Source organism: Emydura macquarii, unplaced genomic scaffold (assembly GCF_026122565.2).
Source record: "Emydura macquarii macquarii isolate MOO-44397 ecotype Brisbane River unplaced genomic scaffold, CSIRO-AGI_Emac_v2 contig_1253, whole genome shotgun sequence".
In the NCBI taxonomy this organism is placed as follows: Eukaryota; Metazoa; Chordata; order Testudines; family Chelidae; genus Emydura; species Emydura macquarii.
The window spans coordinates 22,794,533-22,916,428 of record NW_027131390.1 but is presented as its reverse complement, the minus strand read 5'-3'; the positions used below and the strand labels follow the sequence as shown (position 1 = coordinate 22,916,428).

At 45.1% G+C, this 121,896-nt stretch overlaps 1 protein-coding gene and 2 long non-coding RNA genes across 4 annotated transcripts; all 3 read right to left on the bottom strand.

Annotated features, from left to right (window-relative positions):
* Positions 1 to 336: 336 nt before the first annotated feature.
* Positions 337 to 9,654, bottom strand: LOC137153960 (uncharacterized). Its single transcript, XR_010919980.1, has 3 exons — positions 9,546 to 9,654; positions 4,049 to 4,210; positions 337 to 875 (listed from the first exon to the last, which is right to left on the bottom strand). It is a non-coding gene; the product is annotated as an uncharacterized lncRNA (long non-coding RNA).
* Positions 9,655 to 22,434: 12,780 nt separating this feature from the next.
* NALF2 (NALCN channel auxiliary factor 2) lies at positions 22,435 to 89,876 on the bottom strand. The gene is given in 4 exon segments (XM_067549735.1): positions 22,435 to 23,387; positions 24,060 to 24,231; positions 89,053 to 89,415; positions 89,418 to 89,876. Coding segments are annotated over 4 exon segments (1,410 nt in total). The 3' UTR covers positions 22,435 to 22,971.
* LOC137153959 (uncharacterized) lies at positions 49,725 to 83,517 on the bottom strand. Of its 2 annotated transcripts, XR_010919979.1 has the most exons (4): positions 83,369 to 83,517; positions 82,239 to 82,445; positions 63,664 to 63,783; positions 49,725 to 50,015 (listed from the first exon to the last, which is right to left on the bottom strand). It is a non-coding gene; the product is annotated as an uncharacterized lncRNA (long non-coding RNA). The 2 variants fall into 2 exon arrangements; XR_010919978.1 differs by lacking the exon at positions 63,664 to 63,783.
* Positions 89,877 to 121,896: the final 32,020 nt, after the last annotated feature.

The window sequence follows — 121,896 nt, the reverse complement described above, 5'->3', positions numbered from 1 at the left end:
AATAATAATAACAACTAGCTCTTCCAATAGCACTTTTCATCCAGGCTCTCTGTCTCTATGTATCAGATTCTGCAAGGAATTTTAGTAGATATTTTCTTTTCTTAATCTGCATCTTTCCCCAGAGCAGCCCTGTTTTGCACTCATTTCCTTCTGCCAGTGCAACACCATTTAAAAAAACCAAACAAACAAATTTTACTGAAATTTAAATTCTAATCATTTGACATGTATTGTATTTGACAAATCCAGAATTACTTAATGCAGATTTCCTGCCCCCATCACTAGAACTACTATAGATTTTCATTCCAGCACCATATCAAATGAAACCCCACCAAGCGCTTCAGCTATTATTTAATTATCTTTTCGAAGCACTCAGCCAGATCTCTGTCACTTGCACATTAGTCCACAAACAGTTTATGCAGGCAGGGGAGGCTGGGTAGGAGCGCCTGGAGTACAGATACAGTAACCGATCAAAGGTTGAGAAATTAGATGAGAGGGGGATAAAAGGGGTAGCCAAAAGGATTAAGACAAAAGGTAGCAGAGAGAGTGGACACTAGAGATTAGGAAGAAAGAGCAATTAAATTATGAAACTGAGATAAACAAAGAAGAGAAGTAGATCAAAGAAGTTAAATAATGTTCAAGAGAGTAAGAGAAAAGTATTCAGTTGCGAGTTGAGCTGTATGGCAATGCAAATACACACCCATTGGCCAGAGTGTTATGTATCCCTTGTGCCTGATGCACAGAGGACTGGAGTCTGTTACAGGGCCTGGTTGATTAGGTCAAACTGTAGAAATTCATGCTTTTAGCTTTGGAGGTCCCCAGTTCACTCCCTGGTGTCAGTCATTGCACTTCTTCATCCCTTTTTCATGACTCTCCCTCTGCAAATAAAATGAAAGTAAAAGTGACAACATAATCTGGCACTGTTGAAGATGTGATCTCATATATCTGTACCTCACAAAGCTGAGCAGGCAGGAGTGCTTAGAGAGGTGGAAATTGTATGAACTATTCCATTGCGACTCCTTTTTAGATGTGGGTAAAGGAAATTAATTTTTAATGGGAATTAAATGAATATAACCCAGGTTCTGGATAGGATGGGTTTGAGGGTCTCATAACAAAACAAGTGCAACCCTAAAGGGGATGGATTGGATGACTTTTTTCTGAGTAATAAATATTTTCTGGTTTCATGCAGTAGATTAGATGACTGGTCCTAGTCCATATGGAGACCCCTTGCACCTGTACAGATGCCCATTCACTTTAGTGCTCTGCAGGGTCAGGGCCTAAGTGACTACTGATATTAGGTATAGAAATGAGTGAGGGAAGGAAAGCCTCTCTCCCTGTTCATTCCCAGAAGCATCCTTGCAGGTACAGATCTGAGTGAAGAGAAAGAGTGTCACAAGGCTCAGAAGGCAATAACCTACAGGCAGAAAATTTGTAAAACAGCAATTTCCTTTTTGGAACTCACATTGGATAAGGTTAAACAGATTTGATAAACCACTCTCTTTGAGATATTGGTGAGGGGATTTGGAAAGAGACAGCAGCCCCTAGGCCTTGTGAGTAATGGTAAAAATTGAACAGTTCATAAAAGAGGCTTATTTCAAACAATTGGCAGATACAATACAATTCTAGGGAAAACTAGCTGATATATTTGTTTTCAGCTACAATTCCTGCAGCAATTGCCCTATCAGCTCTGGATTTTTAGATTTGTGAATTGCTAGCTTTCTGGACTTGACTAGTCTGTATAAACATTTGTGTTCCATCTCAAAATGAACAGTGATTGAAAAACAGAAAAGCATATAATTTTTGGAAATAGGCACTTCATCTGTGATTCTAAATAACATTTTGGATGTGCTAGCCAGATTCTCAGGATCAATCGGATAAAGGCATCTGGTTTATTTTACAGAGATCTGAAGATGTTAAGACTTGACAGTTTTTTGTAGAAAAGCACATAATTTTTGAAATAAGCAATTCACTTGCGATTCTAAATAACATTTTGGATGTGCTAGCCAGATTCTCAGGATCTATTGGATAAAGGCATCTGGTTTATTTTACAAAGATCTAAAGATGTTAAAAGTATCTACAAAAATTGTCGAGTCTTACTGTATATATTTTTAGATCTAATTTACTTATTAACATGAGATGTTTACTTTAATATTTCTAGAACTCACAACCTGCTTTTCCAAATTCATAGTCTTCACTTCAGCTATTATTTTTTACAGTATCCAATGGTATGCTGGGCACTATTCAGTACATATTAGATGGATCTGATTGTGACATATATTGCAACCGCATGCAGTATCTTTGTGGGACCATATTATATTACGTTTATGAATGGTTTATGTATCACTGTGGATCAGGGATTGTTTGCAGCTCGGTGGGAGGCGGGGGAAGATAAGCATACAGTTCATCTAGGAACTAAGAACAGGCTAATCACTGAACCTGTATACAACTCCAGAAAGGAACCATCCCTGGTGGTGGCTTGTATATATGTATTCAACCCAGGTTTCCAGAGACCAACAAAGGATGCATTTAAACTGATACTGGACCTTCTTTTTGTTTCAGAAAATAGGCAGGACCTTTTATTGAGGTGCAACGCTTGTGGAAGGGTTAGCTTACTAGGACCCCCTAAGACTGATGGGTGACTTCTGTAAGCTTTTAGCCTGAATGTAGGAACATTTACTGGTTTTGTATGTTTTCTCTGTAATGCTTTTGCCTAAGAATAAACATATTTTGCTTTGTGAAGGCTGGTTGGTAACTCATACACATTGTTGTAGCCCCTGGAGAAAAGTTAAATACTGGTGCTGGACCTTGGACAGACCTTCTGGGAAAACCACAGTGAGATCTAGAGGGACAGTAAGTCTAAACCCTCAGTCTGCAGGGAGAGACACAGGTCTCCACCTGAGACAGGTGATAGCTAGTTAGTCTGAAACCTTTAAATAGGTGCCCTTGAAAAAGATCAGGGGCGGGGTGTCAAAGATGCAGTTAACCATGAAACTGTGACAATGATCATTGTTGTGAAGAGTTTACAATCTCTCTGTGGTTTTTTCTTTCCATCATTGCAGCTTTTCTGTCAGTAGCAATAGTGCTAGAGTAGATAATGTTTTAATAATCATTCTGTCTAAGTCTGCTCAGAGCGAATTTACATGACAGTGGTAAAAATGCTAGGGAATGCTGGTCTCTTGTCCATACTAGATTCAGGGGATCTCAAATGATGTTAGCACAGTAGGACATTTTTCAAGAGAAAAAAGCCTAATTTGACTGGCTTTTGGCCATCTACATTATGACTACAACCATATCAGGGAATCTGTTTTCATCACATCTTGCCCTTAAGCCAATTACAAACATGGTTCCAGTTTGCACTGTAGACCGGGCCTTGACTATGTTTCACAGGCAAGCTAAAAACTGATTTTGGGAAGGGGAGCAATGCTCACTGACTTCTGGTGGAGGACTGACATAAATGATATTGGATGAAAGGTGCATGCCAGTGACTGAGTGATTTTGGGGGCAGGAGTTGCAGTAATTGATTTTAGGTGGAGGATGGTGGTGCTGACACAGATTGATTTTGGAGGGAAGAGCAAGATGGAACGAGGTTGAGGAGAAGGTGGAGAAAGAGGAGAGGCTGTGATTAAGTGAGTGAGTGAAAGAGGGGGAAATAGTGACTCAGGAGGTGAGTGGATGTGAATGAAAGCAGGAGAGAGATTGGGAGAGGACAATGCAGGAGGGTAGGTGGATTGAGAGAGTGACAATGAGGAGAGGGAATAGACAGCCTGGAACTGGGGTGAAGAGGCTACGTTCAAAAATACTGAACACGTGACCAGTCAGCCTGTCATTCTGCACAAAGTAAAAGAATGAGAAGGTCCCCTAGTAACAAGGGGAGAAGAGTACAAAGGAGATGACATGCTATTGATAATATAAAAAAAATAGTCTCCTATCATTGAGCTGAAATATAGCACTTTCTGCTACTGGCTTGGTGGGGAGAGAGTTGTTGTGTGTTTTTTGTAATGTAAGTGTACACATTTTTGGCATTAAAATAAAGAAATATGATGTAGCTTACTTGATATAGCCTGGATTTCTCAGGTCTGGGATGGCCTTTGTGACCTTTAATGTCCATTAACATTCCTTTCATCAAAGTGAGTTATTACTCTAGTGATGCATCAGAAATTCTCTGCACTCTGCTGAAAAGAAGAGCTGCCCAAGCGGGTTGGCAGGGAAGGATCTGTAAAAGCGACAGAATTAATCTTGGATGGTACTTAATGAGCACATACAACAGCTTGGTCTCAGACTGGCATAACTCAATATCCTTTCCTTGATACAAGAACACCAATTCACCATCTGCAAGGACCAACATCTTTCACCAGCATGAGCAGGATGTCCTTTACCATGCAATGGGCTCCTTAGCAAGGCTCAGACGTTTGTAGAGGATACAAAAATAAGAATTCAAGATGGGCTAGGCTACAGAACAAGAAAGAATTTTGAATGCACAAGAGGAGCTAGATGTTAGGGATGAAGGGGAAGATGAAATCAGTGGATCAGCTATAAATATGTCTGTTGTTGGGCTATAAAGCCAGGCTAAAATTTACTAATCTATAGAAGCAAACCCAACTTTTCAGGCCTGATTTCTCACTAGGGAGATAGGAAGAGGAATCTGTATGCTTTCCAGCCTGATCAATACTAGTACTTCCAGTGAGTCTCCCCTTTCCTGCTTTAATGATGAGCCTCCATCATGGACCCAGCAGCACTGCTATTGCTCTCCTCCCATTCAACCATGTAGGCTGTAATACATGATGGATCTTAAACTGCTCCAAATCCCAGTAATATGATTGTTAAAATCACTGCAACTCCGTTGTCAGGTGCTGTAGGCAGATCTTGGGCTGGCACATTCTGCTAAAAGGTTGGGAACCACAGTCCCATAGCACATTACATTTAACCTCATTGGCAAGAGATGCTTGTATTTGCCAGGCTGTCTTTAGTGGTCACAATTAAAAAAAAAAGTTTCAAGTTTTCCAAGTCATGTCATATCTTAGCACAGAGTGAGGAAGGTGGGCGATGATCATTTGAACCCTGACTAGTGCAAACAATGTCCCCACGCCTTCCTGTGTTGACGATTTTTCAGGGAAATTCCTGAAACACTCACTGTGCTTGAAGCTTGGGAGTATTATGGAAGCCTCTGGCTCTTTTATTATTATACACGATTTTGATTTTTCTTCTTTAATCAAAGAAGCTCCTCCTTCCCGAGGCCTTGCCTGCTGGGCAGCCTCAGTACAACACAACTTAATTTTTTTTTACTTGATTAGTACAGATTTTGAAAAGCTTTCTATAAAGGAAACCACAGACACAACCTGGATCTTCCCCAGTTACCAAAACAATGAGGCAATAAAACCGGCTGTCATGCACACAACTCTCCATTTAAAAGGAGTAAAGTGAAGGCTCAAATTAAAAATAAATCAGTTCTACAAACTAGAAAAGCCACATAATACACAGCCAACTAATTCATGGCGGCAGCATCCAGACAACCATTGTCCATAGTTCATTTAGAGATATAAAGTCAATTTGTGCTTTCATAAAGCAAAGGCTTTGTGAGTGAGAAATAGTTATATTTTATAAACTCTTAAATAAGGCAAATTAGAGTCAAAGAAGAGAAAGAAGGACTCCTCCATGTTAAAACTGTGGCAAATAGAGCCTTTAATCATTTCTCTATCTGAAACCACCAGAACTTCATTGATTTCCTGAGGTGCATCACACGAGAGCCTGGAAAATAGGCTTTGTCCTAATCATCAAAGGATAGGGTAACCAGAAGTTTGGCTGGGCAAAATAAATAACTGCTGCCTTGGTGCCAATATTAATAAATTCCAGTTTGAACATATCTAATACATTTCATGTGCATGGTTTGGGAAGGCCAAGAAACTTCCTTGGTCTTCTTTCTGAATAGAAAACATGATTTCAAATAGCATTTTAGATAAAGATGAGGCAAGAGAGAACCAATACCCATCATCTCTCCTCAGACAGCTTAGATTTTCCAACTTGGGTGCCAAAAGTTAGGTTCTTAAATCCATACTTAGGTCCCTAAATAAAAGTGGCCTGATTTTCAGAGATTCTGAATACTTAGCTCCCAGTGAAGTTAAAGGGAACCACAGGTGTTCAATATATATGAAAATTAAGTCACCTACTTAGAATCATAAATCTGCATTTAATTGCCAATTTATAGGTATACAAGTTTGAAAACCATGGCTTTACGTTCTCTGACAACAAAAGACTCATCCAAAGCCTATCTGTTAAACTATCTTCGCAAATAATGGGGGTTCAGATTTCATAACCAAAATCCATTCAGGAGTTGTCTGCACTATGCATTAGTCCACACCAGAGAGGTGTAAATTCTAATGTTCACTAATGTGTTGCGAACTAACTGGATTGGCACGCGCTAAAAGTTCCCTTGTGTGCATTAACATAGTAAGGTTAGATCTCAGATTCCATCCACCATTTCAGCTACTACAGAATCAGTCCTTTTCCTTGCAAGTGTTTTTAAAGTTTCCGTATTGACCTGGTTTTCCAAGATTTATACTTTTTTCCCCCCTGGAGAGCTGCATTTTCCTTGATCTTTACAGGAGAATTTTTTTGACACTTTCCATTTCAGTCTATATGGAGTCACAAGATCAATTTAAAGCCTGTTCTCTTTGTTTTAGCCAGCTTTGACATTTATGACCTCATCTCTGTACAGAAATTACATTGGTTTAATTTATATTAGCTTTTAATCCACATTAATTAAACCAATATAATCCCATGTGAAGACCCTCTTATCTGGGTTTTAGAGTAGCAAATTTCACTTAATCTTAAACCTACTCCTAACTAATTTAAGCTAAATCAGTATAAAACAGGTTTATGTAGATGGAAGGGTGTCCCCAGAGCCTTTCCCAGCAGTTTAACTAAGTCACAATTTTAAATAACATCTTTAGGTAAACCGGTGCAACTTTGCATGTAGACAAGCCCTTTGTGCAATTTATGTTTCATTTAACCTCTCTTTGTTACTGGTAGAGTTGACCTGGAGAGTAGTTTCCAGGCAGATTTCACCAGCACAGTATCCACAGAGCTCTCACTGGCTAACGTTGCTTTTTGCAAGAGAGAACCAAAAAACTGCTTTTGTGAAATTCTCACACCATAGCACAAGATGCTCCAGATGGACAGATGGTGGAGTCTCAAGAGCTGGTCTATTTGGGTTGCACATCATTGCTGGTGCAGTCACATAAAAACAGAGGTGGAATATGGCAGGGGAGTGAGGTTTCTAGGATTAAGAATATTTAAGTCTTGCAGCTGTGCTGAGTGGGATATCAACAGGATAAGAAAAAGTTAAGGGGATGCCTCCCCCGATCCATAGTGTTTTACAATGTGAGGTAAAGCTGATACAGTAGGGTTTTTATTGCTAGGGAGCACAATGCACAAGCAATTTCTAGTTTAAAAAAAAAAAAAAAAAGACAAGTCCCAGCATATATTTTGAGTTGTGTGTGTTAAACTACATGAATATATATGCAAGTTAAATTCAGCCCTCGTGGTCCTGAAAAGTTGTCTGTATGACCTATGGGTTCAGAAAGGTTCCACAGGGCACCACAGCTCAGTGGATACTTCAGTTCCCCTTATATCAGACATCAGCTGTTTGCTTCAGCACTTACCCAAGTGCTATATTCCGGAACAGCTGTTTCTGATGCTTTTATGAAAAACACCAGTGACATCCAGTGGTCAGTTGGAAGAATCACAGTTAGGTGAACCAAGATAAGTTTTTCATTCATGGTTACCTTGGGAGTGCTGCTGTAGCCATTGTTTCTTGCTTAGATGGTACAGTGGTTAGATTCAGTATGGATTCAATGCATTCCTCATGGATGACCGTAGGCATTTATGCCAGGGCCAGTACCAGTTTCTATGTAGTAGTCTAGATTTGGCACAGATCTGATAAACCTGCATGTCCAGTAAATATGATAAATTTGAGAACTGAATTAAGAAAGCTGAGCTACATAGCTGTGAAATGGAATGAGTTAGAAATGACTCTAGAGCACTGTGTTGGGAAGATGTTTCCAACTCTTGTGATTTTTTTGTTTTTCTTGAAGACCCAGCTCCTGGAGTCATGTGATTATATGAAAATCTCAGTTTCACTTTAAAAAGTAAGTTTTCCTCATGATGGCATAGAAAAGCCTGAAAATGAGGCCTGAGTGGATCTTAAAGGCTGAGAAGCCAGAAAGCAAATAATACATACCCCAAATATCTTTACAAAATTTCCATGATTTTTAAATCTCATGATTTTGGGGACCAGATTCATTTTTTGAATGCATGGAATTGACAATGCTGTGAGCCATTCAACTCTTTAGACATGGGTTCCAACCTAAACTGGGCCATATATGAAAGGAACTAAGGGGGCCTTAGTTCTGTTCTTGCTGTTTGTTGCTCAAAACACAAAACCCCCACACATTTCAGCTCTTCTTGTATAGCCTCTGCTCTGGCGATGTTTAGAAAGGATGAGCCTCACTGGCATACACTTGTGATGGCTTGCAACTGTAATTGCAGGGAATGCTACAGGCCAGGAATGAAATATACTGGCAACACTGCATGACAGCAAGGAGGACTGCAGGTCTGCACTGAGTGGAATTAGCAGAGCCATATGAGAAGCTAGCATAGTGCCCACCCACTCTTGTGCTTGCTTCTAGCCAGAGCTATTAGGCCCAGATTCATAAAAGTATTAGGCTCCTAACTTCCATTGAATTCCATGGAAGTTAGGAGCCCAAATACCTCTGAGGATTTTGGCATTCCAGTTTGAATCTGACAACAGGAAATACTGGATTATTTAAAACTGCTCTTATTTATGATTAAGGACTAATATATCTCCATAAATGTGTATCGTGCTGTACACTGGAAAAATAAAGAGCTGGACATAAAATGTGTCCCTACTCTAAGGGCTCATAGTCTAAAACCATTGAAGGGGGTTAGGGACAAATGCTACAAAGAGGATGAGTGGGGTGAGACCCTTTGTGTTATAACATTTCCCTTCCTGGAAGATAGTGATGAAGGAAGGAGCTTGGTGTATATTCTTTTTTTAGACTATAGGCCTAAGAGTATACGCAGAAGCTGATAAACTCCTGCTTCTGGTAGTACACATTCATGCTCCTTTTTGAGAAGCTCATGTTCACACTTTCTTATTGGAAATCATCTTGACTTTCCCTTGTCTGCATACCTGGCAATATTTGATGGGACTAGCCTGTGGGGCAACAAACTGTGCTAATCTGTAGCATGAAAACAGTTATTCTGTGCAAATGGGGCTTTCCAAAAGAGAGTTATAAACTTGCTCTACTTAGAATCACATCTGATCCATAAAACCTGCTAGGAAATCTGAGCCACGTGTAAGGTGAAATGTTCTTTCCTCTCCCAAACATCTGATTTAGTTAAAGCATCTGATCGTAATTGAAACCCAAAAATGGATTTATATATTTTAAAAGAGACTCTCCATCCCTGCAACAGATTGCAAACCACACTAATAAATCCAAAACACAATGTTTGCATTTACAAATTGTTACCTTGCTGTGAGCTGGAAAGGAGAGATAGCTACATCTGGACTCTAGACTACTGCCAGGATCCATCCAGCCCTCATCACAATAGAATCTGTGTGCCTAATCTCAATGTAACTCCCAGCACTCTGTGCCAAGTCCTATCAGATTTCCTTTACTAATGAACTGCATGAAAGGCCATGCAAATTAAGCTCCAGTCAGACTGGGTGAAACTCCTTATCTCATTCTGCCTAATTAATTAACTAATTAAGATTTTTCATTTGAGCTGATCAGATTCTCTAGGCTCATTATAAAAATCAAAAACACAAACCCTTAAGCAAAATATGACAAATTGCCCTTAGAAGAACAGACCTACCCCTAGAGATTTCCCTTACCCCATCATTGTCCTATCTCCTCCTTTTCCAGTACTAGCACTACAAGCAACAACTGTTCCCACTCCTGATTCCTTCCCCTTGCAAGGTATGAAGAGCACCTCTGTTTGCCTTCATGTTTAATTTAAGACGTTATGTCATTTACAACTATTATCTCTAAGGCACCGGAGGGCCCCATGACAAACAGAACTGGGCTGTGTGGAAAGCTGAGATTTACACTAGGGAGCTCTATAATTATTGCTACTGCCCTTTAGCAGTGACCTTGGATGATTTGTGTTCTGCCAGGGTATTTAGTAGGTATCATCATTGGAATTAGGTGAACTTATCTGACAAGATCAGCTTCTTCTCATGGCAGGTATCTTGGGGCACTGGGGGACCTTGGTCCTTCCCCTTGTCTTCTCTATTTCTAATTGGCTCCCCACCCAGGTTTAGAAGCAGTAGTTTCAGTTAGCAAGGAGAGCTGTGTAGTACCACAACCCTGGTGTTCTAAACCCTGAAATAAAGGTCTGGGACTGCTAACCCTAGAATCCAACAGTATAGATCTTCTTTGGGTTATCCCAGCTGAGTTCCCCATGTGGCCTTGACCCCTTTTTGCAGTTGCTTTGATTTGCAGGCCTCAGTTTACAGCAGCCAGGATAGTTATGTTTACACTTTGCCAGTTATATCAGCAGCAAAAGCAAAATACTAGGGATCTTGCTATAAACAGTCAGGGAAAGGACAGCAATAATTTATTACAGGTCAAACAGGAGGGAGGATCTGGATAGCAGGTCTGCCTCATAGGGTGGAGGGAGGGCTGCAACATTACTCTTTTCTTTCTGTTGGGTTAACAGATATTGGTGGAGAATAACATCAAGATAATACAAAATTTCAGAGTAAGCAAAACAATTCTTGTGTTGAAGCTGGGACCTGGTACTGCTGGTTTTGTGTGTCTGACTGAGCTCCAGGGTTTAATGGCTTAGACTGACCTCCGAAAATGCTGATGCATGTCTTTTGATCAGGGTTCTACCATCAGTTCTTTAGCTGAAGGGATTTCACTGTATTGCTTAATATTTCTGTCCGTAGGCACATCTAGCAACCTTTGGACCCTACCTATTGCAAAGCTAGTAACTTACCAAACCATTCAGCAGAATTGTTCCAATCTCAGGCTGGATGGGTCATCTTGATCTTGAGTCACCTCATCAGGGACTAATCAAAAGCTCCTACCCCAAGAGATGGGATGGAATATCTCAAAGATCCTTAATGTACCCCTGCACTCCACACCATGAAGATGTGCATGGGGAGATGATCAGACACCATGTTTTAAACATATTTGTTTCTTCCAAGGGAATTTTTTTGTGTAATCTTCTGCACTGCAGATGGGTCCTTGGGGCAGAATATTATAGAGATGAAAATCAGGTACCAGCCTTATTGAGGAAAGTGCCAGTCTTGAGTGCATACCAGGCTTGGCACCCAGCAAAGGAAAATACATACACGTATGTATGTGCATGTGTGCATGTCGGAAGATGCAAGCAATGAAGCAGGCAGTTGGCAAGGAATCTGTGGCAACCCTGAAATACTTCAGGCTCCTGTTGAGGCTGCAGAGCAGAATAGTAGTATTGGCTGAAGAACTGAATGTGTGATGGAAAGGAATGGAGAGATGAAAGTGTACAGGAGGGTGGTGCGTAGGGGTTACTGCCAGATAAGAGCGTCTGGGGCAGTGCTAATCAGGTCAGGTTTAAGCCTCAGAAAGACTCATTCATTAACATAAGGGAATGGGACAACTGAAAGGAAATTAACTGGCTTCTCATTTGAGATATAATGGGCCCAATTCATTATGTAAACAGGATGTAAGTTGGTCAGAAAATGGGAGTAAGAAATAAGTATTGTAATGTCCACTAATTTGCCATTGCACAATGAGTATACCTGGATTGGCAGGGACAAGCAGCTTGGGCAATATCATTTTAATACCCCACAACATACCATGGAACCATGGAATTTATTAATTTTGCTGGAGGCAAAAATCCTTGTGGGGGAAGGGCTCCAGGCATCTCTTCTCCTGTGTGTCCTTTTTGAAACTCTGCTGTTTGGTGAAATCTGTCTTTCAAAAACAAAATATATATTCTGAAGTATCTCTATAGGCCATGGACAAAAGCTTTCTTTTGGCAGGAATAATTTTAGCTTCAACCAAGGGAGGGGAGGAGGAATGCACCTTGCCTGAGGCCATGAAATCACTTCAATTCTAAGAGTGGTAAATTCTTTTTATTGGGTAGAAAATCAAACAACATATCTGGGTATTTAATATCTTGGCAATTAACTTTCTCCTTCATACATTTTACAGAATACATCATACTTCATCTCCCCTGGTTTTGTTTAATGAATTTTCTGCTCCTGCCTTCACTCCACCCGTTCTTTCTTCTTTATCCTTTTCCTATGGTAAACTTTGATGTCTTTTTCCTCCATTCATCTTTAGTGTCTGAGTCTGTTGTTCCTGCTTTCCTCCTTCTCTCTCTATCCCTCTCATTCCCCTTCTGCTTTCTTTAACTGTTTTGAGAGAAAAAGCAGGAAATTTCAGCTTAGTGCTGGAATGGCCAAACTGTAGCCTTCAGAGTTTTATTATGTAGCCTCTTGGGTACCAGTATAAAGTACTTGATTTGAAGCTGAATGTGCTAGCCCCACTGCATGCTGCGATCTTAGTTCAGATGCAGTAAATTTCAGATGGGCATCAGAATCGTGGCAGTTGCCACAGTGGACCTCAGTGGTTTAGTCATTGTTCTTATATACATCTCTTGTTGGAATTGGGGTGTCTGTCATTGCACCTAACTGTCCTGAAAAAAAATGTGATGAGCAGAAACAAAAGTAAAAGAAAGGTTACAAAAAAAATTCAATAGGACAGCATTACTGTCCCTCTATTCTGCCTGCCCTGTCACCATTTGATACTGGAGTATGTAGGAAACCGCCAATAGGACAGCCATATGAGAGCCATTGGATCCTTCAGTCATGCTGTATTTCTTTCCCAAATTTATATTTGATCAACACTGGCAGCTCCTTGCTGTGGTTGGCAGGACAGTCTGCTATTCACCCAGAGAGGGATAAGAGACCAACTGGGCACTGAGGCTAGGCGAGGTACAATCCCAGCTAATCACCCAAGAATACAAGACACGCTGTATAACTTAGTAGTCCCAAATAAAACCACAGAGAAAGGGAGGGGGAAGTTATCATCAATTCTTAACATTTTATTTCTTTACTGGGTTAAACAAGGAGCAGGAAAACCTCTGCCCCAAAATACAACAGAACTGAAAGCATTACAGGTACAGAGACTATTGAACACAGAGAGTAGTAGGATAATATTTTTAATACAACTGAATTATAGCATGGTTTTGTTTTTTATTTTTTTTGTTTTTTGTCAAACCATCTTGGAAAATAAATGTAATAGGAACTAGTGCAAAAAAGTTCTAAACATGAAGCACAGTGTATAAAATGGCATAAGAAAACTGTCCCCTCAAAGGACACAGTCACTTTCTTATGACAGAGGGGAGAAGAGAGAAATAGAGAAAGGGGAAGAGAGGGTATGGAGAAAGAGAGGGGAAGGCAGAGGGAGAAGAAAGCTGGAAAGAAAGAGAAACTGGGCACGGGGGAGTAGAAAGAATATTTTTACTTCAGCAGTATGGTTTTTTTCACCTCGCCACCATGTACTGTAAAAGGACCTTTTGCAGGTCTGAGCTCAGTAACCACCATATTTCACAAGCACTTGAGAAGGGTTTGGTCACAACCAACCTTTTTCACGTACACACAAGTCCATCCCATTGGGGCTCATTCGATCCCCAGTGTAGTTCTCTTGCCCCACTCCATGTGATTCTCTCAGAGCTGTGCTTTCCAGTGCTTGGCCCCAGATGTCAGCAAAGGGTTGGAGAGGGCATGCATGGTGCATGAGCGGTAGCTGCAGAAACAGCATCTCCTGTGCTTGGGATGGAAGAGTCAGGAGGAATGTATAAGAAATGTCTTGTTCAGGGTCCACTCCCTGAATATTAGATTTTCCCCATCCCACCCCTTAAAAACTTGTATTGAAAACTACTTCCAAGACACCAGTTCTGTGGTTTATCCAGTGGAATAGTGTCTTCAGTTTCTCTCCCATTTAAACTCGCCTGAGTGTGTGTGGGTAATCTCTGATTTTTAAAAGGCTGCCTGTCTCTGTAGTATCTGAGTGGGTGGGGTTAGAAGGTGTTGGATTGATTTTAATTTGGAAAACAAAATCAGAGTTTATTTAGTTGAATGGTTGGGGGGCAGCCAACATGGGATCAGATTTTGGGGGAGTAAGTCATGCCTCCTTGAAGGTGACAGCATCTCGGTTACACAATTCCCAGTCAAGAACACGCAGAAGCAATTCCCTAAGTATATTATCTTGGATTAAATGAACATGATCACTGTAAAACAGGAAACTCATTCTCAGTTTCACTGCTAATCTGTTGTGCCTGGAACTCCAAAGAATTGGGATAGATGATGTTTTTATTAAATATTTAACAATTCAGACATGCAGTACATGTAACCTAGCAGGAGAAAATCTTATTCAGTCATCCACTCTGTCTCTTGCTAATGGACTGGGAGGCCAGTGAGTAGTGCCACCATTGCCTGGCATTGAGATTTGTATGAAGGTCACTAGAACTGATGGCTGCATATTGAATGAGACTCAGAAGTTCTCTACAGGCTGGGTTCAATCAGGTTCTTGAGAAAGATACCGGATTAGGTGTTTTTGGCCTATGGGAGGGATTTGGAGTCCAGATATTTGGTTCCTTAGGATAGGGTGTGTAGCATCTGATTAGCTGATAAGTATGGGACAAAAAGGCAACTCCTCAAAGTATCAGAATAGGAGGGAAATGTATCTACAGAGTTCTGGAAAATACCACAGTGTGAATTTGTCCATAAGCAGCTGCTCCTGCCTTGTTCACTGAGAGATGAGGAGAGAGTCACTTGTGCTTGCTGGGAATCAGACCATTAGGCTGCACCCATTGGGTTCTTCCCTGGGAAACATATGGAATACTTTCTTTATTTCACATGTAGAGAACTTTAAAACATACCAAAGAAACGTATACCAAAATGTGTCAACTTTCTTCTAGAGAGACTATTGGTGGCTGTCCTTGGTCAGTGAGTTCTGCACATGATTTATAAATCATGTCAATGTGCTCAGGGCATGTCTGCTGGGGATAGGTTAGAATTCTAAAACTGGTTAAATTAAAATTCCAACAAATTTATAAGGAATCAAAGATTTTTAAAAATGTCCCTATCTGAAAATGGTTTATACATCATACATGACCCCCATGTTTACCTTCTTTCATAACAGAAGGGAGCCCTGAAAGGCTGGAGGAGGCGCTTTCGCCTTAAGAATTTGCACCAGGGGTAGGATGACAGTCTTCTAAGGGTAGCACTGTGCAGTACCACACAGGGGATCTGAGTTCAGATTCCACACTCTTCATTCACTTTTGTCCAGCCTTCCCTAGCTAGAAGGCTGTGATGTGGGACCTACCTAAGGGGAAAAATGACTAGAGAGTCTGGAGGACTGCTCCCCAAAATGTAAGAGGCCAGAGCAGGTGCTTTTAAATACACTTGAGACTCATCTAATGGCAAGCCTTCTAAGTGCAAAATCCAGTTTTTATAATGCTTCTCCAGTCAGCCCTGGGAAAGAAGGGTCAGTGCTGGTCTTCCTCAACTCCACACTGCTACTTTTTGGCTGGGGAAGGCAGAACTCTTGGGTTGGAGCTAGAAATGATGCAAATCTTCAAGAATTCCAATGTTCTTGTGAGAACTATGGAAATGAGCTATATAGCCCATGGTCCTTATTCTCCACCTACTCACACTAGTGTAAATCAGGGGCAGCTTCATTACAGTCAATGCAGATACAATGCAGGTTAAAAGCAATATGAGTGAATGGAGATTCAGGCCCCAAGTGTATAACAGCATCATGTCTGACCTACACAATTTCAGGTTGTAACAGGTTGTTCCAATGAAAGATTAAAAAAAAAATCAGAAAGATGGTGTCTAGAATTATCCATACAACTGAGGAGGTATCATTTATCCCACTTCTCATGTATCAACTGACTTTCTTTCCTCTCCAATCCCTCCTTAAAACATACTTTTCATAAGGCCTTTCAATTTTAATCCATCAAAATAAAAACTCTTAAATGAACAAACAAGTTTACACTTTTGAGATGGGCACTGGTCATATAGAGTTGTGTATGTAAGCTCTACTGTCTTTCTAATTGAGTCAGGAAGCAAGGCCTGTATCTTCCTCTATATTCACCAGGCACAGTATGGACTGTGAGTAAATAACAATAGTCACCCAACAAAATCACTGTCTAAGGAGCAACATGGGTTTGAAAATAATCTGAAGGACTGCCAAGAAGCCACTGCACCTCTGAAATGTAGAACAAAGCAACACTGACCTGGAAAGGAAGGCTCCACACAATCCTCACACATACACGCCAATATCAGAAGACTGTAAATAAGGACCATTTGAAAGGAAAAATAGAGACCCTTAACTTTCCATTGATCAGACACCTCTTTTGTCCCACTGAAATGCATTAGAATAATTTTTTTTGAAAGGTCAGCATGAAAAGATTGTAACATTTTGGCTAACTATGGGGGACTATCCTTGCTAACCCACATGGAAAATAATTTAATAGAGAATTTTGTCCCTGTTATTAGAATTCTTTAGGATGGTTCCAACAGTCTATAGAAAGGATCACATCTTCTATTAATTAAATTATGTACGTTTTTACAGTGAGTTCCACAGAATCCTATTAAATTTCTGTAGAACTATATTGCCATCATCCATATTAAATTCATATTTCTTTATGGTAATAAAGAGATGTGGTGACTAGGCATCATATTTGTGATTGTTACAAGCCAGTGTAAGGTTTTCTGGCTAGAGACCATGCTAAAAAGCATAACAATAAAGTCTGAACACGAACTAGTGACCCTCCTTAACAGGAATCAAAATGTAATGTTCCACAGTCAGTGAAAACAGCCATAATCATTTGATCCCTACCAAGTGCAGCACAAGAAAGCAATGATGGTGAGAAAAAGTGAGGGGTGTTTAGAAACGGAAGGTGCCAATGTACTGCCAATGAGCTGCCATCTTTGTAAACTAGCAGCAATGGAAGTGGTAGACATCATGTGTAAAGTTTTGTTTAAGGTGGGGCAAGGGGAACTGCCTCCTTCCAAATGTTGTCTGGGGTGCTGAGGGACAGTGACTGAGCTGCCCTAACATCTTCCACTGAAGCAGAGCAAAAATATGTTCAACAAAACCATTTCAAGGTGTTTTCTGAGTGTTACCAAGTTACTTGACATGTTTTACTTTAGTTATCAGACTTTTTGAAAATATTTTCTCTAATCCAGTGTCTGGATGAAGAAGGGACTCCCTGGGAATCCTTCACCTGGGGTGGCAGGTTATCCATATTTTCACAGGAAAGAGGTTCAGCTAATGAGTAATCTCTATCAGAGGAAACAAAGCCTTTCTTTCAGATTTTTCTTCAATTATTTTTAGATAAATTAAAGTACAATTTGTAGAAAACTAAGTGCAAAGCACAAAACAAATACCCCAGAAAGATCCAGATAGAAAATGGGCAGCTGTTTCACTAGTTTCCCCTTCACAACTTTACCAGTGCACCTCATTCCTGACTTGCTACTTTCCCTGCTATTTCAGGCATGGGCGTCTCCTGAGTAGAACCTGCCAATAATGTCAAATTATGTGGTGACTAATGATGTGGATAAATATTCATCAAGTCTATGTGTCCTGTGGAAAGAGAAGAGAATCCTGGCAACTCTGCCCCTGTCAGATCCCCACATTGACCCAAACAGACCCTGTACGGGAGGGGAAGCACGCTGTATCACAAGGGCAGTAAGGAGCTACTGCTGTGAGAACAGGTTCTTTCTCCCAATGGAGCAGAGCTCAGTTTGCATTGTGGGGAACATTTGATTTTACACATCTGCACCAATGCATGGAGTCTTTCTTGGGGGAAGAGACTCCAACCCACTGAACCAGAAGGGAAAGTAAGTAGCACCTTGATTCTGAATTTTTAGTAAGATAAATCCATTTGGGGTCAGTGTTTTCTAAACACACATCTCAATGTGCTGAAATCTGCTTCAGAGAGGGATCTCATCCTTGGAGCCCATGTTCAGTTATATGAGTCATAAATGTTCATGCATGCATTCTGTGGAGAGGCTTGTACACTCTCCTCTTTCCTTGTTTCACATATTAAATAGTACCTGGACTAGTCAGAAACATTGTTATAATATAAGCAATGTAAATGGGCTTTACTGAGGCAGTCTAAGTGAGAGAGAGAGCATCCCACAATATATCAGAGAGCGGGCTAGCATACACAGAGGTTTATTATAAGTGTAATGTCACAGTCAGACCAGAAAGAGGATTTTATCAGACAGCCTTATAATGATGAGGTGTAATAAACATGGCTTCCAGCTGCTCAATCCTGTTCTGAGAACAGCCCAGCCTGGATTAATTTAACTAGACTGGCAAAGTGTTGAATACAGCATATGGTGCACTAAAACCACAGAACTTACTGACAACAGCCTGGACTTGTTAGAGAAAATAACTCTTTTCAAAAGCTTGTTTCTGTGAAGATTCAGCTCTTCCCCCCAATCACCCCTTGGTAACAAGCACGTTCGAGGACAGAGAGAAAGCACTAACACAAATCAGCATAGTCAGGGGACTGTCCTGAGCCTGTTATGCCAATGGAAACCCAGCACCATGCTTCCCTGAATTGCCCTCCATTCCAGGCGGATGGGGTGGCTTTCCTGTTGGTGCAATAATAGACTCTTATTTGTGAATCTTATGGGAAACTAGCATGAAAAATCTTTTGGATTTCATTTTAAATCCACAGCATAACTATGCTGCAAGGTCTCTTTAAATTACTTTGTAACTGCCTAGCATTCAATTGATTAAAACTGTGTGTTTACATGGTAGTTACATGCTCCTGCAGGTTTCTCACTAATTACACCTATGGCCAGATTTGTAGATGGTGTCAATATCTACAGTTGGACCTAGATTTTGAAAATAGCTTAGCACTCTTCTGCTCCCCCTGTTCTCTAACAACTTGCTGTAAGTGACCTGCCCAGTCCAGGCAAGCAAACTATCAACACTTACCAATTAAATAAGGAGCATTTGGAGCATATTTTATTTATTAATAGTGCAAGAATGACAGCGTTGAACTCTGATTTGCTCACATAGCTATGTGGTCACCCCATGTCCTGAAGAAAGGGGTTTCTTTGCAGAACTCTGCTCTGATGCAGCATTGGTCATCAAGGAACAAACAGAAATGCATCTGCAGTCTATGCCAAACAAGATGTTATTACAATCATTGGGCAATGGCATTTCTCACAGTAACTGTGTCATCTGGAAACTAGAAAGTCTTCTCAGGACAATTACAGTGATGGGTAGAAAGAATAAAGCAAATGGAGAAGGGACAATGGCTTTGATCTATATCACAAACCATGACAACCCTGAAACAGGTACCAAGGTACTTTGGAAAAGAGGTGCAGCTCATCATCTGATATTGATAAATATCAGTAAATGTCCTGAAGCACATAGTGTGTTCCAACAAAACCCTACCCAACTTCTTCAGGCTCCATTTCAAGTTACAAAACCCTACCCAACCTCCTCGGGCTCCATTCCACATCCACAAAACCTTATCTGTTCTATTTTAGTTCAGTCATACAGCATTTCTATACTTGGCACTGAACAGTGAACTGGTGGATAAAAGCCTGTCCTGAAAATGTAGTTAGTTTCTGTGGCAGATTCTCTCCTTTCTTCAGATTAAGGCTCTGACAGGTTCTGTACCCCCCAGATTGGAGGACTGCAAACAATTCAGATAATACACAGAACTACACAAACTTTCCTTATATCATTATGTGGCTTCCTGTTAATATATGACACACGTAAGGCCTGATTCTCATTGACCCTAATGATCCTTTACACTGCCCTGGTGGTGTAAAAGGCTCTGGCAGGATACAAGGGCATTAAGGTGGAAATAATTATATTTATGCCCATTTTATGGTCTCTTTAGACTGCCTTAGTGTAAATGAGATTCAGGTCCACTGTCTTCAAGGGATCACCTAGCATTCACACAGAGTAGAAATGACATGAAAAAAAAATTAGAAACAGGCCACTCTGCCTATCTGTGGCTGAGCAGTACCCAGAATTTTCTGCTGGGTGTCTGATCTGAACAGAACTCAGACCAGACATTGAACAAGTTTGGTTGCTCAGGACCATGTGCTGATGTGCCATCCAGCCTGCCCTTCTCCATCCTGTTGTATTGTTTAAAGACTGGACTCATCCTATCTGAAGTAGACACTTGGAATTAGGTGGCCATTCAAACCTTGGCAATACTTGTGAAGTCTAGTTTCCTTAAAAAATGAATCAGATTCTATTATCCTGAGATAGGAACATGCTTGTGCATCTTCCTTTGGCCTCGGTCATCTGATCAAGTCATCATAGCTGCCACAAAAGCTGGTTTCAAATACCAAGGCAAAAATTTCCAAGACCAAAAAAGTCTGATTCATGTTTGCTAAACTGTTGCACATACCAATTCTCAGATCAGACTGAACCAAACTGCAGATACAGAGTAGCTGTTGTGAATATCCACACAAGGCCTGTCTGACTCACAGTGGGTGCAAACAGCAACCGGATCTGTCTTGAAAAGAGCCCCCAGGATCTGCCCTGGAAACTATTTGTATCAGCCATATTATCTAATTTTTGCCTGATGGCCAATGTGGCTGTTCGGAGCTATGAGAATGATGTTCACAGGCTTTATGCATTCAGGACTTTGGTAATGCATGGTAAATAATAACATGTAAACATCATCCAAAAATTCTGAGGTTCAAGTCAAATAGGAATCCAAACATTCAGCTGCCTTTCCGAGCCTCTTTGGTTTGGAAGAGGGCTGGAAATGTCAGAAAATCCAGCTTTCCCATGAGATTTCTGTAACTTCCTTCTTTCAGCCAGGCAGGAAGTAGCTTTTCTCATGGTGTTTTGGTTATTTCTGCTTCAGTTAAACAGAAGTCAGGAAACACAAAAGTATTACAAATCCTGAACTTTATGGAATTTCATTGACCTTCAGATGGGTCTAGGCTCGGTTTGAAATTTGACAGAAGAACCAGTCTAATTCTGATTTCAGTTGGTTTGCCTGATCTCTAGCTACAACCAGCTGGCCACTGCACATACTGTCTCAGCTGGTGGGATCTAGAACCAGTTAGAAGATCTTAATTTTTCCCTAAATGAGCCATGCGAGATGAATAATAAATGCTCCAGGTCACTGTGACCAGGAGAGAGGGAGTGCATCTAACTGTGCCTTCCCTCGCCAAAATGAGCTTTGTCCTCACTAATATTTGACCCTTAATACCTCTCTCATTCCTGATTGGTTTGTTTTTCTGTTTCCAGCTAATCCCCCCTCTTATTCCTTCCTAAAATGTCATTTACTCCTCCTAGTGATATTATCAGCCTGTTATAGAAACATCACTGCACAGTATGAGAGAAATCACCCTGAATATGGGCTCTGCAGGAGGAAATTTCAGCTACACAGGGACATAAAAGGGGGAGTGCCACATGCCCCAAATTGCAACATTCCCTGTAAGTATAAATCCAAGTCCTTAGGATGGAGATTGAGTTTGGACATAAAGGTGAGTCAGTCTAAGCTGTTGCCAATCAACATCTTGCCAGGCTGAGTGTTGCAGTTCCAGCAGGACTTCCAAGAGTTATATAATCAGTGCTGGGCATAGTGCACATGAAACCTCTCTTCCTCACCTGTGCTTTATTAGCAGGTGGCATTTATTTGGGAGCCTGTTTCCTTATAGGCTGGATTTCTCCAGTCCTCATCCCACATGCTGTAGCAGTTTGTAACTGGGAAACTGTAGAGGTTGCAATTTGGGGCTTTTTATCCATTTATTACTATCCCTGACCCCACTGCAACATAGTGCAGTTGGCTCTGCCCTGCCTCTGCTCACTGTGACATGACACTTCCATCTTCCTCCGCCTATGCACTAAATAGGTGGCATTTGCCTCTTGCAGACTCTTGTTTCCCTAAGTGCTGCCCTCTTCAAACTCAAACTTTCTGCTGTTGGAGAAAACAAAGCAACAGGAGTTTAAGGAAATTCTGGGGGGACATTGCAGATTGAAGTGTTAGTAACTCTGGGAATATCGTTTCCTTTCATCCCATACTCCATCCTTCTCTCTACTCCCTGTCAATATCCATAGGGGATGGTCTTCATATTTAGTGTATCAAAGGACAAGCATGGCACAGACATTCAGGCACAGAAGGGAAAGGGCTGACTGGGATAAGAAACACAACCCCATATGGCACACACAATGCAGTGTAATACATCTTCCACCCCAATAACTTAGCCTTACAAATGGATTCTGTCTGTTGGCAACAGAGTGAGCCCAACACCAGGGCTACCCAGACAGAGGGAATGTCACATTAAGGACCCAAGACTGTCCCTCAGCAGAGAGAGGTTTGCTGAGAAGTTAGCTGGGGTTTGTTTTGAGGTGTTTGTGTTGCTGTATATGCCATCTGGCAGCTTTGGGGAGATAGGATGATGAGGTTTAAAGACTGAGGGGAAAAAAGGAATAACGGATAAACCAATTTCTTGAACCCATGCACCAAGTCATCCAGTTGGTAGGTAAAATATGGGTGCCACATGACACACCTCAGAGATGGCGGGAAGAGCAGTGGCATTTTGATGGGGAGAACTCTTCCAAAGGTACCCTCTCCCATCCCAGTCCCCCTCCCCTTTGCCATACCTCTTTGCGTTAGCTCCCAGAGCCTCTACCAGGCAGGATGCACACAGCTGAAAGGCTGTTGATAACCGAACCCTTCTCAAAGCTGAGTCCCACAGCCCTGTGCGCATTAAAGACTCTTCATCACGGGGATGCCCCGTGGCGAGCAGCTCTTGGGGGTGTGCGTCGGGGTGTGTGTGTGCGTCACCCCCAATCCTGTGCCTCCCATTGGAGGAATAGTGTGTGCCCCCTTTGGCGGGAAAAGAGCCGGCACTCTGCTTGGACGTTTCCTTTTCCCTCTGGGTCACTCATCTCTTGTTATGCTCTCATCCATGGCAGGCAGGGCCTCCAAGCTCAGCCCCCCGCTGGCAGCCCCCCCACTGCTGTGCACGCTTGAGAAGGACACCATGGTGTGGAGAAGCATAAGGACCAGGACGCACAGTCTGATTTTGCTGTTGCTGAGGCGAGACCCTGCGGAGACAGGCAGCAAAGATGGTGGGTGGGGTTGGTGGTACTGGTGGTGGTGATGGTGGTGGTAGAGGTGATAGTGATGCTGCTGGTGGTGATGAAGGTGGGGGTCATGGTGGTGGTAATGGAATGACTCCGATTCCGTGGATTTGGGGGACGCATTGTAGTTGCTGTCTGATGGGTGGTCACAAGAGTCCCATTGCACATCGCAGCACTTTGCTTCCTCATTGGATAATTGGTTCTCTAGCAACCCTGGCAAAACATAACAACAGATGGTGAGAATCAGTGAAAGTGCAGGGGAAGTCCAATAGAGAGTAAAGCCATAGGCCTGCCAGAAAATCCACCTGCAGTAGGAAAAAAGTGTTTCGGTTCTGGTTGGCTGCCTTCTCCTGGACAACTTTCAGCCTAAGGATTGAGACTCTGAGCAACTTTCCTCTGGGCAGATTTTCTTCTGGGACTGAGACCCGAGGTCACATTCCCCCAGAAAAAAAGTAACCATAATCCAAGTCCACTTTATTCTATGACCCAAAGACCAAGTGTAATGATACTTTGGGACAAAGCTGTGGACATCTTGGGCTGTGTATTTATCAAATCTTACAAGTTATACAGGATCAGGCCAGTCAGTCATCGATGGGAGCCCTGCCAGGAAAACCTAGTGCTATGGTAGGTGGCAGGATGGAAAGTTTGTACTGTCCCTACCTATTCTGTACCTGTTGTGTGGATGGATAAATAGAGGACTTCAGTCTCTGAGCACCTGCCATCAGTACTAAACAGACTTTAAAAAAAGGAAATCCTATGACATCTTTTGTAGCAGTTAGTGTCAATGAGCTGGTCAGACTTTAAACCAGTCACATTTTGTCTCACTAAATAGTCCCTTGAAGTTTCAGTTGGAGTTCACTTGTCCTAGGTCCATGACCTTCTTACCCGTACAGATGAAGCCAGGCAACCCTCCATAGATCAGCTCGTCATTGTCAGGTAACACAAAGGGGCACCTGGTCTGCACCTCCAGGCAGTATTGCTTGCATGGAATCCGGTGTCGGCACTGTTGTTGTGTCACATTGAAATACTCGGAGCACAGCCAGGCCTTGTAGACAGCCTATGGGAGAAAACAAGGTGCCACAAGAGGCAACGTCACATCAGCAAAAACATGTATGTTAAAACCACTTCATAATCTTGGTTTTTAGTGCCAGTTAAAAGGAGATGTATGGTGAGCTCTTACATCACTGTTAATCTCAATAAATATTTGTTAATACATCAGCGTTACTTATTGAATTAACTGTTTCATTTAAAGCAAACTGAAAGATGTTAGTGTGAAATTCAATTCACAATCTAAAACTTCTACAAGAGTAAAGCGAATGAACATATAGACTTCTGTACTCTACTGGTAGGTCCTTAGACATCATTCATTAGAGACTTTATGACACTGTCAAGGTTGATAGGCTCAAAGTTTCACCTCTTTGCAAAAGTCATGAAATTATTTGTTTCCTCTTTAAAAATAAGTGAGGAAATGCTCTTTTCTCTTATGACCATCAGTCATAAGCAATCCTACAAACAATGAAACAACACTGGCAGCCTAGTAAGTAACCCTACAATAATGAACTATGTCGTGCAGCCCAACATTAATGAGAAACTCTACAACAGCAAGTCAGCATGGGCAGCCCAGTATAATAAACCATGGTATGAAATCTAGCACTTGTGAGCAACCCCAAAACAAACAACAGTTGACAGAGGTATTAAAGACACACAGACGCACATACTTATATGAGTCACAATGGCATCCACAGTGACACTAGCTAAGATAAAATTACCAGGGCTCTTGATCCTCACACTTCAGGATGTAAACTGCTCACCGGCTGGAGTCAGGAAGGAATTTACCTCTGAGAGAATACTGCATAATAAGAGTCATTATAGAGATTTTACATCTTCCTGTGAAGTATCCAGCATTGGTCACTGCTGGAGACTGGATACTTGGTTTGATGGACCTTTGGAGTGGTTTAGTTTGACAATACCTGACTGACAATGTCTGACAATATAACTGCTGGAAAATCTACATTAGCTTCAGCCAGTGGGGAGACTCGTGGATATTACCAATCCTGCCTTACACTTTATTCTGAACTATATTCATAAAAGGTAGCTCACTGTTAGTTAGAATTGCCTCAGACCTCTTCCGCCTCACTGTTAAATCTATTCATCTTCTGCATCCATTTACCTGTTGCTCAGGTGGAATCCTTTATTCATGGAAAACATGCCATTTCTCTTGGTTCAGATGGGCATATCTCATGGGCAACACTGCATTTCATAGACATATTTTAATGGCCAATATGGACTAAACAATGCTTTACCCAGTGCTAGAAATGTTCCTGTGTGCCCCTAAACAAGGATTTTGCACTCACCTTTTAGCTGGTTAAAGCTGTACTTTTCAAAACTCTCAGAATCAAAGGCTGGCTTGTGTGTAGCTTGTAATTAGGCTCTGCTTGTGCCTGCCTCAACATTTATACTCCATGTGTCATTTTTTTGAAGTCTGTCAGGCTTATCAACAGTAGCAACTCCTCTAGGGCAAACAGCATAGTGAAGGTCGGCCCGCCCCCAAGTAGGCAAAACGATGCAGTAATGGGGGAGAGGAAAACCCTCTCAAGAACTGGCTAATGGAGATGCCCCTCCCCAGCAAAGAAAATAGATTAATAAATTCTAAGATCAGAAAGGACAATTGTGATCATCTAGTCTGACCTCCTGGATAACACAGGGTAGAGAAATTCCCCACAATAATTCCTAGAACAGATCTTTTAGTAAAACATCCAATCTTAATTTAAAAATTGTCAGTGATGGAGAATTCACGAGGACCCTTGGTAAATTGTTTCAAAGATTTGTTAATAAAGTTTTCCGCTTTGTGGGATAGTGGGATGGGCTGGTCCCCTTCCCCCTAAGCAGGGGTGTGTGCAGGAAATGTAAACTTAAATGTTATTGGAGGAGCATGTTAAATACACACAAAAGAAAGGTTCATGTGACACCTCTCCTCCCCCCGCCCCCCCGATTTCTTGGGATGCCTCTGGCACAGATGTCCAGCAGTAAGGAGGCATCCCAGGGATGGGGGAAGCAGCTGGTGGCGGGCTGCTGGCTGAGCTAATCCTCCTCTGACCCTCACAGCTTCTGCTTCTACTTCCCTGCTGCAGGAGTCCCACTGCTGCTGTCTGCTTTTCAGATTGCCCACTGAGGTGAGTCAGGGGGTGGAGACAGAGGCAATTCTGGGACTCCAGCAGCTGGCTGCAGCTGTAGGGATGGGAGGAGGAGCTTAGCTAGCAGCCAGCTACCCTGCTGCTTTCTTCCGCCCTGCACTGCAGGGACACATGGAGATTTTTGCGGGGAGCATGCCCCTGCTTATCCCCTCTTGTGCATGCCCCTGCTCCTAAGCTTCACTATTTGCTATTTCCCATTGTTTCTTTCCCCACTGACCTCAGTGGTCTGGTCTGCAGGCTCAGTCTGCAAACCAAGAGCAGGCCCGATGACTCCCTTTAAGGCCCTATCTGCACCTATCTCCTTGCTCACTCTGCCACATCCCCAACTCTCAGGTATATGTACAGCAAGCAGAAACTGGTGAAAAGTTTTAACTTCATATTTCTTGGAAACAGAGATCTCATGTTTTTCACAGAAAATGGTAAATTTCCCATTTTCCATGAAATCCATGACAACAGCAGCAAGAAAACAGCATCCCTACAGCACTCCAGTGCACATATCACTGTGGTATCTAGGCATCAAATACAAAATTAAGACTCATATTAAGGACTACATCGAACTCCTTCTGAAATCTAATCGAAAGATTCCCAGGGAGTTCAATGAGAACTGGGTAATTCTTTGTGTGTTCTTGAAATGAATCTTGCTCTATTACATTCAGCTGCCTTACTTGGAATTTTACAAGAATCTTTTACTCTTTTTTCAGCCTTCATTTGTACAGAAAGAATTATAATTAGTATTTGTTTATACAGTGGTAGCGCTACAAGATCCCACTCAGGAACAGGGCCCCTTTGTGCATGGGGCTGCACAGACACACAGGAAGACATGGTCCCTTTCCCAGAGAGATTACGGTCTAACTTGAAAGAAGATAACAAATAATTGTAACAAACAGTAGGAGGGAAGGGAGAAGGAGGATGAAGGTAGATTAGATAAGTGAGCCATATGTACAGCTTCAAAGACTTTGGCTGCAGGCTGGGCTCACTGTGATCTCCTCTGAGAGGGAATTCCACAGTCAGGCACCCTCTGCTGAGAAAGCTGTTTCCTGGTATCCCCATGCTCTATCACCTGTCATCTCAAATCAATTAAGGGTTCAGTGGAAGAGGTTTGGCCTTTTTTGAGCCATGTGGATATTTCCTACATGAGCACTTTCACAACCCGAATGGAAATGTCTAATAGGACATACTGTGACATAATTGCACATGATGTTGAGCAACACAGAACACACAAAAGAAGCAAATTCACTCCTGCAAGCAAAATCAACAGCACTAGCTGTCCCACATTAACCCCACAGTCCAGAGGCTTCACAGTGCATCTGTCTTACTATGCTTCTGTTTTATCATGCAAATTAAAGTAATGCTGAGTTAGTGGTATATGCGACTGTCTGGAATTGCACAGTCCAGGAAGTATCCCACTTAGAAGAGCCCATTCCCAAGCTCTTCTTTACTTCTTTCTTCTGCTCTAAGTGTCCCAATACTCAGGCAGAGCCTTACGGAAACAGTCGAACATACTCCAGTACAAAGCACAACAGGTGCCTGCAGATATCTCCACTGGCAACCCAGCAAGGGTGCATCAGGGTGAAACTCCTGTCTTAGCTTGCAGGATGGGGGACATCTGCCTTTTCATTTCTCAGCTACTGTAAGAGCCCAGGAAAGGGAGGCTTCACATAATGGAGTGTAGCAGTTAACATCAGGCGAACAGGTGAGAAATCATGGCCCTGACAAGTTAGCTCAAACAGACATTTCCTGCCTGTGCTAGTATAAAGCAGTGGCTCTCAACCTTTCCAGACTACTGTATCCCTTTTCAGGAGTTTGAGTGGTCTTGCGTATTCCCAAGTTTCACCTCACTTAAAAACTACTTGCTTACAAAATCAGACATAAATATATATAGGTGTCACAGCACACTTTTACTGAAAAATTACTTATTTTCTCATTTTTACCATATAATTATAAAATAAATCAATTGGAATATAAAGATAGTACTTACAGTTCAGTGTATAGTATATAGAGCAGTATAAACAAGTCATTGTCTGTATGAAATTTTAGTTTGTGCTGACTTTGCTAGTGCTTTTTATGTAGCCCATTATAAAACTAGGCAAATATCTAGATGAGTTGATGTATCCCCTGGAAGACCTCGGCATATCTGCAGGGGTACGTGTATTTCTGGTTGAGAACCACTGGTACAAAGTACTTCAGGGACTGGCTGTTGAGTGCCTCTGGGGTCAGGTGTTCGAGGTTTTCCTGGAGAAAGACTGAGAATAAGCTCCTGCCAGCCTTCCAAATTAGCACAGGGTCCTGCAGTCTTGAGAGCTTCCATTGTACTACCTGATAGCACAGAAACTCTATTAGCTTGAAGCCCAGTGCTGTGCTAGAGGCTGTGTTATCCCTTTTGCTGTGAATGACCAAGAGGCAACAAGAGGATGACACAACACAAAATTGCACAAAATTTCCATGTGTCCCAGGGTGAGATGAAGGCATGGCAGCATTCCCACTTCCCTGGGTTTGCAGAAGTTTGTAGTTGAAGTGACTATTTCTGACCCAAATGCTTCACTTCAGTAGAACATACCAAATTCACCAGGAAAAACAATCTGTAGTGTTTCATAAAGCAGTATCCAATAGATGCTAGACCCCAGTCTGTACCCTGTGCTAACAGGTGCAACCTGTAGGTCAACTAGCCTCAAATTGTTGGTTCTCCCTCTGCTACCAAACAGAGACAGGATGTCATTTGGTATTTGTAATTTAATTTTCCTTTGAAAGGGAAAATAGTGCAGGTGAGATTGAGGTGCTGAATTGACAGCTCTAGAGACATGTCTCTGTCTATCCCCACAAGAAGCACAACACAGGCTGCAGTAGTGTAAGTCCTGGTCTACACTGCCGCCAGCGATTGACGGGAGATACACAAACTACATAATGTAGCTTGCGTATGTCCCATTGATGTACTTACATTGATGTACCGTGATGTCTCCACAGCACTGCGTCGACGGGAGACGCCCTTCCGTTGATTCAGCCTTACTCCTTTTGGGGAGGCGGATACCGGCATAGACCTGAGAGGCCATCTGGGATTGATTGAACAGGTCTACTTGACCCGCTCAATTGATCCCACTGCATTGATCACTGCAGAGCCTTCAGTGTAGACATACCCTAAGCTTTGATCTACACATCTCCCTGACAGTGTCCATTGCCAGGAAGGAACAGGAGGAGGCAGGGTGCTGGGGCTTGAAGCAGGACCATTTGGGGGATGGGGATTGGAGGAGGGGCTGTGACAACAGTAGACTTTAGAAAGGGTGATTAGTTTTCCAAGTTACTCAAAAACCCCACTTAAATAAATGAGGTGTAACAGTGCAGTGTCACTGCCTGCAGAGCACCTTCTTGTGCCACCTGGGGTGGCCCTGCAGCATCTGTGCGCCTTCATTTCCTTTTCTCACACCTTTGCAATAAACTACAAAGTATTCAAAACAAGTTTCTCCTTATGGCTGGGATCTAATTTATTTAATCCTACATATGATTGCCAGTGGCCCTTTAGGCCCAAACCTTTTCCCGCCTAGTTAAGGGAATTCCACGACCCTCTTTCTGGGGCTTCTGTTGTGTTTCTCCCTAGTTCCTTTGACAACACTGTCCACTGGTTCCACCCAGGCTGGCAACGAAGTCTTTCAAGAATAGAATGTAACAGTGTCCCTCCACTGGTGGTCCAAAAGAAACAATGTTTTCATCCATGTCTCCAGCTGGGCCCAGCCCTTTCTCCCTGTGAGTTGTCTTCTTGCTTTCTATGTCCAGCTCCCACTCCTACTCTCAGTCCCTCTTGCCCAGAATCTGGCATCCCCCCAGTGCCCTAGAGTCCCCTGCAGGAGACTTCTTGCTCTCTGCAGCCTGCAGGAGCCTTTAACTCCTTCCAGCTCTTCCATAGGCCTCTGCTTTTACCTTTTCCCCAGAAATTCTGGTTGTGTCATATAACTCACTAATCATGTGACCTTCATTTTCCCCACCCTGGGAAGTGAGCTAATTGTATCACAGGTGGGGTTGGGCCCATATGCCCTTAAAGGGGCTAGCCTTCTGGGACATGAGGCCTCCATCATTGCTATTAGAAATCACTGGGACCAAGACCTTTTTAGGATTCCAGCAAGGTTTCCATAAACAATGAGAACATACACCGTTATACTAGATAGAACAACAACAACAACAAAAAAGAAGAAAAAAAGAAATTTAAAACCTCATGCTTTGGGGCCATCAGCGAAGTAACATGAGAAAGGAAAAAACTTCTCATAGCAGCAGTTTATCCCATAGTTGTCCACTATAGAGATATCTGTGTCTTCCTCTGAACCATTTGGTACTGGTGACTGTTAAAGTCAGGATGCCAGATTTGATGCACTGCTGCCCTGATCCAGTGTGACAATTCCTATTTGCCTATCAATTAAATATTATTACTTACACAGCACTATAGCTATGCATGACACTTTATAGAACAAATGAGCGACAGGTCTCTGCCCCAAGCAGCTTGCTGTTGAAATTACATAGCATGTAATGGTAATAAATGAAGGAAGAGGGTGTGGGAAGGCAAGGGTTACAGTGGTGAAAGACCAACCATGAGATAAACTGCTAGTAACATGTGCTTGTTGTTAGCTGCTCTCTCTCTCTCTCTCTTTTTTTTTTTTTAATGTAGTGTAATAACATTTGGGAACAGTATCTGGAATGACTTCAGGGTGAGGCCTAGCATTGGGAAATGATAACCAAATGGGGAATACATTTAAGAAGTGGGCATTTTGGCAGGGAATGTGATAGCAACAAACTCTAGAGATGGGTCTGTTGCAAAGTCATCTGACAGCAAAGGGTCTTCCCCAAGGAGCTTTCTTGAAATAAAATATCTTGTGCTGTGATGAGGAATCCAAATACAGTATCTCTACTCTGATGCCTAGGAAAGATTTATTCCCATCTTCGCCATTAGAGGGTGCATTCATCCCACTCCATCTTGTGTCAGTAGGAATCTGCAGGACCTTTCAGTTCTATTCTCAAAGTAGGGGGTTAAGAAAAGTAACATTCATACAGATGAAAGCAGACAGGGAGGATGGAGGACACAGTGTGTTACTAATACTACACTAAAATCTGGGTTCAAATCCTGAGTAGGCCACAGGAGAAATAACTTCACCCTCATAGTAAAATTCTATAGGAGTTAACAGGAAATTATAACTTTTCTAGATAAATTTTCTGCCATCCTATAGGATTTAACATTTAAGACTCCATCTCTTGAAATCTTTAAGTCAAGACTGGATGTTTTTCTAAAAATATGCTCTAATTCAACCACAGGTTATTGGGTTAAATGCAGGAGTTACGATGTGAAATCTGTGGCCTGTGTTGTACAGAAAGTGAGACCAGAAAATCACCATGGTCACTTCTGGACTTAAAATCTGTGAAACAGAGAATTATCTCTCTGGTATATAACTTTATAAAATACTTAACAAATACAACGAAAGGATTTTATTATCTATAGTATTCTATACATTTTTACAGTCATTTGTATAGGACCTGATGGGCTTTATTCCTATTAAACTCTGTAGGATTTTTTCATAACATGGTGGATTCATTCTAGTTTCTGTTGGCTGATATTAGATACCCACTGCACATATTCTCCCTTCGCTAACTCATTCATTGTGATCAGGAGCTGCCCTAAGCCTGCAGTGGAGGAGGGGACAATGGAGAAAGTAGAGCCAGTTCCAGACTTGATCTCATAGTTGGAGCAGATTCAACTTTCTAGCCTTGAACATGTCTTGAAGCAACAACTGGAAATAACAGACAGTTTTAGACACTGATAAAAGCTCCAATTGAACTAGTATAATTGCAATTTACTGGAAAGCTCCCCTGCTTTCCTCATCCTGCACCTGGATATGTTCAAAGAAATCCATTGTTTCCCTGTGCACTGAGCAGAATATGATTGAATAAAACAGGAAGTAATTCCTAAATATTTAGGTGACTAAAAGTGTTGAGTTCAGTTTGCTCTTATGGGGTCATATTATCTGTTGTTTGTGAGGAGTTAAATGGTCACCAAGGATTCATAAAAAATGTTCATGGGATCATAGGACTGGAGGGGATCTTGAGGAGTCATCTAGTCCAGTTCTTGGCACTCAAGGCAGGCCTAAGAATTATCTAGACCATCCCTGACAGGTGTTTGTCTAACCTGTTCTTAAAAATCTCCAATGACAGAGATTCCACAACCTCCCTAGGCAATTTATTCCAGTGCTTAACTACCCTGACAGTTAAGAAGTTTTTCCTAATGCCCAAACCTAAATCTCCCTTGCTGCAATTTAAGCCCCTTGCTTCTTGTCCTATCCTCAGAGGTTAACAAGAATAATTTTTCTCCCTCCTCCTTGTAACAACCTTTTATGTATTTGAAAACTGTTATGTCCCCCTTCTGACTTCTCTTCTCCAGACTAAACAAACCCAGTTTTTTCAATCTTCCCTCATAGGTCATGTTTTCTAGACCTTTAATGATTTTTGTTGCTCTTCTCTGGACTTTCTCCAGTTTGTCCACATCTTTTCTGAAATGTGATGCCCGGAATTGGACACAATACTCCATTTGAGGCCTAATCAGCATGGAGTAGAGCAGAAGAATTACTTCTCATGTCTTGCTTACAACACTGCTGCTAATACATCCCAGAATGATGTTTGCTTTTTTTGCAAGTGTTTCACTGTTGACTCACATTTAGCTTGTGATCCACTATGATCCCAGATCCCTTTCCACGGTACTCCTTCCTAGGCAGTCATTTCCCATTTTGTATGTGTGAAACTGATTGTTCCTTCCTATGTGGAGTGTTTTGCATTTGTCTTTATTGAATTTTATCCTATTTACTTCAGACCATTTTGCCAGTTTGTCTAGATCATTCTGAATTTTAATCCTGTCCTTCAAAGCACTTCCAACCCCTCCCATCTTAGTATTGTCCACAAACTTTGTAAATGTACTCTCTATGCTATTATCTAAATCATTGATAAAGATATTGAACAGAACCGGACCCAGAACTGATCCCTGTGGAACCCCACTTGATATGCCCCTTCCAGCTTGACTATGAACTGCTGATAACTATTCTCTCGGAACATGGGCCTCCAAAGTTTGTAAATTTTAGCTTAAATGATTATTTGTACTAGGTAGGGATTATTTAATATTCTCTTTGTTAGTCATTTATTTTTCTCCTGTTCAAAAGTCATCCAAATGGGAGCAGAAACAATACCATGTGGCTTAGGTGACCTCTCACAATCCATGGGTAATAAATAATAAATGGGTGAACAGTTTGCACATAGCTCATTGGATGAAATTTGTTCACATAAATTCTGGTGTGAATACTAACCAATAATGTACACATTCACAAAAATCAGGATCTTTCCATGAATGATTGTTACATAGGAATGATTGTTACATTGTCAGATTTTCAGGGAATATCATTCACTATTTGACCAGCTCCAGTAAAGGCATCTCTCTCTCTCTCTCTCTCTCTCTCTCTCTCTCTCTCTCTCTCACCATGAGCATGAACAGCAGCTGCATGGCTGAATTTGACATGCTGAAGGCAAAGAACTCCTTGATGCGCTCTCCACCCCCACACACCTCCCAAGAGGATGTAAAGATACAACAAATAGCTGAACTGTAAGTCAAGTCTCCGTTGCTTTCTGTTTCTTTTCTGGGCTGCACCATAGCCTTGTGTCAAAGGGAGATAGAATTGCCGCACATGAATTCTTATAAAAATGAAACAATATCTGCAAAATATATAATCTGCAAGAACTGAAGCAACCCAAATGGTACTACCTGCAGCATCAAAGGCAACAGCAAGACCTTCCCTGAAGACTTTAAGAGAGATGGCCACAATGGTAGCCAAATGGTCCAAAGTGGACATACGGTGCTTGAAATCTTGAGTGCATGTAGCAGCCATGCGCAGCCTGTGCAAGGTCTGTCGCTTTCTATCATGCCAAGGGTTTCAGTTAGACAGTAGGGATGGAAAGGACCAGTTAGGATGCATTCAGCTCATGGCCAGGGCCGGATTTTTTCTGACAGTCTCCTATTCTCCAGGGTTTTGTCTAGCAATGGGACTTCAACACCTACCCTCAGGAGACTATTTCACAGCTGAGAACAGTATATTATGTCTTGGGATTTGGTATATCATGTCAGTATATGGATTTGTCAAGAACAAATCACATTAAACCAACCTAATATCCTTTTTTGACAGGATAACAAGCCACGTGGAGGGGGTGGAAGCAGTGGATATGATATATTTTGACTTTAGTAAGGCTTTTGATACCGTCTCACATGACCTTCTTATAAGCAAACTAGGGAAATATAGCCTAGATGAATCTATTGTAAGGTGGGTGCACAACTGGTTGGAAGACCGTACTCAGAAAGTAGTTATTAATAGTCAAGCTGGAAGGGCATATTGAATGGATCACACAGGGATCTGTCCTGGGTCTGGATCTATTCAATATTTTCATAAATGATTTTTATAATGACATAGAGCAGTGGTTCCCAACCGTTTTGGCTCGAGGGCCACAGATATCATTTTTACAACCTTGAAGGGCCACCAGTCTCCACCAGCAGCACCCACTCCCTTTACATTTCAGCCAGATGAAAGGAGTTCAGTGTGGAGGCTGCCTCCCTCCTCACTGATCTCACGTCCGCCTGGCTGCAGCATGGAAACTGCACCCGTCCAGTAGCCCTAAGGACCTGGGTCCTTAGGCAGTGGCTCCCTTCTGCAGCCAGGGGGACTGGAGATCAGTGCTCCCCTCCTTCTGGCTCCAACAGGGACCCCAGCTTTTAGGCCCCTAGGCAGAGCGCTTTGCCATGCTCCCTGCTGGAGCCAGGGGGAGGGGAGCACTGATCTCCTGTCCCCTTGGCTGCAGCAAAGAGCCTGCACAAGTCTTTTAGCCCCAAGCAATGCGCTCCACTTCGGTCCTTAGGCAGCGACTCCCTATGCAGGCAGCAGGAGGGGAGTGGCTTTGAAAGCCCCCGTGGGCCACGGGCCACAGGTTGGGAATCACTGACATGGAGATTACACTTATAAAATTTGCGGATGATATGAATCTGGGAGAGGCTGCAAGTGCTTTAAAGGACATGATTAGAATTTAAAATCATCTTGACAAACTGGAGAAATGGTCTGAAATAAATACAATGACACTCAATAAGGACAAATGCAAAGTACTACACTTAGGAAGGAATAATCAACTGCACAAATACAGAATGGGAAATGACTGCCTAGAAAGGAGTACTGGAGAAAAGGACAGGAGGTTATAGTAGATCACAAACTAAATATGAGCCAACACTGTAATACTGTTGCAAGAAAATGAACAACATTCTCAGATGTATTAGCAGGAGTATTCATTTTTCCACTCTACTCAGCAGTGATTAGACCTCAGGTGGAATGTTGTGTCACACTGTAGGCACCACACTTTGGGAAATATGTGGACAAATTGAACAAAGTCCAGAGAAGAGCAACAAAAATGATGAAAGGTCTAGAAAACATGATCTATGTGGAAAGATTGAAAAATCTGGGTTTGTTTAGTCTGGAGAAGAGAAGATTGAGGGGGGACATGATAACAGTCTTCAAGTACATAAAAAGTTGTTATAAAGAGCAGAATGATAAATTAATCTCCTTATCCACAGAAGATGAGACAAGAAACAATGGGCTTAAATTGTAGCAAGGAAGGTTTAGGTTAGACATGAAGAAAAACTTCCTAACTGTCAAGCACTGGAACAAAATACCTAGGGAGGTAGTGAAATCTCCATCTCTGGAGCTTTTTAAGAACAGGTTAGACAACCACCTGTCAGGGATGGTCTAGATAACACTTAGTCCTGCCTCAGTGCAAGGGACTGGACTAAATGACCTATCTCAAGGTCCCTTCCAATCCTATGTATCTATGATATTACTGTGTAAGATGTTTTCTCTGATATTTAACCTACATTTTCCCTTCCATAAAAGAAAGGAAAATCCCCTTCCATCTCCTTGTATCACCATAAATCATTCCTAACCCTCCTTGGTGTTTACATGTTTCTAATATCTGTAGGTGTATCATACTGTCCATTTAAATCATTGCTTAGCCACACTAGACTGATTTAACTCTTTTCACCTTTCCCTGTAAGTCAGTCTCTGAGCATTTTAATCATTAGCAGCTCTCTCCAGAACTCCCTTCAGTTTGTCACAATCCTTCTGTTATTAAGGTTCTCCGAGTATCCTATAGGATGTGCCGTCTACTGTAATTGGTCAATCAAGGCTGGCAAGGACAGGATTCTGTGAGGTGAAGTCTACTTCCTCTACACCATGTGATCACTCCAAGGTTCTTTGCCAGATGGCTTGTCACAATCATTGTCTCGCACCATGCACTGATTGGAAGTGGATGGGTCCATGTGAAATTGTTCATGAACAACCAGTCACTTCCTACTGAGCATGCATGTTCTTCCATAAAAGGACAATAACCTACTTTTGCCCCAAGGATCAAAGGGGCCTTATAAGTATTGCTGACCCATCTGGCATAGGTAGATTATGGGATATTTCTGTGCCACTAAAATGCATTATTAAAGATTCTCCTAGCCCCACCTGCACTAGAAGACAAAGGAAAAGCATTATTTTTAAAACCAAGTTAACATTTATCATCTAGATTTTCCACTGGGGTAACCCTGGGACGGTCGGGTAACAATCTCTTATGGATCTCCCTGTCTGTGTTCCTTGTCTAAGCTGCAGTTAAAGCCACCTTATGACTAACACCTGCTCCTGTTTCTCACACAAAACACAACACATGCACTGGCAGAGTTTGGGGATGAAAGTTCATCTGGGGCTTCCACAAGGAACAAGAGTCCATGCATCACAAACAAGAGCCACTCACAAATCACAGAAAAATTTCAGAATTTATTCTGAATGGTCTTTTTTGTTTGTTCTTTCTTCCAAGTGCACCTGCTGCTCGAGACACTGATTTGGGACTGGGGTTCTTCTAGGATTCTCAATTCTCTCCTGTGTCTCACTTCAAAGGCTACACCTCATATTGCTCCTTCATTGATCTGGCCAGAAGGAGGGGCAAAGAAGCCTTCCACAAGACCCAAATGTAGCAGTGTATTCTTTTGCTTCTAGAGCCTTAGGCCTAGTCTTGTGGGGTACTTCAAGCTAATGATCCATCTTGGTGACACAGAATCATGTTTCTTCTTATGCCTTGAAGTTTGTTGGTGGCATCGTGTAATGGATTGGCAGTACTCAGTGCCTAAATTCTGCTGCCCCATCTCTCTTGGACACCAAGCCCCTCTCTGACTGGGTAATTCATAGACACTGTTCTCCCATGAGCCCCCTGGCACAGGTCTTAGTCTGATACTTTCTCTTTAGCACATATTGAATAAGGAAGAACCTACTTGTGATTTCTGTGGGTGTTTACTTAGGAAATCCTTGTGCAATGCACAATGGAAATCTCCTGCTCTTGGTCAAAAAATAAAGATGGCAAAGGGCCACTGGCTAAATACAGCTTGCAGCTGCTCCACTCCAAAGCCAACCAGACTATCACACAGCCAGCTTTCTAGGACTAAAACAAAGTGCTGACTTCAACCGGAGACTGGCGTTTTCCTGTCAAATACTGAACAGACTGAAAAATATCCCAACAACATTCTATCAAAAGAATAAAAATAACAAAGATTACTGGAGCAGCAATTCTTCTGGCTTCTGTTGCTATGGATGTTTCTGAGGTTATTCAGAGGTAGTTGCCATACTTTTCCTACCAGCAGAAAGTGAGAGAAGTTAGGACAGAAAGAATCTTATTCACCATTAAAATCAAAGGGAAAAGTACAGCTCTGAACCCTAATTTTACATCATTGTTTTACATTTTCTTTAGATAAGTGAAACTTGGTTGTAATTTAACTGGTGTTTCTTTATTTTGTCAGGTGTTCCCCAGGAACTTCAGGTGACAATAAATAGCCTGCACCCCCAAGAAGTGGTGCACCTCTGATGTTGGCCCCCTTCTCTGCTATTTCAGCTCAGAAATCTGACCAGAGCACACTTTCAGGGAGTAAATGATGTTGGGCTGCCGAGAAGAGAGACAGAGCCCAAAGATGCACCATTCCCATGGGAGGAGGAAGGACAGATTATCTATCGGCACTTGAATTTCCCAGACACCATCTGGCAATCAAATAAATAAATGTTTAAATAGATTAGCTATAAAAAATGTGATAGCTAGATAAACTAGTATCTGCCCTTCTGGTCACTGACACCTAATATCAGCATTTGAAGTCCAGTCTTTTCCCCACTGATTTCAGTGAAGAATTAATTTCATCCTGTTCAAATTTCTCTTACTGCCTGACTGTTAACAGAAAAATGGCAGAGTCCATGAGGTAAGTTTTACCTTTTGTTTACATTAAGTTTCATGTTAATTTTTTTAAAGCAATTTGACTTCAGGTCTAGTTGATGCTGAATTTTGCAAACATTAGCATTTTCCTGTAAACTTCATTAGCCAAATTTAGAGAGTGCTGCAGGGGTCAAGGTTTCAGGTGGAAATAAATCTTTGGGATTTACCCAACAAGCTTCTCAGCACTTTTCAAGAGAACACAGTGCCTGGGATAAATTGGGGGCCCAGAGGGAGGATCATCTGTAATTAACTTAACAAGCTGCTGCTTTCCTATTAAAACAGGAAGTAAGGCTTGGGAAATCTCCCCTGGGAAATCCTGGTTGTGGCTAATCATCTGAGGGGGGCCTGGCCCAGCTGGAACAAAATCCTTCTTTTTAATTAGAGACAGGGGCTCTGATAATGGCTGCCATGGCAACTGCAGGCAACTGCATCTGCTTATTGAGGAAATAGGATTTGCAAATTGAATGGGAAGAATACAAGAGCTATGGGTGTAGCAGAGGGAACAGGTAGCCAAGGACAAGAGTGAAAGATAATGAGAGGACAGAAGTAAGCAGGGAAACTTTCAGATACGAATTAATTTGATTTAGCTCAGAAAGGTAAGATCCTGCGACTGCTTCCTCTTCTGCTACAATTACACCTGAATGAACAGCAACTATTTCATATCATCTAGCTGCAGAATAGGAGTATCAGGGTGGCAAGAGCATGAACATCACCAGCAATGCAACAGGAGCTTTCCAGTCCTGGGGATGGGGAGAGGGGGGGGAGGAGCTAGGTAGATGGCTGCACTCTCTTTCCCACTAGAAGTATTTCCCACTACAGAGATGGTGTCTGGCTCCAGTTCCCTTCTGTCAGGATCTACACTCATGCAAAAGCCTATAATAGCAGTGGCTCTGGAGTCATCTAATCAGTGGTGCCCATTTTCCCAGAAGTGGTTCGAATCATACAAACAAGGTCAGGATCACTCAAGAAACCCTCTTTTTCATGGCCAGTTTTATTAATTCATAACAAATTAACATTGTTACTTTCACAGGGGCAAACTCAGTCTTCTTTCAGCCTGGGCAAATTTGACTCTCTTCCTTGAGGTCTTCGTCAAACCTCTTCATTGGGTATTTAACAAACACAAAGCTCAGCTATCTTGGCCCCTAAATCTAATCCATACAAAATACAGTTGTTTTGGCCCACAGTTCCAGCTCAACTTTCATAAAGCTTATCAACCTGCTCCTCTTCTTCTACAGGATTTCACAAGATCCCCTAAGCCTTCTCTCCAGGGCTTCTTATCTAGGAGCTTATCTTACTCCTAGTGGCTCTTTCTAGTCTGTGCTGATCCCCATGCCTCTCTGGCTTAGGACTCTTCCCCATGTGACCCAGACCTGCTCCCTGTGAGTCCCTTGCCACAGTGGTAGCACATACATCCTGTTTTAAGGTTAAAAAAATGGTTTGTTTGGTTTTTTTTGTTTTTGTTTAAGGTTTGTCTCCTGTCCAGTACTGGTATAAAACCAGCCATGTCGTCTGCTATTAGGCATGGAAGATGCCATTTTGAAGAGTGCATTGCTTCACCCCTGCCAACATGACCTTACTTGTACCATACACGTGAGGTCGCACTGGTAGGAGTGGAACAGTGTGCTTTTCAAAAGTGTCCTCTGTGTGGCCTGGCCTCATATTCACTGTGTGTGCAAGGTCACACCAGCAGTGGCAGGGTTACACCAATGGGGCAGGCCCATGCTGTTCCCAGAAGTACCAAAGTGTCCAATATTGTGGGGATGTGCAAATGGCCGCCTTGTTTCTACAGGAGAGTCCATCCTTGTCGATCCTCCCTTATTTGGCTCCTAGCTTTCTCTCTTCCTTTGGCCCTTTTCCTCCCCAGACCTGGGACTAATCACCACAGTTAGATCTCTTCCTAGGAGAGTAGTCAAATCAGATACCTGGGCTCTGGGGCCTAATTAATGTGTGCTGATCAGGCACAGGTGCCCTGCCCCTACCTTACCCTCAAGAGCCAGTCACCCTCTGACAACTTCCAAAGAAGGGCCTTCCAAGGCAAGTAAGATCACTGAGGGGCAGCAATAAGTGGTTATACAAGGTGCAGGCAAATTGGATTATTTAGAGACCAAATATGAGCTTATAGGTTGACAATGCTGACTGGAGCTGAGCTGTATTTTATTGTAATAGTTCTGGACTCAGTATGCTAATCTGGGAATGTAGTGCATTCCTCATCTGCAGGAAGATGGAGATTCCTTCAAAAATTCACTTGGGTCAATGAGTCAAGATTCCCCTAGGAAATGGTTTGTCTCAGTTGTCAAGATTCTCCCCTTTCCTTCCCTTAGCTGGCATCATTGCTGGTTTGGTAACTGTTATTTAGAAGCTCATGCCCCAGCCAGACCATAAACAAAACTGTCCAGTGACGGTTGCATAATACGGTTAACAAAGACTGGCCCACTGTCTCCTGAGATCTTTACATTGAATGTGGCCTCCTCTCTATGAATACAAGCTAAGATGTATTTGAAATTTTCCACATGGCACTTTGGAACTTCTTGTTGGCAGCAGGTGTCAGCCATGCTACCATTCTGCTCTGGTCTCAGTGTCAGAGACCATACACTAGCTACCAAGTGGCTATGAGTGGGAATACTAGGGTGCATACACTTTTTCGCAGAATATTGACATGGTAATGACCTAAAGCCAGGGCAGGGCTGTGCATCCATATTCCGTTATGAGTGTTTTATTGAATGTAGTTTTAAATATCCCATACGATGATGACCCAAAGAGAAGAGAACCATTAGTGAAACATCAACACAGTTTCCTAAAATACCTGGATATCTTGAAAGGTCTCCTGGCCTGGCACAGCCTAGCTGCATTTGTAATATCTACCCATATCAAAGCACAAGTCTGGTTGGTTGCAGCCTCTGGTTTTGTGTTCTGTCCCTTGGCTAATACAGCCCAGCATATCCTTTCCCTGTCTTACCTGCATCTTTTCCTTGGGCTGATAGTTTACTAACTTTCTCATAGTAAACCCAGCTCCTGTTCTCAGTCAATAAGTTGGGTGACTGCTCCATGTAACAACCATATTCCGTAGCTGTTTTTTTGTTCCCACACTAATTTCTCTACATCTCGTGCCATTTGACAGTTGCTGCCTCCTCACCTAACGCCACTGACTGCTTGGGAATTTGGCTGAATTGTTCCTCACTACTTGTTCTGCCTTAAGTTTTGATTTCATCTGCACTCTTAGAGATCTTGTTTGCATTTTGCACACCATGTGGATAAGGGTGTTGATCTGGAAGTTTGCAGGTTCACAGCTATTTAAGAACAGAGTTTATAAATCTGTCCTCAAATACATCCTTTCCAACACAAAAACTTTCTGTCTCTTTTTCTCACCTTCTCTCTGGTTCTTTCAAGGCATAGTTGCTGGGACTTTCATTTCCATCATGGCTTGAGATGAGCATCTGGAGTGGCTGTGCCTCATTAATCTCGGACACAAGGAAATGAATACTGCTAATGAGATGCTTGGGCATCTCTCCAAGCCCTGGCACATCAGGATACAGTGCAGGAGGAAGCAGCACTAATGAGGGGGAGAGATGAGCCCCCCTTTTACAGTGAATTCAAGGGAATGGCTAAGCAGACCGCTACTCTCCAGAAGGAATCACAGAGAAACAAGCTTCAAAGCCCAATTAGCATTGTACACAATTATGGCCATTTGGAATTTTGAAATTTACAACATTGAACTTTTTCAGTTTTTTTCCCTCCCTTATTGGCTGCTGAAAGCTGTTCTAGTCTTACATCGGCAACAGCTGAATTTTTGGTGACTCCTTTCCTGTTTAGGTCCTGACTTGCATGTTGGCTATATTATTCCAGTCTCGGCTGAGTGTTTGCACATTCTGATTCTTTGGCTTGGGAAAACACGTTGTGGGGTTGTTTGTTTTTTTCAAATAACATTGCATTTTGTTTAGTGATGATGGTGCTGGAGACTGGGCTTCTCTGTTTTGCAACTGAGCAAGTTCAGCCCAGGCAGCGGTAATGTAACTTTTGTCCCACGGCCCCGTCAATCTGTCTCAGCCTTGAGGTGGAGGGGCCACTCCTAGGGCGGAAAGGGGAGGTCAATCTCTGTGGCTCGTTCAGCCCTAGTTCTCCCTGCTGAGACTGCCAACAATTAATACTAATTGTTACTGTGCTGTTTGTGATGTGGACACTTGGCTATTGGGAACTGGACTGAAACACTAGACTCATTTCACACAGGCCACTGAACAAACAAACAAACAGCTTTCATTCTGAGTGGTGACCTAGCAGTAAAAAGCACCATAATGTATCCCTTGTCCCCCCCGAGCCAACCAGCCCCCCATCTGTGCTTTCTAAATTACATGTTCTGAACAGAAAACATGTGGTGAAAGCAGCACATTAGGAGGAGCATGGGAACTGCAGTGAGATACAGTCACCAGTGTCTCATTTCCTCCTTTTGCCCTCCTGCCTGGGAGCTCATGATCTTCAGACAGAGCTGTGTGTACTTAAGTTGGGGTGCCCTGCTCTGGCCCCTGATCCCACCTGCTAGTCCATGACCTTCTGGTTTCTCACATAATCTCATTTGTTATCCATATGGGTGTCAAGGTTTGTGTATGTGCAGGGGTGCTTGTGTGTGCACAATATATGTGGGGAATTCTCAACAGGACAGGTTGCTGAGAAGGTGACAAGGCAGCAGCAGCTGAGATGCAATACAAAGAAATAGTCTTGCTCTGTGTGCACATAACAAAAGAACGCTCCTGATAGAGAAGAAAATGGATACTATGCAAGATGGGAAAGATCCTAATAGCAAATAATCCCTAAATTTAAGATATTATGGTGGATTCATTGCTCTAGATCTTCCAGCTGGGGCCAAGATTCAGATCTCAGTTTAGGTTGGTGTAGTTATTTTGGTGACTTCAATTAAAATACTCTGCATTTACCCTGATATATGGTTACTAAGATCAGAATCAAGCTCAATAAGAGGTACATGACTGCACCTTTGTCAACTGTTGTGATTTCGGTATGAATCTCATGATATTTAGTGTTTCTTCTTAAATCCCCAGCTCCTGCAGTCAAGTGATTATATGAAAATCTCAGTTTTTATAAAAAATAAAATTTCTAGCCCTCATGATTGCAGAAAAAAAGCTCAAAAATATAACCCAAGTGCCCCCCAAAGGCTCAGAAACCAGACATCAAAGAAAAAGAATCCAAAATAAGAGTGTATTAAATCTCATGATTTTTGAATGCTTGGGGTTGGCAATACTGCAGCAGAGATATGGGAGAGGAAGAGAGAGACCAAGGGCTCTCATCCATAAATACATATGTGTAAAAAGATGAGGAAACAGATTTGAGAGACTTTTAAAGTGGCCATTTTACCCCAAAACAGGTGGGTTGAAGATGAGTACATTTGGCATGAGCAATATCAGGCTCTGAGAATATATAGAGTGAGAGAGGGTTTGTACCAGCTACGGAAGAGGCCTGGAACAGGGCCTCTTGGGTATATGTAGGATTTATGGCTGGCACTAGCTGTGAGGAGACCTGGAACAGGAAACTCTGTACAGGCTGAAATAATCAATTCAGTCATGTTTCAGGGGGAAAACAAAGAACAATTTTAAACCACATTGTCTGTAAATCCATGGTCTAATTGCTGAGTTATACTGTGCTCTGTAGACTGCCAGATTTAGGGAGTCATGGAACTGCATGCACGTGCTAGGGCCAGGTCCTGGTGACTGGCTATGCTGTACCTGATCCAGCAGTGTAGTGTCAGAGGCACCTAGCTAGCTGCAAATTTCATTTGCATTGCCCTGATTCTGGAGCTCTTGGGCACTGCTCCAGTCCTTGAGGCAAAATAGAACAGTCAGGGATGCTCTCTCTTACTTCCAGCTGTCCATCCCCTCATAGGCTGTTCTAGCAGGCAGGGATTGGCTGGAGTTTGTGACACTCTGGCTCCACTCCTCTAGCCCTGCCCCCAACAGAGAGAGGGTTGCAACTGAGGTTGGCACAGAATTAACTACACTCACCCTACACCATCCAGGAATTCCTCCTCTGCCAGGGAAATCCCTAGGAACTCAGTTAAGCTGGCTTTGAAGCTACATTATACTGTTGGAGCAGCACAAAGCTGCCTTAGTGGGAGCTTAAATCTTGCCCATTCATTATGGGGCCATCCAGATACTTATTAATGGTTAGAATTTTCCATGGTGAGGCGTTAGTGATGAGCAACTATAAGGAAACGGTTGGCACCAAGTCTTACAAAACTGTGTTTTCCCTTTGCTAACCTGCTGAGCATGATCAGGAGCCATCCTAAGCCTGCACTAGGGGAGTGGCAATGGCAAGACTTGGCCATGTAAGCAGAAGAAATTCAGTTTTATAACCATGAATGCGCCTTGAAGTAACAATTGGAAATGAGATATCCTGGATTCTAAATTCAGTGTATAGGGCCATATCCCTTTAAAGAGTTTGTGTCTTCATAGAGTTTCCAAGGCCACCAGACCCATGCCAGAGCAGCAACTCATAGGTCTTTGGTGTTGTAATTAGTTAGTTACCATGGTTATTTAGAGCCCACTCTGTCCACGTGGTTCCTTCATATTACATTTGGTGTATAAAGAGAAAAAGACTCAAAACTTAATAAAAGCCACAACTGCCATTGTCAGGAACTTGTTGGGAAGCTCCAGTGCTTTCCTTGGCCTGTGGCTGTGCATGGGTGTGTGCATGTGGATGGGAACCTCATGTGCAGAGGGAGACAGAGTGTCTCTCACACAATCAGCATGCACAGACAAACAGCTGAAGGGGCCAAGTGTGACTTTCAGGGCCACACAACAGGCAAAGAGCCCTCTCACTTAGGATCACCAGATGTCCCAATTGTATAGGGACAGTCCTGATATTCGGGACTTTTTCTTACACATTCTTGCCTATTACCCTCACCCCCTGTCCTGATTTTTCACACTTGTTAGCTGGTCACCCTGCTCTCACACTCTAACCTCCAATAGAGAGTTAGGAGGTGCATTGGTAGAGGTGTGTGAAGACCCAAAACTGGAATAGCAGAAGGTGCTGCAGGTGAGGACTGAGGTGCATTGGCAGAAGTGCATAGGAGGCCAAGACTAGAATAGCTGGAAGTGCTGCACTGTCCACGCCGGCTCTATGTCAGCGGGAGACTCTCTCCCATCAGTATAGAATATCTTCACCAGACGCGCTACAGCAGTGCAACTCTACTGCTGTAGCACTTCTTATGTAGACCTGCCCTTTCTCTTTCCTTCCCTGATGTCACTCACATCACAGAATCTCCGATTTAGTCCAATACAGCATTTGCCATTGCAGCCTGTTTCCATAGGAACCTGTGGATGTTGGTTTCCAGTGGTGGAGAGGGGGGAGGTGGGAACAGAGAGGAAGGAGGAAGCAACAATTAGACCAGAATCAACAAGGCAAAGCTCTGAATGTTTTATTCAGGCAGACAGTGTGTGCTGTAAAAAGAGGGACATTTAAGAGGCAGCCCGAAGGCCTCTGTATTACTGTAGCTGCTGAGCTTATTATGTTCCATGGCTTTGCTAAGAGAAGTAGCTGCTTGAAAGAACAGCTTCCCCACTCTCCCTCAAATTCATGACACACATTTGCTTTTTGTGTGAAGAAAAAAGCCCCAGTAACCTTGATGAGATAAACGAACCAGCCAGAGAGCAGGTTAAAACTTGTGTCATGGAAACTGCTGCAGGGCTTTCTGGGGGAAACAAACAGGGCACAGGGGAAGAAAAACACCAACTCTCTCTCAGCCTGGTGAGATGAAAGGCAAGCTGTCATGTGGGCAGCTATTTCTAGGTAATATCCTACCTCAGCAAAAGAGAGGGACCAGGTATGGGGAGAAAAGTGCATGACTGCAACCAGGCCTGGTGTCAGGGAGGAAGCAAGGATTTGCTAAAGCAAATCTGACTGCTGGCCCATGAAGTCTAGGCTCCTGTCCCTGGTAGTTGTCAGCCCCTGTTGCTTCAAGGGAAGGCAAACAAATCCCATACCACACTTTACTGACTGATGGTTCAGCACCATATGTGGGTGAGATGCAGGCTTATTTCCAGATGCCTGGGGTGATCACCTTTCCCTTTCTTTTAATGTGATCTCAACTGCAGGTCTGGGCCAGTAACATTACTGAATAGACTGGATTAGCTACAGAAGTTTCTTGGTACCAAATCTATGTTTCAAATTTTGTTTTCTAGCTTGCAGGAAATATCAGATTTGTTTAACAATTAAACTTGGTCTTGCAGGCAACCGCCTTTCTCCTGCAACCAAGCGTTACTTGCTCATTTAAAGTTGAAAAGGGCCATTTTTCCTCTCACAGCATGACCTAGGGCTTACACCTTGAGCACAGATTCCATGAGCACGGTCTCAACAGGCATAATTGTAAGTATTATTGTGCACAGAATTATCCAGCCCTTCATCAAATCTAGTTCCAGCATTTGACTTGCTGATCTTCTACAAGTTTAATAGCAATAGGTGTAGAGGGAAGCAGAAATTCAGTATGTTTCACACCCCCTACATTTAACAGCCATTAATGCTTTGAGTCATGACTTTTCTTAATCTGTCCCATAATTCACTTAGACATCATGGCTAATGTGATTTCTCAGATGTTGCTGGGCTGACAAAACACAAAGAACCTAATTTTCACATGTGCGCACCAACTTTGGCATACACATTTTTCAATAGTATGTATGTGATATCCCTTCTCCCCACACTGTGTCCGGTCTATTTACATTGTAAGCTCCTTGGGCCAGGGACCACTCTGCGCTTATACAGCGCCTAGCCCAATGTGGCTCCAATCTTGGTTGAAGCCTCTGGTTACTACTGTAATAAAGTTAATAATCGTCATGCCCTTGATGTTATTTGTTTATCACAGTAGTGCCTAAGGACCAACCAAGACTGGGACCCAATTGTGCTAGGTGATGCATAAAAACAGAGTAGCAGACACTCTCTGCCGCAAAGAACATTAATTAACATAGACTAGATAAACACAAGAAGGTGTATAAACTTACAAGCTGAGTGCCCCATGGGATAGCTGTAAATGTCAAGATTTCTCTCTCTGTTTTTTGAATGGGGTATAGTGAGGAGGGCATCAGCTAAACAGAAAGGCAGTGGAGGGGCTGGGCAGGGCAGGGAAGAAGGAAGAAAATATATAGGGTGAGGCTGAGGTAAAGAGACATAAGGGAAAGATCAAGAGGAGGTTGCAGTGAACCACCAGTCAGCAGAGGGCAGAAAATATCCAGCCAAAACTGTAAAATATACTTTCAGGACATTGTCTGCATCCCATAGTCCTTGTTTAAATTGCTTCAGCAGATGTTGTGCTGGCTTCAGTCTGCCTGGCTGCTCCCTGCATTTTCTTTCTCCAAGGCCCCGTGCCTGGAGGGTGGGCAGGGCACAGTACCCCATAGGAGGGGCACGTACTAAACCTACCTTGTTCTAGAGGACAAATTCTAAAACTAGCAACTGCAGTAGTCCCTAGAGGGACCAGAGTGGCTTGTATAAAGGAAGTTCACTCTGCTGATGCCTTTGCTTCACTTCCTTTGGGGACACCCCGAGCATTCAGCAGTGCTAAATGTCAGCAGTGGGATGAGTCCACAATATGGGATCAACTTTGTTCATGAACCCAAACACATTCTAGGTATGTGGATCTGCTAATTCTTGATGCCCCAAAAATACACAGACATTGGATAAAAGAAGTCTGCTTTACTACCTCAGATTCCAGCAGTGAAACAAATGGGTAAGTGCCTACAGCAAAACTACAGGAATCAGCACAGTGACATGAAATCCGACAATAGAAAACCCCCAGAAAATTAAGGCAGCACCAAATGTGGCAGGTTGTTGTGGACAGGCCCCTTTGCTTCATCCTCCTAGCCAGGGTTGGGGGTTACCTAGCTGACACAAGATGGCTGCCTGGACCATTGCCCACGTGGCATTATTGTTGGAATGGGGGGGGGGGGGAGTGTGTGTGTGCTGTGGACCCCATTGCATCCATCCTGTTTTGGGGATGGGACGTTACCCAGTTCTCCTTCTGGAAAGAAACATCCATTGAAATCCACAACTGGGAAGAGCTTTGGGTGCAGCTCCTGGGGCCCTCTCCTTGGTGATGCCTTCTCTGGGCCAGCTGGTTGTTGGCCCCTTTTATCATCCCATCAACCCTGCAGACCTTGTGGTGGGATGAAGGTGGCAGTTTTTGGCTCTGGAACTTGCATGTGCACACACTCTTGTCTCTGCCCAACTTTCTGCGCTCCCTCTGTCCCTGACTGCTCTGGCACTGTCCATAGCACTTTTATCACAGTGGGAGAAAGCTTGCATTGTGGTTGAAACTGTCAGTGGACAGGAGCATTTTGCCTCTGTCTCTCTGGTAAGCGGAGCTTTGACTTGCTTTGTGCTTGAGCCTGAGTTGCATCCCATACACTGGTGTCCCTATTTATAGCTTGAAGCTAGCCTCATGCTCTGTGTGAGACACTGCATTAGCACAGACTGTTCCCAGCTAACCGGAGGCTCTGCCTGCAGTCTAGAGGGGAAACCAGCACCGACTGTTACCCGCCAATTCCCAAAGAAAGGAAGAGATGTCACTGTTACAAGTAGGTTCATCTTAATAAGTGTTGTGACCAGTCAGCTGGTATTTTAGGTAACATACAATAAGCATCTGATTGAAATTAATTCATAAAGTGTATGTGGGAGCTTTTGTTTAACATGTTCTGGGATTGTCTGTCACTCACTCCCTTCTGGACTGAATTGCAGCACAGTTCGCACTCTTGCTCTTCCCTCAGAACCTAGAACTGCTGTAATCTATGCATTCATTCCCTCCCTCCCAAGAGGGCCTGCTACTGGGCACAAGGGGACAGGAATTAGGAGCAGGGGAATCCCCTGAGGATTTGCACCGGTCTTATTTTCACTCCCCACACCTGCAAGCCTTATATGTCTAGGAGTTGACTGCACACTCTGCACAACCACACTCCTCTCACTTTGTGCCTGTATCAGTGGGCCACAGTCAGATGGGAATGGAGCACAGAAAGCCGACTAGCACACGCCTGTGGCAAAGCCATTGTAGTTAGCAGGCTTATTTATTAAGACACAGCAAGACTTAAGTCACATGCTAGATTTAGATCTGTGCTGGGGAACGCTTAGGACTATGCACGGATGACCATGCTGTAGGGTTCTGCACCTAACCTGCTTCCCAGATCACAGTTATTTGCTCTGGGTCAATTCTTTCCTTTTGCAAATCAAAACTTAGCACCATAGATTGGGGAACAGGGAACCTCTCACAAACTGGTGTTGCTTTTTCTGTTGGTCAAAAGGATTCATGTACCAGGCATTGGTTCTGGGTCTGCAAATAAAATAAAACTTATTTGAGTATTTAAAAATTAGTTGAATTTCCTCTGATATTTACAGCACAATAATAGTAACTGAGCTTTTGCTTTTAGTTTTTAAGGAAAGATGAGCCCCCTGGGTTTGTCTCAGAGCCATGATAATCCTCCTGAATTCTTACTCCTACTCAAATGCCCTGTATTGTGGCCATTCTCCTTCCAGCTGAGAAGGATGAGATAGGATCTCCTTCACAACAGGGATGTCAAATGCTTCCTAGGCTGAGGTCCAAAGGACAGTTTAAAGTATAGCTACAAAGTGAGGCAGTAGCAACACTTTAGTTAACTGTTCTCTTCACTCACCCTGATTTCTAAGCACCCCTGGTTCTGCCAGCTTTTAGAACACAGAGCAATAGGATCTGTTTGCTGCCTCTACAGCATTCACAGCATCAGCTGGCCCAAGGGCCAGCAATTAGGAAGGGCAGATTAGGTCATAGAGGCAGCACTATACCTAAAAGATGCCACCATCTTATGAGATAGCATGCTGGGTGGGAGCACTATGCAGGGGAAGCTGAATGGATACACATTCCAAGTCATAAGAATGCAAATATATTAGCAGGGTTACACAGCTAACCTCTGAGTGGGAAAGGGATAGTGAGTGTCCAGTGTTGAAAGATATCAAAGAAGCAATAAAATCTAACAAAACAGTAATAATGGATGAATGGCCTTAGCTATCTGCATATAAACCGTCAAGTGTCTTGTGAGGACAAGGTTTAGAAATGCAATTTTCCAATACTTTAAACAATTGCCTCTCAGAACTGTCACTACTAGAGCACATGACTGCTTGATTTAGTCCCAAGTAACATGCAGTTGATTCATAGAGTAACTCTGTTAACCATTAAATAACAATGACCCTAAAATAAAGCAAATTAGATACCCTTGGGAAAGGGATCATACCAAAACCAAGTACTATAAATGCCAAACTTTACAGAAGGGGATTTCCAAAACCATGAGGGCACTTAGGCAGAAAGACTCTGAAGTCAGAGGTAAGGAAAATATTTAGCCCCAGCATAGAGGCTACATAAGCAACCATAACAGAATCACAAAAGGCATGTAGACCCCTCAACAGAAAAAAGTAACAGAATGTCAAGGGAACAATCAGTATGGTTAAAACAGCAGTATGGTTATTAGAGCCAAACAGAAATCCAGCTCCACTTCAGCAACAGAAAGGAACATAAACGATGACAGATAATATGCAAGACCGAGATTACAAAAGGACCTCAGGGAATTTGAAGAGCAATTTGCCAACATCATAAAAGCAAGTAATATTTTTAAGTACTTCAGAAGCAGAAAGCCTGTGAAGAGAATCAGTGGGTCTATTGGATACCAGAGGGCAATTAAGGAGGATAAGGATGCTGCTGAGAAACTAAATTATTTCTTTGCATCAATTTACACCACAGAGGATGTTGGGAAATCACCATCTCTTTTCAGCTACTAAAGACACTTCCAGATTGAGGTGACAATGGAATATCTCTGGTCCTGAGGGTGCATATCCAAGAGTTCTGAAGAAACTTAAGAATGCATGTTTTTGTTAGCAGTTGAGCCATTTCAATCTCTCACACTGTATCAAAGGACCAGAGAGTAGCAAATGCATAGCTATCATTGTTTTTTAATGAAACAACACCCCCCCCCCCACACCCACACACACACACACACACACCCACACACACACTAGGAAGTTATCAGTGAGCCTTACTTCAGTACCAGGTAAAACGGCTGAAACAATTAAAAGACATTTATGAAAAGTCTAGATGAACATGATAGTGTCAAACCAGCAGGATTTCTGTAAAGGAAAAATCAGGTCTCTCCAATCTATTGAAACTGTTTGAAGAACTCACTTCCATTAGATATCATTGAGGCCAAGAGCTTAACAGGATTCAAAAGTGGATCAAGAATTTATATGGATGAGAGTATCCAGTTATATTAGATAATAAAAATAAAGGACAGACTCTTGTGCCACAGGCATAAGTCAGGCACTAGCTGATAGGGTTTAGAAAGTCGCTTTCCTTATGGATAGGGAAGTCTTCTATCTTTTTCTGAAGCAACTGGTATTGGCCACTTCATAGGACATACAACAAGACAGACTGCTAGCATAATCCACTGTGGCAATACCTATATTCTACAGGGTTTACTGCAGAGCAATATGAGGAGCTGCCTTCAGAGCACTCATTGTCTTGGGGACATGGAAAGGTAGGACCTGATCCTATGAGCTGCTGAGAACACCCCGCTGGCACTATAGTTAATATAGTGGCAGGCACATGATGCCTTGCATGATCAGGTCCTTTATGAATAGGCATAACTTGAAGCTATTTATCCATGTTTACCACAATCCACAGCCCCTAGGAGCAGCTTCTGAGCTGCCTTTTGTCCCAAGGATGCTTTATTTTAGCTGAATATAGATGAAGGAAGCAGCTTCTGACATTTTTCCAGTTCCTTAGTGCAGCATGTCAAGGAAAGGATAGCATCCCATCTTGCTAGTACAGTCCCTGGATACTATGGTGATTGGTGCTATATAGATGCTAAGAGGCTGGTTTGCCCTTTGGCTAGAGCCTAGGTGCCAAGCCAACCCTGATTACCCACATGAGAGGAATCAAACAATTTCTGAAAAAGAGCAGAAAGTGGCTGCAATAAGGGGGAAGCTCAGAAGGTGGAAGAAAGATGCCCTTGAGACAAGGAAGGGCTGAGAATAGTTTGCTAAGGCAGGAGGGATTCTGACCAGACCAGAGGAATTTACGCTGTACCCAGCTGAAGGCAAAACTTGTGTTTAGTTTTGAATTTTAATGTAATAAATCAGATCCTAAAGAGGACTGTTGTGATTGGACTGGAAAAACCTTCTGTGGGAGTTTATCTGGGGATCCAAGAAGGGAAACTGAAGTGAAAGGTTGTGTGTAGGGCTGTCCTGAGGCCCCTGGGCGGTGCTGTGAGGTGGCCCACTCCTCAGACACCAAAACAGACAGACTGAAAGATATAGACAGATCCCCTCTTCCACTCAGCTATGGGTAAAGGGGTGTAGTAGCTGGACTTTCAGGCATCATACATTTTGCGTTTGAAGGCTGCTCAGTTTAACAGTGAGTGCAGGGAAGTTGGTAATGTGCTAAGCATTTGTGAAATAGAAGTCGTTACTTCTGCTGATAGAAGTAACAGGCTCAGATCTGGGCAATGTCAGAGCCAGAACTGGTTTGGCATCTCATTTTAACCCCTTGCTGAGCACAGCTTGGGAACATCCTTCCATGGGGACCCTTAACACTCACAGGGGCTGCAGACTAAGAGAATGAGAGGTTAGGAGGAATCCAGTATCCCTCCGTTTCCATGGTGACCAGCAGGAAGTGAGATTCCCAGGCCAGCATCTCCCTACCAGAGACTGCACATGAACATGCAGGAGAGATGGGCTCCTCTGCAGAGGCTAGAGGGGAAGCCTTTTCTGTGCCAAGAGCTCAGGGAAGGGCTGAGGCTGGAGCTGGTGCTCCCTGTCTCCAGGCAAAGGGGGAAATTGCCCCAATAAAGCAGTGAAAAGAACAGAAATGAATCAGATCCCTCCAGCTGCAGCAAATTATGGAGAGTCTGGCAGACACACCCCAGACATACCATGGCACGGGGATGACTCCCCTTGACAAATCCCTTCCCCTGACTTAGGAACATAAGAGCTGCCATAATAGATCAGTCGTGGTCCATCCTCTCAGTTTCTGGTCTCTGACCAGGGCCTGTATTAGAGCTTCAGTGAGAGTGTACAGGACAGGGCAATTATGTAACAATTCACCCGTCTTGTGGTAGTCAGAGGTTTAGGGTCACCCTGAGCATGTGGTTGTGACCCTGTACATCTTGGCTAATAGCCATTGATGGACCTATGCTCCATGAATTTATCCGGTTATTTTCTGAATCTAGTTAAACTTTTGGCTATCACAACCTCTCATGGCAATGAGTTCCACTGGTTAGTTGTGTGAAAAAGTACTTCCTCTTATTTGTATTGAACCTGATGCCTATTCATTTCATTGGGTGACCCCTGGCTTTTGTATTGGGGGAAGGGCAAATAACACTTCTCTGTTCACTTTGTCCACCCTATTCATGATTTTATAGACCTCTATCAGATGCCCTGTTCGTCATCTTTTTTTTCTAAAATGAACAGCCCTAATTTTTTGGTTTCTACTCCTATAGAAGTCTTTCAATATCCTTGATTATCTTTGTTTCCCTTTTCTGAACCTTTCCCACTTCACTACATCCTTTTTGAGATGGCAAGACCAGGACTGGGTCATAGTATTCAAAGTGTGGGCACACCAGGGATTTATATAGTGCATTATGATATTCCTGTCTCTTGTCTATCCTTTTCCTAAGAGTTGCTAATGTACTGTTAGCCTTTTTGACCATTGCTGCACATTGAAGGGAAGTTCAGAGAATTGTTCACAGTGACTCCAAGATCTTTCGTGGGTGGTAACAGCTAATTTAGAGCCCATTATTGGGCATGGATAGTTATGCATTATTTTGCAATGGGGAAAAATAATCACATCAACATTAATTGCCATTTTTACCTAGTCACTCAGTTTTGTGAGATCCTCCTGCAACTTCTCACAGTCTGTTTAAGTGATTAAGAGTGGTTACCAAAGTGAGCCCAGACACTCATAATGGGGAACCAGGTCAGATTATATTGATATTTTGTGTGTGAGTGAGAGAGAGCATTTGATATACATTGATTCAAACCGGACAAACACTGAAAACTGGTTGATAATTGTTACTCTGTGGTTTAAACTTAATGTGAACACACTATGACTTTACAACAGAGGCTGTCCACACGAGGGGAGGGGGGGAAGAAGAGGGGACAAGGAGTGGAAACCTAGGGACATTTTAAAAACTAGAATAGACCGAACATGAGTAAATGTACATTCAGGAACAATCCTGGCAATCGTCTGGGAGGTAGGGTGGATGAACTCACAGGTCTTTTCCATCTCTCATAATACTAGCACTTTATACAGAGATTTACAGTTCCAAAGCACCATGCAGCCATTAATTATTTTGAATAATGATAAATGGTGCTATATCCCATTGAGGGAAAGAAATCTGGGGAGATACCAGAGATGGATACTGGGTCTAATTTTAAACACCTTCCTTAATTATTTAAAAGAGGAGGTAAACAGCATGTTAATTACATTTGCTGATGATACTGAATAGTGAGGTGGTGTGAACACCAGCCGGGACAGAGAAGTGATATAAAGGAACTCAGGGAGGCTAAGGTATATGGGCAGGAAATAAAGGAGATTCATCTTGAGAAAATGCAGCTAATCGAGCTGGTAAAAATAATTTCTAAGGTGCTTGCCACTACAGAACCTAGCTGCAGTAAAAACATTTCAGTGAGAACAAGGACTCTCCAGAAAGTCAATTCTTCAAGCTAGTCTTGGGTTAATCATTGGCTTCTGCTTTGGAGTACATTGGGGGATTTTTCTTCTGCACTGGTTCTTTGAGGAATGATATGGAAAAAGTGGGCTTGGAGCGCAACTTCAGGATGTAGAAGGTTGGATCTGAAATACATATATATAGTGGGATGGAGGCAGCTGGAAAGCAGTAGTGTCAAAAGGGAATTAAGACTGATAGTGGATATCAAACTGAATATGGAATGCCTGATTTGGACGATGCAGTGCTATATGGCAGGGGAACATTAGCCAGTGCTCTGTACATAGAGACATCAGATAGTTGCCTGGGAACCTCCTTCTCCGTATAGCACTGAATTCTGCATTCATTTCTGGACCCCTCAGTACCAGAGGTTAACAGATTAGGAAATTATGAGAAGAGCTACAGAAATGATGGGGCTGGAAGTGTTGGTTTCAATGATGTGCTTTATACCTGAAGACCACTCAGAAATTTTATCTAGTGCAGAATCTGGCTTCCTGTTTCCTCTGTGCTTCCTGCAGCAAGAGGAATGTTCCAAAGTCTAACACTGGCTGTCAAATTGTTTCTGGGCGCAATTAAAGACACTGGTTTTAACCTGAGCTGGGCAAACTATTTGTAACAAGTGATGTTGGTTCTATTTTCTATTCTCAAACTATATGGGGACCTGCAGGGAATTGTCTCTAATCTCTTGGTTATGTGGAATCATTTGTCTGAACTACAGCCTAAAGATTAGCTTCAAATTGAGCACTAGTTATTTCATATTCTTTTTGTCATCTAAGTCACATGGTTTTGTTTCTGTTCCCTGATTTGATGACAAACTTTTAACTAGAGAATAACGAATGACAACTACTAAGTAACAAACGAACAGAGAATAATGGTCACTGTTTGCATGCAAATGCAAGGATTTTTACGAATATCTCACCCACGAACATTTGTACAGAGACTGGAATTCCAAATACTCGTTGGAAAATTAACAGAAAGAGGCACAAATATGGCCAAATCATATGGCTGGATTTTACACACACATTCTCATATATATTTTCCACATCACTCAACCAGCTTTCATTGCAACCTATAAAGCTCTAGATACCTTAGATCCTGTGTACCTCAAAGACCACATTTCGTCTTGTGTTAGACAGCAGCTGTTGCAATCAGCTGAAGTACTGGTGGAGGTGCATTCTCAATAAGGGACCCTTGACTCTCTCACCCCACCCCTCCACAGGACTGGCAGAGCTGGAATTTATTAATTTTAGGGCATATTGCACAGGGATTTTTGGGAACGCTGGGCTGAACCTAACTGAAATATTAGGTAAGGATTAAGGCAGTTTCACAAATAGTGAAGATTCAAATGATTTATAGACCAAAGCATTTAAACTTCACCTGGAATTTGATGGTAGGCATCAACATCAGCCTCATGGAACACTGGAGTCATGTGCATCTTGTGTGAGACACTGCTGCCTGCCTGCTAATTAAGCAGTTTCCAAAGTGGTCTTACAGTCCAGCTTCCTGTAAAGTGCAGTGATCTAGATCTGGATAGTGGGGGTAGGGTTCAGACTGGAGAGGATGCAACCTCTTTGCCAAGGACAAATGATAAACAGCATTTTTGTTAACTGGAGCTACCAGGAGAACCAGAAGCAGATGAAGCTATGCGCATGAGTAAAATATGGCAGGAACAGTCATTCAATAAAAGGGAGCTAATAGAATATCCACCACTTCTTCCAGTTGCTTCCCCAGTTATACCTTTCGTTTTATCTAGATGGAGTCTTAGGACTAATCTACACTAGAGGCACTATAGCAGCACAGCTGTGCTGCTGCAGCGCATCTGGTGCAGACGCTCTATGCAGATGGGAGAGAGCTCTCCCGTTGGCATAATAAAACCACATCCTTGAGAGGTGGTAGCTATGTCAGGGTGGAAACATGAAGTTTGTCACAAAGACAGTTTGAGCATCTAGCTGAAAGCCAAGAGGAAGTTAGGAATATGTTAATCGATAAGCATGGTCAACTAGGCGGCGGGGGGGGGGGGGGGGGGGGGGGGGGGCGAGTTTTCTCTCAAGCTAAATAAGATAGTAAACTGTCTCTCTTTTGGCTGAAGTTGTATTTTTCCAATTTAGCAATAAGCTATGTGCATGCCTTCTTTTGTAACCAAATACGGCAATGTAACCAAATACGGGAAGTTCCTTGTGCAGCTGTATGCGTGACACTGTTTATGCAACTCACCGTTAATTCTTCTTTGTATTACGCATGCTTACTGCAGTTTGCTGTATAACAATGACTTGGTAATAAGTCCTGTATAAAAACCCTCATGCGACGCAAATCGGGGGCGCAGTTCAGCTGAAGCCCCAGGTAATTACCTTGTAATAAAGGTCTTTTCCTTGCCCACCCAAACAGAAGTGAAGACTGTTTTCTTCTATATCAGCAAGAGAAGAAGAGAAGTCTCTTACCGACATAGGCTTGTCCACACTGACACTTAGGTCAGCGTAATTTATGTCACTCGTGGGGTGGCTTATTCACACCCCTGAGCACCATAAGTGGTAGTATGTACAAGTCCTCCAATCAGTTAGCTCTTTTACAAATCCATTCTCTGCTGAAGGCTTGGTAAGACACTCATCTGGGTTAGAAGGAACAGAAATGCAGAGCAGGGTTTCTTGGGCATACTGAAGACACCATAGACCACGTTTCCTTCCTCAGATACATTTGAACAGGAGGGATGATAGAGTGGAACCCCTGGAACTGATTAAGACTACCTTTGAGGTTTCTCAGAAAGAAAAGAGGAGACACTTTACAACCACTGGCATGAGTAGATCAGTTGCTCTTGACATGTCAGTAACAACTCATGCTCAACCAAATGGAAAGCAGCTGACCAATTTAAAATAATATACATGGACACCTGACCTACATTCTTTGCCAAGGGGAGACCAACCAAAACCATCCATGAATATTCTGCACTGTATCTACGCCTAAAACTAAGTTGACAGTGATCAAAGATCTGAGGTATTGCTGAGGATGCTGCACCACACATCTCCTTAATAACATTCCCCTCCAACGGAATTTGTGAAGAGTGGTAACAATTGGACAGATTTCCAGTAACAAGAGAGAGTCTTGCTGAAAAAACAATCAGTCACCTCTTTCAGAGAGGCTAACTTCCTGCCCTCCCTCCCAAAGGCAGACCTTGCCAATCGGTCTGTCCCTGCAATTCCCCATTCATTTTCACAAGCGAAGAGAAGCAGGACTATGAAGATGAGGTCATGGTCTGCCAATTGTCCAGCAACTCTGGATGCTTGGTGGGATTTATCATCCAAGACTCAAACAGAGAAACTGTTTGTTCACTTGTTCACTTGAGAATTGATTACTAGCATGGAGGCAAATTGCTCAGTCTAAATCTGAGCAGTCTTCTGTGACAAGCAACAAACTCCTAGCAGTGGGAAACACTTGACCATCACCAGATGCAAACAACCTGGAACTGAGCACCCACAATTCCCGTTGACTATACTGGAAGTTGTGTGGCTGCTCCATTCCTCTGAAAATCAGGGCATTGACTGCTTCAAAATTTTCCTCTAAAAGAATTAGAAACCTCTCATCCTAAAGGGAGAGTCAAAGTCTACAGTCTGAGTCATCAGGAAAGAACCTGAAAAAAATGTTTATTTCTGCAGAGCCTAATTATCGTGATCCACTGGAAAAATATCTAAGCCCAATACTAGGCCTTATCTTATCAGTCTTAAATGACTTAACTTCCAAGCATAATACATCCCCAAGTGATGATTATAAGTGAGGTTCTGCTGTCATACATTAAACAATTAGATATCAACCCAGAAGGGATATTCTCCTACAGCTTGGCTGAGAAATCTTAGTTCCTTAAGCTGTTCTTCATCCAAATTCTCTATCAGAAAGAATCTGCTGACCATTGTAGAATACTTTCCAAAAGCATATGGAATTTTCTATTTAGGATGCTGCCACTTATGGCTAATTTGAACAAAATAATCCTCCACAGAAGCAAAACTATCATCTAAGCTGCACAGAACTAGAAATTCCTGGAAATGTGCATTCACAAAAACAAAGCAAAACAAAACCAGACAGACAGAAAAGTTTTTCAGGGTTAAACTCTATTTAAAATCAATATAGAAAAAGGTTATGATTTCACAGTGCTTCTCCTTTGGTGTTAAGACTATCCTGATCTTCTATCTGGACACAAACCTTTGGTGAGTGTCTGGAAGAGGAAGGCCAAATGGGGTATCAAGGACAAGCTGGAAAAACCTAGCAATTGCAGTAGCAGCATAAATGCTCAGAGTTCTTTAGCTCCTTGCTCCTCCTCCCACCCCAGATTTGAATCCTAGGGGCAAACCTCTGCTTGTGTAAATTGGCACCATGCTGTTAATGTCAGTGGAGCTGCACCAGTTTACATCAGTGGAGAATTTGGCCTTGGAAGAGGCTTTCCAAGTCTTCCCATTTCCTTGACAGCATGGCATTTTCCTTAATAACCATGGTGAAAACAACTTTAAAGGCTGCTACATCTGTTGCTAACTCATCCTCATGTGCAGAAACTCACCATTCCCCATGGATTAAAGTGACAGAATCCCTTAATTTAGTAATTTGTAGGCAAAATTTGTCGATTTCAGCCTGTGAGTGCTGTCAGATGTCATGGTGGACACTACCAATTAAGAAGTAATTTCTTGGCTTGATTGATGCATAGCTAGTGGTCCCTCAGCAGTAGATTGTCCCATGTTCAGCCAATAGCATATTGGCCATAGCTTTCTTCCCCCCCTCCACCTCCGCATCCATTCCACAAGAGCGTGATCTTAAGAAGTATCCCAGAGAACTAGGGCCTTCCCACTGATCTTTGGCCTTTGCAGAGCTGTGCAAGGGGGGAGGATTTGCCCCTAAGAAGAGGATGCTCCATTTATTCCCTCCATCCTGGTATTTGGTAATAGTGGAAATAAATTTAAATATTGACTCTGCCACCTCTTTTACGAAGAGGTGCTCTTCACTAGACAAAGCAATGGCTGCCACCCACATCCTCAGCACCAGGATTTAGGAAAGAGACACCATTCTCCCCACAGATGGAGCCGAGACTTCCCCTCCTCATGTGGTAAATTAATCTTTGAGGTATTAGATCAGTGGGTGGTTGGGTATGTTTGATAATACACATATTGCTTCATGTTTGATTAGCTGGTGAAGCCCCCCAGCTTGCTGTTCATCCATGTTCAGAGAGCAGATCAGGGGAGACAGTGGGTCAGGCTCTCTGCTAAGCAGTCTCCTTACTGGTAGCCTCAGTGGAAAGACTAAGGCTTGAATGGGCCATCGGGACTGATTCTCTCCCCGTCCCCAGGGACGGTCCCTTCCAGGGCAGGGATGAAGCACACTGCTCTTCCAGTGTGGAGGGAGTTTTTACTAGAACTACCGTCCCATTCCTCCTCCCTGAGAAGCTTTGTTGTTTCCATTGCAGGGGTAAGATGTCAGCTGAGATGCTAAATGCTTGATTCTTATTCCCTGGGGGCAGAGCACATGGCAGTGATCCCTCTTTTCTTCCCTATACAGCCTTCTTGCAACAGGGACACTGAAATATTAAACCAGACACACAAGGTTTGTTTTTTTTGTTTGTTTTTTTTTTAAAAGACAAGAGACAGAACCTGATTAGTTAGAGCAGCAGCAAGATAGCACTTTCTAAAGAAAGAATTGTAACTTGGAAGTCTGAGCCAGCAAACAGTATCTCACCCATGCAGGGTTTTACACACACAGCACTTCTCCTCCATACAACATCTCCACAGCTTCTTTAGAGGCATGCCCACATGCTATCAATGCAGGCAGAATAAAAAGAGAAAAGAAAATACAGAGAAAAGAAAAAGCAATGGACACTAGGAATGATACCAGGTTCTTTCCATAGTAGACCTATTGCTGGACTCCACACCACATCGCTGCTGGGCTGAATGAGCATGGCCTGGAATAGCTTGTTTTGTCTCACCTGTCAAGCTCTCATCCTTTTTTTAATTGGCTGAGTTCCAATATTGCATGCTGCTGGTCTCACCAGTAAGCTGGCAGCTAGGCGGGGGAGGGTGGAGCTAGGGCTACATCCACTATAGAGGGATGGATGTTGCTTACCCAGCCAGCCTGTGTCTCATTCACAGATTAGCTGTCCTTGAATCACTGCCCTTCAAATGACAGCTGAATTTAGCTTTCCGTGCAACACCAGGCATGAGTTGCATCCTAATGGCCTCTGAGTGACAGCAGGGACAGCCACTTGCAGCCCAGTCTAGATCCTTATCTACCTGCCTCTTTGGTATTTGGTCCACAGTCCTGATGTCAGAGCCAATCAGCAATCAGAGTCCAAATGGTGGCGAGAACTCTGTAGATGGCCAGGGCCATATGGCTAGGCCAACTCTTTCAGGAAAGGAAAGAAGCCCCCTAGACCATTTCTAGAGCTAGAACTGAGTCCCTGGAACCCATTTTATGGGTTTAGGACACAATTGAAAGTGGATGTTCTGAAATGCTGTAGGTTGTTCTCATGGCATCTCTCAGTCCTGATCTACACTACAAAGTTAGAAACGACTTGACTTAGGTCGACCTATCTAGTGGTGAATGCGTCTATAACTAAATTTGTTTCCCACCGATGTAAGCATCCCATTACAGCAATGCAATAATCCACGTCTCTGAATAATGCAGAGTCACACTCAACCTACCTCCATCAATGCAGTGAGTGTAGACACTGTATTACCTGTATGGAGCTTAATAGTCCTCCAGCAGCTGTACCACAATGCCCCTCTCCACACCAGTGGTCAATTTTAACCTCCACTGCCCAAGGGTCACAGTCACCAGAAGCCAGCCCACTTCTCCCCCCAACCCCCTTTTAAGTCTCTAGTATGTTCTTGAAATGTCTTTTACTGATTGGGCTAGTAGGTGAGCTTTTGGGCATTGTTGTGCATCTGACTATGCTGGCTCAGTGCACACAGAGCTATTAGACACTTCCCTGCCTGGTGCAGGAAAGAAGTCATGGATCTCCTTGGCCTGGTGGGGGAAAGGGCTTGCAAACCCAACTAAGGAACAGCCATGTCTGTCTACAACAAAACTGCACGCCATATTTGGAATGGACTGCGTACAACTGTGGACACTTTGCAGCAGCCTGATGGAAAAACCCCTGCAGTGCACACTAATGGGAGTGAGATGGAGTTCAGCTGGGGGAAACGAGCCAGAATGCAAACCATGCAGTGAGTCAAGACCTGTTTGAACCTCCACTGGAGTCAAACATGTCCCACCAGGGAAGCATAGATGAACCTGATGAAGGAGGGGGAAAAGGGAGCTTGAATATATGTATGCATGCATTATTCCTTATAAAGTTTTTAAAAAAAATCAGAAAAAAGCCTTTGTTCCCTGAAAGCCTCCTCTTCCTCCCCGCTGTCCTTCTGCCCCATTTAAAAATGGCAGCCACTCCATCCATGTGTTTAGAGTGAATCTTTCTCTACTCTTAAAATGTTAGGAAATAATATGGTACTCTGAATTACCTAGTCCACATCAGTTCTGCATCCTATGCTCAGACAGAAATAGAAGGAAGAGGTAGAGGCTGCATTTGCTTTTCCATTCTTTGACTTGATGGGCTAGGTAGGGGACTCCCCCCATTTTCCCCATGCAGAGTATTCTGCTCAATAGGGACATCCCTATTCAAAAAACAATCTCAGTGAAACTTTTCATGGAGATACTCTGCACTACTCTTTGGAACAGGAATGACACGCTCCTTTCTTTCCCATGCCACTCTGATGAGTGCCACTCTGCTGACACTATTGCAATAACTGGGCTAGTAGCATGTGAGCCCAGGTGGCTTCAGGACACCGAGAGCAGCTGAGTTCTCGGTGTCGGTCACCCTAGAAGTGATATGTCAGCTACAGTCACCACTGTCTGAAAATATTGACAATATTCACTGCACTTTCCCTATACTCATACCCAGGGGTACCCAGTATCTAAACACACTGTCAGGGGACAGACCATGCTCCCTGCCTTCCCAGCTGTACTCACCAGGGCTTGGGCCTCAGAGCACAGCTGTACCAGTATGCTCCAAAGTTAAAGTGAGGATTAGCATTTCTTATTAAAGGTACCTGTGGGAATAATGTAAGAGTTTTGAGACTTCTTTCCCTTTCTATTGTGACTAAATCTAGAGCTGTACCTTTCTGTTTGAATAAGCAGCCTTTGGTGTGGTGCCCTTTAGAGATGCCCCCTCTACCCTTTTTGCTTCACGCAAAGAAAGAAGAGTACCTGGAAGGATGTTCTGTGAGATCCTCCCGTCCTCAAACAGCTGCTGATCATGAACACAGGGCTTGGAGGGGCTAAATGACCAAGATCAGGGAGGAGAACCAAGAATGGAGAAAGCAGTGGCTGCAGGAGAAGGAAAGGGACCAAGAGGTGCATCAGGAAGTGCCTTAGGACATTATGGGTTTGCTCAGGCAACAAACTCAACATTGCAGATTTCTGTCAAGCTACACTCCCAAAGACTCCAGATGCAGCAGCCTTTCCAATCCATTGAAAACTCCATGGCTGATGCTTTCTATACCCTGACATAACAGGTGGCAGGATGGTATAAGCCATTCCCCCCCCCACTCCAGGTCAGGGGTAAAAACAAGGAGAGCCATAACTATGCCTACACCGACCTGTGAAAGCCACAGGACCAGCCACAATACGCTGCATGATTTGTAACATGACAAGCATTGTAATAGGTTTTTATGATATTAACATGACCAGAAACCCAAGTGAACAGAGGGTGGGTCACACTCTTACAGTGCTGCTGAAGTGGTTTTAGCATGTGTAAATGCACTTTTTTCTGGTTTCTTTTCACACAATTAAGTTCTATTTTTGGAAACAGTATATTTAGTAGTTTACACCAAGCAGAATTGCTGCATTACAGAATTCATAATGGGAGTCAACCTACCCTATTTTAAGCTCTGTACACATGAAGGCACATACTTTATACAAGTATCACAACACTACTGTGGGCCGACTGTTAAAATGCTCTTTTAAGGCCTACAGATCCATTGTGAGCTCTTTTAATAGCATTTGTTGCCAACCGTTCAAATTTAGTGGTCAGCCAGTCCACCCCATCCCTGCACCCTCCTGGTAGCTGTTCCCTCTTTTCCCTCACAGATACACAGCATGCAGCTCTAACAATGTGATGTTGACCTTGCTGAAATCCTATCTAGTCAGTAAATGGAGCCAATAACCTTTCAGTCTACCAAAAGCACATTCAGTCATCCTACTCCTGCTGAACTGGTAGCTGAATCTTTCTTTGATGCTGTTGAGGTGGCCATCGTACAGCTTCATGAGCCAGGGGACCGAGAGGTAGGCTGGGTCCCCCAGAATCACTACTGGCATAGCAATATCCCTGATGGGAATGCAAAGGTTGGGGAAGAATGTCCCTGCTTGCAACTTTTGGAAGAGTTGTGTGTTCTTAAAGATGAGAGCATCATTTGTCTTCCGTGGCCAGCCCACGTCAATAACAGAAGTGCCCCAGTGATCCACTAGTTCTTGCATAACCATAGAAAAGTAGCTCTTTTTTTTGCTGTACTCTGTGGCAAAATAAGGTGGTGGCAAAATAGGGATAAGCATCTATTGCCCCACTGCAGTTTGGGAACCCCACTGATGCAAATCCATCCACTATGGCCTGCACATTTCCAAGAGTCACAGGCCTGTATAGCCAGAGACAACTGATGGCCCTACACACTTGCATGACAGTGACCTGCCGCTGTCGATTTTCCAACTCCTAAATGATTTCCCATGGCCCAATAGCAATTTGGCATTGCAATAATCCAGAGTGGGACTACCACTTGTTTTTCCAATGTCAATGTAGCTCTCATTCTGGTGCCCTGTGCTGGAGGGAGCTTGGCATGCAGATCCAGGAATGTGGCCTTTGCATCCAGAAGTCCATCATCCCAGACTCACACTAGGGTGTGATCCCATCAATAAGTGCTTGTTTCTTGGGTCCAGAAATGTGATCCACTATGGGAAGCTGCTCTGTGAATTCCACCAGCCATCTGGCACTTTTATTCTCTGCGTTCACCACCAAGAGTTATTGAAGTCCCCTCTTCTTCCTCCTCATATAGCCAATTGTAGTAGAATTGTGCATCCTGTATTAACAATAGTCATGAGAATTGTGTTGAGCTCTGCAGAATCCAGACCATCCAGAATGGCAGAGACCAAAATTCAGTGTATTGGACTGTGGGAGTTTTATAAATGGTGCAAAATTATGGGATGGGACAAGTGACATTGAGGAAACCTGACCCCTCATTTTGAGAAACCTCCAGACAAATTACTGGTATCCCACAAAACACTGCAAAAAAGTGTCCCACAAGGGATTGTGCCAGATGGTGACATGGGGCACACTGGGATGGTATTTTCCTTCCATGCAACCACTTGTGGTGAGGAGACACAGTGCCAACACAAGTAGCCAAGTGATATACAAAGTTGGCAGCTGTACACCCCCATAACTTGTGTAGACATGGGAAGATTCTAGAGAAGCCTCTTTGAAGTCTTTAGTCTAGATATGCAGGCCCAAGAGATCTGGAGAGATCCGTTAAGCTTGGGTAAAGCTATCCTGAACTGAACCTTTTGAGGTTCAACCATCACTAATGATGAACCCCTCAGAGTCCCATAAAGGTGTGGAGCCAACCATACGGGAAGGCACGAGACCCCAGTTTACAATGAGGTTAGGATGCAGTGGATGTTTTAGAGGTGGATATATGGGAGCTTTGTTGGGCGAGGAAATAGTGGATCATGATGACCACAAGTCTGGGAAACACTGGCCCAGATTCTGGACCATGCCATCTGCCTTTGCTCTGCTCTGATAGCTAAGGATTCTCCTGTGCTCAGGGATGTCAGGTGCATGTTATGGAAGGGTATCTGGCCATTACAAGCTGCTCTAAATTACACTAGGAGCTGAAGCCGTCCAGAGCAACCACAGGGATGGGAGCATGCACAATTTACCTCCTGCAGCCTCTAGTCAATATTATGGCCATAGGATTTGAAAGTTGGTCAATTTCATGATTTCAGAGGTTTTCATCTGAATTTTCATAGTGTTGTAACCATGGGGGTCCCCCAACCAAAATGGGCTGCGGGGGGCGGGGGCGCACAAACCTGTTGTAGGTGTGCTCTGACGGCAGCAGGGACGCGAGTCTGGGCTCCCCTGTGCTGCTGGGTGCACCCCAGCCTGGCTGGGGCTAGCAGTTAGGGGCTCCCTGCTGGGGTGCTCACAGCAGTACAGGGGAGATCAGACCCACCTCCGGTACTTCCCCCTGCTGCAGGAAGCTCCAGGACTGGGCAGCAACCCTGTAGGTTCCTGCAGCTGGAGGTGACTTCCATTTTCTGCAGCCTGACTAGGAATGACAGCTGGGGCCCCCAGCTGGGGAGCTCCCAGCAGCATGCGGGAGAGCAGACTTCATGGGGAAAAAGCCAATTACATAGTCTGGGATGTGTTTTTCACAGCCATGAATTGGTAGGGCCCTACCAATAACTGTATCTAGCTATGTACAGATTCTTGACAGCCCATATGGGGCACCAGCAAAAAGACCCAGACATGCTCAACTTCCTAAAAGTGGGTAAGACCATCCTTCTGTGCCGTGGGCAGTGTGACACCTGCCTACCAACTACAGGCTGTGCAACACTGTCTCCTCCCCACAGCGACAAGCCTCATCTCCCCAGCTGTGTGAGACCACCCTCTCCCAGCTGTGTGCTGTGCAAGACAATGCCCCATAGCTAGAGGCCAAGCAACCCCCTTGCCCATAGCTATGAGCATTTCCCTAGTCCCAGAGATATTACCCCCCCACCCACAGCTGTGGGCCACGCACAACCATTCACTCCACTACTAGTTCATATTAAAGATAGGAGCAAATGATCATTACTATGAACATCATGAACTGCTATGCACTGACACTATACCCAGCCCTTCCTGCTCTGCCACCATTACACGCAAGCCCTGTGCAGCAATGCACAGCCCCATTCATCCTGCTCTTCTGCTGTGCACCCAGGTCTGCTCCCTGGTGTGTGTAGCCTCCTGCTCATACTGCAGCACTTACCCACAGGCTTGACAGCCATTGCACTCAGACTCTCCCTCTTTTCCCACTCAACCTCCTCCTTCAGACCCACTCCCCCTGCCATTCCAGTACTGGCTAATTACTGGCTCAGCACGTTATCTGTCAGGCAGCTTCCTATCTGAAGAGCTTGACATGGTGATTGAGAAGGGCCAGGTGACTGTGGTGGGACTGTAGAGATTGCTCTTGTCAGGGTCACTGCCCTCTTCAGCCAGTCCCGGAATCACTTGTGGGATTCAGTGTAGACACGAGAACTGGGAGGGACAGCATCCTTGCCCTACTGTCCTCCTTCCACACAAATGGTTTAAAAGAAGTGGAAGAAGAAAAAAAAAGAAAGTCAACAAGCTGGATCCTTGTTGAGTGTGCAGGCTGTGGGTGTGAAGCCAGACTGGGCCCCCTATATTGTAATGGGCTCCCAAATTCAAGTCCAGCCTTTACCAACTGGAGAAGGAACAGAGAAAGGAGAAGGCATAGGTAGTCCAGTGATGGGCCCATGAGACATGAGGCCACTGTCCCAACTCTTCCCTCCATCTGACACCGCCTCAATCCCAGGACTCTTAGGAGACTAAAAAGATGAAAACACTAAACGATGAAGTTTATACAGCATCAGTGCAGGTCTCCGACTGCAGCCCCTCTGCGCTGATGTAGCGAGACAGACAACTGATGGCATTTTACATCAGTGAGGGAGAATAAGGGGCGTGGGACAGCAGGGTGCAGAGGAAAGATGGGCAAAGCAGGACACGGGTGATGAGCTGAGAGAGGGGATGTCTGTGGCTGCAGGATATCCGCTGCAGAGGTCACTTTAAATGTAGTTTGCTGAGACTGACACTGTAGGCTGAGTTTATTGGCTCCTACAAACTGCCTACAACCTGTCAGGACCATTGGACGCTATCCAAAAGAAATCATTAGCCACTGAAATATTGCACCCTGACTCACGTTGGAACTCTGTTTGCTGCTCCATGGATTCTGTTCCCCTCCTCACTGGCAAATCCAGCTCAGCAGCAGCCACAGTCATATGTTTAAACATTGCTCTAGGTTGTAAATAAAAAGATTCCATTCCCAATGACTGATGGTTCCAGATATGAGGCCCCCTTAAATTCTCATCGGGAGACATCTCAGAGAGGATTACAACTGAGGGTTACAAATATAATTCCTGAAATCTATTGTATGCATATGCAGTGCACCCAGATACCATGGTGACAGGCATGTGAGAGATAGGCACACAGGTGGACACTGGATGCTGCCACTTCTGGGAATTCAGCGTATTCTCTCAGAGGAATCCTCTCCTTAGCTGCGGTTTGAGAAATTTGGGCCCAAAGAATTCAGGCAAACTGGCTGCACAGTATTTGGTGAACATAGGAGTATTATTTTAACGTAGTTTTACATTTTAGTTTATGGTAGGGACACAGGAAGTGTGGCCTACGGGACTCTACAATGCCACATTTGCCACCCTCATCTTTGCTTGGACAGGTGGATTGTGCGCCAATCATGCTGGACCTGAAGACTCCACCGGCTGCTAGATTGAAGAAGGAGGTAGTGGTAGTTTGCTCTATTTTATACAATTTAAGGTTGGCCCTGGAACTCCTGACCAGTTTCTAATGAGGGTCCTTTAGCTGGGCAAAGACTGAGCTCCCCTGGTTTAAAATAAAGGATGAAGAAAATCAAGAGCTATTCTACTAGTACCTGAAAGTGGAGATCATGTTAAGGCCTTGTTTTACTGAGTAGAGTAAAGGGACAGTTGTTAGGCCCAACAAAAGTTGTCAATCTAGCAGAGTTCTCTCTAACTAAAGGTCAAAAAAAATTGTGCTGAGCCCTTGGAGACTAAGGCAGGGCACAGGCAGCGTCTTAGTGCCACTTTCAGAAAGCAACATCAGATGATTGCAGGTGAACTGAGGTTCAGTGAGAGTCACTGCCCCAGCTAGGTAGGAGGCCAAAAGCAAATGCAAGGGATTAAATTTGCAGCCAGTGTAAAGTGGCCGAGCTTCATATGCCAATTTAAAGCACGTGAAGAGCTGGCCCATAGCATCAATGGGCCGACTGGCCCCAGCTGATGACTGTCCAGCTCTCCTGTTATGCGATGTACATAGACAAGGTGCCTTTGTGCAGATGGAGTCTTTTCATTATGTGCCTAATAAAGGGTGAGTGTTACAGGTTTCAGCATTCATGATCGAAGGCATGAGTAACAAAAAGGAAAGATGCAAGATTTTTGTCTCGACCACATCCCTTCCACTAACCCTTGATTGCACCAGCGGGCAGACAGCAACACTTCATTTCACAGGACCGAGCCACTGTAACAAGTCGGGTGAGTGCAATTGCCAAGTGCTCACCCTAGTTCCAAGATCTTCGTGATTATATGCCCAACAGGGAGTCGGGCTGAGTAGAGGGTGCGTTCAGGGCTCTGCCTTGAGACAACACCACATTCCAGGTGGGATGGATGGAGACAAACACACCCATCCACCTGTGGAATCTTTACAGCAGCTGGAAGAGTTATGTTTAGGGTGTTGCCTATCATCCAGACTGATGGGATGTTGATGCCCTCTCAGGAATGAGAGGGAGCTTTCCAAAGGCATTGCCCACTAGGAGGAGAGACCCACTACACAACGGGCACTTAGGATCAGAGCCTCAAAGCATTGTTTTGTATTTTGTTTTCTGAACCAGACAGACAGTCTTTGTGTTCACTGGAGACAAGTGACCGCGTCTGAATGATGTGATGGCTTTGATTATCTGCAAATCCAGGCATAACATACATGTGGGCAAAACAGACCCAGCCTTTTATTAGGTCCTGTTCAGCTCCCAGTGAACTCAGTGGAAAGGTTTCCATTGACTTCACTTGGATTTGGATCAGATCCCCAAGGACCCCCCTCCCGCCGTCTTTTCTGACAGCAGCTGGAAATGTTGGAGGGTAACAGCATGTCCAGCCCCTCAGGGGTGTGTGTGGTGTGTGTGTGGCAGCATCTCCAGTCTCTCTCCAGCAACCGTCCCTGACTGACATGCAGGGCAGCCCTGAGAAGATCTGGAGAAAACAAGGGCACCAGTTGATAGCAAAAGACACGAAGATATGGAAGTAGGCAGACATGCCTATAAATACTTGCCCTGCATGGTCTAAAAAACCACCATGCTGAAGGAAGCTCACCCCTGCCTAGCTGTCTGTTCATGCAGCAGCAACAGCAACTTCCACTGAGGAGTCCAGCTAAACTCTAGAAGCAGAAGGATGGCTCAGTGCTCTGAATAGCAGATCTACAGCATGTGTACTCTGGAATCACAGGTTTGACTCGTCAGGCTACGACACACTTCATCCTACCAAGGCGGAGAAGCCAAGTGCCAGGCAGTTTGTTACGGATATGTTAGTCACTGCAGACTGAGCCCTGTCTGCTCTGCATGGCTAGTGAAGGTCATGTGGCGCTTTCCATAAGAGGAAGGTCTTACTTTAGTGTCCTTAGCAAAATCTTTCCTGTCCCTACACCATTGTCTTTCTGCCTGCTGTTCTCTACTCTGGAGGAGGCTGCATTTTAGTAGTACTGCCATCCCCACCTGTTCAGAAAAGCATGAGTCAGATTGCCCTTCCCCTCCCACCCAGAATCGGGAGATTTATCCTGATCTGGAGGCCAAAGAGTCACATTTTTTGATTCTTTAACTCCCCTTGCCTGCCTCAATGTGTGCGTGACAAGTGTGTTGCCAGCACCCACAAATGCAGGGCAAGTAATCTTATTGTGGCCTGTGCTGCAGGAGTGATTGTTAAAGGACCCAAATGAGATCAAGGTGCCATTGTACTAGACATGGTACAAATCGAGTCAGTCAGTCCCTGCTTTGAAGAGCTCATAATCTAGTGCAAAGCATTGTGGTGAGTTTGCAATACAGGAATATAAGCCCATCAAATATATGGGCCACCAAACATCCCCTAAATGAGAACAATTTTTAATCTCCACTAACTTGGGTTGGATTCACACAGCTGACTAATGGCATGAATGGCTTTATAGTTTATTAGCATCATCCTGAGGCATCCAGTCCCCCATAAGCACTAATATTGCACTTTGGAGAATGTAGCTCCTTTCTGGAAAGCTACATTTTATCAGTCAACTTCTGGGCTTTTAGAATTTACACAGGCAGGGTCTCCCACTCTCTGGACATAGGAAGTCTCCCACACACTAGTCTCACACACACTCTATTCCCTGTCTGTATTTAAGAAAAAAAAATGACAGCTCTCTCTAGCCAAAGCACAAGGACTAAAAATGCAACAAGCAAATATTAACACAGCATCCAAATTTCCTTCTAAATAGAATGTTCTGCAATAGGAAATCTGTGTGAGGGCCTTTTACACACTCACCTGTCTCTTCCCCCCAACATAAGCAAAATGTGAAACGTCAGATCCACAGTACAGATCTCTTTCATGTCAGCTATAGGAGTAACTGGATGTGGGAGGAGGGTAGGAGGCAAGAGACCATGCTGTTATCTTCTCTGCCACTACCCAGCAGACACTTGGCTAATGGATTACACCAGTGTTTGAGACACAGTCTTGGAATAATAGGCACCAGGAATTACTGGCTCTGAGAGCCCAGTGTAACCTAGTGGGTTACAGAGCCAAGGCTAACAAAGGGCCTGTTTGGGTAATCCACATGGATTGAACCTGGGCCCCCTGGATGTAGGGAACACTATCTCCTGGCACTTGAGCTAAAGAACCTGCCCCATTAATAGAGGAAGAGTAGCAGACTCAACCTATACATGTAGTTTAGCCACCAGAGTGTAATTTTGAGCCCCACTGTCAGCGTGGGTTATGCAAGTTCGTCATTTCAACCACTTCTTCCAAAAGAGTGTGGCAAAGTGATTGTGCTGTGGCTTGGTTAAGTTAGTAACTGGGATTTTAGCCCTATCTCTACCTGAAGTGACACTGTGCAGGCTCTCAATGATCTGATCTGTAAAATGAATGATGGTTATGTCCCCTAAAAGGAGGTCTGTATGAGGCTTTGATTAACAGTATGTATTAGGAAGGGAACAAAAATATTAACAGTCAGCTGAACAGCTAGGATTAGAACACTCAAAGCTCTATAGGGCATTGTGTATGGGTATTGTCTCCCTCTCATATTTGGTGTTTCTAAAATCATGTCAAGGCAGGAGTTTTCACAACAGCTGCCACTACAAGTGCCAAAAGTCACAGAGCTCATGATATGTTCACTGGAGCTGGCAACACTCTTTCAGCAGTGCTGTGTTCTTGTGGTTGTGAAGCACCTTCAGGATAAGAAACATGAGCAAATGCTGTAGTGATGGAGGAATCAGTATCCACTTTAATATGTGCCTAAGGACCCTTCCAATTCACAGAATTAGAACTTTAAAAACAAACAAACAAACAAACAAACCTATTGTACAAATGAAGTATTTTTGCATCAATCCTTTTACCACAAAGCAACCTCCTTTGATCAGTTCATTCATACCAAGTGTTTGGGGTGGGGAGGAGTTTAAATGTAACAAGAGTGAAAGAGTTTTAAAGATTCTAAGATGTGTATACACAGAACTATCACTGCATTAGATGATATGATCTCAGTACATTACATATAAAACTGCAGATTTCTTTTGCTCAAGTTCTTTATATAAACTAATTAAATCACTCTGTAGGGCTGAAAAAATTACCTGTTTATATAGAAATTATGTTTGATGGTGTGTTATTGAGCTCAGTGAGGTTTGTGCAGATGGTCTTGGTAAAGGCTAGCATGTTAAATGCTGACTCAGTCCACTGTTTACTCTGGAATTCTTTTTCACCCCATGAAATGCAAGTCAAAATTCATGTTGTTACCAATAAAAAGAAACACTGCTGCTTTTAAAAAAATTAGTCTGGCAGGAGTGCTCTTGGGGCTGATTTTTATGAAGGGCTTGTAATCTAGGTGATTTGTTTCAGGATGTAATGTAAAAGTGCGAGGTAACTTTAGACAATGGCTGATCAATAAACTACTCACTGATGGGGAGTGTGAGACAGACTGACAAAATCCACGAAAAGCAAAAGGCAATGCAGACTCTCCCTGGTGCCATAAAGGCCTAACCTTGCATCACCAGTATTGATGCAGATGATCCATTTTTATTTATGGAAGTCTAAGAAAACAAGCTACAAATACAACATGATTTAAGCAAGCAACATGGCCTAGAAGGATTAATTGAGGTGAATGCTTTGGCTTAACCTTTGGGTTTCCTTGCTTATATTTGACTCACAAATTCAGTGTTGAGCACAACAGAAGTAGATTTTTAAAAAGTATTTAAATAGCACTTAAAGAAACATCCCCCTGGCTAGCAGAGAGAGCTGACAGGCTAGACTGACACAGGAGTGTAATACTCAAATGTAGGTAATCTGAAACAGGAATTTACTTGCTAGACTGCAGCAGCTCTTCCTAAATATCTACTCCCAGTGTGCATAGTGGCTATTCTTATGAAAAGCAGTTACGGCACATGCTGTCTTTCCAAAGCGAAATGTTTCAGCCATTTTACAACATGTTTTGTTTGCATGATCAGATGCAAGTGTCACACCCGAGCTGCTCACCACATTCTACTGAATCAAACTCGGTTTGGAGTGTTAAAGCTCAAGTTCGGAGTCCTTAAATGGGAAGAGGTCCCACTGATTTCCCAGGCCAAGTAAGAATAGCAGGATAGGGCCCGACAGGAATCTATTGTGCGTGTGGAGTTCAGTGATGAAGGTGTTTAAGCTAGTTAGCTGAGAAACTTTCTCCTGAGCTGAGTGCTGGTCCCAGGCTGGAGACAGAACCACTTGGCTTCACATGGCAGCTCTCTGGCTCATATGGTGGCCAAGGAGGCAACCTTGACTGGAGACAGAGAGGCCAGTGGAGATGCAGTGAAAGGGAAACACAGCCGCCATATGGCAAGTGCATGAGAGATTCAGATGCTGCCACCACCTGTAACCAGATTGGGAGCCAGCAAGAGGAGGAGCAGCTGAAGCCCAGCCAGTACAGACAAGACATTTATAAATCAAACCTTATTGCTACTTACATTAGGGTACTTGGTACACTCATTAGGACAAAATTTCAGCACTCACAGTCTTTATCAGGAGGCAGCATGGGCTGGCTGCTGCCTCCTCCTCCCAGCATAAAGAGGCAGTCAAAACAGAGGCAGTCTTTTTCAGTGGATGGAGCCCTAGACTAGGACTCAGGAGACCTGTTCTCTTCCTAGCTCTGCCACTGACCAGCTGTGAGACCATGAGAAAAATCACTTCCCCTCTGTGCCTCAGCTTCCCCGCCCCACGGTGAAATGAGGGTAGTGTTCTGATCCTCTTGCAGGAGCGGCTTTGAGAAGAGCTAAATGCTCTCATTATAACATCTGCAGCAGACCTAGGAGTAGGTGTACTTACAAAGCTATGCCAGGATTGCATGGCTTCTCTGTGAAATCAGGGAGAAGGGCTCTCTCAGATTGGCTCCCATGCCATAATCACTGTATTGGATGGGTCTTGCTGCTCCAGTCACAGTGCCTCTTTGAGGCCCAACATTAAGCTGATGGGAACAAATCTTAAACTGAAGCCTTTCCTGATTCCCAGAGAGCTGCGTATAGAATAGAAATCACATATGGAAGAGACCCATTAGATCATCTCTCATCTCCACTTCACCGGTGAAATCCTGATCCCACTACAGTCAACAGGAGTTTTTGCTATTGACTTCCATTGAGCCAGGATCTCCCCCGAGGGGAGAAGCAGGAATGTTCATTCTGCAGTCCAGTTTCAAGTTACATGAATGAATGGGTTAATTCCTGTCTGGAAGATTTTCCTAGTAGTCAGCCGAAAGCTTCCTGTAATTCTATCCTGTTTCTCCTAGTTATACCCCTTGTTCCCCCCAAACATCCCTTTTCTCTTCTTGATGTTCAGCCTTCCAGACAGGTATCAGAGCAGGGGGTGCTGAATTCTGAGGGTGGCTGCTCCCGCTCCCACTCCTGCACCCCCCCTTTCCTCCACACATCGTGAAGGGCCTACCTGGCCCTCCCACACAGGGTGGGCGGTGGGGGTGAGGCTGCCTCATCTGAGATGGCACTGGGCTGGAGCAGTGGGGGACATTGGAGGCTCTGATTCATGCTAAGGCTGTGATCCACCACAACTCCCAGATCGTTCTCAGCAGTGCTACTGCCAAGCCAGCTATCTCCTATTCTGTATTTAGGGAAGACGACCAAATTCTCAAGTGTGGCACCTTACATTTATCTTTGTTGAATTTCATTTTGCCATCTACAGCCCACTTCTCCAATTTATCAAGAGCCCTTTGAATTTTAGCTCTAACCTCCCCCCCCAGCTTTGTGTCGTGCAGATTTGCTCAGTACACTCTGTTCCTACATCCAGGTCATTAATAAAGATGTTAAACATCAGACCCAGAACAGATCCCTATGGAACCCCACTTGAGATTGCCTTCCAGTTGGACATCATTCCATTAATAGTTACTCATTGTTTGTGGTTGTTTAGCCAATTATCTATCTGCTTAATGGTAGTTCCACTGAGCCTACATTTTTCCAGCTTACTTACCAGAATGTCATATGGGACAGTGTCAAAAGCCTCGCTAAAGTCCAGGTATATTATGTTCACCACATTCCCCCATCCACTAAACCAGTTACCCTGTTAAAGAAGGAAATCAAACTGGTTTGGCATGATTTGTTCTGTATTATCCATGCTGGCTGCTAATGATTACCCCTTCATTCCCTAGGTATTTGCAAATGGAATTTTGTATCCATTGCCCAAGTAGCTTCGCAGGTATTGAGATCAGGTTAACTGATCCATAGTTCCCCAGCTCCTCCTTTTTAAAAGGCGGGTACTACATTAGCCCTTCTCCATTCTTCTAGAACCTCTCTTGCAATCCACAAGTTTACAACCATCATTACCTGTGGCTCAGAGATTTCTTCAGCTAGTTCCTTCAGCACCATGAGGTGAATAGTATCAAGTCAGCAGGACCTGATACATCAGATAGTGTATAACAGAGGGACTGATCCATTTGCACTAGACCAACTTCTCTAGCAACCTCTACCTGCTATGCTAAATAGCCTTATATGTGGCTCCTAATATCTTTCCTGCCCCTCTTTGGGCCTTTTCAATCTTGGCTTAACATTTAAAGTGAGGAACCCAACACTGGGCAAAGTTATGGTGTCCCACTGTCTTATGATCAAATGCAGTGGTTCCCAACTTTTTTGGATTGAGGGCCACAGATATAATTTTTACTACCCTGAAGGGTGACCAGCAGCAGTTCACCAGCAGTTCCCCTTCCCCACCCACACACCCACAGCCAGCTGGAAGGAATTCAGCGAGGAGGCTTTCCTGTCCCCCTGGCTGCTGTAGAGAAACTGCATGCATCCTGTAACACTGCGCGCTCCATCTGGGTCCCCGGGCAGTGGCTCCCTTCTGCAGCTGGGGGGATGGAACTTCAGTGCTCCCCTTGCTCTGGCTCCAGCAGGGACCCCAGAACTTTTGACGTGCTCCCTGCTACAGCCAGGGGGAGGGGAACACTGATCTCCCATCCCCTTGGCTGCAGCAAGGAGCCTGCACTGGTCTTTTAGCCCCACGGCAACACACTCCACCTGGGTCCTTAGGCAGCAGCTCCTTCCTGCAGCAAGCGGGAGGTGAGTGGCAGGCCACTTTAAAAGCCCCCACAGGCCACTTTTGGCCCCCAAGCCACAGGTTGAGAACCACTGATATAATGCCATTATACCACGGCCTGTTTTTTTAAAAAAAGCAAATAGAATGCTGGGACAGAAATTAACTGCAGCTACAGATGATTCCATGGAGTTCTCTCTCTAGGTCTTATTTTTCCACAGATATCTAAGAGTTTAGAGCCCACAGCTGACCTTAGCATTTTGGGATTGGCTTAGCTCAGCACCAGTCCCTCTGCTGTGGGATATGTTGGATCTCAGCTACTTGTGCATGGGGTCCCCTAGAACAATCAATATTGAGAAGAGATTGTGTTTCAGCCTCATGTCTCTCAAACTACAAGGGTGCAAAGTGGTGATTGTTAGATAACTGGAGAAAGACAGAAAATAACTTAAGTAGGATCCAGAGTAACCCATGACATTAGTGCAACCTGTCCGCTCAGAGCTCTGCCACTGGGCTCCAGACTTAGAGATGCTGAGCAGCAACATAAATAAATTCAATACAATTCACTAACCTAAAAACTGTGCCTTATTCTCATCTCTCCTTCCATTCTGACTCTATTTTCCTTCTTGTGTCTCATTTCCATACCTTGTTTGGTCCGTGTTTTTGTCTCCTCTTCTTCGGACAAGCAATATCTCCTCTCCAGTCCTCCCACTTTTGCCCCATTCTTTGTTGAGCTCGCCTGGTTGTCTCCCAGGTTATGTTGTCTCTCCCCCCCTTGCTGTTCTCTTTGCTCCCCATTGCTCAGGGGGGTCACCCTTGCTCCCCCTGCATTCCATTGTCTCCTCAACATCTTCCTTGTCCATTCAGTTCTAATGTCCATCATGGATACAGTGCTTTACAAACTTTAACTCATTACTTTGCTCAGTGCTGACCATGTCCTTGATACTGTACAATACATAAAGGTAAATATAGTCCCTGCCCTGCTGAGCTTGCAGTCTGACAGACAGGACAGACTTGGCCTTTTCTCAATTCTAATGAGTCACACATTAGGAAACAAGTAATAGCTGGCCCCTGTCCAGGCCTGCATATCAAACCGTCCCTCTGATATGCCATCCTGGATGGCTTACCAACAGCTCAAGAACAACATGGACCAAGCTGAGCACCTGACTTCTTTCCTCTCCCTTCTTTCTCCATGGTTGTTGATTGTACCAGCTTTCTCCCCATTGCTCATGTAAGCAATCTCAGTGACATCTTGGACACTACCCTCCTCTCCCCATCCATCCAGCAAGTAAGTGCATCTCTGAATCACTTCACCTGCTCCCTCTCATTCATCATATTGAATTTAAACTTCTCTCCACCTTCAGAACCTGCACAATTCAGCTGCAGCATCTATCTCAGCTCTCACCTCTTATCTTGGGAACCCTAGCCTTCTTTTCTCCATCAGCAATATCAACCTTTCAACGTCTATTTCCTTCACTCATTCCCACCTTCATGCTGCTCCCATACTTCCCCTCCCTATCTATTATTTCTCACTCTCTCCTCATTCAATCCCCCCTAAAGACTCACTTCTGTGATGCTCAAAGAAAATGAAGAACAGAATTAAGGGTTTAACAATGATCTAAGGGATCATTTCTGTTACCCCCAGAGCACATCTTAACATCAGTCTGTCTCTGGCTGGAAGGTCTCCAGGATAGGAACTGTCTTGTATGGTGACAAGCATGTTGTTGAAGCTTAACAAATATAATAAGCATTTTAGAAAAATACAGATTTAACAAAGTTTGGCAATTTCAGACCCAGGGAAGCATTTGTCAATGTGAACTTTTGTTCTGACTCACTGACAGAATGTACAGGTTACCAGGGTCCCCAAGGGGATCCCACAGCCCATTGGAACCCTTAGACTGTGGACCTCCTAAACCAGGCGGGTGAGTGGGCTTGGGTTAAATACAAGAAGGGATTTCAGAGTCCAAGCTGGGGGATTCCCTGACCTGAGGCACTGAGGCAGCTGAGCTTGGACTAGTAGTGGGAAGAAAAGCGATTTGAGCAGAAGCCAGGACAGAACGCTTTGGGGACATAAGAGCTGCCCTGTGCATGTTTTGTTTGTTTCCTTTTGTTGATTTGAAATGTACAGCCTGATAAGCTGCAGGAAAGAAAGGCAGCCAATGATTTTCAAGGTGTGTGTTGTTTCTGATTGAACTAGAATGATAAGAGGGAAACCCCAGAGAGGGTTTTTATGGTTTAACCTGGGCCACCTGTGAAGTCTCTTTCCAGCTGCTCTAGCTCCGGCCCTACCACACTCATTGAGCCGTGTAACTTGTATCATAGCATGTCCATTAATGACATGCAGCTTGGCATTTGGACAAGTGACATCTGGACAACAGGAAAACTGATTAAATAAAAAAAAAAATGCTCATATTGTGCAAAAAAAAACCCCAAAACAAAAAAACAAATAAACAAAAACCCACACCCTAAACAACCCCTCTCTAAAGTGAAACTCTTCCCACCTTGCACTCCATCAGTTCTAATAAGTGAAGTTTATAAATGGGGAAACTTGGCCAAGTCACTTACCCTCTGCAGTCCTGAGCCAGAGAGGTTGTCAGTAGCAGCACTGGGACAAGAACACAGAAATCCTATGCTCAGTGCAGATGAACATGATGCTGCCACATGTCACTGAGCAACCTCCTTGAGGCCACAGGCCACATTAGCTACTCAACAGAGAACATCTCAGCTGCCAGGAGGGAACTTGTGTTAGCTCCAGTATCAGATGTTCCTACTCTCCACAGCTATGAAGTGATGATCTAGGTTTCAGGATTATTCATACTGACAAGTCCTCTACAGCTGAAATGGGTTCATATCACTTTGTTTTCATGGCTCTCTCTGCTACAGAAAAGCTGAAGAAATTCTCCCCCCAATGTAAACCTGAGAATGACCTTGTCAGTTACAGAATCCTAATGTCAGAGGGGACTGATTTGCAGGGCCTATCAAGCTATAGGAGAAGTTTGGATTATTTTTGAACCATGTTTTTTCACCATATGCTTATCCAATGTGAGTTGCCAACAATTGAATTTGAGTCCATAAGTAGTTTCACATTATTCTCTGTCTTTCATTAAAGATTCGAATGTCTAAACATGCTATTCAAGTAGCCCCTCCTACCTTTTAGTGCTTCAGGAAAAAAAAAAAAAAGAGGAACCTAGGCATGAATCATTGCTGGCTTTGCAAACACAATTCAGTCTCCTCAGCCCATTTCTAGTTTTTATTGTGAAGCTATGTTTAGCATACTCAGTAAATGCCACCAACTCTAGAAGAACTCAGTTCCTTCTCTAGATCACTGATGTATTAACTACAATGACTGGGTTCCTAGCTATTAACCTCTCTCTGCTCTAAGAAGTAACCAGCCACAACATTTGTTTCCTACCACATAATTAGTTCTTAATCCACAACAGTACTTTGTCCCAAGGTTATTTATTCTCCCTAATAATCTTTTAAAGGACTTTGTGGTCTGAGTTAGTACTTGAAATAAAGCTTTTTGGAATAACTATTTGTTGAGGAAAATATAAATACAGGCCTTGTACATTTAGGAAAACAAATATTTAATTGTGTAATAACTGAGCTAGAGAAAACCTTGGTTTGTGTATCTCCCCTAAAAGAGGGCACCTCCACCTATAAGTATCATGAACAACATTGACTCAGTCTTAGCTTAAAAGGGGCAAGTACCACCTCCTGTGACTAAACCAACTTTATATTATGCCATCACAGCACTGAGCCTTCACCTTCTGAATTACAGCTGACCAAATGAGGAAAATCCAAAATTTGCTAAATATAGTTATGAATGAACATGCCAACTTCACTCAGCTGCTATTCACAGGAACACTAGCACAATAAAGCCCTGATCATGACTTGGACCTATCGACACATCCATCATATAGAGAGTTAATAGCTAATTTGCCAGCAATCAAGTGACCACAGGGTATTTGTGAAAGCACTCTGAGAAGTCTCACAAACTTTAGCACCAAATATGATTTTTCTGCTAATTTGTGCCAGAAAGTGCTTAACTTATTATTCAGTATGTGTTGTTCTATTTAAAAAAAGTTTCATTCATCCAATCCAAGGGTAGCAGTATTGCCATGTGACATAAGTGAGCCTTCAGCCACCACAGGTAAGTAGCAGCAAATAATTGGAGTAAAGAGCTTGTTCAAAAAAACCAAAAACCTACACCCATAAACTGAAAATTGTTGGTCCAAAATATTTGGCAAATTGTTATTAAAATGCTTAGGGGCAGATTCTTAGCTGGTGTAAATTGGCATAGTTCCATCAACTTTAATGGAGTTACACTGATTGACACCAGCAGAGAATCTGGTCCTTATATCTCATGGGTGCCCAGAGGCCCAGGCTAGGGCCTGTTATACTGGGTGCTCTACAAACACAGAGATAGATTCTCAGGGCAGGAACATATACCCTAAGATCACAGACTTGGAGACACTTATGCAACTGGTTAGCTTCACACACTGCGAGTAGTCCCACTGGCTGGGATTTAGATAGTAGATTCAACAGAATTTATGTCCTTCGTTCCCTTACCCTCTTCTGAAAAAAATCTCATCCACTGACTTCAATAGAGCTTCTCTGTGTATGATGTTACATACACATATACAAGTCTTTGCAGGGCCTAAGAATACAAGAAACATACCAAAAGTGGAGGGAAATGGCCAAATGTTAGACAGCCAAACATATATATACACACATTTGCATACATATACACACACATTTGCTTTTTTTGTTTGTCTGTCATTATGAACAAGAAGAGCAAGAGCCAATTATATGCCATTGCTGCTCAACCTAGCCATCACTAAGTGGTTTTATAAGAACCAAAGCAAGGAGACACTGTCAACCTGAAGTCTAGTCACAGTAAAAAACAAAACAAAACAAAACAAAACAAAACAAGCAGGTTAGAAGTTGTTTCAGACTGCCAGTGAATGGCCTCGTCACAGGCACCCCTCTGTGGTCTCATAACAGCCATGCAGGCAATCCCTCACCTCAGTCTCCCCTTTTAGTTCCTCAGTAAACTGAACTAAAAAAGAAATGTTTTTTTGAGTCCAGTCACAACAGCCCTACTGAGGGTGTGGTTTATTAACTTAGAGTTCAAATCAAAATACAAGCATCTTCCTTTCAGTTACATACAGCCTAAATAGCCCTGATCTGGTCAGACACCTTACCTTAGCAGGCTGCGCCCAGCCCTTCCTAGCTCAAGTAACTCTCCTGGTCTCAGGGTCTTCTCTAGAACTTTCTTTCTCACTCTTGATAGTTTCCTGAGCCTCCCTCTCTTCTCTGCAGCTTCCTGCTGCTCTTTGGAGGGGAAACATTTGATCTCTTTCAGGTGTGCTTCTTCACGACTCTCAGTCGGCTAGTCCCAGGTCTCCAGCCTGCAAAGGGGCAAGCTACCGGTGACACAGACACTACACTTGGCTTTGCATCCCCCTGACAATTTTTGTGGGTTTACAATTGCACTTTTCCTTCCTTCCTTCCCTCCCTCCTTGCTGTGAAATAGACCAACCCACCCAACCAACCAGGGGAAATGGATTAACTGAACATACAGGGTGGACAGCGAAGCTGACTCTACACAACATGCTGCCAAATACACCGAGCCAATAAAATAGAGAAAAGTATTCTCCTGATCTAATCTGTTAAACCAGAGTGCTCTTGTTAGTTGGAACAGTAGCAAGTAAATCATTTTTAGACAGAGTATGACTTTAAAGTTGATGGTGACTCTCTATAAATAACAAAGTTGTTTGCAGAAATCAGGATAAGTTTATGAATGACTCCTAAACAAAAAAAGGTCTAAATTTGTTCTGAATATTTTTGTAATGAATAATCTAAACAGCTTTATTCCTTATATAGAGACCCCACCATAATAAGTAATGTCCTTCTTCTGGGTCTGCCTGTGTGATTTTTGTCTAATCTTTGCCTGTCTTTTACATTGGAAGCTCCTTGGGACAGGATCTGTATCTTGTAAGGTATTGAACACACTGATACTCAGAAAACACTTAATAATCTATACCACTTCCTACAACACCTGTCTTTTTCTTAGCCAAGTACTGACCAGGCCCTACTCCCCTCAGCTTGTGCAGCCTGAGGAGGGATAGTTGCAGCTGATTTATTAAGAAACTGTAACTAGACTTGTATGTACCTACTTCCCTTCAAACAAACCAGCAAGTAGTCAAGCACTCACCACAGACCCCTGGCCTTTTAAACCATCCCATCTCTTACAGTGCCCAGTAGGGCTAGAAAGGCTGGGCTGCAGGAAGGAAAAACACAGGAGAGACAGATCTTGGGGGTTGGGGTTTACCTGTGAATCTCAAGAGGAGAGTGTTTGCTAGCAGACTTTACACTAGCTAGAGCATCCTAGGTTTCATTGTTCTGTTAGCATGCACCTTTCTCCCTGGCAAGTTTCAATTGAATCCTATTCTACAGTTCAGAGCTCTGTTCTTCTGAGAAGGCTCCTTTTGGGCTATACAATCAGATTGGGCCCCAGCACCTGACATAGGGCTTGTCTACACAGGTGTGTGTGTGTTAAACTGGATTAATTTGTTATACATTATTTAACTCAACAGTACTTAAGCCATGGTAATAGCACGCACACATACAGGACGTTGTGCCTTTTTTCAATTCACATCATGAATACACATGGCAGTGTCTTGCTGTGTACTAAGTGCAGGACATCTCTCAGAAGGTATTCCTTGCTCCTTTGCTGCTTAGCAGTGGGCATTTGAGGATTTTCTGCATTGGGGAAAGCCAGATGGGATTTTTGAAAAATTTTGAACCTATGTTGCCAGTGTCTTTGCCCATGCTTAACTTTCTTGATTTGTGAATGGCTCTGGGGATCAGATGGGAGATAGTTGTCCAGATGCCTAAAGTGAAGCTACAGTGTGTGTGCCCAGAGGCAAAAACTTAGGGGTGCCATGAGGTTAGGCACCTACCGGGTTAGGTGACAGCTGAGTGGGAGTTTGTGAATCATCTTGGTGCTTAACTATGGGATTTAGGAGCCTTCATGGTTCACATCCGAGGTGCCTATGGCTGACAGCAGTTTTCAGAATGGTCAGGGCACCCTGGAAGCTAGTTCCTCCCACCAGCTGTGAGATTAAGTTGCCTGGGGGGACCCTCTCCCTACCTCTGTTGCTTTTGTGACCAGACAAGAAGAAAATGAAACAAAAGAATAGAAGGAATAAAGTGAAACTCCTAATGCTGCTTTTCTCTGCCCCTGCTGCCCCCTTCTCCCATCAGACTGTGTTTCTGATGCTTTTTCTAAACCCCACTGCCTCTTCCGGCACCTTGACCTTTACCCTCTGATTGAAGTGAAACGGGCAGTTTTCACAGAATTCATCCGATTTTGTCCACTTTCGGTGGATACAGAGACATTACACCCTCCACAGCTGTCAGCGCAGCACCTTTCATCAGTGTTCAAGTCACTAAAAGAAAAACTAAAACAACAACCAATCCTGAGTTGTATCATTTTAGGGTGAGCCCCTCTGGGGTTCCATGCTTCTGTCATCCCCACTTTGGGTCTGCATCATTCTCTCCAGAGTCCCTCAACCCAGGGAAGGACAGGGGAAATATGTCTCAAAGATTCCTCTCACCCCATCTCACAAAAGTTGTCTGCAAAGTCCTGCTCTCATCCCCTACTGATCTGGAGAAAGACAAGGGAAGTCATAATAATTTGCAGGAAGCCTTTTCTTCTGGTGACAAAAGCATTTCCCAGTAAGGATTAATGTTCCTTCTCGTTGCGTATTTACTCAGTTCAGGAAAACTTGTATTCAAAGAACTCACCAAATGAGAAATGTGTTACTTGAACCTCCCAAATCTTAATGACCAGGGCCCTTTTATGCAGGATTTTTGCAGCAGCCACAGATTTTCCAATCTGATTTTGCTGCATTTTCCTTTCATTCTCAATTTTTCGCTCTTTTTATCATTAAAAAAATCAAAAACAAACAAAAAAATAAACAAAAATTTTGCTGGAAAAAACTCTGAAATATTGCTTAAATGCAAATATTCTCTGATCAGTATATAGCCAGAAGTTGTATTTTCAAATACAATAGTATTCAGCATTTGTACAGTAATTTACAAATTTAAGTTACTTTACGAACATTAATAGTTTGAATTTTCAGACATGTTGAGTAACCACAACCTCAGCTGAAGACAGTGAGAGCTGCAGGTGCTCAGAACCTTTGAAAATCAGGTCATAACTCACTAATCACCACGACAGGTGATGAATTAGGTATTATCTTCTTTTTGCAAATGGAGAACTGCAGTGCCACTTTCCAAATATATCTTGTCAGACTTCTAAAACTGATGTTATTTGGTGATATAAATAATCATAGTAAATACTTGACAATCTAGCAAATTACTTGATATATTTATTATCACTACCTCGACCCCTATATTTTAAAAGTATATTTTCTAAACTCCCAGGCCAAACCCAGCACCATGGTATCTGAGTAGCCATTTATGTATGGAACTAAGTGTTTAGACTCAGTGATATCAGTTTTTCATCAAAGCCCCCAACTCACTAATTTATTTCGTACTTTCATTTGTTTATCTATGAAAGCTCTAATTTTGTTGAGTTTACGTGCTTTGTTGAACTGATGTCTAAACCATATACAAAGTTCCCTCTCTATATCACTCCCCCTGATATACATCTCCTGCACTTTGGATCCTCACACCTCTGAATTCCTCTATGATAGTTACACACATAGGGTGTCTGACTTTCCTATAGGCTTTGTATCCTAAAGGATGCCAGCATGCTTTTAAAATTATACACACAGGAAGTATATACATCTCTGCCACTACCTACTTATCCATACCTGTGGCTTATTGAGTCATCCCACCAACAAAGCTGGCCCATTTGTCCCCTTCCCCCACAAATGCCTTTGTGCTTTCTTCCGCTCTGCCCCTTACATATGGAACACAAGACCCACACTAGCTCCATAAAGCCACTACCTTTTCTCTCCTTAAGATCCAATTCTTCTGTGACACCTATGGAAAACTGCCAGTTGAAAATGACCAGGTAGATGGCCACTGGGGATTGCTGATATCTGTTTTATTTGTTCATTTTAAAAGATTCAGTACCATCAAGTTGTGACTGTAGCTAGTCTATGCAGCCATGTATCCTTATCACTATTACCCCTCTCCTTCCTCCCCTAATCCCTTCTTTTGTTTTTTATACTTGTTTATTCCGTGATCTTGTCTTAATCTAGATTCTGAGCCTTTGGGGGGCAGAAATCATCTCTTTCTACAGGTTTGTAGAGTGCCAAACACAATGGGGCCCTGCACCTGACTAGGGCTTTGGGGTGCTACTGTAATACAAATAATAAATGGCAATACTGAATTACTTAATCACTACTGAAATGTAGTCATTTTCCAGTGGAATGTAACCACAATTTAAAAGAGCAGAGCAGCAATACAAAACAATTTAGTGTAAGCAGAACACCATATACCTTTGAAACTGCAGGAGGAATTTAGGTAGGCAGAATGTAATTACCCAAGTTGGAATTTTCCCAGGACACCAGGGCTAACATGTTTCCAAAAAGGTTCATTACAAAGACATTACAAAAACTTTCATGAAGTGTTCAGAATCTCAGTTTTACATCACTTCTGACAGATGGTACCTACAGGAGCAACTCCATGCCCCCAGCACCATACTAAAGTGTTAGTTCAGTACTTCCTTTGAGGGAAGAACACCACTTAATGCGTCACTAGTACCATTAGTGCAGCTCTGAGTTTTCCTTAGAGGTCTCTCATAAAAGTGTTGACCAAGAGCAACCCTGTTCAGTTTGTGAGTTTTGACACAATTGTTCTCTTAGATGATGTGACACACAGAACACCAAGAACTTGCTCTGAGAAAAGGTATCAGGTATAATTAAAAAGACAGTTACATTTCCTGGACATAACAGCCAAAGGGAGATTGCACAGGTGAATTTAGGAAATCTCATCAGAAACACTCAAGAGCTATTGCACATGCTGAAGTTCAAAAAGCCATGCCAAGGGGATTAAGCCTTTATGTCACTTCCATGAGAAATGATTGAAGAGTTTAATGTAATTTACAAGGAATCTGGATAGACATAGGCATACATTAAAAACATATGTGACTACAGTGGGCTGGGAGGTTTGTTCCAGTTGGTGCTGAGGGAAGGCAACTCTTATGCTTCTTGAACATGAAGCAATCACCCGCAGCCTTGGGCATGAATTCCTTTCCACAAGTGATACAGCATTGCACAATTAGCTAAGTGCATTGTGGGTATTTTTGTCTTCCTTTGAAATATTGGACACTGCATGTAACTGCCCTGGGCAGGATAAGGGCCTATAAGGATTAATGTTCCTAGGTACAAAAATATATTTGGTCATGGTTATTATTTCTCTGTATTATAGTAGCACTCATACTGTGCTAGGCACTGTCCATACACACACCAGTAAGCCCAGGCCCAGCCTCTAGAACTCTCAGTCTTTGATCTACACAAGTCAAGTGGAATTCCCCCTGTGCCAGTCTATTTACTGCAGGACACTCTGCTCCAGCCCTGCATCAAGCCTCAGAGTCAGGGGGAAGTAAATTCACTTTTCTTACCCTCCCCCATGGATCACCACCCAGCATGGGCCTCAAAAGTAGCCACACTGGTGTCTTTCTTCTCCCATCACCATCACCTGATAGGGATAGCTCACCATGGAGAAGCTAGGAGAACTGTCAGCCCAGCTCAGGGAGGAAGGTGTGTGCTGATGAAGGACAAGGACCCAGGGGTCTGCTAGGAATGTAATCTGTGACAACCAGACCTGCCTGCGAGTGACTTGTCCGGAGTGGGGGGTGTCTGTACAGTCAGATGGGAAATGCACACTGCTCATAACACTGAATGCACGGCCCAGCAAGAGGCTGGAGGCTTAGCACTAGCAGCTCCAGGGACCTCTTCTAGCAAGGGGGAAAGTGATTTGCAGAAATAGGTGCTTAGGAGTAAACAGTCCAGAAAGGTTCAAAGGCCTCGCCTCTGCTCACTCCTAACTCCCTGATCGCCCAGCCACTTTCCCCGGGACACCAGTATGCCAGGGACAATGGCTGGCAAACGTCTCCGACTAGCTGTCTGCAGCTCTGCCTCCCTGCAGACGGGCAATCCGAGCGAGCTCGGCGGGAGGGGAGACCATCGTTCTCTTGGGTCAGCTCAGGTCGCCACTTCATTTCAAATACCTTTGCCTAATTATCCACCGGCGGCGCACCCCTCCCCCCGCTGTGCAGGAGCGACGCCGATTTACAGCCAGCCGGAGGCAGCAGCAACCAACGGGCTCCCACACCAGCTCCGTGTGCGAGTTCTAGTCACTAGCCCAAAGTGTGGGCTGCGGGCACGCGTGTGTGGGGGGGAGCGCACTTTCCCAGACTCTGCTCCACTGATTTCCGGGTATCTCTATGGGACTGAACTTCTGCAGCACCTGGACTCACTTGCCCTGAGGAATCTTCTCCGGGGTGGCATCCCCCAGGCTATCTGCCCCTTCCAGCCTTCTTTGGGGGATTAGGCTTGGAAAACCCAGGTAGCCCAGGGGAAGGCCACTGGCTTTCATATCAGGAAGAAAGGGGTCTGCCTTCTGCCAGGCTGTGCTGGGTGAGAGGAAAGAGAGCATGGGGGACCCTCCAAAGACCCACCCAGTGCTGGAGTCAGAACCTCAGAGGGCTTTTATTTGTATTTTTTACCAGACTGAACGGTTTCATTCCCTTTTTCTCCTCCTCCTCTTCCTCCTGCTGCTGTGACTTTTGCCTGTATATTATCACACTGCAGGGCTGCAGGGCTCCAGCACATCCAAAGAGGCCATATCAGCATTAACCAATTCTTGGGAAATCAAAAAAGTCCAAGCAGCCAACAGACAGAACAAAGGAGCAACAAAGGAGATGGGGGAAGGGAGACTGGAACCCAGGAAAATGGTGTGATTTGCCTTAAGCTACTTTTCTTCTAGTGTGGTTTGGCAGGGGCTCGGAGGCCCCCCCGTGCTTCCCCCTCCTACCTTGCAGTCTCTTATGCAGGATCTAACTGAATACTCTTCTGATTGCAAGTATTTCTCCAGCAAGAGGTCAAACTCCTCATATTTTTCCTGAGCGTGTTGGTCCAGCCTCTGATAAGCCTGGACGCAGCTGCTACACGCCTCCCCGTCCAGAGCACCGGCCGCAGCAGCCACGAAATCCACCATCAGGTTGTCCAAACTGCAATCCAAGCTGTCTGGGCCGGTCATGCCCAGCAGCAGGTCCCAGATCGTGTAAGTATCACAAAAAGAGAGGTTGAAGTTCCTAAAATAAGCCTTTAAGAAGTTTGTTTTGGAGGAGGAAGAAACAAAAAAAGAGGCCGATGAAGAGGAGGAGGAGGAGGAGGAGGGGGTGGCCTTAAGGGTACAGAAGGGAAAGAGCCCAAGAGTCGCTGCAAGGAATACAATTTGGTGCAAGCTGAGTCCAGATCGAAATGACCCCGGGCACCAGTGCAATGTGGGATCGGAGCAGCAAATTTGGTCAAATTGCTTAAAAAAATCTCACACTTCCCCTCCTGTGACTGTTGATCCCCTGTCAGTAGGAAATGTGGCTGGAAGGCGCGCTGGCTTGCGTCCCCCCAAGGCGTCTGCATGGCTAAGCTCCTATCCTTGGATCTGAGCTTGGCTCCAGCACAGAGCCACAGATGATCAGAGAGGAGGACAGTGAAAAATAGAAGGGATGCCAGAGACATTCGCCATTTCTGTGCCCTCTCGGAATCAGCGCAGGGTTTGTCGTTTTGTCTTGGTGCACAACAAATTTTTAACACAGCGTCATCTTCTCTTGGATACATCCAAGCCCCCCTGATCATATTTTAGGGGCGGAGTGGGGGGGCTACTGCGGTCTCCGGTGTGATTCTCTTTGCTCCTCTCCTCTTATAGACTCCCCCCAACAATGTCACCTACCTCCTCTGAAGCATGGTGTGATGATGGGCATCATTCTCATGGCTAGAAACAAGGAAGTGCCTTCCCCTCCTCCACCACCTCCACCTCCTCCTGGGCTGCTAAATGCTACCACCAGCCATTGCATGTTGCTGCGGGAGGAAAAATCAGCGCCACGGTCCACAACATGTCAAGGCTGCTGTTCGCCAAAGCCAGTCCGTGCAGCGAGCCCCTCAGCCCCGAGCGGAGCCAGGCAGAAGCATACTCCTTTCTCCCCACAGTCAGCGCTTGGCCCTCCTCATCCTGCCGGGGTGGCTCCTCGCCTCTCCTCTCTCCTGCCTGCCTCTGCTCTCCCCTGCACACACAATCACTCTGCTTTCCTCTTTCTTTTTTGGTGGGCAACGTTTTTCCCGTTCCTGATCATCCTGGATCGGTGTCTCCTGTTTTCCATCCCCCCCCTCAATCTGTCGCCATCTTCAGCTGTACAGAGAACACCTTGAGAAATTGATCGGGGGGAGGGGGAGAGGGAGCGCGGGGGGGGGGGGGGGAGCGGAGGGGCGGCGCGTGCGCGTGCGCGCTCCTCATCCCCTCTTCAGCAAGCCTGCAATTTGTCTTGTGCCTCCCCCTCCCCCCCCCCCCCCCCAGCCTCTCCATTCACTCCAGGGAGCCGTTCATTCATCGGATCCGAGCTTCCGAGCGTTCATTCAGGCGCCTCCCTCCCCGCCGCCCAGCCCCGGAGCTCGCGCACACACCGCGCGGGGATCAGGCACGCAGGCACCTTCGGCCCGGGGCTGCTCCCTGCTGCAAGTGGCGGGTGCCGCGGGCGGGCGCGCGGCGCAGCCTCTGGCGGTCCCCGCGGTTCCTCTGGGGGTGGGGGGTGGGGAAGGTCTCTGGGCGGGTGCCGCCGCGCCAGCTTGTCCCGCGGCTCTGGGATCCTGGCTGCTCTCCTCCTGCGCGCCCGGCCAGCCCTGCCGCCCGCCCTGCCGCCCGCCCGGCCTTGGCTCGGAGAGCTGGAGGAAGAAGTTGCCTTGATTCGGGAGGCAGGCAGAGCACGCGGGCATTGCTTCGGCGCTGGGCTGGCTCTGCAGCGGCGCGGCGCGGCGCGGAGCAGCGCGGGGCGGGCGGGCGGGCTGCGGAGCTGAGCTCTCGGGGGAAGACGCAGGGTGGCTGGAGGGCCCTGGCGGAGCAGGCCACCTAGGGGCTAGCAGGTGCCGTGGTGCTGAAGGACAGCTCCTGCCACGGCTCAGCCAGACCAAGACGGGGACGGAGGGCCCCGCGGCGCCTTCCCTGGCGTAGGGGGATGCAGGCTGCAGCCTTCCCGTCGGTAGGATCCCCCCGCCGCCCTGCCTGCACCGCCTGCCAGGGCGCTAACGATTTGCTTGTGCACCAGTGTGGAAGCGCAGGCACACCGACTGGCTCTGGACAAGCCCGGTTCCGTGTGCTTTGGCAGTACACAGCGGTTTAGAGAGCGAGGGGAACCCCCCCGGGGAGCCACGACTTAAAAGAAATTGACGAGAGCTGAGAAGGCGGGACAGGACCTGAACTTGAAGATCTAAGCTCCGGTCCTTTCCAGTGTTGGAGCGAGTTGCAGAGAGCAGCAGCAGCGCGTCTGCCTGATTCACAGAGACCCCCCGCGCGCGGGTCAGAGGAGCGCAGGGAGCCGGGCGGGCTCCGGTTCTTTAGCCGTCTCCGCCTTTCCGCAGGGCAGCTCCCTCCATGCTGCCCTTCTGTGAACCCCTTGAACCTCCGGAGAAGCCCCAGCCGGCTGCTGGGCTCTTTCCGGGCCTGGCAAAGTGCCCCGTGTAATGCCTGGCCTGGAGGCAGCTGTTCTATAAAGACAGGCTAACGGGGTCCCTCTGCTCCCCCGGGTCCGCTCCACCGGGCCTTGCTGTGCGCGTTGGCTGGACCGCCGCGGTTAGAGATGAGCGCCAGGACGAGCCAGGTGCGGCTTCGTTTATTACTGGAGCAGGAGGGACTCATCCCATTGTATATTCCCATGTAACCGGCCCTGAGACGCTGCCAGCCGGAAGATACCAGCGCAATGCCACTTTGGCTCTGGCTAGTATCCCAGCAGGCAGAGCTGTCTGGCAATGTGCTGCTCTGCTTGTTTGCTCTGAGTAGATAATGCACAGCACTTTGCCTCCTGGCAGCACAGTGTTACTGAGCCATAGTGCGTCCTGGGTCACGCAGTTGTCCTGTGTCTGTTGTGATACCGGCCATCGGGCCCGGTGCCTCGGGACACCCTTCAGTCCCGGGACTCCGATGTGGAGGTGAGGTCTCTGCCAGGCAGGTGTTTGTTCACATCCAGAACCCAGCTGAACATCTGGGGAGCCAGAGAATGCATTGCTGAGCATACCTGAGCGCCATAGATCCGTCTTCTGAGCAGAGACTATTGCAGTGCATGGCCTGGGCTCATCACTTCCCAGAAGGAGAGATGCCCTCAGCCCTGAGGAATGGTGAGAAATGAGCCCCCTGAAGATGTGACCCCTCGTGTTCTGTACAGTGAACTCTGAATTGCCACAAAAATTAGTGAAGAAACCAACTTTTAGGGACTGTGACTTGCTTGTGTCCACAACCCCATTAACATCCCCCTAGGGATTTCACAGGCAAGAGCAATGGACAATAAATAGAGCTCTGCACTGTGAAATCCTCCTGTTAATGGAGCCTCAGACAGTGCGAGCTCTGAGTCTGCCTTTCCAAACACAAATCCATGTTCACTTGCAGGCATTAACCTGGCTTGTGGGAACTGGTCCAATTGCTCCTGTTCCTGTGGTTTTCATCTAACTGTATCCTAAAGTGAGTTATATTGAGCAGAGCCTGCCATTCATCCAGCTCTGTTAACATCCCTTCAGTTATACAATCACTTGAACTGGAGCTGCTCATCTGGACCACCCGCTGCATTGCAGCCTGACTGATTCCCTGTAAAGCTAGCATGAAGGAGAGAGATACAGGACATTGCAAAGAAAGGGCCAGACTTGGAGCAGGCACTAGCTGGCTACATGACAGGTGCTAGCAGCATGCAAAATAAACCCCTATTGCTCACTCGTCTGTGCTTCAGAGATTCCAGCCATAGCTGAGTTCACTATACTTACATTTCTGATGCCAGGAATTAGGGCTTCCCACAGAGCATTTTGGGTGGTTTTTATGGTAAGTACATTGTGCCAATGATGGTGTTGGAAGAATAATGGATAACTCCACACAAAGGGCAAAGGTTTCCTTGGGAATAGGGGATGCAGGGTAGTTTAGGGGATAGGGCACCTGACTGGAAGTCAGGAAACCTGCAGGGTGAACTTGATAAGTCACTCCAGGTCTCTGTTTCTTCGCCCACCCTTTGTCTGTCTTGTCTTGTTAGACTATAAATGCTTCATGGAAGAGACTCTGTCTAATTACATGTTTGTACAGGGCCTAGCACAATGGGGGTCATGATATTGGTTGGGTCCCTAGGTGCTACTGTAATACAAACAGCAATAATAACATGAACTACATCCACATGTTGCTATCACCATCTCAGTGTTAACTGCCCTGTCCCAGCTATGTGACTATGAGGTTTGTCATCACTCATCCCAGACTTAACCCAACCCAGTTTTTTGCTCTGATTTTAAACTCATCCAGCCTCTGAAGTCAGAACCCACACAGCAGCTGTGAGAAGACTTTCACTGACCTTTTCACTATAACAGAGCAAGGTGCATGTGCTGCCCTCGCTGATGTTTTAATGCCACTCCACAGTCAATCTCTAGAGGGGGTTATGGACACTGCAACCTCCTTTCTACCTCTGAATACTAGGCCAGTCAGTCTTTGGATATCCCAGTCTCTAATGGCATTGAGTAGGAATTCTGAGATCACTCCTTATTCACACCCTCCCACTTGGGATTGCGTGGCTGAGTCAGCAGCTATGTCCAGTGGGTTTTGTGCACTGAGGGGCAGCAGGAGTAAATTGTGTTTGGTACAATGCTTTCTCTTTCGCAGTCTCCTCTTGCCCCTCCTCACTCTCTTCTTCCTTCAGTCATGTCACAACATGTCTCTCTTGACTCCCAGTCAAATGCATTAGACATAGTAGCATCCTTTCCCTTCTTGCAATTTTACATGGGGAAAGTTTGTCAGGGTGAGGCCAGGATTCCTTGATCCATGGACAAGTGATGCTGCATGTGAGACGCGATGGTCTTAATAAATACAAGTCTGTGATATGTACTTCTGACTGTCATAGAGAAGAACCATATCAATGGGCATCAGGGCAAGAGGCTCACAGAAGACATAAGTGGAGCCTGCCCCCCTGAGCCCTGCTTTGTAAGCAGCTGTGAAAAAGCTGATGGTTTCTACCTTTCTGAGCCTCTCCAGAGAAATCAGAATAGTATAGGGGAGTAGCTGCTGGAGGCTCACTCATCACCAGTGCTCTTGTCTGTCCATGAGACATTTGCCTTTTTCATGTGTGGTGTTCTCCCCTCCCCGACATGGATGCAGTCCTCCCTTATGGGACACCTCTCTTCCTAGCTGCACTTTTGCCTCTGGGAGACTCATAGGGTGGCATCTCACACCTGATTGCACCATCAAAGGAAGGAAATAGGGTGACCACCCATAGCCCTATTCCCTCCCATCCAGATGGAAGAATGGGGACTGGTTTTCCTTTTCCCTCAAGAGAAGGTGGAGGGGGTCAAGTGAGGGAACAGGTTAGAGGGTAACCTCAGTAGTCTTGATCTTCCGCTCCACCACCGAAGAAAAGATTGTGAGGGGGTAGGAGTTCTGCCACAAGAAACAACCTGTCTTCACTAGCAGCTTGTGAGCTTTGAACTGAGCTGAAGTAACCTAAAATAATTCTAACTGACAGAACAAGGGCAAGACCAAAGTAAAGAATGAAAACACCCTGGTTTGATGTTTGGTGTCTCAGGTATACAAATTGCTCTAGCTGAGATCACAACAATAGCTCTGCCTCTGCTACATACAGCTGAGCCAAAAATAAAGGTTTATTAATTATGAAGGCCTGTGTGGCTTTACTGCCAGGACATTCATAGTTTAGTGCTGCTCAGGCCCAGGGAGTTAGACGGGGAAATATTTGGTGATTGTCCAGCAGTGATTTTACAGCTGAAGTGACAATATGTTGAACAACACAGAATGTGGGATAGGCAAAGCCTTCCTAGGTGAAGACTTAAGTGCCCTGAGTAGCAGAGCAAGAAGCCGTGCAGTCTGCAGAGCATTGAGCACACTGGAAAGGTTTACAGCTCTGACTTACTCAGGGAACATGCTGCCATTCACCCCTCAACTCCCCCCCTACCCCAGAGGCCCATGCTGTCTATTCTTCCTTTCCCAAGTATTTTAGGTAAACATTTTATCCACATCTTTCCCCTTCAGCATTATAAAAGTTCATTCAAGACTAGTGGGCAAGTGGCTTCCTTCAAAGGGGCTTTTTTTGGAACAACCTTTGCCATGTGAATCCACATCATCATTGGGATTTTCTTTCTTAGGGATATGTTGTGCACACCATATGAACACATGATAATGCCAAGTTGAAGTGATTTGAAGGGGAAAGTTAGAGGGTTAAGAAGCATGCAGCTAGCTGGAGGTGGGGTTAAAGACTAAAAATGCACTTAGTGAGTTACTTTGGAAACAAATGTACTATTTAGCTCCCTCTGTCTAGTTTATCTATGAAATATGCACTGACTCCAGAGATTTATGCATCTCAGGCATAGTGTCCTAATTACCAAGAAACAAATCCTGAACCTCTAGATCAGTAAACAATCTTACCCTCGGGTCTTGGCTAGCAGGCAAGAGAGTGTCTCAGACTGATCTTTTGTAAAGAGGATTAAAAAAGCTTCTATACTTTGGTCCAATAAAAGATATTACTTCTCCCACCTTGTTTGTCTAATATCCTGGGATTGACACACCTACAACACTGCATACTTTCTACACGCTGGAGGCACTTTACTGGAGATGCACTTGGAGAACACAGAGTCCTGGCCAAAGGGAAACAGTCTCTGCAGAATCATGCCAAGTGGAAGCTGAAATCCTAGTCTTTACCTTCTTTCATGTGAGAGTCACTAGAAATGGCTTCCTTCAGTGGTGTGTGGCCTAAAGTCTGTGCCCCAAACCTGGCTCCAGTGATTGCTTTTCATGATGCCCTGACAGCTGTGTTCCTCACGAACAAAGGAGATATCCACAGCAAGGTTAAGGCCCACATGAGCTGGAGACTGAGCTGTTCTGGTATGGAACTCTCTGCTTGAGATCAGGATGGTCTCATTTCTCACCACCTTCAAGTCAAAGTGCAGGACCTTAGCTCTCCCACAACATTAAAAGAAAAGTAATAATAGTAACACCAACTCTGCTACTGGATGGGGGGAGACACCCTGTCTGCCACATCTCTGTTTTCTAATAAGGAGCTCAGATATCATGGTGATGAGCATTGTATAAATACCTAGACAGAAACACACACACTTGGGACTCATTCAGCCAGAGCAGTACTTAATACTGGAGTGTAGACAAAGGTAGAACCTTTCCTCCCTGATCCTGGAGCTAGTTGGGTCGCTTTAAATTGTGCTGGCTGGCAAGGGCCATCCTGCTGTCTAGGAATTGCTGGAGTGCAGAAGCAGTAGCACCTCAGCCAAGCCTCTGACACAACACCTACAGCAGGGAGGACTGAAAGGGGGTGGCACAGCTGGCTGTGTGACAGCAGAGGATTCCCCCATACTAGTGACATTAGAGAACTAATGTTGCCTGACTTCCACTGGAAGTCAATAGATTGTTAGGACATAGTGGGAATGTTCAGCAGCTTGGCAGATGTGCTCTGGCAGGACATACTTGGAATGTCTGGCAGTAGTCCAGGGGTTAATGAGGCTCAAGACATATAAGACTTAGTGATTAATCACTGCAGCTGCTTCATATCGGGGCGATGTGGTGTATTTAGTGAAATGGAATGCGTGGATGTTTCTTCTATTAGGAGCTGTTATCTATCCATCTAGCGCAAAGGATATGCGAGGAAGAGCACGTACCACATACTTCTAGGAGCTGCCATGCTAGTTGATAAATTCAGGTTCACTTTTCACATTCACCCTTCCCTGTTCTCTCACTGCATGTACAATTCTATTTCTTCTCTGTCACCTTCACTTCCTTTCTGCAATTAAACTGTTGAGACCAATTCTCTCCTTGATTTTCAAGTCAGGCTGTGTCAGGAGAGTCCTGCTTTGCTATTTCTCTGTGTACTGGGGCTTAACCCCCACCCCCTGCAGGGCTAGCAAATGCACCCAGTTAGTCAGGCTTTGCAACTGGGGAGGTTTTTTTAAAAAAAAACAAAAAACATTTTAAAGATGATTATGCACTGTGATATAGCGAGGGCACAGGGCAGTAGGAGAGTGGTCTATTTGAGTGCCAGGGTGGGTGGGCGGGTGGGCACAAGCCCACCCACCACTAAAGGCCCCTCCCCCACCTAAGGGGAGGAGTCACCGGACCCAGGACTCAACTGAGTTCATGGGACAACAAATGAAAAAACAGGAAGGGGTGTGGGGGTCACAGGGTCAAACAGAAGGAGCCAGAATGGGACACCGAGCAGAGAACCCCGGACAGCGCCCACTGCTCCTGGAAGGTGTCAAGGGAGCCAGCGGACTCCGCCCAGAAACGTGAACGGACAGAAGAACGGAAATAGGCCCCACAATCGCAGGGCGCCCCCCCCAGCCAACCTCCTCTCCCTGGTGTTACAGATGGCCACTTTGGCCAGGGCCAGGAGGAGGAGGTGAGCAACTGGGGAGGTGAACAGCTAATTGGCTCCTGGCCAGAAAGGATGGGGCTAAGACATAATAAGTAGACTGAAGGAGTGCAGGGTGGCGGGGTAATTCTCTCTCTGCCAGAGAGAGGGACTTAAAGTTAGCATTTAAGGGGAGGCTCCTCTAGGGGAAGTCTTGTGTTAGGATTTGTGACTAGAGAGGGAAGAGTTCAGCAGCTCAAAGGGGCAGAAGATTGTTCAGGTTCCTTTGGACTCCTTTGTGATGCCCTGAAAGGAGTTTGAACTTTGTGACTTGGCTGGAGGGCTGACCCACAGAAAACCTGCAGGCCAATAGGCAGCAAAAGGTACTAGAGCTGCAGATACTGGTATTATGCCTGGATGCAAGGGGGTCACTTCAAGGGTGAATGTGTGTGCTGCTATTGATGTCTGCTCTAATTGTAACCACAGTAGCTCTGTGGGGCTTCATTTTCTGTGTGATGAGCTGTGTATGTGGGTAAAGTATTATACCTGCCTGCTGCTGGTGTGCTCCATGGCAGGAAGGCAGACGCTGTCTGATAGCTTCTGTGGCTGCTAGAATGGCTGTGAGTGCAATAATCGCCATCTCATCCAGTTTCTTTGGAAAACATAAGACCTTTCTCATGGGCATTCCGGACATGGATCTTTGCTTGCCACTGTTTTCAGTAAGGCTTGCATGAAAATGCTGACCAAGTCTCTAGTATTTCCTCTCTAAACTAGAAAATCTCCGTATTTCCAAAAGTGCCCAATCTACGTTTCTTTGCCAGATGATCCCTATAATCTTTGCATTTTTCTATACACACCTACAACTGCCATGTACTTTCCATCTGAATACTTTTTATTTTGGAGAAAGAAAAAAAACTGCAAGAAAGAACAAAAGTAAAGTCTCCAGGAGAGAACACATTCTGTGTGTGTCTTCTGTGTCACAGGCTGAAGAAAAATGGAGGAAAAAAATGGCTGCTATCTTTGCATACAACTGCTTAGAAATTTAAGGGTGTGGTACTCAGAAAACAAAGATACTACTGTTGGAAACCAGCGAAAGCTGCAGAATGCCATGTCTATCTTGTTTCCTCATTTCATTGGGCTTTTATATTGTAGAGACCGGTTCAAACAACAACATCCAGCTCAGGGTTCAAACTTTCCCAAAGCCCCTGGAGATGTGAATCCAGGGTTTTGACTGGGCATTCACTGCTACTGCTACTGCCACTCCCCTTTGGGATCTCCTCCCTGGCACCAAACCTGCTGGCACCAAGCTGTACATCAGCAAACGAAGATAAAGCCTATGCAAATACTGCGTGGCTCACCTTGTTTGAGGAATGGGTCTGTTTCCAAGGTGCGAGGCTATGTTTCACCTGGGAGTTTCTCCTTATCAGAAGAACATTAACAGCTCTTCCCATTTTTGGCCCTTTCATTAAAAAAAGCTAGTTTACACATGTCCCTAATGAGACAATTGATTTGTTTGCTCAGCCTTCCCTGGATTTTTCTCCTTTATTGCTGCTGCTGTTATTCAGGAAGCAATCTGGTTTATTAACATTTTTATTATTCCAAGAAGAAACACCTACGTGGGCTAGCTAACAATGCCATGGCTGTTCAGCTTGGAAGTTTGGGCTCTACTCCAGCCTTTGTCTTAAGGTTCAACATTAGGTTTACAAGTGGAACGCTTGTATCTTCTCAGAGTCAGAGGTCACAGCCTCTTTGTCATTACCAGATGCTAATCATGGAATCCCCACCAGCAATGGAGGGAAGGAGGCCATTGGGAAGCCCTTGTCCATGTAATAAACAGCATTTCCTCCCAAGATACTCCATCTATATGACAACAGATGGCCTGGTTTCTTCTCCTGAAGGACTGTTGGTGATGTACTTTTCAGATGTCTAGACATTGTATTGATAGGTGCCTTAGAAATACATACAACTAAAGACACTGAGGAGCTCCGGAGACTGGTAATGGAATACAGTGGAAGTTACCAGTTCAGTTTCAGTCAACGTCAGTATTCAGTAAGACTCACCACCATCAAGATGGCAATCGGGGACTCCGTGAGATGGGGACTTTCAGTTTCTAGGGGTTGGATACTCACATCACGTAACCACCACCTGCAGTAGCCCCCATCCTTTCCCCAGAGGGGTCCCTTCAGGTCAGGGATGAGGCACAGTGTCAGGAGGAGCAATGTGTTTGGGAACTAGCACTGTTGTCACTGGTGCTTTACGTGCCCTACCTCCCTGCTCAGGAACATCCCGTCACCTCGCTGTGCTCCGCCCTATCTTCTGTCCAGAACACACTCACAATGATTTAGAGAGAGCGGTAGGGCACGTTCTACCACAGGTTCTGGTGCCATCAGTGTGCCAACACATACATCACCTTCAACAGCTGCAGGCAGCACTGCCATGTAGGCACTGTGCCAGAGATATTAGCACATGGGTGGCAAGCTCAGGAGTACCCCATGTGATTTCTCTCAGGAAGAGAAAGTCAATAAAAAATATTACAGCTAAGCAGGTGCTTGAATCGAGGATGGATGGAGGGACGGACCAATGCTGTGCAACCCTCAGTTCTGTATTTGGCACCCAGCTACCATGGGGATGGGACGCTTTGGGCATGCCATGGACAGGCTGGCAAGTGCACAGTTCCAGAGTCAGAAATGTTCTTGTTATCGAGGAGGGTTCTTGGGTTTGCCATTCTCGAGTCTCTCTGAGATGCCCAAATCAGGGTCTGCCCCATCTCACATCGATCACCAGCTCACTCCTCGTGCTTTGTTTTTTTTTTGGCAAAGTTGGATTTGGGTTCCGTGGAACAAGATGTCTTGTTGTGGATGTTTCATTGTGGGCATTTCATCTGTGTTAATGCATGTGGGACCCAGGGTTAGAGGCTGTGAACCCAGATCCTGACTATCAAATCTCCATTTCAAAAAGCTCCCTAATAGCCCTGTGTGTGTTTGGGTTTGGCACGGGGGAATCAGAGCTGCCCTACTGTAAGCTCTGTTGTCAGGAATGAAACTGTCACATCACAATGCTGTGACAAGAGCACAAACCTCTGCTGTCATCTCCATACCGTAATGCACTGTCACCCCCCCCAAGAGCCTGGACAGGTAAATCCCCCGGCCTGACAGACTGCCAAACTCTGGACATGCTACTGTGCAGGGGGCACGTCTACTCCTCTGTGCCAGGCTGAGCAGACTCAGAATGGTGGAGATCAGGGATCGCTGTGGGAGAAGTTCTCCCTCCGGAGGATGCTGGGCTGGAGCTCATAGTGCATAAGCACCTTGCAGCTGGCTATCGCCCGGCGCCTTTGTTTCCTCTCCGTGATCTGCAGTGATTGCAGGCTGGGGTTCGGTGCAGACAGTAAGTGCCTCACGCTGCTAGTGCGACAAATAACATTTGGCAGCAGCCTGTGAGTTAGCACTGGCAAATGTGAGCACTTGAAAGCAGTAGTAAGGTTTAGTGCTGAATGCTGATTTATTGCCCTGAGTCTGTACTACGGGAGCACTAAGCACATTAAAGGCCTTGACTGTAATGCAGGGAAACTCTTAATTTATATTATTAAAATGGCTGGATAAGAGATGGATTCTGACTGGCCAGTTGGGCTGTGAACCACGTGGGTATGAAGGGAAACAGAGCAGGGCCCAGCAGCCGCAGTCAACCTCATTTTTCTTAAATGCTGTGAATGCAGTTAGTGCTCCGTGATGATCATGAAGGGTGGAAGGCAGGTACTCCACAAACAACCCACACACAGTCTGCCAATGCACTTCAGGGCTGACACACACCCAGCACCCTCTCTTACTCTGGTCCTGGGTCCCCACACTGCCAGTGTCCCTCCCCCTGGACTTGCAGCACCCCTCCTAATCAGCCCTGAGGGCAGAGCCGTGGCTGCTATGCCACACTGTCAGACCAGAGCAGCTGGGTTAGTTCTCTTGACTTTCTACTAGTATTAAGTGAACACACCATGCCTTGATCTGGACTCTCTGGTCTAGGAGCGGCTTCAAAAGACCTCCTTAAAGAACAGTTCTGCGCTGACAAGTGGCTCCTTCTTTCCCATCGGATTGTCAGAGTCACGGCTGCTGACTTTAGTACCAAAAACCTTTTAGGGTATGTCTGTGCAGCAGCTGGAAGCGTGCTTCCCAGCCAGACAGACATATGCTAGCTCTGCTCCAGCGAGCATGTGAAGATAGCATGGGGCTGCAGCAGCACAGCCAGCAGTCCGGGCTAGCTGGCTGGGTATAAACCTACCCAAACCCTCTGGGTGCGTACGTGGACAGCGAGCCTGAGCCGCCGCCACTGCTGCTGCAGCCACACGGCTATTTTTAGCAAGCTAGCTTGGGCAGAGCTAGCACTTGTCTTTCTACCCATATGGGGAAGTGTGCTCTCAGCTGCACATCCTTACTGTTGTTTGCTACTGGTGGCCCAGCTAAAGGGGGGGTGGGCAGGGAAGGACGATTGCTTTATGACTTGCACAACATCAACAGTATTGTTAATGAAGTTCTAATTGCAGGGCCACTTATGTAGTCCATTGGGCCAGATCCTCTGCTGGAAATCCACCAAGCTCTGTTGAAGTACATGGAGCTACAGTGATTTACACCAGCTGAAGATCTGGCCCTCAGTTACATCTGTAGAGCCAGAGGGCTGGAGACGTGTACACGCATAGCCAAGGGAAGCCTTTGGCTGGCAGATTCAGTGTTTCTGGTGATGATGCATGAGGCAGAAAGGCCAGTTTGACTTTCAGATTGCAGGGAGAATTTGCAGGGCTGGCAGCAGGAAGCTTCCTCCCCCATATTTTTACTTGTAAAATGAACAAATTGGATTAGGCATCGACTATTAGACAATAAACAGGGCAGGCCATGATGCCATTTTACACAACCACTTTTCAAAGCAGAACTGTACTTTAAAGACAAAGCCCAGCTAACTCTGGCCAAGGGAGAAAGAGGTTCAGAGGGTGCTGGGGCTGATCCTATTACCGCAACCTGCCTGGCACTTTTAGTGTTGGTGCTTTTACTAACAACAGCCTGGAGGGTTATTCATTCTGTGCGGGTTGGGTAGGAAGCAAATGCAGTAGGGAATCCACAAGATCTACTGAGAACTCACTTGCAATGCCACAGTTTTCTCCCCCTGCCCATCTTTATAGAGACCCAGCTATTACGGATAGGTTGCAAGCTTTTGTTGGCATGCCACAATATTCAGTCACTTTTCTACTAGCTCAGCCCTTTGTGGTTCTCTTGAGAATCAGCTGAAACAGAAGTTGGATTTGTGGGTTTAAAAAAAACAAAAAACCAACCGCTCACTGTGACAGGGTTCAGGGTGGAAGGGTGGGAGAATCCAGACCGGTGAGAGGGTTGTGGCACCACTTGCCCTGCAACCCTCGGTGCCTCACAATGCCTTGCTCAATCTAAGGAGTGCCATTGATGTGCTTCAGGCTGAAGTCATGTCCAGTACTGGGTCTGGAAATATGATGAAATATCTAATGATGTTCCTAAATATAGTACAATGTGATAATGTGAGAATTATCCTTTTCAGACTTGATTACACTGTGTACAAAAGCACAAAACTGTTTTGATTTTACTGTAACTCCCTGCCTGGGATTTCACAGTCAACAACCAGTATGCAGGTCACAGCTTGAGTGTCTGTGTGCTGAGACAGCTCAAGTTCAAAAGCTGTCTACAGCCCCCTCTGGCTTCCACCAGCGTTAGTGTCTGCTTTCAGGGTGACACCAACACTTTCTCCCCACCCCAAATTTTTCCCAAAGTACTCGGTAATGTCCAGCCCTCTCCTGGACAGTTCGGTGAAATAATAAGATTTGTTTATTCTTGTAAAGGGACAAAAGCGCATCACAGCTTATTAACTTATCTGGGTAAATACACTCTTTATACACAGCACCAAGTTGGTTTATAGTAAAAAATAAAACAAACAAATTAACAGTAGGGCATAGGTTAAGTGAAATCAAGTAAAAGGAATAAAGTTGAAAAGTGTTACAAGCAAATCAAAGAGAAAATATGTATCTAAAAGTCTAAAACCTAACCTACCAAGATCCAGACTTTGTTCAAGATGGTTTCTTTCACCAGCAACTCTTCCCACTCATGGCTGACTTTCTCTCAATCAGAACCTTCCACAGAAGTACAAAGAGCAGGCTTCCCTTGTCTTCGTAGGTGAAAGATCTTTGCCTAAGCAGGTTTCTCACTTATATTCAGTTCTAGAGACTTCAACCTCCCTTTGGTTGAAGGCACCCATCTTTCTCAGTTTGCAATAACTTTGGCTTCTTGTGTCTGTCGAGCGATGGATGTCAAAGATGGTTTCTGTCCATCCTTATATCTGCCAAAGTTCAATTACTTTGTTTCAAGAGGCAGGATGGTCTCATGCTGTTCTTCCCTTCCTGTGGGCTTCCCGTCCCCCTGCTTGTAAATGGGGCATCCATTGTTTGATCCCACCATACTAATTTACATATTGGGCAGGTAGACAGCTGCCTTCTCTTCTGTCTGTAAGGGAACCAGTTTCTCTCTGTTTGGCCACAGACTTTAAAATATCATATCATTAAGCATAGGCACTAGAACTAGAGGTATCAGAGGGGCTGCTACACTCCCTGCTTGAAATAGTAATAACAAACCAAATACATGGTTTCCACCTTCAGCACCCCACTATGAAAATTGTTCCAGCCCCACTGTCATTACATATTTGTATATCCTCATATAGTGTTAATACGTAATATCATTGTGAAATGTATTCACCAATGTGCCATTTGCTTTCAGAAAAGACCTCACTCTATACACTTTTACGGTACAGTAATATCACAGACAATCAATTGATTCAATTGCTTACCACTTGAGGTTCAGTCCCCCTCCCCCATAGACAGTAAACCTTTGAAATGGGTTCTTCTGAGGATTACCCCTTAGGATAAAGTTTATTCAAGCTATGAGGAAAGTGACATGGAGTCTGGTGGTAAAAGAAGCTCTATGCTCCTTTTTTCCTCATTTGTGTTTGAAATGCAAATTGTTCTGTTTCCTGCCATCTTCTACCTCTGCTGTCTTGAGGGTCCTGTTTACTGCTTATATGTAAATTGAGGTAAACACGTTCCTTTGTTTAGGATAGGAACATGTTCCTTTGTTTAGGAATTGTTTACCAATTCCCCCCCCTGCACACAGACTTGCCCACTTTAGTCATAATTCCAGCATATCTTCTTAACTCTTAACACACAGTGCACACATACATCACACACAAATATCAATACTCAGTGAGTTATTAGTTTTCGAATGATATCTCGCAAGGCGTATTTCGTACAAAGGTTTTTAGAATAGTGTGTAGGGTTGAATACATCGGTGCTTAATGTCACACCCACAAACAAACAAAACCCCAAGCAAGTTAACAACAGAAATATAGGCCCAAGGGGGAAGGCATGTGAGTCAGAGGCACCTACCCGGGGTTATTCAAACCTTCCAAAAACAGTCCCTCTCAGTCAAAGTGACTGTGGCTGGAATTTCCTTGACAAACAACTCTGCAGTGGGCAGGGGTTTGGACCAACTACCTTCCCTCTGACCCTGCAACTCTGTCACTTAGATACGGGGGGTCCACTTTGAATTTTGAAAATCTGCCAGCATCACAGGCTTCAGTGTGTGCGTGTTCACTGTCTATGTCCCTTTGTGCAGCTGCCCACAAGCCCCCTCTGATTACTTCTTATCTTCCTGCAGACATCCTTGTCAAATGGAAATCTCTCTTGTCATCAAGGCTGTTGATCAGCTATCTGGATAGAGCAGTGGAGGGGATGGGCCCTCATCTGGCCCAGAGCAAGAGAATGGAAAAAAGCAGGAAAGTAGATTGCAACAGAATGATAACACTGGTGCATGAATCTAATGAGAATGGGGTGGAGGATTTGCATCTACAAGTACCAATGAATAAACACACATTCCCACTTCCACATATACAGTTGCCCACACAGAGGGTGCCCCCAGCCCCTCTATTGTTTATGTCCTTTTACATGCTGGTGGGGTTCATTTTCAAATAGCAACACCATAATAAATCACCCAAAAAATCCAACTTCTGATCAGTCACATCAGATGTAGGTGTGTAAGTGAGAGGGGCAAGTGTGGATTTGGCCAAGTACTCATCATCACCAACACCATCACCATCACCACCAAAAAACCTGATCAGTTAAAACCCCTAATACTAAAGGACAGACCCTCTAGAGTTCCAGGCTGTAATCCTACTGAACTCAGTGAGGGACATATCACACTAGGCACCAAGTCTGAAGTTTAGGATATTTATCTCCACTGTGCTGGGCCTGAATCCTGTACAGTTATTGTCTGTTATGCAAATGCACTGGATCATGACTTGGTGATAAACTGGAATACAAAGCTCCACAGCTTTCCAGCTTCTGGCAGGGAAAGGACCAATTCTTCCAGTGGGGCTGGAAGAAGCTACAGTAGACTAGTGTTTGGGGTTGGATTTGGCTGGGACTCCTGAGTACCATCTTCATTAAGGTCCAGACCCTTCTTGATGTCTGAAGTGGCACTGGAGACATTGCTGCAATTAGATCACATCTGACTCTACCTAAGCTTAGAGAGAAGGTCTAAGAATCCAGATCCAGGGTGAGGGAAGTCTGTTTTTGTGGGGGTGAATAGGGCAGATGAAGTATAAAATAACAGAGACATGTAAATGTCCAAGAGCCTTGTTACCATGGCAGGGCTTGAAGAAGCATGGAGTTATAAATATCTTGCTGCTTATGGTCTTCTGGGTTTTTCTATAAATAATCTGGGTTATAAACCTTGGCAGTCTCCTGGCTAGTGGTTCTGTCTTGCAGATGCCCCATCCCTCTGTGGCTTGCCAGTCCCAGGGACTGAGTGGAAGCAGAGCATTAAATATCCTGAGGTGAGCAATGGGCACTCAGCTGGGGTCTTTGTGATGGAGGGAGAGAGGCCGTTCCCTCCGCATGAAGTCATCTCAATGAGCAACTTTCCAGGAATACAATCCTGCAACCTTTCTCTCTCCGGGCACCACCAAACTGGCAGCTGTACTGTGGGAAGCTTTAGCCCTGGCCTTCTTTTGGCCTATTTTAGAACACTTTGGTTCTTATGGAAGTTCTTAGAGCAACACTTCTTGGCCTCACTTCTTGCCACCAAGGATAGGAGGAGACTAAAGAATTGCAGGACAAAGGAAAAGCTGCTTGGCCCAGCAAACCTGCCTCTGTTACACCACCTCAACCTCAACCTATCCGTGCTGCCACTCCAAGCCCTGGAAGAAAGGGCCTACCTATCTATTCGATCAGGTTAGGTACTAATGCTGTTGCTCCCTTCGGCCCGACCAGTTAGCCGATATTCAGGGCCTTGCAGGGTTGTTTCTGTTAGGGGGAGAAATTGATGATGGAGTCAGTAATTTCTTTGCTGCAGTCCTGTTTATATACAAAGAACGTACACAAAGTCCTGTTTCCCTGAACACAGTAGAAATGAACAATGGCAGTTTCCTAATTGAGAAATCCAAGTCTGTCTTTCCAGCGAGTACTGTGCCTACAATAAATTTGGTCTCTGAGGACAAATCTGCACAGCAATTGAACACTCGTAGCTGGCCCGGGTCAGCTGACTTGGGCTTGCAGGGCTCAGGCTGCATAGCTTGCTGAGTAGACATTTCGGCTTGGGGAAACAGGGGGGCACAGAGCCCAGGCTCCAGCCCAAATGTCTACACAGTAAATTGTAGCCCTGCAGCCCAAGCCTGAGTCAGCTAACCCAGGTCAGCTGTCACCATGCCATAGATCTTTTATTCCAGTGTAGACGTACCTTTAGCTTCCTCCCAGGGCCATTCTCCTACTGTCCGCTTACTTTCCCCTAGGTTTCTGGTCCTTTCACATACACTGAGGAAGCTAGTTAAATGGAAATTAGAAGGAGCAGTCACAAGAGTGAAATGCCTGTAAACTACATGGAAACTTTTTAAAAACACCGTAATAGAGGTTCAAATTAAATGTATATCCCAAATTTAAAAAAATAGTAAGAGGACCAAAAAATGCCAGCATGACTAAACAGGGTAAAAGAGGAGGTAAAAGGCATCCTTTAAAAATGGGAAGTCAAATCCTACTGAGGAAAATAGAAAGGAGCATAAACTCTGGCAAGTCAAGTGTAAAAATATTATTAAGCTGGCCAAAAAAAGAATTTGAGGAGCAACTAGCAAAAGACACAAAAACTAAGCAATTTTTTTTAAGTACATCAGAAATAGGAAACCAAACAATCAGTGGGACCACTGGACAATCAAGAGTGCTAAAGGAGCATTCAAGGAAGACAAGGCCATTGCAGAGAAACTAAATGAATTCTTTGCATTGGTCTTCACTGCAGATGTTGTGAGGGTGCTTCCTGCACCTGAGCCATTTTATTTGGGTGACAAATCTGAGGAACTGTCCCAGAGTGATGTGTCAGTAAAGGAGGTTTTGGAACAAACTGATAAATTGAACAGTAAAAGTCACCAGGACCAGATGGCATTTAACCAAGAGTTCTAAAGGAATTAAAATATGAAAATGCAGAGGTACTTACTAACTGTGGTCTATAACCTATCACTTAAATTAGCTTCTGTACCAGATGACTGGAGGATAGCTAATGTGACACCAATTTTTTAAAAAGGCTCCAGAGGCGATCCTGGCAACTACAGGTCAGCAAACCTCACTTCAACACCAGACAAATTGGTTGAAACTATAGTAAAGAACAGATTTATCAGACACATAGATGAACATGATTTGTTGGGGGAAAGTTCAACATGGCTTTTATAAATGGAAATCATGCCTCACCAATCTATTAGAATTCTTTGAGCAGGTCAACAAACATGTGGACAAGAGTGATCCAATGGATATAATATACCTGAACTTTCAGAAAGCCTTTGACAAGGTCCCTCACCAAAGGGTCTTAACCAAAGTAAACAGTCATGAGATAAGGGGGAAGGTCCTCTCATGGATCAGTAATGGGTTAAAAGACAGGAAACAAAGGGTAGGAATAAACGGTCAGTTTTCAGAATGGAGAGAGGTAAATATCAGGGACAGATCTCCCAAGGATCTGAACTGAGACCAGTGCTGTTCAACATATTCATAAATGATCAGGAAAAAGGGGTAAGCAGTGAGGTGGGAAAGTGTTCAGGTGATACAAAATTAGTTTACTCAAGTCCAAAGTGTACTGAGAAGAGTTACAAAGGGCTCTCTCAAAACTGGGTTACTGGGCAACAAAATGGCAGATGAAATTGAATGTTGATAAGTGCAAAATAATGCATATTGGAAAACATATTTCCATCTATATATATAAAATGATGGGGTCTAAATTAACTCAACAAAGAGATCTTGGAGTCATTGTGGATAGTTCTCTGAAAACATCCACTCAATGCGCTGCGTCAGTCAAAAAAGTTAATGGAATGTTAGGAACCATTAGGAAAGGGATAGATAATAAGACAGTAAATATCATAATGCCACTCTATAAATCCATGGTACCCCCACACCTTAAATAGTGTGTGCACTTCTGGTCGCCTCGTCTCAAAGATGAGGGAGCATGTTCGATTGATTGGTGAATAAAGCACCTGAAGAGCTTCAGCTGGAAGGCTCTCTAGAACATCAAAGCAGTAACACTAGTAATCTGGAGGGGCGAGAAGCATACAGGCTGCACAGAGACTTTACAAGCTCATCTCACCCAAGTGCTGAGTTGTGCTGAGTTTGGGAGCAAGGTGTGGTTAAGTCTTGTACTGTCTTGCTCATTCCTTGTTATCTATCTGGTTCCCTGTTATTTCTCCCGCTTCCTTTATTGTATTATTAATGAGGGAGGCTTTCATTTCAATTTCTGTTTTATATTTGCATAAGAAAAACTGGTTCACCGCCTCACCCCCTCCTCTCTCTGCCATGCAGATAACTTCATCTCTTTGATAGGAGTCATTGTTCCTGATGGCTGGCAGTGCACTTCAAGGATTTCCTCTTGCAAAGACTCCTTGATTAAGGAGAAGCTTTCCCCCTTCCCAGCCTGTTAGAGATTTTCCGATTTGGTCCCAGGTTGGACCTGGGACGTGATGGACACAACTTGCCTTGGCTCCTTTCCAGCATGTGGGAGTTGATTGTGGCTTCAGGAAGGATATCAGGCTGTTCCAGGCTCTCTCACTTCTGCTCTTGGGATGCTCTCTTGGGGGCTGGAAGAGAAGAAGATCCCAAACAAGGAAGTCACTGCTGGGAGGTGGGGAGGAAGGATCCTAGTTACATCTGCCCACCATTCCTTCTAGGAACTGGAGCAATCAGTGTGCATTGGGGGAGGGGCTGCTATTGGGAGACCATGGGAATCCCACTTAGATCTGTCCTCCAAGACACTCAAGTAATGAAGCTGGATGGAGACTGGTTTCCAGTCCCTGACACTGGAGGTTGAGGCCAGGGTCATCAATGGGGGTGCAGCCACGCAGGATGGCAGCCCCCAGCACGAGGCTCTGAAAAGCCCATTTTCACGACACGCTTCTCAGGCTATAGAGACAGTGAGAGGAGCTTTTTCCTGCAGGAACTCCCATGTTCCACTGCACTATGCTTCGTCTGATGGGCGGAGAGGAGAGGGGATGGCAGTGTCCTCAAAAGGGAAAAGTCCACCCCTACCCCTGAATATTGGCTGTGCCTGCGTGGCTATCCACATCCTTGCCATGTCTCAGACTGCTGGGGGGAAAGCATGCTCTTCAGTGACCAACTCCCAGGGCTGGTTCTACTCCTAGCTTTGTGAGGAAGCGTTGTCCAGGGCCTTGGAAGACCTGGGTTCTGTTCCCAGCTCTGTAACTGACTGGCTGCATAGTCACCCTCCCCTTGTACCTCAGCCACTAACTGGGGACAGTAATAATTGCCCACCTTCCAGGGGAGTGGGGATTGTGTAACTTCATGAACAGGTGTTTATATAGGGATCAGGGCTGGAGTTTCTTCCTGGCTGTGTAATGACCAGTCAGGTTGTACTTCAGCTGTGTGTTTTCCCTGCTCCTGTATGGTGCTTTCAAATCACCTTGGCTTCCTCTGGGGTTTCCACTCTTCCTTCTTTCAGACCTTGCATCCGAGTCTGGCTGAAGATGGCTGAGTGCAGTTCCCTCAGGAGCCACCAGTGACCTTCTGGGTCTCTGCAGAGCAACATGAGGAATCCTTTCCCTAACCCCAGCCCAGTTATGGGGACAGGGCTCAGGGCACACTGAGATGCTCACCAGATTTCTAGATCAGCTCGTATTATCATCACATACTGCCCTGATCCCCCTCCCACTTCTCAGCATTTTAAATCAACCTTCACCTGGAATTAAGGGGTCTACAGCCTTGAGCCACTGGAGCCTGGAGAATCCTTTCAAATGAAGTGCTACATGGCTGCATGATAGCCTGCTCCTCCTCCAGGCAGCATCTCCTGGATCCTCGCAGCTCTTTCCTACTGTCCTGCAGCAGGGGGATTTGCTGGGAGCTAAAGGAAACTCTCCTGGATATTGCTGGATGCAGCTCCATGCTGCTTCCAGCTGTGAGTGCTCAGAGAGGAGGGAGAGGCATCAGGACGGGAAAACGGGAGAGGGTTTCATATCCCACAAAAGCAGATGTTGCTAATTGAGCCTTTGAGCTCTGTGCCAAGCCGTGGCATAGAAACTCTGCCCAGGTTTCAGAACGGCTGCCAGGTCTTTGGCTTTGAAGATGGGGGAGGGGGGAGGGAAGGCGGTGGAGCAGGGGAGGCCATGCATGCATATCAAATTCAGCATTTGGGACGGCAGCCAAACTGATAAAATCAGTGTCATCTCTGCATGCACAGCAAGGGGATGAGAGACAATGGAAGTTCACTCCTTTGTAATAAGGCAGTGCTGGAAAAAAACAGCTTTTTATGTCCTGGCTTCAGTCACCGGACATGGGTCCTGGTTACAAAAGGTTCAGATCTCATCCTGGGACAGAGGTCAGTATCCATCCACTCTAGTGGCTACTGGAATATCATCCTTTTTGTTTTCTTTGAAAACCAAATGCTAACAAACCCTGGTACCAACCACAACTCACCACCACAGACTGAAACACTGAAACACATCACTGGGGATGCCTAGGATGAAAGTCAGGAGAAACAACCTGAAACCTTTGACTGATCAGAGGATTATCCTGCCTCTTATTGGACATCGGTCAACAGTTGTTCTCTCTAACCCTCACTGGCTTTCTGATCACACGGCGAAGTCTCAGTCTCAAAAATGTTCCTTCAGCAATGGTGAGTTTGATGGGGTCTGCTCGCTGTTCCCTGTGTCTTTCATTGTCAGTGACTAAGTGGGGTGTATCAGTTCTGTCAGCAGCACTCAGGATATCCCTAGGAAACAGAGAGTTGTTGTCTTCCTTGGCTTTGGTTGGATGTGTTCTTTTCCCCTCTATGGCTGGCCATAAGGGATGGCTATGCTGTATGACCTTGGTGCAGATGGAAGAGCTGTTTCTACAGCAGGTTGCCAGACATGGTCTGTTTGGAATCAAACATTCTCTTTCAATTGCATTGGGGTAAATGTTTGAAATTTTTGTCCTGGTGTTGCATTTGTTCTGGCCTGTAGCTTCTTCAGGGCCAATTGTCTTTGGCTAAAGAATCTTGTTAGAAGTTGGCACTAAGATTTTTGTCTCTTTGCCCAGCCGTTTCTGAACTGGCGATCCCAAAAGTGAAGTTATGTCATGATAGTTTCAGTCCAGAGTCCTTGAATGTGCCAGCGCAATTGGAATGGATTTTTCTGTAAGCCCATTTGACTGCATAGTAAGTTGACAGTAAGTTGCTTGAATCGCTGTTGTAAAGCGAATTGCCAGAATGAGCTACTCATGAGTGGTGGGCAATTGTCTGTTATTAATTCATCTGGTATCCCATAGTGAGGAAACACTTCACTTGCTAGTGTTACATACTCTAGGAGCCAGGGGATTGGCAACGTCCCAGGGAAGGTTAGGGAGGCCATGACGCTCTTAGTAGCTGGTGCCCTTGGGGAATAACTGAATTATGAGCCGTTCAATGAATGACACTGAACTGCTTTGGTGAAGAGTCCACTCAGAAAGGAAAGTGATCAGGGTACGATCCTACAGACGGATGGGCTGCTTACATACCATCTCCACTATTAGAGATAAATGGAGGTGTCTTGGCTGCTTATCTGACTGACCTTCCTGCTGGGACCAATTAACCAAATGAGGGGGCAGGTACAGCCTCTAATCTTTCTCCATATGTTTCCCATAGCCAATCAAAACCACCTCCATCATACTCAGACCAAGTATCAGCCTTTCACCCAGGCCCATATCTTAGCCAGAGACTGAGAAGGCCTAGAGATCCCATAGTCCAGCTCTGCTGGAGTGCAGTGCCAGCAATGCATTGAAGGCATGACAGTCTATACGGCCTTACTGCCTTCCTCATGTAGGACTGGTTGGCAGACAACGAACACTGGCATATCCCTCCCGAGAGAGCCTTCAAGATAGGTGAGCAGCTGCCGAATGATCCCCTCTGGGGTCTCTCAGAAAGGAAAGGGAGAAGGGAGCCAGTCTGTCTCAGCTCTGCCTGCCCCGGCCAGGTCCTCAGCCATGTCAGCAACAAAGGCTGTTCAGAGATCTTCCAGGCTCAGCCCAGACACCTGGTCTTTATCCATCGCCAGAAGGAGAACAGCACTATCTCTGTATCATATCTAGGGCTAAAGCCTGACTGACAGGGGTCAAGGAATTCGGAGATCTCTGGCTGCACTGAACTTGCCTCGTTACAATCTTTATATTGATCCCACTCCCTCCCCTTCCCCCCCCACACACACACAGCAAAGGAGGGTTAGAGACAGAGCAATAGCCAGCAAGACTGTCAGTGTGATGGGACCATGTCTTGAGTCATTGCTTGTTCCAAGCATGCAGGTGTCTTGCTCTCCCCCAGGGGAGCTGTTGTCAAGTTCTATGAATAGCAAAACCAGTATCCACCTCCCAGCGGCTCTCATCCATGAGGAGCATGGGTCCAAAGGGCAGGATGCAGCCTGTAGCTCCCTCAGGACCTCCAGACCCTCAGTGAGCATGACGGGATGAAATACAAGCAGAGGAGATGCTGTGTTTGCCCATTTTCAGTGCTGATCTTCAACAGTACCAGGGAGGCAGCCAATCTGGCCTAAACCCTGTCTGCTATCTTGGCTGTGAATTAGATAGAAAATCCTTACTCAGTGAGGAACGCTCAAGCCACTTTCCAGGTGGAGACAGCCCAGATTCATTACAGCTTGAGATTCTGGGGATGCAATCAGCCAGGAGAGCTTCCCAGGTTCCCATGATGGAATGATTTCTTTGGGGCTCCCTGAAGTTCACCCATCATGTGCCTCTAAGGGGGTCTCACCTCCACACAAAACAAAGACATTTCATTGAGTTTTAAAGTTTAATTTGCATCAGTGTTGCTAAATTAAAAGAGTAAAACTCAACAGAGAAACAAATGCATAATAGAGAGGAAAAGGTGAGACATGAGAGGGGAAACACTGTCATCAGTAACAGAGACGGGCTAGTAACAGGCAGAAGAGCTATAACTGCCCCACAGCCATGCCGACGGCTTCGCAGTGACAAAATCCTCTAGAGCCACTGCAGAATTTTCAATCTATTTGTTCCACCCTCAGCAGGAAATGAAACGAGCTATTTCTTACACTCTGCTTCCCCCTCGTGGGCTGCCCCGATCAGCGCAATCCCAGTGCCCACAGTCATTGCTTCAAACTTCATTGTATGTCACTTTCCGCACACATTCTGGAGGCCAATGCAAACACCTGAGGGTGTGATCATCCCTCAGAGTACAGAGGAATATCTCCTTTTAATCTTTACAGTGGTTCCATTCCATCCCCATAGAGAATCTGGGGCTCTGGTGGGGAGACCATGTGCTCTGCAGGTTTATGTTCTGTAGCACGTGCAGTATGGCACTTCTATAAAAAAACGGGGTGTGACACTCCTAGGGGCACAGCGGTCTCTGTCCCGATTGCTTGTTCTTCATGTACCTGACTGATTTCTTAATGAGCCATTCTCCTGTTGCCTTGAGCAGCTTTCCCTTTTACCACCATCAGACCTGCACATGAATGCACACACACACACACACACACACAATGCACGCGTACAAGCTTATAGTGCATGCACATGATCATACAGACATACAGTACTCACACACTGAGTGCAGGCATGTATACAGCACACATGCATCCGCAAAGCGTTCGCAACGTACAGTGTGCACCCATGCACGTATGCGCGCACACCCTCGCTAGCATGTTCTCCACACTTGCAACCTCCCCCTACATCTTTCTTTGCCTGGGACGCTGCTTCCTGCCCCCCGCACACCTTCTCTTGACTCCCACTCAGCACATTTTGCACTCCCTGATCACCCACTTTGGCCTTTTTCTTGTGCTCCTGTCCTCTCCCTCCTATGGATCCCTGGGCCTGTGCAGGAATTTCTCATCAAGACTTCATTGCATGTCCCCACCAGGACTTCCCATCAGGACCGGGATTTGCTCTGCGAGGGTACAGTGTGCTTGCTGTTCTCACCTCTAGAGTCTCATTTTTAGGGCTCTTTATTAAAAGATTAGTGAAATTAGGATAAACGTTCATTGTAGGAAGAACTAAGGCAGAGATGCTCCTGTAATTTGCAGGGCAGGGCTCAGCCAGGAGAGGAGGTTGGGGATGGGGGAGAACAGGGCCCTGCAGTAATGCTGCAGTGAAGATCTGGGCCAGGGAGAGCACAGGGCAGGGAGGTGCTGGGAAAGCAGTGGGGTCCTGTAGTGCTGCAGTGCAGACAGAGAGCAAAGAGTGGGTGCAAACTGGGGAGGATGGGAAAGGAGCTCCTTGTGCAGTTCCTGTTTCTTTTGCAGCCCAGGCACTGCTGCCTCTGTGGGTGACAAGCCCCCAATCCCCTCGCTCATGGATGGTTTCTTTCTCCTGCACTAAATCAGGGCTCAGAGGGTTAATTTCCACTGCAGTCCTGTGTAATAAATGGGCCTGTTTTATCTTTCTCAATCAGCCCCTTTGTGGCCAGTAGAGCCTGGGTGCAGCCTCCAACCAAAGCCTCATGTAAACAGCACCTGGCGCTTCCCCTGTTAGGGCTTCTGCTAAAATAAACAGTTGCTTTGAAAAGCCAACATGAATCACCATCAACAGAAGAAAGTTTGTGAGAGGCCAGCCTGGCCTCCCATTCTCCCAGCAGACTGGAATGGGGTGATGGGGAGAAACAAGTGCAGCTCATACCAGGAGAGCCCGGGTCCTCTGGGGCAAAGAGACAGGCCAGGCTGGCTGCCCCTTGGACCTAGCTGCTGTGGCCTGGGCTCTGAGTGTCAGGAGCACTGAGATGAAGGGGCAGAGTCTGAACCTGCTTTACTGTCATTAACTCCACACCAAGGAGCTGGGAAGTCAGATGCCAGGACCCCAGCCACTCTCCAGTTCCCCCTGCACTCCCTCTTCTCTCTCTGCATCTTGTTCCGGGGGCAGGAATGTGGCTCTTTTAAAGGAGCTGATTCCACAGTTCAGGAGGAGGGCACTTTCACTGAGTTTGGAGGCAACTCACCCCTAGAAGTGGGCAGAGAAGTGGCTGGGTGAATTGTGACCTTTGGCTCAAACTGAGGCTTGCCAGGAGTTGACGTCTGGGTAGAAAGCACACCCATGGCCCTGCTGCAGTGCGAGGGTTAAATGGCTTGGGCTACTCTGAAATGGTCCTATAGTAGACGGTATTTGTTACTATTGCATCTGATCACCGATGCCCCAATCCCGTTGGCAGCAAGTGCTAGTTCTGCCCTTCCTTCCTCAGGCCCACACGGTGACGACAGAGCTCCTTGTCACTCTTTCACCTCTCCCTGTTTGCAGGGCCAGGATCAGCCGATGTTTACCCAATGATAGCAGCACGAACAGAGATTCCATTGTTCCCAGAGTCACTGCGGAGCAGCCAGGGCCTGCAGGAACTGCCAGGCCCTTTATCATATCTTGACTTTCAGTCCAAGGAGATTAGCAGGCTGATAAAATCCGACCAGCAATATTTCACTGTTAAGCCTGACCTGACAGCTCTCTCCAAACTCCTCTGGAAATCTTCCCTCCCCTTCTGTTGAAAACCACAAGGAAACAAGCGCCTGGAGCAGGGCAGCCCGCCCAAGGGGGTTGGAAGTTGTGCAGATCTCACAGAGGAGAAGGATCGCCATGTGGGCGAGGAGGCTGCTGGTCTGGCAGTCATCACAGGTGTCTGACAATCTGTGAAACCTAGATGTAGGGCCATTTGAGGAGAAAAGTAGAACGTGCTTTCTCCCTCTCCTGAAGGGGGCTTGGGGCTGGAGAGCAGGCTGATGCTGGGATTATGTCCCCTTGGGACTAGGGGAGCTGGCTGGCCACTAATGGAAATAGGAGAAGATGCACCAAGCCAGCGGATGGGCTCTCTCATTGCATGTTGGGGAAGTGCGGCAGAGGCCCAACACTTCCCCAGCTCCCTGGAGCCTCGTTTCCTGTTCCAGCACAGGGTCAGTTCTCCAGGGCAGCAGGACATTCTTGGGTCTCAGGCAGGAAGCAAAGAGAGAGACAGCTGGGTTGATGCAGTGGAAAGCCCTGCCCCAGCAGACCCCTCACACTGTGTGCCAGAACAGCTGGAACTCAAATACCTTGCTGGCTTCCCAGCAGGATCTGACCCACCATGGTGACCTGTGGGGAATCTGGGAGCTTCCTCCTTTAATGCTGTCACTAGAGGAAGTGCCACTAGAGTCGACCCCTTTAATCAATCTGATTTAACCTCGCAATGCAGAGAGGGGGTCAAGTAGAGGAACTTGTCTGAGCAGATGAAGCCCGTCTCTGAAGGGCCCCGGCAGTCAACTGCACAGGCCAGATCTCCAGCAGTTTGACACCTCCTCATTTACCCAGTACAGACAGCTGTGAGATGGGGGCAGTGCACCCTGCACAAAGGGCCTGCCAAAGAGCAATTGGCTGACAGCAGCTTCGTGGCGTTGACCTGAACTTTCTGTCCAGCAATAGAGGTTTTACTTCACAGCCATATAATGAGAAGCTGGGATCAGAGGCTAATCCTGGCCCAGGGAGATGGAGACACAGAAAGGGGAGTCTAAGCCTGGGACAGCTGTCTGTTCTGCAACAGCAGTGCATCAGACGGTCCTTGTATCACTCGTTAATGGTGGCCTGCAGTCATGTGCTCACACCATGTGCACCAGCCTGTATGTCTGTGTGGGCACTGATATGTCTGTGTGCATCTACGTATGTTAGTGATGCCTGTCAGGCCATGAATCTGTGTATATTTGTGTAGGACAAGCTAGCACTGATGGCTGAATTCACTGAGGCCTGAGCCTCTTGTTACAGAGCTGTGCTCCCTCCCCATTTTTCTATCTTTCCCCATTTCCCTCTCTGCGCTGTTTGCTTCCCACCTTCTTCCCAGCTCCCCTCCTCCCACTTCTCGCCATTCATGCCCTTGGACACATCCTCTCCTCATGTTTGCTGCCATTGGCTCCACCAGTGCTTTGAATAATGATTGTGTCTCTGTCCACTCACACACATGCAGATCAGACACACAGATATACACATCCCACCTCCGCATGGGCACATGGGCCATAGCCCCCCACACATACATACTGATGCACTCACAAACACATGCTCCCATACTAGCACATGCATGCATGCATATACACATGTACCTACAGATACACATGTGTGCGCGTACGCAAGTGCACACGTGCATTCACACATACTCAGACCCAGAGACACACACATCCCTGCCTCTTGATGCACAGCCAATGTGTGTACACCAGTGCCAGATGGCATGTCCTTTATCTTACATGTGTGTCTTGGCCACAAATGCTTGTGAGAAGCCTGGTGAGATAAACCCTCCGGTGGCCTGGCAATGTTCGGAGCTTGCTGACCTCAGCACTGATGAGATGGAACGGTTCTGCTCTAGGAATGGGTGAGAGCTGAATCCCGAGGAATTGGCTTATGAGGAACTGGTGCTTGGGCAATGGGTGAAAGGAACGGTAAAAGGCTCTTCTCAACAAGACCTTCTAGTGAGTAACATACCCAGAGCTCTGGACACCTGGAGTAGCCAGTCACATGCGCAGGCAGCAAGCAGGAGATGGCAGAGTGAAGCTGACTGACAACAGCCATCAGTGCGACCAGGAAACACAGAGCCACCTCTGCCTCCACCTGGTGCCCAGACACCATGGAAATGGGGGCAGTATCCCTGGCTACATATCTTAGGTGATGCAAGAGCTCCATCCTGTGCATCAGGCTCACTGGCAATGGCACATCTGCCTGACCTGCAGCAGGATGTGCATGTCAAATCCATGAGCTACGGTCTGTGGTTACCCAGTGCTGGGCATTTTATGGGGTGTGGGTGGATGCAGAGGGCTCCATGCAAGTGACGCTAAGATTTGTCCTCAAGGATCTTATCCTCAAACATCTGAAACAAACCTTGAGCCTGATAAAATCCCTGAGGCGGGACTGAAGGAGCACTGCAGTCTCCAGGGCGGGTAAGTGGAGTGCCAGATAGAGGATGGGTTTGCTGGGCTAGATGCCTTCTCAGAGAGGAGGAGAGATTTTGGAGCGGGCAGGTAGCGTCTAGGGGCACACACACTGCTTTTCCTTCATTCTCCTTTCCAAATAAGCTGCCAGCTCCCAGGGATTAGTGACCATGAAAGCTGGTGCTAAGAACCCCACCTTGAGCCAAGAACGATCACTTTTCTCACCTGCTGCATGCTGGAGCTGGCCAGCCTGGGCCATTTTTAAACAGGAGGAGACAGATTGTCAAACAAACCATCACTCAAACTCCGGCACAGGTGATGGGAGCAAAGGAACAAGGCAGGGCTCTGTCAGATGGGATGGGGGAAGGTAGGGGGTTGATGGTGAGAGGAAGGAAAGGGGCAGGAGAGGCAAACAGGGAAGAGAGGCAGATGGGAGGAGGGAGCTGTGGGGCTCAGGCCTCAGTTTATTCAGCCCTCATCTCAAGTTTGCCATCCTGCCCCTAATAGTTCTGCCTGCCCCTACAGATCTGCCCTGATTCCCCCTGCACCCCATCCCCCTGGCCTCCCGCCCCTTTTGCCCACACCCATCTTGCTTCCTCCTCCGTGTTCAGAAATGCCTCATATTAATGCTATCAAGCACCCTGCTTCACCAGCTCCAGCCCAGCACTAGGCAGCCAGGCTCGTGTGCTGATATCCACAGACAACATGTCCTGGAAACCTACTTGTGCCTCCAGACCATCAGCTCTTCAGGGCAATCTGACCAATCACCACTCAGCAGGACAGCACAAATAGTGAAAATGCACAGAGAACTGTTCCAACTCAACCCACTGATTGAAACAAAAATCACAAAAACTCCATGGAATCCTTCTGAAAAACAAGTAAGCTGAGGGAAAAGGTGCCACTTGTAAGATACACTCACTGCTGGGAATTACTTGCACAGTTCTAACCATTAGTATTGTTTTTAGACTAGACAGAGACCACACAAATACCTGCCATTGGGAATAGCCTGCCCTAGCCTCTGGGGTGATAGACACATGGGACCTAGCGGGACTTCTTCAAATCTAACAGATCTGAGATACTTTCATTCACTTAGGTGCTGCGCCTAGAGTCCATTCCAGGGGGTACAGCAATGCTGTCCTCTCTCTGTCTGACAGCAAGTGCAGCCTTCCCAGTGAGCTGTTCTCTCCAAGGCATCAGCTTAAAATACTGACCTGCTTTTAGCCCCCAGCTAATGGTTTTTAAGGGATGTAGAGGAGGGTCAGTCTGATACACTCCCCTTTGCATTTCCTGCATCAGAAAGATCCAATGTGATGTTCATGTTGTAGCTAGTGTTCCCCCACCAATGGACTTGGGGAGCTAGTGCTAAACTGGTCATAATCTGATTGTTGATGGGGGTGGGAAATTGTATTTCTGGTTCATGCTTCTGTAGGAGCCAAGAGATATGGATTGGAGTGAGGCTAGGTGCACTATGTGAGTGTGCATGCACATGGGAGTGTGTTGGTGTTGTGTGCATGGATTTGTACCCTTCAGACAGGCTGGACTAGAAGGTGTGAACAATGAGTGACTGCCCCAAAAGAAGCTGGTGTGTTCTTGGGTACATGCTCTTTGGGAAACACTATTACACTGCAATAAGACTACAGATGGGGAGAGCAGGTCAGTGCTAACTGGCTCCCTTGCTCTCAGGGACCGAAGGTGTCTGCAAGACAATCCTGACCTGGAAAACAACTCTGTTCCTTCAGCGGAGTGGGTCTTGGTTAATATTTCACCCCATGTACACTCACCTGGGGCAAGTATGGCTCTTTCATGAAACTATGTGCCCAATTAGTTACTCTTATCAAACCCAAATCTAGCCTCCCACCCTCCTACTCCCTTCTTGGCCTCACCTTGTTTGTTTCCATAAACTGATAACCAGTGGGATCAGGATCTCAGCCTCTGTCCCCAGGAGCAGACTGAGTGTGGCACTGGAAGATAGGGGTGAAATGACCCTGGACACTGTGCAAAAGTCAATTGCCTCTGTCTGTGAACTCCTGCATAAGGCAGTGCAATATCTCAGTTACCTAAGTGAGAAGGGACGGCTGGTGCTGTAGTGGGGAAGAAGGCGGTTGAGGCCTGGGAGATGCCCTGAAATGCTGAGCTGTGCACAGTGGTTTTTTGTTGTAGGGTTGCTGCTGTACATGTACACATTGCTTTGTCACTGTAGGGCTGTTCACACTGGTTTATTATTGTAGGGCTGGTTACAAGCAGTGCGCTAAGCTTGCTAGTTTGGAACTGGAGGGTGGCTATAGAGTTTAAGGCCAGAAGGGACCACTGGATCATTTAGTCTGATCCCCAGTATAACATAGGCCGCCAACTCCACCCAGCACCCACACAATGCCCAACCATCAAAATTAAACCAAAGTGTTATAGCCCACAGGAGACTCGACAATTATGTGCCACAGACAGAGAATAGGAGAGACTGAGCCCCAAGATGCACCAGTGCCAGAGGCCCCCCAATGGCAGAGAGATGATTAAGTGAGGTATACCTGGATAATCCTGGCAAGTGACCCGCACAGCCCTGTCTGAGTGTTGGGGCTGCGCACAGCAGGTGATTGCTGGAGAGCTCTCTGTGAGTACTGCTTTGAAACTGTGGGGTTGCTGGCTGGGTAGCACACGCCGGTGTAGCGGTCTTTGGGAGGGCTGATTTGTTACTGTAGGGTGGGTAACACACTTCAGCTAGACAAATATCCCACTCTGCCCTTGACTCACCCTGGGGCTCACACAGGATAGCATCTCTCATTCCAGCTCCACACACCACTGTAGCCCAATGAACTAAAAACCTTCCATTCACACACAATGGTTGATGTTTCTTCCCCATT